This window comes from Prinia subflava, chromosome 1 (assembly GCF_021018805.1).
Source record: "Prinia subflava isolate CZ2003 ecotype Zambia chromosome 1, Cam_Psub_1.2, whole genome shotgun sequence".
NCBI lineage: Eukaryota > Metazoa > Chordata > Aves > Passeriformes > Cisticolidae > Prinia > Prinia subflava.
The window spans coordinates 112791284-112906790 of NC_086247.1; the positions used below are offsets into that span (position 1 = coordinate 112791284).

General features: G+C 39.9%; 1 protein-coding gene across 1 annotated transcript; it reads left to right on the forward strand.

Annotated features, from left to right (window-relative positions):
* The first annotated feature begins 11055 nt into the window (after positions 1–11055).
* Positions 11056–103098, forward strand: GADL1 (glutamate decarboxylase like 1). Its single transcript, XM_063408698.1, has 15 exons — positions 11056–11204; positions 23118–23287; positions 24071–24197; positions 25873–25963; positions 26574–26680; positions 28169–28284; positions 34663–34742; positions 34858–34912; positions 38262–38378; positions 44712–44776; positions 45020–45101; positions 58718–58917; positions 63051–63102; positions 66121–66210; positions 99355–103098. The coding sequence occupies exons 1-15, from the start codon at positions 11198–11200 to the stop codon at positions 99526–99528; spliced, it is 1533 nt and encodes a 510-aa protein (XP_063264768.1). The 5' UTR covers positions 11056–11197; the 3' UTR covers positions 99529–103098.
* Positions 103099–115507: the final 12409 nt, after the last annotated feature.

Genomic DNA, 115507 nt, shown 5'->3' on the forward strand with positions numbered 1-115507 from the left:
TTAGTGCTGACTGGAATCTGGAATCTCCCTGAATGGAGTTCTGTTATTTATCATTTTGCTGCAACATATTTATTGAATAGAATTTTTTCTTGGACTGGTAAGGGAGAAATACTAATTAACTCTCTCCATTTTTGATAGCTTGCCTAATTATGAAACTAATTAGTGTCTAATTTTTATTGTTGTGAGAATTAGGATACTGAAAAAAGCCTTAGAGTAACAAAATGATAAATACGGGTTTTTCCTAAGGATTCTGGACTGGGTCAGACATTTAGGTATTTCTTCCAACAAAACTATATATGCTTTGGAAAGGAAAAGAGAGTACTCTTTGGGATATTTCTCTCATTAAACCAGTTATTAAGATTAGCCTTTGAGAAAATGAGAGCAATAAAGTGAGGAAGAGGCTCAGGGCTGGGATTGGCAAGAAAAAAGTTGTGTTTGCTGTCAAGAGAGGTTTTTTTTGCACACTTCCTACATCCATTCTGGTACTAAGAATACTCAGGAACTTATCTGACATCTGTAAAGAAACCAAGGCATCCAGAATGGAACAAAAGCCCTCACTGTCACTCTGCCCCTGTAAATGAACTGAGTTACAAGAGGCTAGGATTAAAGAGTATATTCATTCAGAGAGGGGTCAAGAGTAGGAGCAGTGTTGTCTTATGAGGGCCAAACACTAATAAAAAGCAAATGGCCTTAAAGAGTCATCTCGTAAAAGGGGAAGTAAACTGAGATACCTGATTTTGCTACAGTAAGTCAATTTGTATTAGGGAGCTATACTATTTATTGAAAAGTTCTAAACGATAGGGATTGACCTTGGAAGTGTAATCAAATATCTACACAATTAAGAAGAATTATCTGTGTCAATATATGTAGCTCTATTTTAAAAGGCAATGTACTGGTCTAATCTAGTGATTTAACACTTTTAAATACCAGTGGTAAGAGAATCTGTTTCAGTGGTTGTGCTGGTTTTTCTGTATCTGAGCTGCTTCACTGATACCAGAAGTGTATCTAGACAAACCTTTCAAAATGGGTTGCTTATGTGCAGGATGCAGCAAAGAGGACACATATGGACAGTTATCCACATAAATGTTTGAGGACAGTTATGATTCAGAAGGGAATGCAACTGGGTTTAATGTACTATAGTTGTGAAGGATATAATTTAATGGCATCTTTTTAAATGGATTGTATTTAAAAAGATGTACTGCTTTATGTAAGTAGGTACTGAAAGACTATGTTAAAGTAATGCATTTTCTCTTTATTTAATTCTTAATAGTATGTGTGTTCATACATCTTGGTTTATATATTTGTCAGATATTCCCTACAGTTCAGTTTATTTGTAAAATATTACCAAGATCTTTTCTAAAACAAGGTGGAAGTTCATTTTACTTTCTTTCCATTTCACTGCTGACAAGCCTTGTATTTTATGACTCATTTGGCTTCATTCCTTCTGATATGCTTGTAGAGGAAGTCTTTGCATTCTTCCATTTTGTCAAGTAAAGAAGACTGTGCAGTGTTGTCATCTCTACTATTTTTAGTACAACTGGTTGAGTGAGCAGTCACAGTTGGCATTTCTTTACCTGTGCAATCCAGAGAGACGCCAAGAGAAAAGATGTCTTGGTAAAGAATGCAATTAAGTTTGAAGGGATGATGTCTCAGGAGAAAATCAGTTCTAAATGATTAAATAAAAAAAATAGTATTGGGAATAATGATTCCTCTTTCCTGCCTGAGCAGCCCAATACAGCACATCCGATGAAGGAGTCTACATAACTGAAAAATCCAGGATTTGAAAACACTTCCCTCAAGTTGCAATTGTTGGTTTTCAGCTAAATTTTAATCTATTTTTTCTCCCTAAAATTTCTCAAATCCACTGTGTGAATTGCTGTTTTCAGGAGACCAGTTCACACAATCCTAATATCTAATAGTGTTCCAAAAAATGTGATGGCAAAAGAAATAGCAGCGCACAGGCTCCAGTTCAGCCCTTCAGCTGTGAGTGTCTGCCAAATTGAAAATGTAGATGAAAACAGTGCAAAAACCCTTTTATTCAAGATTTTTCTATTATTTCATGTTTACAGACTGCCATTTCTACCTAGAAACTCCAGTTTCTTTTTCATTTATATAATGGTCATATTACAAAATGTCTCCAAAGGTATCCATGTCAGAAGCACAGAGTCCAGGAATAAAGCTGTGCTATACTCATTAAGTGCCACATCTTGTATCAGTGCTTTCCTCAGGTAAACCTGTCCTAGGTTTGTCTCAGCTCCATCAGCAGAAACATCTGGCATTTTCAACTATGTTTTCTTTGGAAGAAGTGGTCTTCTGAGTCCTTGAGAAGCAAAAGAGGGATTATAGTGTTTCAGCAACAAGAATTTGGCTTTTCTCCTAGTTAAAGGCTGGGACTTCCACTTCTTTTTTGCCCTGTCATAATTTAAATTCACTGGCTCATTCCCAAGCTCAAAGTGTGAAATGTTCTCCATGTGCAGGGATGCAGGAGACGAGAGTTCAGATCCTTGACCTCTCAGAAGTATAATAGTTAACTTTCAGCAATACATTGGTGTTGCTTTGACCTTCCTGTCCCCTATATTGGCTGCATGCAAGGCTGTTTTCTTTAATCTAACAAAGGGGACTTTTAAAGTTATGTAAGAGCTTAGAATGCTAAGAGGAGTGAGCTGCTTAGCATAATTCTTGGCCTGAGAGGTGCTTTTATTTCTTGTTTATCTCCTTTGATCTCAGAAAAGATGCTTTGTCACCAAAGCAAAGATGCTTTCTTCGCTAGAAAAAGGCTGCCGGAGAACTAACAACCAAAAGAAGAAAGATTTGCAAATATTACTGATATGCACTGTACAGTGTCCAGCTTCTAGTCATTTCTTTCCTGGTCTTAAGCTTGGTTTTGTAAGGTCAGCTTGTCGCATGTGCTGCCCATTTGCACCAGGGATGCAGCTCAGTGTTGTGGAAAGCTGTGTGAAAACCAGATGCAGCAGGGCAGACTCGAATCGCAGTTGAACGATTTGTCCACTAGAAATAAATGGTCACTTCCCTTTCTGCATGGGGTCTTGGATATCAGAACCACTTCTAGTTACTACAGTCACAGTGTTTGGTGTAGCTGTGCTTTTTAACAAAGTGTATAGTCAAAGAGGAGCTATTGAAATACTTAACTTCTGCCTGTGCTAGCATGAGAGAGCAGACATAGGCCAAAAGTGCCTTCTGGTTTCACACAGCTATGCTGAAGTTATGCCTTTCCCTATTGCTGCTCCATTTCTCCTGGAAGACTGAAAAGTAGTGAGTCACTTAACTGAAACCAGCTCTCTAATCTACACGCAGTATTTACATTACCTAAACATGCTACCGTTAAAAAACCCCTTTGTTCTGGATGTGGGATGGTGACAGCTGTTTCCTTCTTGTCTGTTCCTCGTCTTTGCATCCCAGCCACGACATCAACTGTTATAATCCCTGCATGCAGCAATTTCATTTTACCTGAGACTTCTTTATCCATAACAGGTGTTCACACAATGAGACGGAATTGTGCTCATTGCAGTGAAATTGTCGAAGGTCAAATCAGGTTTGAAGCTGGCTCAAAGAAGCTTTTTTTCTGTCCTCAAATGCAGTTTCATGCTGCTTGGTGTACATTGTTTGGACACAGAATTCTACATTTTCCATGGAAGTGAGCGTTGGGAGTAATTTCATTTGCAGAACCCACAGGCTAGTTTTTTGCTAAATAACATTGCTCAGTGTGGTTCTGAAATTGCCTGCTGCTTTGCATCCTTTTTAAATATTATGTGGTCCGTGACTCTTGTTTTGCAGCAGGGAGGAATTCACATAAAATCTATCTTGAGTTGATATAAACTTCATTCTTTCCTAAAGTTTACAGAGATGGGAAGCTGAAGCATTGACTCTCCTTAGCATGAGCACATGCTCTGGAAGACAATGGAGATTTCTTTCACTTACAGTCTGGTGTATCTATCTGCTTCCAAATTTTTCCACACAATGAGCTTCACTGGATGGAGTGCTAGACCTGCATTTCTTGGACTCGTGTTACACTCTGGGGGCTGTGTGTTACAGAGGACATAAATCTTGATTCTAGAAACAATACTCATGCCTTTTCTTTTATGGCTTGCTAATGTGAAAATTACAGCCTTTGCTGCAAAGTATTTCAGGGTGGCATGCACTTAGCCTGCTCAAAATTTCCCAGTTTTGTTTTGTTTTGTTTTTTTTTTTTAAACCACAAAGGATTCATTTTTTTAGGTGTGGAATAAGCACGTAAGTTACTTTATGTGAAAAACTAGGTATATAGAGTTTTCTTAAGATTCTTGACACTTCAAAACTTCAAAATGGAGATGTTAACCATTCTCTGCTTTGTCATGTTTATCCTTATGCCCTTCAGAGTTTATTGTCTCAGGAATATCTAGTGAAGCCTGATTCAACAGGATCTCTAAAATTTTAGGGAAAGAGTCATTGTGGGAGAATCTAATTGATACAGCTTATTGAGGAGAGAAACCCTGTATTTTTACTAATTTCATCTTCAACTTTTGTATCATTCCTATATGGATTTTATCTCCTAACTTCCAAGACAACTCAAGGACTGATCTTAGATCTGTTGAGCCAGCACATGCAATCTTTTGCTACCTTCCTGTGCAAGGCAGCACTCCAGCTGCAGCAGTGTGTGGCTCTAAGTGGGCCACGGGCCAAATACCCAGCCTTGAGCAAGAGTCTGCAGCTTTCCCTGAGCATTGTGTTACTTTTGGTACTTCTTTAGCAATATCTAACCCTGCCAATTTAGACATAATTCATACCTGCCCACACTAGCTGCAGTGACCACAGTAGAGTGGTATCTACTGTTTCTCTAAGTTTTTCTATCCCTCTGTGTGATTCTCTTGGCTTAAAATAGGTTTAGATTCTTGTATTAAAAATAGAAAGCTATGTGCATGTCTGTGTATTTTTGTTTATTAAAACAAATCAAATACAGACACATAATGAGGGTGAAAATACCTTGCTTTTTTCAGCCATTTTCCCCTAAGCTTCTCTGTCTAAAACACAATGAAATAGCCAAATATGGGTTATATGTCTATGAAAGGATGTTGGTAATATTGTAAACAATAGCAATAAAGCTTGACTAGTCTTCTTTGTAATCAATGAGATTGTGAGATAAAATTAGGGTCTTAGATTTTAAGTATGCATTTTCATTGCAATTTGTGAATGTGATTTCCTTATTGTGCCTGTTCCCTCTTTGTCTGATTCAAATGGCAAACTGAAGCCTTGCTCTAAATCGGTTGCTCATCCTATTTTTAATTTGCAGGGGCAATTTAATCCTTCTGAATTACAGAAAGGGCAAGCAACTCCATAAACCTGAGTAATGAGAATTGTTAAGCATTTTTTCACCATGAGGCTATTTCCTAGAACATACATCTTTTCCAGAAAAATGTTTGATTAAAACATAGTGGGTGAAACAGTATGCTGATCCCCAAATCTCGAGAGGTTCCTCCTCCTATGAGATTTTAAATTCTTTCACCTCCCACCAAAATCAGCATTAGAGAAGGGATATGACATGACCTGGTTTGCCAGCATTGGTTAAAGGACAATATACAAGACATACCAGTTATTAAAAAATAGTATTACAATTGTGAGATCAGGCACCTTAGGCAGTCTACTGTTTAATAATATATCTTGCATGGCTGCTTTTATTGAACAAGGGAATAATAACAGATCTGTAATTCTCATTATTGACTTGAATGAACAACAGTCAGTCTTGAAAGGTTATAAACCTATTTAGACTACCCTTCCTTTTTTTCTTTTTTCATGAAAACACAGATGCAATTTAACAGATTTAAATACACAATATGGATATCCAAGCCGAGTCTATGAAACCACAAAAGACTTGTCAGCAAGTGGAGTAAGTTTCCATTTGAGCAGCAAATGGGGATAAAGCTAGCAGCATGGGGTTGCCACAGGCCTGAGCTGGATGTCCAGCAGTGGAATGCTGAGATGTCCTTCCAGAGCCTCTGACTCCTTTAGACTGATGTTTCCTGCTCATCCTACCCCTGGCACCACCAGCAGGGACAGCACTGAGTCCTGGCATTTGTCATGTCCTTGCCCTGCCTCGTAATGATCCAGGAGATTTTGCTGTTTGTGAACTGCTCCCCATCTTTCCTTCAACCAGTCTTTATTATATATGTGACATATATAATAAAGATATATCTGGGCATCTGCAGATGTGCTGTCCAAAAGAACACGTGGCCTATTTGTGTGTCAAGAGAATGACATTTGTTCACCTGTGATTTGCAAAATATCATCTCCAGAAAGTGTCCTGTACTTCAGCTTAAATTCAGTATTCCTAAATTCCTGCTGGCTTTGTTGTCTTTGCTGATGTCCAGACCTTGGCAGCTGATGTTTTGTTGCTTTGATGTTCTGAACAATGTGTTTTGTCAGCCATCTAATGCCATATTGTTCCTTTGAAGGCATCAGATGCTGCAACTCGAGAACCTAACTGCTTCTTCACTTTACTGTGTAGAATGATCAGTCTTCACCTTTGGTTGGCCTCAACTAGCACAGCAACATTATTCCTCTAGGCATCAGAAAGGTAATGAATGCCCTTCAACTCCTTAATGTTTTTTCTTCTCTGTCTCAGTTACCTGCACCAGACTACTAATTTGAGTTTCATAGGTGATGTTGACACCAATGGAGGTAACCGTGACACTTCAATTATTAATGCCCCAGGATCTGGATCTGATTTTCACTATCTCAGGGATCCTGCAGGTTTGTTTTTTTGTTGTTGTTTTCATTGTGTTTTGTTTTTTTTTTAAATTTTGTTTCATTTAATTTGGTTTTTTAAAAATCCATTTGTAGTTGTGAATTCTTTTTCATTCTAAGAATTCAGCCCACAGCTTCTTCCAGGGAAATGACAGAGGAAGAGCTGAGACCCTAATTTATGCACCTTCAAGGTTAAATTTGTATATGATAATTTTAAAAGCTTCCATCTTTAAGACTGTCTAAGGGCTCTGGCATTTTTCTAAATAATATCTAAAAGTCATGACCAATTACATGGTATTAGAATTTGCATCCCAGTATTAGATATTACCAAGTCTTTGAGCCTCTTTTGGATAAAATTAAGTTTTTTGTTTGGAAAACACCCTTGTTCTGAATTTTGGAGTAGTGGATTTGGAAAAAAAATTACATCCTATCTCCAAAATGGACTTTCTCTCTTCAACACTATTCTTTCTTCCTTCAGTAAAGAATGAATTGTTATTCTAATCTCCTGTGTTAACTATTTGCTTACAGCACTGGTGTTCTGCATAGTTTAGCGGATGTTCCTGACTTGTTGAAAAGGTTTTGTGCTCAGAGAATAAACTTCAGGCAGGAAGACAGGTAATGAGATCAGAAAGGCTACTGAGACCTTTCAGCTTTGTAATATCAGCAAGTGTATGTTGTAACTTTGCTGTATCAGCTTGGTTAGCATCAGAGAGAAGATGCAAGTTCACATCCTGGCAAATGCAACAATTTAAGAAGAATGTTAGTTCATTAATATTTTAATACAGTTCTCAATAGTTTATGTGCAACACAATTCAGTGGTGTGGTCCTGGCTGCTTTCAGAGAGGTAGGCATTATTCGTCGTGTCAAACCTTTTAGTCTTCACTGCATAACACAGCTCATTATGGGGGCTCATAGCTTCAGGTGAGGTAACTTGATTCATTTATGCACAAACTGGGCAAGAAATTCATAAATATTTAAAAATTATGTATACTTACCAGTGTAATATTGCATATTGAATTAGTGTCTGGTTTGCCTGCCAGCATTTCAAAGTTTGTGTTTAATTATCACGTTATCTAAGTCTGATGGCCAGTGTTTTAATGGATTCATGCAGCTACTCCTTCCTTCAGCTTCTCCTTAAGCTCTTCTGAGCTTCTTTTTGACACAAATGAATCAAAATCTTGTCAGCTTAATGCACTGACAAATGAAAATAGGTGACTAATGTTGATTGTCTTTTGGTATTTCATATGCTGCTTGCCAAGAGTATGTCTTATGTACTTCCATCATTTAGAATCCTACACACTCAGGGTAGTCACTCTTTTCAGACTGATTGCTGTCAGTTGACAAAGAATATCATCTTGAGCAGATGCTCACCAGTAGCCAGTCCTTCTTTTAATTACTTAGCATAAGAAGAAAAAATTAAATAAGACACAGAGGACCATTTAGTCTGATCTCTTCTGTATCCTGTGTCATTAAATTTCACACATGTACAAGCAGTGAGAGCAGCAGCAGTAGCTTGCATATGGGTAAAACCTGTCTTCCAGAAAAGCATCTTATCCTGGCTGAGGGACATAAAACCATTAAAAATTTCTTGGTGCCTTTATTAGCTGCTCCAGTGCTGTGTTGTCACCTTAAAAAGAAAAATTTTGTGCTACCCTCAAATTTGTCTGACTTCAGTTTCTACCAGAGCTTCTTGTTATGTCAGTCTCCACTAGATTAAAGAGCCCTTCAGAATCCAGTATTTTTTTTCTGCATCAAGGTACTTATGTGCTGTAATCAAGTCAATCTTTTTGATACGATAAACAGATTGTGCTCTTTACGTCTCACTTAGCAGCATTTTTCTTCAACTCTCAAATCACATTTTCAGCTCTTAATCTGCCCCCTCTACTATTTTTCAATTTTTTTTTTCCAGAACATGGGCAGGAACACAGTAAGCAAGATTGGTATCATCAGTGATATATCCAGAGAGAAAATGATGTTCCCTATTTCCTACTGCCTTGATGCAGGCTAATCCTTCCTTTAAGCAACATCACAGTCAGTGTTTAGGAGGAGTTGGTGACTACAGCTGCTAAATTGCTGCCAGTGGGTGCCATCACCCGCTCAGTACAACACCTACAATCCTTCAAGCTTATTACAGGGATTTGGCTACAGTAGATGTGTTTTGTTTGACAAGGTCCAGTTTGCCACTCAATTCAGACTACTTCACTTGGTTGCTTGGTACCTTTGCCATTTTTCTTCTTTTGGGGTAATTTTTAGGGAAACATACCCATTCAAAGAAGGTTCCTCTACTTTTTGTTGCTTTTTGTCACCAGTCATTTAGGCAAGTCCTACTCAATAGCAATTAACATCTGCTTTAATGATATCATGGGGTACCACGTTTTCTTTCAGACTTAAAATCTGAACCATCAGTATGCTTATAACAAACAAGCAATCTCATTGAAGAATGAATTTAGAGAAGTTTCATTAGACCTGATCTTCATAAAAAAGACTGGAATTATTTCTAATAATTACTTTGAAATATTTTTAAATTAAACATTTCTCCCTTTATTATTTAGGGTGCCAGTGTTGGCCTGTATTTTCTCCTCATTGCACTTGCTCATTTTTTGACTACTGGTATAAGATTAACACCCCTTTAGAATTTCACAAATCATGATTCTTATCTTTCTTAATCACTAACAGGTTAGAGCAGTTCTTCATAATCCCTTTGAGATATCTCTATTTGTTTCTTTTGTAGCACAGACGTACTTATAGAACATGTTTACATTTTACACATCAGCAAAAAATCACTTAAGAACTACATTTGCTACATGGGCCGTATCATCACTGGATTTTCTTTTGTTCCTAACACACTTTACATGTCCTGTTTATCCTTAGCCATCACAACCATGGATATTTTTTCTTCCCTATTAAATTATTGATTTCTGATACTGTAACTTGCAATTTATAGCAACTGTAATTTATATAATTTCTCTTTGTTTTCTGTTTGCTTTCTGACTACCACCTTTGAAGTTATATGGTGAAGTTACTGCTCTCTGTGATTGCAAATTCACAGTCTTTTGGCCATTTAATAGAGGCTTTATGAGAGCCCCTCTTTTGATGTTCACACTAAATATGTTTTTCCTTGTCAGCTGTCCCTACTGTTTTTTTCAGTTTGGGAAAACTAGCTCTTTGAAGCAGCAGACATGCATAGTTTTGATTGGGGTCGTCTTTCATTTACCCACGATGAATACAATCAGACCACAATTGCTTGTTCCCAGGCAACTACAAACTCTTAATTTAGTGATACCAATCCCTTTTATCTATCAAAATGAGGTTCAAATACTTATGTCTTGCAGTGTAGGATATCTATTGGGCTACAAAATTACCTTCTTCAATTGTACTAGTTATTATTGGTTGGGTAGAATCTGCTGTTAAGCTACAAAAGGGCTACACTTGTTTCCCAGCAAGTAAGAAAAATTATGATACTACTGTGAATAGATGTTTAATTCACATGGATTATTTCAATCTTCTCTGTCACATTTTAATGAGGATTGAATTTTAAGGGGAGACATAAAATTTTGGGTAGTTATTTTTGGACACTTACAGACCTTCCTGCAACAACAGTGCTCAAAAACAAAGCTTGTTTACCTTTTTCTTTTAAAAGGTAGTAATTAGGAGGAAATCAAGGATGGGGATTAAGAAGGCCTATGTTGCTCAGAACGGGGCAGGTGTCCTGGAATGAACTGGAATAGGGATGTCAACTCATCATTAAAACTTGGTCTGTTTAGTTTGGAGAAGTAGAATGAGAGGGGACCTCATTGCAGTCTACAAGTTGAAGGCACTGATCTCTCCCCTGTGGTGACCAGTGATAGAACCCGAGGGAATGGCCTGAAGCTGTGGCAGGGGAGGTTTAGGTTGGACATTAGACAAAGGTTTTTCCCCAGGAGGGTGGCTGGGCACTGGAACAGGTTCCCTGGGGAAGCACTAACAGCACTAACAGAGCCTGACAGAGTTCGAGATGCATTTGGACAGCACTCCTGGGCACATGGTGCAGTTCCTGGGGATGTCCTTTGCAGCGGTAAGAGCTGATGATCCTTGTGGATCCCCTCCAGCTCAGACTCTTCTGTGACTGTGTGAAAATTGCCCCGGCCGGGCTGCGGGCAGGGCCAGGACGAGCCGTGCTCAGGGCTCAGGGCTGCCTGCCTGCCGGCAGCCCCGCGGCTTTAAGGCACCGGGCCGGGCTTTAGGGGCAGCGAAACCAGCCCTCAAGCTGCGACAGCCGCCGCTGGATGCGGCAGTGAGGGCAGCCCCGCGGCGTTCCGCGGCCGTGCCGGTGCCCGGCCGTGCCTGTCGCCCTGCCCCGCGGGAGGGGCGGCGGTGCCGAGGGTATTTATAGCGGGCCCGGCAGCTGCCGGGGCTGCGGCGCGGCCAGGGCACAGCGGGAGCGGCCCGCGCTCCTCTCCGGTCCCAGCGCGACGCCGAGATGGAGGGTAAAGGGCGGGGGGCACCGCCGCCGTGCCCTGCCCCCGGCACGGCCGGGGCGGGCGGAGGGGCTCGGGGCCGGCCGGGGGAGGGGGGCGGCTCGCTCTCTGCCCCTCGGGGCTTTCAACACTTCCCTCGCCCTGCGGGGGCTCCTGCAGCCTCCCCGCCGCGGGTGTCCCCGGGCCTGGCGAGGAGAGGGGCTCAGGACAGGAGCAGAGAGGCAGGGTCCGTTCGCAGCTCAGGTGTAGGGCTGCCTGCTGGGGATCGACCTGCAGCCTCCTTTTGTTACACAGCAGCACTAGCGTAGCCAGGATGGTTTAATAAGGTGCAGACTTTGCAACAGTTGTCATAAAAAACATTGCAGGGCAATATTTTTTGTTGAAATGAGTGATCTTTAAAGAGGGGCGCCTTTAATTTAAATTTAATTTTTTTTTTTCATTAGGCACCAGAATAACATAGTGATATATAGCAATATAGTGATTTGCTCTGCAACAAAAGGTCTCAGTAAGGGAGAAGTTAATCCTGTTTTATAAATGTGTCATCAAGTTCTTTACCTGCATGAAGAGGAAGGTCTTGCATCATTAATGAAAAGTGAAAAGTTGACCATATTTGTGAAAGTTGGGACTGTGGATGAATTATGGCTAATACAATAATGACACTGCCGGAGGAGCTGAGAAAATGCAGAGATTAAATTTGCAAGGTTAAGAAATGAGGAAGTACTTAGTGTTGTGAATGGAAGCTGATTGCTAAGTCAGAAAATAGTAAAAGTGCTTGCAGATGGCTCTCCCCGTCTCCCACAAGATCAATATTCTTGATAACAATTTCTTCACTTGTCTCAAATTGTGTCTCTCTTATGAAAACCATCAAAAAAGACTTGAGGCCTAATAAGTTTCTTTTATGTTTTACCCTAAACATGGATGAAACAATGAAAAAGCTTTTATTCCCAGGCTGAGGTGTCCTCTTACATCCTCTTGAGTGATCCAAATCATTACCACTATATTGATTAAAAAATCTCTGAACAAAATCATATATTTGAAAGAAAACTGCAGAAACTTAATATTTTAAAAACAGTGGATCCCTTTTTCTTTATTTGATGTAGATTGAATGAGCATTGTAAAGTTACATGACAGTTCTGGTGTGTAGTAAATATGTTCTGGTGCCTGTAGTAGTTTCAGGCTGTACTGTAAGGACAGCTGTACTATGTGAGTGGCAGGGGCAGTGCTGTATGAGTGACAGCAGCTCCCAAAGTCATCTGCTTCAAATGCAGCTTGTATTTACATCCTCTGCCAAAACAACACCAAAGATATGCTGCCAGCAGTCACTAAGACTGAGATCCTCATGGTTTAGCTGGATAGTAGTGTTCTTGTTCAAATATCACCTGTTGTATGCTACCAGAAGTCCTAATTTCCTTCCAAAAGCATTGGCTTGTGCTGGTAAGACAGAATGTGTCTAATGGTAATGTGATCTCCACCCTTGTTGCTGCAGGTTTTCCAGTCTCTCTACCTGATTAATGAGCAGCATCTGTTATTTCATTGCATTTTCCCTCTCATGAGGAATTCTTTACTCTCAAAGACCTCTCTTTTTCTTTGGTGATTTGCCGTGTTTTCTGCCAGGTTCTATCTGGTGAATGAGCTTCTCTTAGATGGGATGGTGGATGAAGTTAGGCTACGTTGTAGCCTTCTCGATAAGCTCGAGTTATTGTAGAAATTTGGCTCTGTGGCTCTTGAGGTTGTACAACTTTTCTGCCTGTTGAAATATTTTTTTTTTCATAAGCAAATATGAGTCCATTGTTAAAATTAGACCTTCTGGGCAGATCAGTGCAGTTCTCATTCCAGTACTGAAATTATGGGTACTTATCTTTTAAGGTCTTATTGGAAAGCATCTGGGAGAGAGACTGAAGGCACCAGTCTGTTGCAGCACTAGCACTTTCTTTGCTTTGCACAGCTGGAGCAGCTGGCAAAGGGGAGCAGAGGTTTGAATGTGCAGAGAGTTAACACTTGCAGTACCTGCTGTGGTGAACACAGTGGGAGCACTGAAGGGGGACACATGGGGGGTTTTCCCTTGATTTTGTTTGTTTGTTTGTTTTTTCCTTTCTTTTTTAAACCCCCTCAATATATTTGAAAGTGACCACTTGAATTTCATCTTGCGGATTGCCAGTTGAGCCTCATTTCTCTCAGACATCACCACTGTCCACAAGGGAAGCCTTAATGACTATGCAGGGATGAGTAAGAGGATATGGGTTTTTTGGCTATGCTTCCATTCAGACAAAAGACAACAAAATTCCATTAATGAGGAGGGCCAAGTTGTAAATTCCTACTCCTAGCTGCAGAAAGGGATCTTCACTGTGTATATACTTCAGCCATTTGGCATCAGGGTAGTTTTCCAAGGTTGATTTGGCATGGAGAAAGCTTGGTAAATTCTGTATTTGGAGAAAAAAAATAGGTGAGCTGTTTTCTTGTGGGGCACGAATCTGAGTGCGTTAAGCAGAGTTTCAAGCAGGCTGCTAACTCATCAACAGAGTCAGAGCTGGCAGTCATAGGAACAGCCAGCATTTGTGCAATATGCAATTTTTAACTTCTGCATTGCTGGTGGTTCAGTGTGTATTCGGTATGGGGAATGGTTTTATGCCACCAGCAGATTGGGGAGATGAGTGGCAAACATTTCATGTGAGGTGTTGCCATGTTGCCATCTCAAACAGCTGTAATGTGAAGTGTGGTAAAACAGCCTGGAAGCTAGGGAGAATTTGGGGCACTAGTAATGTGACACTCAGGTTAGTATTTTGGTCAGAGCAAGGGGATAGGATATCTCCTGTGTCTTAAAATCTGATCTGATAAAAGAGGTACTCAGATCTTTTCTAATATCACTTCATCAGAGGAAGGGAGACATAATTTTGCAAGAAATGAAACTTGCATCAAATAAAGCCATTCGGTGTGAGTACATTCACAGTGCTTTAAAATTAATAAGAATTTTCTTGGCAGTTAATGAACATTTAGTGAAGAAGCTTAATTTGACATTTGAGAAGTTCAATAAATAATTTTTCTTTCTTGATTAAAGCATCTTTTAAACTGTCACTTACACAACCAAGAATTGTCACTTTTTAATGCATTACGAGATCTTGCTGCATACTGATTCAGCTATTATTGCCTATTAAACAGTTTAGATTTCATGTGCCTTAATTTCCCTGCTCTTGACTATTTTAAGCTGCCTGCTTCTTTAAAGATCATTTATATTTGCATAAGCATTTATTATGTATTCAAGTCAGAACAAATGGACACAGTGAAGTACATGTCTTTGTATTTCTGACTTCCTCTCATTTTGTGGTCCAATTTGAGATATTTTTATGCTCATCCCAGATGTCTACAGAAGCTATCACTTCAAGCCTTGCAAAAATCAGAAATTAAAATTCTTATGGCCTTTTTTGCTTTGTCCTGTGTCACAAACTGCAGCAGTTGTAGGAGGTTGTTGGTAAAGCATCGATAAGTCCAGGATACTCAGCAGGACATGGATAAATTTGGGCTCTTTCCCCCTTTTTCTCCCATCTGTGCACACAAGTAATCTTATTTTAGCATTACTGGGGTTTATACATGTGCAATGAGGGAATAATAAATTGAAAAGGCAAATTGTTGTTGCTTTGTAGCATGTCAGTAGTGGTTGTTTCTGTTGATAATTATGCCAGGCCTCATCTAAGTGTAATAAAAGGTATCTTTGTCCCGATTCAAATGTATGTATGTCCATCTCTGTTACCATTTCTTGATGTGATTTTTTTTAATGAAAAATTTGTTGAGTGTCAGCAAATAGAATTGTCTTTCAAAGTAAAAGAGCCACTGAACCAAAAGGTTTTCAGTATCATGGATGTTGTGAGAAAGGTGGTTCTTAGTAGCCAGGGTCTTTTGTCAGCAAAGTAGCAATGACTCTACAAAGTAGTTGGTTAAATCTAGATAATTTAGAGAAGCTTGTGTCTCTAAAGCTTAGCTATCTCTGCCCTTTGTCACATCTCATCTTATGTATGCTGAAAAGCCGTATAAATATGATCTTATCCATTGGCAAATGTCAGGGTTTCAACAAGCAGGATTTTCTTTAAGTGGCTTGGCATCCCTCTGCTGATTACACTGCAAGACATTTTGCAGGGTCTCATTGAGCTGCTTAAACTAACTTTTCACAAGCTGCCCTACTCCATTGTTCAGGGATTATGGAGCCCTCTTTGGGGCCAATATATCATGTTAAAAAGCTCTGGCACCAGCCTGAAGTGGAAAGAGCTAGTGACAAATGCTATATGTACCTGGTATTTGGTTGCAGTGCTAATGCTGAGGTCAAATGACTGATTTAAGTTTTGGCATGGTCCACACAAACAAACCCCAAACAAAATAAGGTGTCCATTTTCTGCCTTCGATAGAGGAAAGTGAAGACCTGGGTGCAGTCAGACTGCAGGCACTGTGGTGCCTCTCTTTGGGTCTCTTTCAGCTTGCTGTTGCTGAGCCTTAGTGTGCACATAGGATCAGATCCGTGCTACCACCAGGCGCCATCCAGACTGATGCTCTAGGAAAGGACTGCTAGTGTCTTCTGCTTCCACTCTCCAGTGTCGTGCAGCAGCCTGGCCTCCTGCAGCTCAGGAGTGGTTTCCCAAAACCAGGTAGTAAACCCATGGCAGGCACAACTTGGCATGGTGTGTCCAGAGCCCCACAGGGTCCCTCACCTGTGTGACTGATCTCCGCTGATGTGACCAGCAGTGTTACAATGGCCTGGGCAAGGCAACTTGCTACATTTTGAAAGTGCATTGAGCTACTTTAAACTACTTCCACATTGAACTGATAGGCTAATAAATTATGAATATCTATATAGGAACTAGTTCAGAGAACCTACTGGGCTGGAAAGTTACATCCTGATTAGCTATGCAAGAGCTTCCCCATGTTGGCAAATAAGAGCGTATCTCAGAGTTACGTTGTGGACATGAGTTATTGAACAGCAACTGGAAATACTTTGTAGGAAGCAGAAAATATGGAAATGATTATGATATTGTCTTGGTTTGAAAGACAGATATCTGCTAGGAAGGGGCAGGACCTCCCTAGAGATGGAGAATTCAAATCCCCTCCCTCCAAATTATTCCAATTAAAAAAAAAATTAAAGGAGCTTTCAGACAGAGCTATGGGGGAAGGAATAACAGTTCTTTACTAGTATATATGACAAAACGACAAACAAACAACAACTACAGCATCAATAATAAACAGAACCAAGAACCTTGAGGGCTTTCTTTTACAAAAGCCCAGAGCAGTTTGATCTCGGCGCCCCTGCAGGACTCCGAGAGGCTGAGCTGGAAGGAAGGAAAGTCCCGGGCTGGTGGATGAGATGAGGAGCTCTGCGCTGGCAGCTGGAGCAGCAGGGGTGTCCCGGCAGGGCTGGGCAGTGCAGGGCTACAGAGTAGCAGGGGAACCTCAAAGGTCCGAAGAAGCAGCGGCGGTGGGGGGAGAGGCTGGAGAAAGCGAGTTCAGGATTCCCGGGTACACAGCAGATGACGATAGATTTCCCAGGACGAGGCAGAGGCAGAGGGCAGCCTGACCGTCCTCCTCGGCGCTGAGAGCAAGAGTGCCTCCCCCTTCCCCAGATCTGTCTTTTTGCTTTTCCTAAAGCTCATCATCTCTCCCCTCTGAGGGACACTCCCAGGGACTCAAAAACAATAGGTGTAGCCTCGTGCTGCCATATCCTTCAAGTACTCCTTTTGTTCTGACTAAGTACTCATCAAGGCTTCTTGGAAACTTATGGGAAAAAATTCTGTGAGAGGAAAAAAAAAAACAAAAACCAAATCTAACCCCCAACAGATATGAAAAAGTGTGAGGAAAAGACTTGTTTTGACTGTAACTTGAACGTGCAGGTAAAACTTCCTAAAATGAAATTTAGACTTTTCATCTATTTCTACATTTTAACTTACATTGAATCCCATAAAACTCAGTTTTAGTAAATTACTGCCTGCTTAGTTGATTTTTGAAAGACTGGAGCTAAAATCTGATTTTATATTATGATTAAAAATATAGTTTTTGCATGAAATTGCAGCCTGTCAGGAACCCTTTTAAAAAGACTTGCAGGATTTCCATTTGGAAAAAAGAATTGTGTTTTCATTTAATCTTTTTTTCTTCTGGAAACTAGAAAAATCTCAGGGATTCTCTATGTTCTATGTGAGTCACACCTGTATTCATAATTTCTGTTTGAACTCAGCCTCCTGAAGTTAACTTGGCTATCTGCAGAGGGCTTTGATTGTCTTGAATGTTGCAGATTTAGTCACTTTCCCACTGGAAAAGAGGACGTTCATTAGATGTTCATCATCAATACTTTTAATTAAAATGAAAAGAGTTTTGTTTCTGAGATACTTTCTACACTGTTAGCAGGTGTTAAGAACCTGCTAACCTAAGAGTTAGAACATCTCAGAAAGAATCTCACTGGGGTCAGGGAGCTGGGATTTCCATTTCATAGCTGGCATTTGCCATTTCTCACTTTTGCATCAAGGTGAATCCTGATTCTCCGCAGCCTTTCTTCGTAATTGGAAATGTTACAGTATGAATTATTCCCACACTTGGTTAGGGCATTGCACAGTTGTTATGAAAAATTAACATCAGCTCCTGAGGACTGGCTGCTTAAAAATGTCTGAGTCTTATTTTTTAACATTTACCTGCCTTTTTTTTTTTTTTTTTTAAAGCATATCCTGCGTAGGACTGTGCAACATGACATGTGAGCATTCAACTAGAAAGAGTGTCCCCTCAGGAAATGCCTCTGAAAGCAGGACCTCTCTCCTAGCATGGTCCTTGCATTCCCTGTCAGATATTCATCGCTGGGTCTCCTCTCCTTATTTCATTCTCCCAACCCTTCCTTTAGGAAAGGGAAATTCAGGTGTGGGATGGAGAATAGGACCCATTTGTTGTGCTGCTACTGTTCAGTGCTACCAGTGCGCTCAATGAGTCTATTCAGGGGTTTTGGAGCCCAGACACAAGCACTTTTGTTTTCCTTGGGTCCTTCTCTGTAAAGGTCACATTTGCCTTTTCACAGTCAGAGGATTTCTGTGTGGGGGTGGCTCTTGCAGACCTTCTGAGGGGAAGCACCCAACTTGTTCTCTATCCACAGGCCTGGTCCATAAATCTGCAACACAAGAATATGTAATATAGGGGGAATTGCATAAGCTCTACCATACCCATGCCAACTTCTTTTTTTCATATGGATAGCTTTTCCAAGACAACAAGTAATTTTATATACATAATTTTAGGAAAACTGCACCTCTTTTACTTGGTGACAGGCCTGGGAAATCAGTTTAGGAAGAGACAATGTATTTTTGCCTTAGACTGGAGTGGCTTTACTTTATTCATACATACAGAAAGCAGTGAGTTAAGAAACAGAAGGGGCTTTAAAGACTGTGTATACCAAGGGACCCAGATACCTGCATAGTGTGAGACAAGTATGTGTTTTAATGCTTTGATACATGATACGGCCCCACAGTAATTCATTAAACATGGTGGTGTGGAGTCTTGACACTGAAGGCACGTATTTTCTTTTGCTGGACACACTGAAAGAAGATCCATGACATACAGAATGAGATTTTTTTTTTTCTGATTAATGCTGGCAATTACTACTGCATTTGTTACAAAGCAGAAATATGCCTTTGGTCAAAGCCAACTTTTTGCATTCCCTCAAATAGTCAGTGGTGTTAATACAGTATAAACTGAACAGGATTTGGCTCTGGCATTCAAGCACAAGCTACTCTTTCACAAGAACTCCTTTCTGTTTCCTCATTTGCCTTGCGAGCAGTAAATCTTTCTGGTCATGCCACTCTCCCAAATATTGTTAGAATGGGCCAAATACAATGCTTCAGTTTCTTTTTTGTAAAGAAAGGATTTGTGCAAGGATTTAGCAGTCAAATATGGAAACACAGATGAAGCTTTTAAAATATATGGTAGTACTTACATAAAGATATAGAAACATCTGAAAAAATGGTTATTTTTTTTTCTGTACATTATTCCAACTCCAATTAATTTATGTTTGCTGCTGGGAAAATAATATTGATCATAAAAATGAAATGCTGGTTGGAAATACTTAGGCTTCTGTAATAGAATATTTCTTTCAGGATGAAATATGAGAATTATGTACTTTATTTTGCTGCTGCTGAAGCACGTGGCTGAATGCCCAATTGCCTTCAACTGGAGCAGAATTGAGTCTTCTCTTTTGCAGAAGGATATCTTAAACAGTCAGTAATTCTTAATCTCACTGTTAAAGCACTTCCATTTGCTAAATTTTGAGTTCTGTTTCAAGCCTGGAGCCATTTGGCTGAAATTGTATTTGATGTATTTTCTGGATGTCTGTTTTCTGAGTCTGCTTCAGAGAGTGTTTTTGTATTCTTGAATAGGAAAGAACATATTTATTACAGTCACATCTCTAGATGGTTTCCCTATCATATTTGAAAACAAAAGAGGTGTATGTGACAAGATGTTGTTTCTATGAAGTGGGCTTTCCCACTTCAAAGAAAGAGATGTTCCTTTATGGCAATCAGGTGTGTTTGAGACAGATACATAAAAGGCTGCAAATTTTTGTAAAATAATGTTGTGAGCATTTGATGAATGATTTTATTCTTTTTATAAGACATAACGTATCATCAGCATAGTGTGTGTCTTAGCTTGGATTCACTGCTCTGAGAATGTGTTAAAGGCATCTATTTAACTGTGACATAGAAAGTGAACCTGGAATCTTTCTGGAGGTTCATCTCTAAAACATAATAAATTTGCCAGTGGCCTCTTTTAAAAAATGTGATTAAAAATGGTATAGAATTTCAGAGGTTTATCATCTATTTAGTATTCCTCTTCAGTGTTTTACTGCAACCAATTGGAAACACATGAATTTTTTGGTAGAGTTTGGTCATCTCATAAGAACTCCAAGAGTCAGATAATTACAAGTAGAAGATTAAGTGTCATCAATTGCAGAAAGATCTTGAGGTATGAGAAGAGTGTATGCATCCAGTAGTGGTTTCCAAAACCTGAAGACTACCTCAGAAAAATGCGTCTGCTTGGGGCTTGATTTAGCACCGGATTGTGAAATAACTGTTTCAGCCAATTTCAAGTAATGGTCTTATGATATATTCCAGGGCAGAATTTGCAACAAATTCAGATTGAAATGATAAGTGATAACCAAAACATTATTGAGGAAGTGGTAAAAAATTGCAAGGAGTATTATTCCATGAAATAAAATATGGGCAATTTTATGAACTCTTTGCTGGAGTTTTACACAGGTAAAATGCTGTTGAAATGAAATCTGTCTTCCATTCCTTCCTTCTAACCTCTCTGCTTTGCCTTTGTTTCATGGACTGTGCTCAAACTCCAAAACAGATGTGGGGACTAGGGGTAGACCATCACCCATTTTCCAGATCATATCTTCTTCCTCAGGACCACAGAGGATCCTAGGAAGACTGTAAAACTGTGTGTAAAGGTGAACAGACCTGCTTCAAACAGGAATCTGTTAGACCTATGACTCAATTTCCTACCGACCTGGTAGAAAAAGTAGTGTAAAGTTCTGCTTTTGCAGATTTCCTGTAAAAAGATCACTGTAAAGTCATGGAAATACTAGTATCTTATCTCTGTGCAAAAAGTGACAGAAACAGGGCTAAGGGAGTTACCAATAGAAACATTTTTGATAACTCTGCTTCTAGCAGACCCGAGAGTTTGAAGAAGAACAAAAAACCTGAAATCAATCCACCAAACAACAACAAAAATACCCCAAACAAACAAAAAAAGTACTTTAGGAGTTAGTGAGTTCTCTTGCTCTGCCATCTATTCTGCTTGTAACCAAAAAAAGTATCAATATCTGTGCTCTGCAATAGACATTAATCTCCCACATAGGTTTTTTTTTTTTTTCAGATCCTGTCCTCTTTTTTGTAGAAACAAAACACCTTTGGCATACATAGAGATCATAGAATCTCAGGTGATGTTAAGGTTGAAATTATTTTTTGTGCTTATGTTAAACCCTGAATAGTACTTAAAACAGCTATTTATGCATCAAATAACTAAGTCTCAACAAAAAATTAGTCTCTGTTCTCTCTGCCCAAAGCCCTGATGCCTTCCATTTCCTGGTAATACCCAGGGTTTTAAATCTTGTAAAGCTGACCTACTAGCTTGTGTTTCCAGAGATAAACATCTAAGACTTTTTCAGAGCTGCAGTTCTTTTACAGTTCCTCTGCTGTGGTGTGCTGGGAAGCATGATGAGAGTTGACATTTTTGATGTCTGTGATTTTCCCTCTTTTCCTGTTGAAGATCTAATACTGTTTGCCTACTTGTTCTCCATCTTTCCAGTAAGAACATTTATGCTTTTCCTATAACAATGGGCTGAAGGCTACTCTGTTCAGAAAAATTTAGTATGCTGTCCATTTGGATTAAAAATAGAAGTAATTTCAGAAATGCGTGGATTAGAGGGAGGGATGTGTAATTTTTGTTGGCAGCATTATGAGAAGTGTGAGATCCCATCTCATGTTAGAATTTCATCTTGTTTGTCATATCTCTCCTGATAAGTCAAAGTGAACTGAAAGGCTTTTCTGAGTCACCAGAAAATAAAAGCTCATGGGATTAGCAGGGTTTATTTCAATCAATGGACCTTAAAGTTATGCACATTTCTAAGTAGCATTGTTGTTCTTCTGTGTCCTCCTGTGCATGAGGAGCTGTAATCATGATAAGCATGGTGAATGTGTCAGACTGCAGTGCCTGGCAGTCCTCTGGAATTTCAGTTGTTCAGACCTGTGAAAGAGCCACCTGTCTTCCGTACTTCATAAGTGGAGCAAAAAGCTCCAGTTAGATAAGGCTGGTTTTGGGCATAGAACTTTCTCCATACACCCCAGCCTTGCACCATCCTCATTGTAAATGAAGACAACTCATGGTGGCAGTGCTGCCTGGCTTTATAGATCTTAGCTATTCTAAAGCAGGATCAGTGAACAGACACTGCCTGTAACCCAGATAATTTGGCTACAGTAGTTACCGCTTCCCCTTTCAGCATGATACTGTTTTGAATATCTATTGCCTTGGTATCTCCAAATGTCTCAATTTCATCTTCATCCTCATGCTGATGAAAACAGGATTCCTGATCTTGCCATATGAAATCAATCCATGAAAGAGATACGTGGTTGCCACTGTTGGCCGGTGTCTTACAAGCATCTTGGATGAGCTCTCAGGGGTAAAGGAGGAAGTACAAATGTGTTCACAGAACACATCAGGAGAGTACATCTGGGGAAAAGGGAGGGAGGGGAAAGAGATCATCACCGGAGAAAGGAATGAACAAGATAATCTTCGCAGTAGATTATTGTAATTAGTGACTGAGGGCACTTCACAGGATAAGGGCAGAAAGAAGTACAGGTACGTGACATCAAAAGGTTTTATTTTCATGGAGTGTGGGTCAGTGAAGCACTCTGCAAAGAATGCAGAAGACTTTGAGCAAGAGGTCTGGCTGGTGGGAAGGAGCAGCACAAAGATACAGGAAACAAACCTGGAAGTTATTTCATGAAAAGGTGGGAGCAGAGAGATGGCTTGTGGAGGGAAACATTTTCAGCTAAGAAAAATGCCTGTTATCTTTCTCTGTATTTCCATTTATACAGCTGTAGCATGTTCTAAGACAGCTGTATTTTCCTCTGTGTTTGGAAGGTCCCTTGCATGGTTTTGTATGTCAGAGAAAGCAGTAGATACAATACAAGTAGGCTATTATGACCTTCAGAATAGCAATCTATGTTTGACGTAATGTGGGGTTTTTTGTCTGTAAAGATTCTTCCACCAAAATCTAGGATTTTTGTACAGGTAAAATGTCCATGTGAGGTTTTTTTTTTTTACTGTTGACTAAATCTCCAGCAGTGAAAGATTTTTTTTTTTAGTTTATTGTTTATTTATCCTTGCTTAAATGATGAGTTATTTCTCTTACAGTTGGTGTTGGCAAGCAGGAGATGCTCCAGAAGAAGAGTGCTGTTTTGGTGGATGGGGTCATCCTAAATGGTCCAATAATGGACTCAAAAGCAGGAGAGAAGTTTGTGGAAGAGGCCTGTAAGATTATAATGGAAGAAGTTGTCCAGAAAGCGGATGATGTAACAGAAAAGGTAAAGCCATAGAGTGTTGTTGAGACTTTGTAGTGAAGATAATGAACAATAAATCAAATTTTTATAAGCTGTATTTTATTGCACTCTAAGTAGCCTCAAAATTGCTTCAAGTCTGTGCTTGGATCCAAAATAACATACAGCCTTACAAATTAATAAAGAATGTATTTTAAAACCTTCCAATAACATAATTAGCATACGTATCTGCCAGAAGATGATGGTGGTTTTTTATCTCAGAATACTAAGGTCATTTTCTTTGAGATCACAAATGGCTGTGTGTGTTTTTTGTGTTTGGAGTGGGGTTGAGTTATTTGTTTGCTCCTTGGGGTCACTGGTGTTGGAGAAGGACGAAAGTGGTTGTGGTACCACTGTGAAAGGACAGCCTTGTAAGATTGCTGTGGGTTCTGTGGCTGTCTGGGAAGAGGTCCTGCAAACAGACCATGCTTGCCTTTGGGCATGCGCTGCTTGCTCCCACCCCTTGGCAGAACAGCATCTGAAAGTGCTGTGATTACAAATCCTTAGCGAAGGACACAATTTGAAACTCTTTCTTTTCTGCCTTTCAGCATTTCCCACTCTAATGTTTATGCTTGAGTGTTGCCCAAGACATGATAAAGCCAACATCCCATGAGGCCAGTTTACTGGATGTATTTTCTAGTGGCACGCTGCCCTGGCATGGGAGGTTTTGTGAAAGCAGTGCTGAACGGGGGGATTACTTTGTACCTCTATAACCTCTTGCTCCTGGCTAAGCTGTTCACTGATGGTGTCTGCCCTGCTCCCCATCACTAGGTCTGTGAATGGCAAGCCCCTGAAAAGCTTAAGCAGATTCTTGACCTGGAAATGAGGGACACCGGAGAATGTCATCAGAAGATCCTGCAGCTCTGCCGTGATGTCATAAAATACAGCGTCAAAACCAGTAGGAATGGAATTTTAAGCACAGTTGCTCTGCATGCTAACTTAGACAGGATAAGGTTTACAAAGCTCTGCCACCTTTCAGGGAACTGGGAGTGTGAATTTTTGTTTTTCTCCTGACTATACAAGTGTGCAAACAGTTGTTTGACTGAATTCTAGTCACCATAGGTTTGACTAAAATACATAATAATGGCAAATTAATAAAAAAGTAATTAACATAATGCCATTTGCATTAATAGTGGATTCTGTAATTTTGAAGTCTTCAGAAAGTCACCTAGACAAATGATATAACAGTCTAGCAAAATAGGCAGGAAAAGGACTTTTTTGTTTGATTTCCTGCTGTCTGAATGATGAGATTTGGAGTCACCATCATTACCCTCATATGTTCTTAGTGATGATTATCCTCCATTTATTATTGTTCTATTTGAACAATAGTCTTGTAGGGTGTTAATTTGCTGATAGGCAGCAATTCCTGTTCCAGACACCATGAGAGGAGAGCCTGCAGTTTTTCGGAGAGAGAATGCCACAGCTCTGCAGGATTAGTTCTCTACAGCTAACCTTTCTGCAGCATGTGCAGGGTAATTCAATCTTGGTGAAAAGAGGTGAACAACATCTGTTCAGGAAACAGCACTGTGAATCAGTAGCTCAGGATTTCAGATGTTGTATGGCTTAGGCTGTATTTTGGTAAGTAAGAAAGACATTTGATATAGTTAGTTGTGCATTTCTGGGCTGCATTCCCTGCTATAGTCACTGTTGCTGCAGAGTAAAACTGTAAAATAATTTTGAAAGGGAACTTATGCCTTTGAAAACCACAAAGATTAGTGATACTGATCTGCAGGAGCAGTGTACTAATAATATGCAGATATAATTACTAACTTAGTGGGAGATGTTCTGTTTATCTTACTTTTGCAAATTGCCTTTATAATTTGCTACACTATGTCACCTTAGAAAGGACATCATATATATAAATATATGCTGTGCAAGTAGTCTTTGACTATAGACATTTATTGAAGCCCCAGATATAATATAGATGCAGGTATACTGTTTACCTGGTTTTGCATGTAAAAATGCTGTGCTATAGATTAAAATTTAGGTGGTGACTGTTGAACTGGGTTGTTTTTAAAGGCAGCAGTAGTACAGAATTTTGTCAAAATTAGTTATATCTCAGGGTTTCAAGGTGGCTAAACAAATTCTCTTAACTTCTCATTGTTTTTAAGTATGCAGTATTATTAAGTATTTTAAGTATAAGTATAAGATATTAAGTATTTTTCTTGGTGGGAGAAAAAGCACAGCTGCTTGGGATCAGCAGGTTCCTGTATTCTACTGCTTAGCAAAGTTTGGCTGAGCATTGACTGTGGCCTCTCAAAACCCCTGTTTAACACCACTATGTATACTCAATTGTCAATCCCTTTTATTTTTTGATTTATAAAACTTGTGAACAACTCACATTTATTCTGTGCACCACTTGCATTTCTCAAGATGTGTTTTGAGATTTGGAAGTGCTTATTAAATTTACTTTCAAAGGAATGTCTAACTTTAGGAAAGGACAGCAAATCCAGAGAATACTGAGAGAATGGAGTCAGTTGAGGTTTACAATGATCAACATTCAGCTGAGAGGGAGTGTGATGTATTCTCTTTTCTGGTACATCCCATCACTTGCTTTTCATCTGTATTTTCAGATCACCCGAGATTTTTCAATCAGCTGTATGCTGGAATAGATTATTACTCGTTAGTGGCTCGTTTCATTACAGAAGCACTGAACCCCAGTGTGTAAGTGTGGATCTTTGTCCTCTTGATGATGAATTAACATGCTTTATGGAATAACAGGTTTCTTGGCTTCCTTACTTCTGATTTCTGTTTTCAGTGTTACAGAAGAGGTAGGAATTGTGCAAGGCTTTGGGAGAGAAAACAGGCTGATTCTGACTGGCTGAAGATGGGGTTTAATAGGAGAGATTTTTTTTTCAATGCTCTTAAACCTAGACTTTTACCTTACTTATTACAAAAAAAATGAATTAATCAGACTTAACTTAGTTGTTCATTCCTTTGAGGCATTCTGCACAGAGTTAAATGCAAATGGTTACCTGTCTACTGTTTACTTGCAAATGTAAAGCTGAAATTTAAGCATGTGGCCTACATTAAGAGCAAACTCTGGTGTATTACTTTGAGAGTAGAAGTGTTAATGAGAGGCTGCCAGAAACTAAGCAATTGCTCTACTGGATCAGATCCATACTGTTTTTAGCTTAGAGTCCTACTTCTGGTGGTGATCAGCTGCTGATAGATTACAGAAGGGTGCAAGAAGCCTTTGTCTAGTTTTAGCAATGCTCTGTGCCATGAGTTCTGTAGTTTTAATACCAATTATCATGCTATTGTTTCTCTTCAGATACACATATGAAGTATCCCCTGTGTTTCTGTTGGTGGAAGAAGCAGTCATCAAGAAAATGATTGAGTTCATAGGCTGGGAAGAAGGGGATGGTATATTTAATCCAGGTAGGAACCGTTCAGACCTCAAGCTGAGTCATTATAAACTACCTATTACCATTAGTTCTATGAACATTGGAGTCATGTAGAATATTTCAAAATGAATGCAAAACTGTAGTGATACACAAAACTCCTTTATCTAGGCTTATCTTATGTGTTTCTATTAATAATTTGGTGATTCTGACCAGTGAATGAATGGAAACACTTCCACACTAAATATAATTATATGCAATTATTTGAAATTAATTGTTTTTAGTTGATTCCCTTCCTGACTCATTAACAATACCAACAGCCTCATTGGAAGGAGTCAACTTGGCTGACAGACAGGGAGCTGATTTATGTGCAAGATACAAACCCATGGTGTCTGAGGGCATAGATCTTTGTATCCTTACCATGAACTGTGGGAGCAAGAGTTTACATGATCTTAACTCCTTTGAATTTTTATAATTTTATTAAATGTTATGATAAGGCAGGCCAAACAGATATTTCTTAAGCTGCTTGATAAACCATGTTTTTCAAATGTTCTGTAAGGCAGTGTTTCAGCCCGCTGCACTGAAATAATGAAGCATAATGGTGGTATTTCACATATTGTTCAGATAACAAATAATTGGGATAGATGTGAAGCTTTTATATCTATTTTGGGGGTGAGAAGAGAAATTAAATGAGTACATGAGTTTAAACTCCCCCTCCCAAACTGAAACTAAGTCAGTAATTCTAGCCTACACATGAGTAGTAAAAAAATAAATAAGCTAAGAATCCCTATGTTTTTAATATATTACTGGTATGGATATTTTTTTTTCCACATCAAATTTGATGTGGTTTTTTTTGGTAGAAGCCTTACTTTTACAGAATAATTTCTGGCTTAAAACTTAGTGATCTACTGAGAGAAGATAAATTAGTTGTCTTTTCTTTTGGTTCTAGTTTTATATAGGGGTTTTTCTTACTGCTTTGTTGTTGTCCTTCCAGGTGAATAAAACCTGTCCTGAGTGAATAAAGCTTGTCCAGATGAATAAAGCTTGTTCCCACTCACTGTGTTTGGTTTTTTTTTTTTTTTTTTCTTTTTTTTTTTTCTTTTTTTTTCTTTTTTTTTTTTTTTTTTTCCAAAGACCTTTTTCCCCTGTGGTCCTCTGAGTCCTGGTTTCCCAAGAGATCTCCAAGGCTCTGAGCTTGGTGCAGGCAGCTGAGCTTGCTGTGCTTCAGTGAAGAGGGGAAGGTGCTGTGACAGGGTTTTCTCTGTTGGGAAGGACTGCTTGGGCACAGCTCTTATTCCTCAGGAAATGTCCCCAAAGGGCATCTGAACAGACTCTGTTTCCATGCCTGCTGCAGAGCCCAAGGTTCATTTTATGTATGTAGCCTTCAGGGGAGGAAATAAACTGTGATGGATGCATCACTAGGATGCCTGTGGGGGTTATTTTTCCCTTAATAGGTAAAACACTCAGATGCTGGAAAGGTACTCATACTGTGGCTAATACAATATTTGTATGTCTCTTTTTGCAGGTGGCTCTGTTTCTAATATGTATGCCATGAACCTAGCAAGGTACAGATTTTGCCCTGAGATAAAGGAGAAAGGGCTTTCAGGTCTGCCAAGACTAGTTCTGTTCGCTTCGGAAGAGGTAAAATGAAAACAAAGAAAAGCTTTTTGAACTTTATTTTTCCAGTAGCTGCAAAATCATATCATTTGCATACCTGATGAGGCACTGGTACAGTAACTCTGACATCAGTGTATAATGGGGAATATTGGAGCTAAGTGGAGAAATGTGATGGTAAATTTCCCTGCAGAAGCTTTCTTGCTTTCAGAAAACAAGCACAGATGTTCCTGCTTTGAAAACTGCTGATACAAGAATAGGCTGTACATGGGGCAAACCTGAAGCAGAATGTGTCTGCTGTATTGTGGAGGTCTACAGCATTTGATTTCCCACAACATAAAGTCTAGCAGGAACTGGAGGTAGTTTTTGGATGTCAAAGGTTTTCTTCTGCATGCTTAATTTGTACTAAACTGGGTACTTGTGGGCCTGTGAGATGGCTCTCTGCAGCTCCCATTTTGCCCTATTTCTGAATACAGATTAGTTGTGGTGCAGAGTCAAACCCACCATATGCCTGTCAGAAAAAAAATGCTGGACCTTTAGACATTTTGTCTTTAAATAATTGAAAATATGTGGCTAGTGTTTAAAGTTTTTGAATAATATCAGTCCAAAATGCCTGTGGGAAATTGAGTTACATTCATACATTTATTCTGAAGGTAGTTTTTGGAGGCTTTTTTCTCTTTCCTATCCCTTCAGTTTTAAGAGTTTATCATTAGATTAATGCAGAGTTGTTATTAATTCTGACTCTACTATATAAAGGCCCCAGTGGAAACCTGCACAGAACCTTGTTGTATTAGAAAATATTACTTACTAGGGTAATTTTAGCTCAGATATTTATGCTCCAAACAGTTTGCAGTGTAAATAGATGAGAGGCTTATTTTGAAGAAGCCTGAGGGATGGAGGCATTGTATAAGTTTTCCAAGATAATACATCTCTTTTGGAACTGAGCCCACATGTCCTAAATGAAGGTGGTTTGGTTTTTTCCCCAACAAAATATATTTTCTTGATTGTTTGGTTTTGGTTTTTTTTTCCTGAAAAGTGTGTGTGTGAAATGACATGCCAGTTCATACTTAATCCATCATGTTAAATCTTCAAAATAGTTAAGGAGGAAAAAATGAGTTTAAAGCAAGTTCCATAAATGCTTTTGAAGTGAAGCCCATGAAACTTTTATCATGAAGTAACATTTTATTTCATTGCATGGTTTAACTCCAACATATTTTCTTACTCTGAAATAAGCAAACAATTAATTTCATGTCAACCGAAATTTTGTTTGGCTGCCAGAATAAATTTATTTTTTATGTCTTTGCTTCACCGGGAAGACCAAAACCATAAAACATAGAGCTGACCAGGAAAAATAAATGGTAAATTATTCGTGAGGCCATGCTTTTGATCTCTAATACTTTGTTTGCTTCACACAACTATGTGGTCTTTAGTACTCAATAATCATTTGCTGTAAAACTGATGCTTTTGATAGCTAGATAATGTGACTATTTTCTAAGATCACTAGTGTTTATTCAGTGTTATGAGGGAGGAAATGGGCACATTAATTTATACTTATTTTAGATCCACCTGTAGTGAGTCCAAGCTACATGACCTTTTGGAAACTTTTGTTCAGACATGCTATATTGAGAATATATGTAATCAGTAGTCCACCCTTGAGACAAGTACAGAAGTGCTAGTGTCATACAATCTGAGTTTTTTATTATTGTTTTTATTTGGAGTCTTACTTAACCTTTTTCACCTTTGAATCACAGAACCGAGGAATCTTTTAGGTTGGGCAAGAGCTCTAAGATCATCAGGTTCAACCTTTGACTGATGGCACTTTGACCATGACACTAAATGTCACATCTGGTTCTTTCTTGAACAGCTCCAGGGATGGTGACTGCACCACCTCCCTGGGCAAGCTTCCAATGTGTAACCTTTCCTGAGATGAAATTCTTATTGTCCAACTTGAACCTCCCCTGGCTCAGCTTGAGGCTATGTCCTCTCGTCCTGTCAGTGGTTGCCTGGAAGAAGAGCCTGACTCCCACCTGGCCACACCCTCCTTTCAGGCAGTTGTAGAGAGCAATTAGGTTGCCCCCTCTGAGCCTCCTTTTCACTGGGCTAAACATCCCCAGCTCCCTCACCCATTCCTCATAGGACTCACTGTCCAGACCCTTCACCAGCTCTGTTGCGCTTCTCTGGATCCACTCCAGCTCTTCAGTGTCTTTCTTGCAGTGAGGGGCCAGAACTGGACACAGGATGTGAGGTGTGGCCTCACCAGTGCTGAGCACAGGACAATCCCTGCCCTGGTCCACTGGCCACACCATTTTTAATATCAGCCAGGATGCCATGGGCCTCCTTGGCCACCTGAGCACAGGCTGGCTCATGTCCAGCTGGCTGTCAAACAGCACCCCCAGGTCCTTTTCCACTGGGATACTTTACAGCAAGTCTTCCCCCAGCCTGTAGTGCTGCTACAAACAAGTAAAACAAAACTTGGAGAAGTTAACAACCTGGGTTTATGTTCATCATGAATCAGGCAAGAGCATTGGCATGGAGGAGGCATGAGGCTATAATGAGCTGAATATTGATAAGGAGTCAAAAGACAGGACTGTTCAAGGCCCTAGTGCCATTTTAGGGCTTGGCTGCAGCGCTGTGCTGAAATAAAATAATTTTTGCCTTGGTTTGCTAAGTCTCTAAGTTTCAGTTTGGCACTTGTCAGGTTGAAAGAGTTGCCCTGCTGCAGAGCAGGGGAATGCACGGACTTTGAATGACTTATGTGATCTGGGGCTATGTATTTTTTGTATTTTCTTGGACAACATAAAGATGTATGTTTAATGCATGGCCCACCCAAGGTCCTCACATATTCTGCTTGGCCTTCAGGAATAAAAAGGCTCCTTGTTCCTGCAAGTAAATGCTTAGATATTTAAAACTGTGGTGGTACACAGTGAACACTGTTTATGCTGCTCCTCTGTTATACTTTTGGTGGACTATTACAGAGTGATTCCTCTTGAGAAAGTAGCAGCAGAAGGGTAATTGTTATATCCCGCTTTCTGGAGACATGATTTGTGGCTCTGTAGGAGATAAATACGGTTCTAGTTATAGATATCAGCCCACTTTTTAATTCCCTTTTGTTATTTGAGTCTCATCTAAACTCTGTTCTGGCACAAGTATGTGTTATATTGATCTGAAAGGTAGAAATCTGATATGTTGGAGGGTAGAAGGGTAGAAGAGCATGTGTAAACAGTTGAAATGTACATGCTGATATGAGCAGTTTTTTTAGATGAAAATGAAACTAAATTCTTCCCCAATGCAACTTGATCATGAAAGTAATAAAATGAGAGAACACAGCATTAACTTATCATGTTGTCCCCTGTTGAAATTGCAACAGACAAAAATGGGTAAATAAAACGATCTCATAATAATGTAATTGCTTTATGCAATCATGTTTTTTGGAAACTTTTTAAAATCAAGGAAATACAAATTTTCTTCTGTTTTAATGACTACAGGTTGAAAGTACCTTGTCTTTGCAAATGTTGTTAGGAAATGAAAACTATGTCTAGATACAGGTAAAATAGTACAGCAGCACATCTTAAATGCACCAATGTTCCAGTTTGATCTTGTGCTTTAAAATGGCCATTTCCTACTACAAATGGCTACAGATTTAATAATCTGTCCAAACAAACTAAACCATGAAAGAGATGACAAGAGTAATCTGAACATCCAGTATTTAAAAGAATACTTTTAATCTAGATATTTCTGTCTGTCTCCTTTTGGGAAGGGGAACTATGAAAAGTGATTTAGTTGGCACTCTTGTGACTGTAGCTGCTAAATGTTCTTCGGTATATTTTTTCTTCAAATGATGCAATGCAATTTAGCATGATGGCTTCTAGTAATGAAGAGAGGGGAAGAAATTCTTACATGTTTTTAATCAATATAAATGAAAGACCTCTCTTTTCATAAAAGGAAGCGTATTCCAAGTCTATGTAGTGTTACGAGTCTTGTTGTTTTTCTATGCTACAGAAAGGACAGAATTTTCCAAGGAGTACAGAAGTACTTCTGAAGGAAAAAAAAATCTTACATCCTGTTTGTTTTTGTATTCCCTCTGTTCTTCTCTTTTCCTCTGCTTTTTGGTATAATCTCTCAGGTACTCAAGCCTCTTTTATGTTCATTCTAGTCTCTCATACCATTGTTTATAATAAAATATGTATATTACTGATGGTCTGCTTACTAGTATACTGAATTTGCAGGTCTGCTGCTTCCTCAGTTTGGAGCAATCTGATTATTCTTGATGATTCATACCTTTCATTTGAAAGTAATGGCTAGAAATCAGTGATGGAGGCAACTTGTATTTTAAGTGATTCACTAGTCAGTCAAAAACATCTCCAAACTTATGCTGAACGATATACAGCCACTTACAATCATTATTACCTTTATTGATGTAATTTGATGTAATGTAAGACTAATTATCCACCTATGTATGTTATTATTCTTGTAACAGTCTAAATGACGGAGCTCTAAAGGCCTTGTGGATGTGTCATGTTACAAATTAAGCTTTCTTAAAACTGCTCAGTAGCATCAGGTAGTGTCTTTGTATGCCTTTGTTTAAAAAGTAGGTGATGGTGGGGGAAACCTCTTAATCAAAAAGAAATAGAGTCCTCTGAGATCATCCATCTCATCAAAATAAGCGTGACAGGCTTTAATACCCTTAATATATTCATTCCCACACATTAAAATGTTGTACATTTTTCATAATTATGTTCTGCAGTAACTGCATTTGTGTGAACTCTCAGGAAGAAAATGGAATTAATTAACCACCTGGCTTCACCTCCTGTATGAAAACTAACAATTCTAGACATCTTCATGTTCCCTGGAGTAGGCATTATTTTAACCCTTCAGTAATAATGTGTACAAGAGACAGTTTTATTTTGTGAGAAGGGCAGTGACAATCCAAGGGTTGGATGGTCTGGTTCTGAGAAGAGCTGTCTAGTCCTAAGGGATGTGGTGTGCTCTCAAAAGTGACTCCATTGCTGTAAGTGGGTAGTTTTGACGTCTAAATATCTTTGGGTTAAGAAGGTTACTGTACCTTGAATTCCCAGGCTAATCTTGAAGACAAATTAAGCAGAGATCAGTGTACTCTTGTTCTGGAATAAGACAAAGTGTTCTTGTGCTGGAATAACAGTAGCTGCAGTAGAGCAGGTCCTTTTAAAGGTGAATGTTGGAAATATGGTTTCATAAAACATTAATACTTGTTGAAAAGAAAAAAGTTTGTGGAAAGTATATAGTTATTTGTAAGCTTGAATAGCATTCTCAACTTAGTCATTCTACCACATTCCGATTAAATGAACAACCATTTCTCAAATCCTCTTTTACAGTCACTTCACAGGCTTCATAGACTGATGTCCTCTATTCAGCCAGTGCAAAGTGATATGTGGGCTGCATGTGTCTGTGTGCTCATTCATTGATGAGACCTAGTTAAAATTCTTTGTTAAAATAGTAACTTAATTTTCTGAAAAATGCAGGCTGGTCCACACTGGAACCATTTGCCAAATCCACAGTAAAGTCTGAAGATGTACTCTGTCCTGTCTAAAGTCTGCCAGCCTTTGTAGTAGTTTCTAAGGTTCACATTCATGTGAACTATCTTCACACCTCCATGATTTCCAGATCCTGTTGCAGACACATTGAGAGCCTTGCAAATCCCCATTTTACCATATCTGAAGTTTTGGTAGGTCTTGGGACTTGAGTTCCTTGATCCTGCGAGCATGCGTTGCTGAATTAAGCCATGGGTCAGTTTAGCAGAGTATCCTGTCCCTGGAGTATCTTGTCTCTGGCAGTGGCCACCAGCTGAGGATTAGAGAAAGCACACAGAATTGTTACAAGCATAAGGTAGAGGCTTCAAATATACATCCTAACTAAGGCTCCAGTTTCCAAGGAGTGGACTCTTGGACTTTTAGACCTAATTCATTGCTTCCAGGCTGTTCAGTTAAAGAGCCTTTTAGACCCTTTTCCTCACGCATTTCCTAACTCTCACAATCATTGATACTTTTGACTCAGTTCTATTAAAACAGTTGAAACAATTAATAATTTTTCCCTGATGACACTTCTAAGCTTCTGTTTTTCATTCTAATGCAGAACCAGCTCTAAAGAAAATTGTATGAAACAGAGCTTCTAATTTTTTTCTTAAGCTGTCATTTTAAACATGGTGCACAACCTTTTTTGTCTTATTTTCCACAGTTTTCTGTGTGTGTTAAGTACAAGATAGGCTTTGTAATATGGACCTTATCAGTTTGCTTATTTTGTTAGAATATGCAGTTGACATGGCTTTTAGGTGCTGTTGTACTTTTCACTGTTCCCTAGGCTGAGGAATTTGTTTCTCTTGTTTAATTGCGTGTGTACTTTTTTTTTTTTTGGTGCCTCCCTCACTTACAGTGCCATTACTCCATGAAGAAGGCAGCCTCCTTTCTGGGTATTGGTACAGAGAACGTGTACTTCATCAAAACAGATGAAAGGTAAGAAAGCAAAAACCATGACTGTGATCTCTGAGCCTTTTTAAAATGCAGTAGTGCTGTACATAACTAACCTATTTGAATGTAACTGAAAAAGTTTTAAATCTGTGTCCCTTAGAGGTAAGATGATACCTGAGGAACTGGAGAAACAAGTCCAGCGGGCCAGGAAAGAGGTGAGAGGGGGAGAGAGAAGTGTATGCAGACTGTGTGCTTGTGTCTGAGTGAAAGGAAGGAAAACTAAGGGTGACCAAAATCTTAAAAATAGGGCAGTTAATGTAACAATGTCTTTCTTACAGGTGCAATCTGTTTGCCACAAACCTGTGGAACAAGCCGAGGCTTATGGGTTCTACACTCTTAGAAGGAAGGAAAATTCCACAGGGTGTTTACTGCTAATGAAAGTCCTGAGAACAATGCTGCTCTGAAGTATTTAGCACATTTCTTATAGGATTTCTTTTGCCCTTGATCCTTTTTAAATGGATGCAGTATGTTTTCCTAAAATGGTTTTTCAGTTAATTACAGCAGCTATTGCTCTGCTGTCTCTGCAGAGAGCAAGAACTGTAACATGTGGCTTAGCCTCTAAAACTATCTTACAAGCTTCAAATGCTGAATTCCATCCTTTCTGTTATTCTAGTGAGAGTGCAGAGATGTGCCTCTTTTCCCCTAGGGACTTTGCCAAGTAGAAAGTTGAAGGCAAGAATTTGTAAAGGCACTGATGTGTGTATTTGGACAACATTAGCATACAATCCCACAATCTGTAAGACAGCCCTTACCCTATAGCCAACATAATTTATTTTAGAGAACTCAAGGGACTCAATGTGACTTCTAAGAGGATCTTCTTTTGGCTGGGTTAGCTCACCCCATTTCTCACTTCTAGTTTGTGCATCAGAGCAGTCAGATTCAGAGCTCAGCCCTTAGCCTGTGATGAGTGAATACAAAGCAACAAGTGCAATGTCCAGGGCATGGACAATACCTTCCACGGAATCCTTTCTTGGGAAATCTATCTTTGTGGCTGATAGAAAAGCCAAGGCACTCCTTTCCTGTCCTGAACTGGTATGGCCACACCAGCTTTTAGTAAGTTCTGATTTGGATACGTGGCCAAACAACCATCTCTTATTTGAGTTTTGTGCTGGATAGCATAGCTATTGATACATGGGGGCTCTAATGATCTAGCAAACTCTCTTGCTTGCCTCTTTCTGCACTGTGCATTTTCTGAGGAAGACAGCATGTACATTAGTCATTTGAGCAAGCTGAGGGGAAAAAAGGGACTGAAATAAAAAAAAGCAAGAGGAAGCACGCTTGCAGGAGAATCAACTCTTTGCTTTTGCAAAAGCAGTATCCTTGTTTGTTCTTGTAACAATATATGTAATGGTAATTTGAAAGGAATCATTGGCATTTATGATTTTTTTAAAAAGGTCAACCTCAATATGGTACTTCCCAGTTTAAAAACAAATGTTCTGTATTAAAATGCTTTGCTTACAGGAAAATACGATTTCACTTGCATTTTAAAGGAAGTCAAATGGAAGGCTTTAATTTCATCAGAGTTTCAGTGTGTCTGTCTTGACAAAGTGCTACTTTACAACTTTTATAGAAGGACACTTCAGTGAATTACAGTAAATAGTCAAATGACTCTAGACAACAGAGGATGTATTAGCTAGTGATTGTAGCACAAAAGGATCACTGAATATGAATGGCAAGAGTCTTCACTTTTTATAGAATTTAGGCAGGAAGATTAGTTTAATTATATTGTCAAGAGTAATAAAAATTGAATTCCCTTCTTTGTGGGAAAAGTATAATGGTAACAATTGGAATTTGTAGAGATCTGAGACTTGTCCTTGTATTCAGTTGTGCTATGAATTGGTTCCTTGAGAACATTTGACTTTGATGTAGCTGTGCGAGAAAATTGCTGGGAACACTAACAGAAAATAGATGCATTGGATACATCTTTGCCTTACTTGCAAGTGTTCTGTACTCAAGCTTCAGGCTGATTTGTAAGTTTGATTAACTATTGTGGTAGCTTGTACTCAGAACAAATGACGAAGTGAATTAAAGGCTGGTAAGTCTTTGTAAATGTATGGGATGAATTTAAGTTCATTCCAGTGTTACTTTTCAGTGCTTTAGCCATTTGTAAAGAGAAATCTAAAATACAAATAAATCATAATTACATACCTTTCTAGCAGTCCTCTACACTGTAAAGAAGTATAAACTGTCAGAGTGTAAATGTGAATCAAGCCTGGCTGTCTCTGTAGATGCTTAAAGTAGCAACACAGTAAAAAAAAAAACCCAAACCAAAAAAACAAGCAAGCAAACAAACAAACGAAACAACAAGCCCCCCCAGATATCAGATTTCAGCTGGGTGAAGATACATGGAAGACTTGTGTGGAGTTTGATTTTGCAGCTGATGTCTGATTTCACTAAAACCCCATTGAGTTACCTCCTCAGACACGCATCATCTGAGAGATCTAATTCACTGCAAATGAACTTCAGCGATCCCAGCTTGTAATAACAACTGTAGTGCCTCTCCAGTAAGTGTGCTGTCATTCTGTAGGCCAGATGCTGAACCATGCAGAGCGGTTCCTTCAGTGAGCATTTACCAGCAAGTGAGACTGCACAGCCATTGCTAGGGCCCATACCCTCCATTTCTTGGGGCTGTTACAGACTCCAAGAATTCTTTTCATTGTTGTAATTTCTGGTCCAAAGTAGACCGAACACATAGATGTGCAAGGGTAGGTGAGCTGGTCTGCTATGAGCTGAAGGGAAGCAAAGATGCATGTGGCTGTCTGAGACCACAGCCTGACAGAAGTTTTCCTTATCCCACCTGACTGACCTTAACACTGTCTGAGATTTCCAGCACTCTCTCTCCTAACATTCAGTTACCATCTGCAGCCCTTCTTCTTTCCTGCTCAGGAGTTGTAGCAAGGGAATGGCACTGAGCTGTAGGTCAGGCGTGGGATCAGACAGCGGTGACCATCCCTGTCATGGTGTGCACCAAGGCTGAAGGCAAATCAAGTTCCCTAGCTGAGGTTTCCTCTTCCCCAAGCAGAGAGCAGGGTGTTGTAGAGACAGTGCAGGTGGAAACCCTAAAGGGATGAGCCCTTTCCTTGCATGGGTAGTCTGCTGGCTGAGCTAATAGCTTTATTTTATCACTCAAAATGACAGCAAATATGGTAGTGAAATGTGGAAGACTGAGAAATGAAAATCAGTGTATAAAGAGAGATGTCAAATATCTGGTATGTTTTGATTCTGACAAAACTAGCATCTGTCAAAACAGTCTGAAGCTTCAGAAGTCTGCCCTGGGATGGTGTTAACTAGAAATGGAAAATGCCTTTTTTTTAATGAAAAAAAAAAAAAAAGAGATTCAGCAGTATTCAACACAGTACCTTCTGCTGGGAAACTAAAATGTAGATTGTCTCATCCTTGTCCTACATTCTGAGATATTTTTATACTTTAGCTCTACAAGTATACAAGGAAGAGATGAGCAGTGCAAATGATAATTTTGTTTGTTTGTTTTGAATCCCGTTGCAGGGGTCAGCACCATTTCTTGTCTGTGCTACAGCAGGCACAACCGTACTGGGAGCATTTGATCCTCTGGATGAAATTGCTGATATCTGCGAAAATCATGGCCTCTGGCTTCATGTTGATGTGAGTTTGTGTACTGTGTGGTTTTGTTCAGCCCTGCTTTTTTATAATTGCTATTTTACTTTGTCTGTTGACATTTCTTTTTAGAAGAAGCTGGGCTCTAATAACATTTATTTTTCCTTGCATAGGGACCAGGAATACATTCTGATTTGTCTCTTTTACATATGCTGCAAAGCAGAAAATAACTTGATTCTGACAAGCAGCCAAAGCCATTTTGTTATTGTCAGGTTATATTTCAAAATTATTTTATAATCAATTTCTTCTTCTTGCTACCTCCTAAAAATGCTTCAAGAGTGATTACATACAAACATAAGCTTTGATTCTCCCCATGTTCTGTTGGGGAATGGACACATTGGAATTGTGGTGTGAGGTTTATACAGGTTAAAATAAAGGTATGTTTCTGGCTCAGCCAGTCATAAATTTTTCTGTTTCATATTTACAAATTTGAATTTCCTGTATATGTCCTTACATTTTCTTAAACTGTTCAGATTTTTTAAAAATTTCTTTGTAATTTTAGGTTTGGATCATAAAATCCAATCATGAATCTTTTTGGAATAATCACTGTGCCTTTTTTTATGACTTGAAAGAGTAGCTGTGAATGTATTTTTTTTTAAGATAGACCACTTCATATTTTCTAAAATTGCATTCTCTTTATAATTGCAATGCCACAAATCCAGAATGGCTAGATTAAAAGTCATGGAACAATAAGAGAATCTGGAGCAGTATTTTTGAAGATTTCCAGACCTCCTCTAAATTTCTGAAGTGTTTATTTAATGTTGAGTACCTAAAGAAAGATCACATAGCCAGTGATGCACGTTTCAAACAAATGTGTCACAGACATTAATAAATAAAGTCACTGTACATGTGAGCCAAAACAGTTTTCTTATAATCTTGGAGACAAAAATACAGAATTTAGGCCTAATATTTAAAATGTCTGCCAAGCCTCCTTGCTGCTGTGTGCTGCTGAGAAGCACTCATCAGATTTTCAGAAGTGCAGCAGTCTTGTTACACAACTCTCTCGGTTGTGTGTATAGGTGGAGGAAAGAGAAATGTAGTTGGAATCTGTGTTGGACCTTAGGTGAGTCAAACAGACATGGCTGGAGCCATCTCCAGTGGCTGTAGGAGAACAGTGAGTAGTGTCCCTGTAGCTGAACTAAAATATGGGGGGATAAGCCTGTTCTAAACCTTAGAGAGTTGTTAGTGTTTGGAAAAGAACTAACATTATTCTTCCAATTTTGCCTCATGTTAAACTAAGGTAAAAATGTATAGGAATATTTTTAAGTTACTTTCTGTTTTGAAATGGCTGCAGTTGTCAGATGTTAATTGTTTCCCAGTAGAAGGACAAATGTCTGGTAATGAATTGGGTTTACAGTCTGGAAGACCAACTGTTCTCTTCATATGTGATTCATGTTGTGAGTCTCTCAGTGGTTCTCAGAAGTTCTATCAGTATTTTCGCTCTCTTTCACACTCTGAAGGGTTGAGTGGATGGCTGTTTCTCTATTTTTTTGTTAAAAGTTTCTACCTGTATTTATAAGAGAATAGGATATGGGGAAAGACTGAAAGCTTTCCACAGAAGTGGCTTTGCACAGAAGTGACATCAGGCACACAAGTATGTACAAGTGTGCTATGGTAAAATGAGCAGACTGTGATTCTTAGTGTGACATTTTTTCTCACACAGCACCACTAGAAATAGATTTACTGAAATTGTGAGCAGGTACAGTGAGACTGGATCTCTGCCATTTAGAAAGACTAAGAAGCACAGAGAAGAGTTGGTTTCTTTTTCTCTTTTTCTTTTTCTTTTTCTTTTCCTTTTCCTTTTCCTTTTCCTTTTCCTTTTCCTTTTCCTTTTCCTTTTCCTTTTCCTTTTCCTTTTCCTTTTCCTTTTCCTTTTCCTTTTCCTTTTCCTTTTCCTTTTCCTTTTCCTTTTCCTTTTCCTTTTCCTTTTCCTTTTCCTTTTCCTTTTCCTTTTCCTTTTCCTTTTCCTTTTCCTTTTCCTTTTTCTTTTTCTCAAGCATACCTGCTATCACTATAGGATGGAATGTAATATTTTTGAAATATCTGAGAATCTACAGTCTGCTGAAAGGCCTGGCTTCTTGTTGAACGGTTTACACATTATGCAGTCTTAGAAGTGTGTACTCCTGTTTAGACCTCCTGTAACTTTCAAGGGGAAAAGGTACAGTACAATTAAAACAAAGAGTAAAACCCAGGTAAACTTCTGTCTAATTTAGGACCTTTCATGTATTATTGATCGGTATCAGGATTATCTACTGTAAGTGCTCTCACAAGCTGTTGCTAAGAATATCTTATATGAATGTCAGTGGTGTTGTTTCCAGATTTACACTGATTTATCTCATTTCAGAATATTTTCTGATCCCAAAAATTGATGTGTTTGCCTTAGGGAGACTCTTTTCATTTAATATTAAATGATAAAGCTTGTGATTCTTAGGAAGGTCAAAAGGGAGAATGTCAACAGAAATTCAGTAAGCTTCAAAAAGATAAATTTCAATAAAGTCAGAAATGGTAGATAAGCTCTGACATGAAGACAAGCCAGAGAGGAAAAGCAAGTTAAGGAAAATGTTTTAAGAAGATAATACCAGTAGGTCCAAACTACCCTAGCAGTCAAGCTGTTCAGTCAAGCCTAAGAGCAGAGGCTATAGCAAGCTTCTTTTGTTCACATTACAGCATTCCAGTTACTTATTGTATTTTAACCTCCATCTCTGATGCCTTTGTTAATAGCTTTTTTTGTATCATCAGTATGCCCTCTAGCATTCGTGTATGTCATGTATTGTCTTCACGTAGCTTTAAATGCCATGTATGAGTATTTCTTCCCTGATGGTCTGACTTTGCCTATTTTTTTCTCCTATTATTAGGCCAGTAGAGAAAACCAGGCTTGACCTATTAGCCCATGCATAGGTAATTAGCTTAATCAAGCAGTGCACACTGTGATCCCCATCATTCAGTTGTGATTTGTTGCATATGAAACAGTAATTTTCTCATACCTGGTTACCAATTACATTGTGTGGGACACAGGTTGGTAACAGTTGTGTTTTGACCTATCCTGTGTTGCTCTCAGCTGAATTTGTCTTAAAATGTGTCATTGCAGTTTGATCAATCTGCCCTCCTTCTGTAGTCTTGTGGATGAGGAGAAGCAGTCAACTTTACTCTGTCTTTGCAATATCTCATCAAAAAGCCAGAGAAAAGTGCCAAGCTGCAGCTCTGGTAGTGAGTGAAAACCTGGCTGGAAAATCATTTCCACAGAGCCACCATACCAGTGGTTCCCTGAAATGGGGAAAAAATTTGAACAGGATTCCTCCAAGGTCTGTCTTAGAGTAGAAATTATCTGGTATTTTCCTTAAATAACTTGGATGAAAAGGAATATGCTGACAAATTTGAAAATGACATAAGACTTCTGAAAAAGGCAGTGGGAGGACAAGATTAGAAATCAAAGGGATTTTGACAATTTGGAGGAAAAAAATGGAAAAACTAGGCTGCAGTTCAATGAAGATAGAATTCTAAGCTGCAGTGATCAAGTACACAAACACAGCCTGGGAATTGTTGGCTAGATAGCAGGTCTTTACTGTAAAGCCCAGATATTTTTCTAGTTCACAAATCTGTGATATTTTCAAATAGCGTTAAATACCTTTCAGAATTGAATAAAGGAGATACATAAAATGATTCTTTCTTTCTGCTTCACTCGGCATCTGCTTTATCTAAATTTGTCCAAATAAAAAGATGCAGTTCAAGAAGGCTGTACAGGAGAAAGATTAGAAAATGGGAAAGCAATGTAGATAAACAATCATATCTAGAAATTATGACCAATGAGGAAAGATGGAAAACACTGATTTTATTTAAACTAGAAAAGACAAATAAACAGAACATAATAGTCTACAGAAGCTTTAAAAGATGCTGCTAAAAGAAAAGGACTAATCTGTTCCCCAGATCACTGGAGGTGTGAAAAATGGTAACATTTTTTAGGACTGACACTTGAAATTAAAAAGGTGTTATTCCTGTTACACAAAAATTAAGTGGTACAGTTGTGCAGCTTCCATCATTAGAAAGGCCTTTAAAACCAGAAAAAGCCAGTGATTTTCAGTCTTCTTAAATGCCTTCTCATTCATGGTGGTTGTGGTGGTGGTTTTGTGTTTTTTTTTTTTTTTTTTTTTTTTTTTTTTTTTTTTTTTTTTTTTGTTTTTTTTTGTTTTTTTTTTTTTTTTTTTGTTTTTTTTTTTTTTTTTTTTTTTTTTTTTTGGTTATTTTGTTTTGGGGTTTGTTTGTTTGTTTCCCCCCCAGCCTTGGATCCTTAAGCACTTGCTCTTTGAATTGGGTAAAGGAACATCATAAATTCATCTTGTTTTACTGTGGCTGAAGGAGAGTAATACCACTTCTCTCATCTAGATCCCCAGTAGCAATTTTTTTAAAAAGGCAGAAAGTAGGGCCAATAATGCTGTGGAGGCAGCAATTGCTGGTCTCTCTCTGCATTTTATTTTTCACTTCCATGCTAATTACAGGTGTAATTGATTTGTTGATTAATAACCTGTAAAAAAGATGTGATTGAGAGAAACGAGAGTAGTATAGCTAATCTTGCCTTTGGGGGTGACAGACTATTGAGATGAGCTCTCAAATGCCTTTCTAGTCCAGTTTTTCACAAACAGTGGGAGAACACAGAAATCTTGGATGCACATTTTGTAAAAATTTATTATATTTTAATGGCTTTTTTATAAATTCTGACCATCAGGAAATAACTTAGTGACTGTTTTATTGAATCATAGAATGAGAGGAGTGAAATTTGTCTCTGAATAGGAAGTTCAGTTTGATTGTCATCCCATAACATGGCAAATTTGGGCTAGCTGGAGAAGTTGCAAGTCATGGTTCTGCAGGATTACCAAGAAGTTTGAGGCAAAAAAAATTCCTACCTTAGGTCCCACCTGTGGTGTGTGCAGCAGTGCTTGTCTCAGCAAGGACACTGGGAGCATGACAGTGTAAAATATGTGATCTATTAATGTGTGTGGCACTAATGATAATGACTTTTTAAGACAAGTTAATAACTCTGGTCTCCCTTGTGAGCCTTTGCCATCCTGTCTCCCAGAGATAGCAGATCTTGTTCCTAATGTGTGGCCTGTGAAGCAAATACCAATGATAAATTCATGTATCAGCTATCAGATATTTTTATTTCAAGGAAAGAAAGAAAGAACAAAAACAAAACAAGCATATATTTTCTGTGCTTAGGTCAGGAATCTTTACATCAGTGATTTGCATTTTCTTTATGATTTTTTTTTTTTAAATAAATGAGTCCAAATGTTTTGTGGTCTGATGTCTTTTGTGTGTCTCTGAAGAGCTTTGCTTGCTTCACAGGTAGTTTGCCTAAGCGCATTCTGCCTGCATGAGTATTGAAAATAATTTTTATATATATTTATTTATTAGCAGTAACTTCTCAAATGCACTGTGTGGCATGTCTAGCGCTTACATTATCTCCTCACCTTTCCACTGTGAATAAATGTTGTTTTTGGGAGCTGAAGGTTCACAGCACCCGATGATCCTTGCAGAATTCATGAGAAAGAATCACATTACCTGATTCAGGTTGTCCAGAAATTAAACTTGTGTAATAAAAACTTGTTGTCTGGGTTCCTTCTATAGTCCCTGGAGACACACATCTGCCAAAGCTGTCACCCAAAGATGGGTGTCTGCAGTAAATGGAACTAAATAAGGAGTTTCAGTGGAGAGTTCCTCACTAGAGAAGGTCTAAGTGACTCCTAGAGCACACAGTTTTTAGGTGAGCTGAGGGAGCCTTAAGTCATTTTAAGATCAGTTGGGTTGCTGGTGACAGAAGTGCTGCTATTGCCTGCTGACAGACTTTGCTCTTCATATCTGTGCAAAATCTGAGCCTGGCCTTTGCAATTGCCAGAGGTTATCACTGTCCACTGTTCGCCCTGTGAAATTCTCAGAAGGGAGCTGGCTAGCAGGAAGGAGATGTGCAAAGTGGGGCTTTCTGCTCTCACTGGTAGTTTAAGGCTGGGGGAAAGGAAGCAACTCTGTTCGGTATCGAGAATGACTCAGGTTGTGCAAGGACATTTCAGCTCACTGCCCTTACTTAGGCAGAAGGGCCACTCTAGTTTGTGGCTCTTGGAGTGGCACAGAGCACAACCTCCTCTGTTTCAGGCATAGCCCCAGGCCACCATCTTTATTTCAGGAGATGAAACTAAAGGCAAAATTTAGCCCACTAACCATGTAGGAAAGTTTTCAATGAAATAAGACATCTTTAGAAATTATTAGTTGAAATATTATCAAAATAACTTTATACAAATAATAATTTTCTTGACTCTGTAAATGTTCCAACAGGCTTCTTGGGGTGGCTCAGCTTTGATATCAAGGAAGCATCGCAGACTTCTTCACGGTATCCATAGGTAAGTCAGTTTAGGCCATGGGCTCCCTTACCAAGGATTGAAGGGGAAGTTATGTGGCCTGTTGGCTTCCATAAGTGCTGCATTTTTAAAAATATTTGGAGAGATTTCTGAACCTGAGGTGGGAGTGAGTGTATGAGAAATCTGATTTGTCTGCTTGGATTGTGTTTGGTCTTTTTTGATTTTTAAGTACCCATGATTATAGATGCAATTTTCGCCTCCTTTCTCCAATTATGATTTTTGCAGGGCTGATTCTGTTGCCTGGAATCCCCATAAAATGCTGTTGGCAGGAATCCAGTGCTGTGCTCTTCTGGTGAAAGACAACTCTGTAAGCTCTCCTGACCATTTTTTAAATTTTAATTTTCCTTTTTCTTTTTTTTTTTGTATGCTAATAGGCTGTCATTGCTGTAATATGAAAGTTGAAATAATTGGAAAACAGCTGACAGTTTTACTGTACTGCTGTACAAAGGCTGAATTATATTATTTTGTATTGCACTACTTAATAAAGGGTGAACAAAAGAGCAAGGTGAAAACAATCCAAGTCACTGTACTCACAAGTGGTCAAATTTTGCAGCTGGTGCCCTTGCTAGTTAACTTCTGCAATGGTTTGTATTCAGAATGGAGTATTCTGTCACCTGGGCTGGCAGACTTTGACACCAAGCTCATCCAAGTCCCCAGGGTAGGTGTCACCCACAGGGACTGCAGCAGGGCTGCGTCTGTTTACAGCAGGCAGAGCTCATCATCACATCCCACTGTACGGGAGGGAGCACCAGAGGGGGAGAGGGGTGGGAGTCAGAGCACATGCAGGTAAAAGTGCTGAGCCTTCTCTCCACGCTCTACCAGTTCTTCCTCATCAGCAGGGTGATTAAGACTTCCCAAAAGCCGTGACTATTTAAAGGTCTAGCAAGAAAACAACAGAGGTCTGGTCTCAAGATGACTCTGCAATGTAGCAAAAATCCCTTCTTTTGTCTTTGTGGCATTCTTCCATCTTAAAAGAAAAAATAAACCAAACAGTAAGAAGTTTATTGCTTCCAGCTTCATTTAAAAATCAAACCTGCTAAAACTTATGCCAACTGCCCGCCATTATGGATGAGTTTTACCTTAGACTCCACAGGTTATAAATGTTAAAAATGAGACGCTTGACACGGCCAATATATCAAGCAGCAATTTAATAATTAATTAATTAACATGGTAAAGTGTGAGCAAAGAGGCAGCGCTGGGTACAGTGGTAGGGGTTTTCCCTTCCAACTGCACACCCATTGCTGGTTTTGATGGTATTTTATACATATTCATAAGCTTTCTCAGCAGTTTCCATTTCTAGTTTTAACGTCACAATTCAATACCTAACAGCCATAAATCTATAGATTGTCCTGTATAATTCTATGGACCATTGTGATCTATTCTGATATTTCAATACTCCAGGATGTACTTCCAGGATATGTTTTTCCAGGTGGTGGGATCTGGCTTCCAGGTGTGGGGGTCCCATCTCTGTTTTCAAGTCCATCCATCTTCCAAAGCTGATGTCCAGTTTTCCTCTCCAGGAGCCATAAATCAGTGAGCTGAAGTCATATCTTTATGTCCAGGATGTTTTCCCACCTTGTGTGAGGCTTGAGCCCCCTCCTTTTTCCTTCTTTTGTCTAAAAAAAAACCTTTTTGCACTCTAAAACTACAGTTTAAAATTCTTTAATACAAAGCAAGCTTTTAAAGTTATAATTAAAGGACACTAATTGCAGAATAGCTTGAGACTTATAATAGATAATTGCAAGCAAAAGATTTATTCAAAAACTTCCTTCCATGCTTTCCTCAGCTGTTTATTAGAACTCATCTTTTATAACTGTCCCATGGCTGTGTTCTACAACTACAATTACACAGATTTTCTTCATTTCCCTGACACGAAACATAACTTTGTATTTCACAGTCCCCACTCTGCTTGTATAAATTTTTATTTATCTTACTTATTCGTGTCTGGGTTTCGAATCTGGCCAAAACTTCAGAAACTTTTCCTTCTTTGTCCTTTTTCTTCAATTTCATTATTTTGGATATTTTAGATGTTTTCTCAAAATGGCTAAATTCCCCTGTAGCTATTTCAGGGTCTACAGGCATCACAGCGACCTGCATACCTTGTATTACAGAGTGGATAAGCTGAACAAAGCATGGAATTAAGCAAGGTAAAAACAACAGTCCAGTCAATGAACACAATATTATAAATACTATTTTCTTCCACCAAGCCCCCCCTCCAAACAACTGGTCTCACCATGGAGCTGAAGGATAGAATTCTATTGTTGAACAGGCATTTGTTTGTTACTTAAATATCCTTCAGGGTTTTGTGGCTACCACCGATTTTAGAGAAATTTGTGGTATACATTTTCCTGCAAGGGGTTTCCCCTACCTTTGTCCCAAAAGCTTTCCCTTTCTTGGCTATGCATTCTTGGCCTATCACTACATTTGTCAATACCCATCCTTCTGTCCGCTCTTCAGGTTTTGTAATTCCTGTTCGCTTCTACTTTAAAATTTGTGCTACTTCTAACCCTTCTCCTCTCTAAGGCTATTGCCCTGTCATTTGGGTCCCACCACAAATCCAGCACTTGGAAATATTTTATTCTATTACAATTCATTGCATTAAATCCATAAACAAATTCTCCAAAAGTGGAAAGGTCTGACTCTGGCAGCTGTTTCTTTAATTTCTCATACAAATTTGGGGAAGCAACTTTAGATTCAGAGTGGGTTTTCAACCCTTCTACTGCTTTCTGCACTAAATTCTCCCCATATTGAACTCTTCCCCCATCAGTGTATCCCCACATACCTGCTTTGGTAAAGCATATATATTCTTCTCCTCTTGGACATGTCTGGTAATTACGGCCAGCTCCTCCTCTTGCTCCTAAATTCTTTGCTATCCAAAATTCTCTTCCTTGCTCTTCACAAACCTTTAACTGACTTTCATCATAACAACCTTTGTTTATATGGGTGTGACCAACAAAGGATACTGTTGTGACTCCTCTCCATTTCACTGACTGGTGACATGGGTGACAATTGTCAATTGCCGTGGCAATGCTTACACACATGATCAGGTATATAACGAGAGGTCCAGTATGACATGCCTTTCCACCCCTCCAACCTATTGGGTTGCTGCCAACAGTTGGGAATTTCATCTTCTTGGTGGCAAAGGCAGAGGTCAATCTGGTCTTGCCCTCTATTTATTCTTACCTGTGAATTGTTGCCAGGCCCACTGAAGCTTAGCTCTGTGCCACTCCCTTATTTCAATTTGGTATCCATCTGGTATCCAATTGTTGTAATCACACTCAATTCTTTCCAATTTTACCTTTGCTTCTTCCTGCAGATCGATCTCAGCCTGTGTCCCGTGCAACCAGGTCTCCCACCAATCTTTATCACCTACTTTGATGTATCCTTTCTCTACTGCAGCCCTTAGTGTTCTATCTGTCTCTTTCTCTATCTCATCCCTACAACTCCAGCAAAGGGTATTAGGGATCCTTGCCCCCACCAAGTTTGTATACCACAATTTTTCAATGCACCTGAAACAACCCCAAGGAAAACATTCACAATTTTGGTTAGGACATTTCACTTCTCTTGGAAGGTTTTGATTCTGAAACCTCAGGTACAAGAGTTTCTGAAACATGCATCAATCCTTTTTAAGTCTTATTTTCAGTTCTCTTAGGAGCAGAGGAGATGTTCCACTGAAGCTCGGCCGGTGCCTCTGTTGGTGGTCCCACTGGTCCTTTAATCGTGATGTGTGGGTCCAGCCTTTCTCTGCAGTCTGGATGGCTGTATCAGTGGTTAAGGGGTTAAATATGGGCCTTCCCATTTAGAAGATAAGGTCTCCTCTTTGCAATTTGCAGCTTTTAACCAGCACTCAATCACTTGGTTTTATTTTACGTATGCCAAATCCTAGAGGGGTAGATTGAGCCAATATTCCTTTTTCTCTCAACTCTAATACATGTTGTCTAATTGTTTGGATATATTTTCTGAATAGTCATATCTTTAACTATTACTGATGTTTGGGGTATCTCCTGGGAATATGGCATTCCATAAAGCATTTCGTATGCTGATAGCCCAGTATCTGCATTAGGAAGTGTTCTTATATTAAGCAATGCTAAAAGTAAACATTTTACCCAGGACATCTTGGTTTCAATCATTAATTTGGTTAATTGCTGCTTTATCATTTGGTTCATCCTTTCCACCCTCCCAGAGCTCTGAGGGTGCCAAGGGGGTATGGTATTCTCAGGAAATACCCATGGCTTGTGTTACCCCTTTGATGACACTAGAGGTAAAATGGGAGCCTTGATCAGCATCAATGGCTCGAATAACCCCAAATCGGGGAATAATTTGTTCTAGTAGTATTTTAATTACAAATTTGGCCGTGGCCCTTACAGCTGGGTAAGCTTCTACCCAGCGAATTAGTTGATCTACTACTACTAATAGATACTTCCACTTACTGACTTTTGGAAGCTCAGCATAATCCACCTGAACTCTTTCAAAAGGTCTATAGGCTATTTTCTTACTGCCCCCCCTCGTTGAAGTTTGCCTCATTACCTTTTTGTTGACTCTCTGACAAGTAACACGCCTCTGTGTTACTTGCTTTGCTATTTCAAAAAAATCCCAATACACCCATCATATTTTTTAAAAAATGATCACACAAGGCTCTGGTTCTTCAATGAGTATGCTGATGTAATTGGCTCAAAATCTTTTGTGCATAGGCTTTGGACAAAATTTCCCACCTATCTAAGAGTACTCCTTTTCTTTGTTCTTTCTTAGTATCTAATTTCTTTATAGCTTCTTGGGAGCTATAAAATTTTTTGGACTTCTCTTTGAACTTTTGTTATAATATTCAACTGAATTGTTTCTTTCAATTCAAAAGCTGCCTCTTTTTGCAGCTTGGTCAGCTATGACATTTCCTCTTGCTAAATAGCTTGTGTTTCTTTGGTGACCTTTTACATGTGTAACAGCTATTTTTTTTCTGGTCTTTTTAATGATACAAGCACTTTAAGTATTAATTCTTGATAGATCAACCATTTTCTTTGGGTATTGATCAAAACTTCTCTCTTTCCAAATCTTCCTAAAAGTATGTACAATTCTAAAAATATACTTTGTATAAATAGTCTCCACTTTGTCTTTTAACAGTTCTAAAGCCTGGTATAACGCATATAACTCCCGGGCTTGTGCGGGCCAGCTGGAACTTAACCTTTTCTTTTCTACTATCAACATGTTTCCTCCCTTTACAATTGCATATCCTGACCTCTGCTTCCTTTCTAATACTTTGCAGGAGCTATTGATGAAATATTTTTCCCCTTCAGATAATTTTATTTTTTTTTTCAGTTAAATCTGGTCTTACTTTAGTTTGTAATTCAATTAACTCTACAAAATCATGAATCTGTTCTCCAGTTAACTTCTGATATAAAAATTTTGCTTTTTGACTATACTTTTTTTATCTACTGCCTACAACACTTTAATAGCCTTACCAGCTGTCTTATCTCTCCCTTTGTTCTGGGAGAAGGTAAGGCAAGTATGCCCGATACTCATTCAGGGTCCAGTTTCTTTGTTCTTTTACTTAACTAATGACCCAAATACTTCATTTCTGCTTCTACAAATTGCAACTTGAACATTGAAGCTTTCAAACCCTTTTTCTCTAAGAAGTTTAATAGCTTAATTGTGGCTTCTTGTGCCCCAGGAACTGATCTAGTTTATCAGACATCCCCATTTCCTTTTTAAGGGCTCTCACATCCCCAGTGTTCAGTGGTACTGATACATATCTAATAGCTGTCCTCCCCTTCCCCCCTTGGTATCTTGCTATCAGTACCTTCCTTAATGGATCTAACTGGCCCCTTTTGCTCTCATCATCACTGTCCTTGCGCCTTTCTGCCCGAACTGTCTCCCTGCTTCTATGTGCAGGTGGTGAATCTGGAGGACGAGGCAGAGCCACAGGGGCTTGAGGTGCAAGCGGTGCCATAGGGGCTGGAGGTGCTGGGGGTGCTGGATTAGGCACCTCTGGTGGGGCAGCTGGTTGTGGTAGATAAGGGGGGAGGTTGTGTAAGTGGCCTCATGGATTCTTCTCCTTTTTTGGTTTTTAAAGCATACAGGGGAGAAGGCCAGGACTTCTGCTATAAAGCAGCATAATCGCTCTCTTGGTTAATTGGATCCTTTTTATTTACACAGGCATTCAGGGCCTGACAGATCCACTCCTCAGATGACCTGTACATTGGCCAGTACAAATTGTCAGGTCGTGTCATTTCTTTAGTCCATTCCATCATACAGTATTTTATCATTTTCTCTTTACTTTTTCCTTTCCTGGATTTACATTCATCCTAAAATTTTAACATTAACCCCAGGGGACTGTCCTGTGGTAAAAAGCTCCCTCCTTTCCCAGTACCTTTAGTACTTCTATTTGCCTGTTGGTTTATACCAACCCCTGGGTCCTTGCCTTGGCATTGACCCATCCTAAGAAACGGGTATTCCCTCACTTGCCTCGACCACACTCTTTCTGACTTCAGTAATGAAAGGCCTTCCTATTTTCTCACTTGTCTAGGATTTCTTTAATAAAAAGTCCCTTCAACTAATACCGCTTCCCGCCTCCGATTTACTGTAAAGAAATCCCCCCCAACTATTGCCGCATCCCGCCCCCGACCTTTTTATATGAAAGAATTCCCTTTACCAACACTCGCTTTGTTCCTTCACCTGCCGCTCCCCTCGCGGAGACACGGAACCGAGGTTAGAAGAACTCCACAATCACTTCGTGGTCAGACCACGTCTCACACACACACCACTCACACTCTCACACGTGTGTACCCGTTCTTAGCCCACCTAACCAAGCGATACTTACAGCCTCCTTTTCTCGCCTGGGTCTCTGTGCACGAGTTATTACAGGTGAATTTCACTGCAGCTTTATCCGGGAGCTCAAAATCCTTTGCTCACAATTTACCTCGAGGATCTCCTTCTCCCTGAAAGATTCCCCAGTCACTCAGGGCCACCTGAGGCAAAAGCCTGCAAGGTGGGGCGCCTCCCCGAGATCAGGGGCCTCCCTCAATGGATTGGAGATGCCCGCATTCTCCACCAAATTGTTAAAAATGAGACGCTTGACACGGCCAATATATCAAGCAGCAATTTAATAATTAATTAATTAACATGGTAAAGTGTGAGCAAAGAGGCAGCGCTGGGTACAGTGGTAGGGGTTTTCCCTTCCAACTGCACACCCATTGCTGGTTTTGATGGTATTTTATACATATTCATAAGCTTTCTCAGCAGTTTCCATTTCTAGTTTTAACGTCACAATTCAATACCTAACAGCCATAAATCTATAGATTGTCCTGTATAATTCTATGGACCATTGTGATCTATTCTGATATTTCAATACTCCAGGATGTACTTCCAGGATATGTTTTTCCAGGTGGTGGGATCTGGCTTCCAGGTGTGGGGGTCCCATCTCTGTTTTCAAGTCCATCCATCTTCCAAAGCTGATGTCCAGTTTTCCTCTCCAGGAGCCATAAATCAGTGAGCTGAAGTCATATCTTTATGTCCAGGATGTTTTCCCACCTTGTGTGAGGCTTGAGCCCCCTCCTTTTTCCTTCTTTTGTCTAAAAAAAAACCTTTTTGCACTCTAAAACTACAGTTTAAAATTCTTTAATACAAAGCAAGCTTTTAAAGTTATAATTAAAGGACACTAATTGCAGAATAGCTTGAGACTTATAATAGATAATTGCAAGCAAAAGATTTATTCAAAAACTTCCTTCCATGCTTTCCTCAGCTGTTTATTAGAACTCATCTTTTATAACTGTCCCATGGCTGTGTTCTACAACTACAATTACACAGATTTTCTTCATTTCCCTGACACGAAACATAACTTTGTATTTCACATAAATGACTGAACATCACAAAGATATAGAGCCCCTAAGGTTTGCATCACTATTTTGTGGCCATGGTTTGTAAATTGCTTTTATAAATCTCTGTCAAAACAACTGATATTTTCTATTCAGCTGCTGTTATCTAGCCATGTAATTTGTTACTAACTTCTGTTAGTAAGAACTGATGAGGACCAAAGAGCATAGTTGCTAATCAGCACTCTCTTGGAGCTGATTGCTCTAGGTCAGGGGTGAGATATGCCAGGACAGCAAGGAGAAGTGTGCCACCTCATTTCCTTAGGTTACAGCCTGTGCGATTGAAGAGGATTAGGTTTCAGGGTTACCATTCGTCACTTTATCTTTATTCTGAGCTGAAAAACAAACAGAATAAAGCTATTGACTAAAATTATTATGGTGTCTTAATTGCAGGCTTGGGAAGATTTCAGTGCTGTATTTTTAACTAATTAGGCCCAGTACATAGATATCACCCCAGGTAACGATTAGGCTACTTGGACTGAATAGTGGAAATTTCTCAGGAAGAAAAAGGAAAGAGATGTAGAGGACTTAAATTTTCTAGCTGCTCTAGCCTTTTGAGTCACTTTATGAGCACTGTTCCAACTTCAGGGCTCTGGCAGCCTCTTTGTGGTTCCTTTCTGGGCAGTGTAAGGTCTGGTAAAGCAATCCTATTCCACTTTTAAACCACAGCTAGGCAATATTGTGTTAGAAGTACTTGTAAAGCTGAACCTTAGGTCTTTGAGGGGTGAAAACAGAAGTATTATGGATCACAGCATCAGATCGTGTTGTACAATGAGACGTTCTGGAATGCAGAAGATTTGTCTGCATTAGGAAGAATGAATGTTTTATTCTGTGTCTAATTCCTGGAAAATCAGCTCTTACTCGTTCTGTGTATGTGCCAGTGAAGTCTTTATGTGCAAACAGACACACATACAGATTTGGGTACTTTCTTATTAACTAGCTGGAATATAAATCCTTAAGAAAAAAAGATCAAATGCATATTTAAGATACTTTGACAGAAAAGTGTTGCTTCACTTTGATCCTTTCCATACCATAACAGGCAGCTGAATCCAGCTTCCCATTAAAAATTCTATTTTTGCACCAGTAAGAGAAGGGAAAAGTACGTGTATCAGTTTCTCACTTGGGAGGGTGTTCCACTTCTCCTAAAGCTCACAAATACCTATGGCAAAGATGAAGCACATGTTTATATGTGAACATAATTCCTTCACACTGAGGTTTGGGTGCATCAGTGGGAGCTGGATGCTGAGATATGAGCTGGAAGTGTGGCACACATTGCTCTGCTAGTGAGTGTTCAAGGAACCTCAGATAGATTCTGAATTCTGCAAGTTCTGAATTCTGCAAGTTCTGAATTCTGCAAGAAATCAAAGCAGCAAAATGATAAGCATGAATGTTAAGTCCCATTTATGTATTAGCCTATCTCCCATTAAAAGACTGAATAAGGAAGTTTTGTTAGTCCATCTTCCCATTTGCTTTGAGGTCCATTTGGAAACTGTGGAATACTTCAGAATTAAGCTTAGTTGATTATAAGTGAGAAAATTAATCCCCTTCAGTTTTTCCTTTTCATACTTTCCGTATGAAAGATAATCTTTAGAGGATGTCATCATATTTCAGTTGTACTGGTAACACTGTAATTTCCCATTAACAAAAGTAATAGTGGCTTTTTTTTTTTTTTGTTTTGTTTTGTTTTGTTTTGTTTGGGTTTTTCTTTTGTCAGATTGGTTCAATGGGGTTTAGCAGTGTTAATATATTTAAGGCACTGCAACTGGCTTGCTAGAATGAAATGTAATTAAATATTTTCCTGTACAGATTAAAAAAAATTTAAAAAAAGATTAACTGCAGTGAAATGTTGATGAAAGAGTCTCTTCCAGGCTTAGTGAAACAAAATTGGAATATTTCCAAGGAAGGTAGAGCTAGAAAAGAGACATACGTATTTGACTTGATTAGAAGAGAGAAGCAATTTCACCAAAGGGAAAGAAAGATTGGTTAATCCTTTGTAAAAGCTCAGATCAATGACTGTAGTTCTTCAGTGCTTAAAGCATTCAAGAAGTGCTCAGCTATTCCTTTTTCACTGCCATGCCCTGAGTAACTTTCATCACTTCTCCAACAAGATAGTCTTACTCAGAAAATGCTGGTATTTCTGAGTCATGAATTGCAGTGGCTGTTTAAACACAAGGCTAGATGGACCAACAATCTCAAAACATTGGTAGTCAGTTTTGGTCTTGTATGCTTTTAAAATGCTAGAAATTGGTGTTGGGTTGTACATACTCCCTTCAAACCACAGAGCTACTCCAGCTTGTCCTGCTGTCTTCTGAATATTATCTACATATAACAGAGAACTACTGTCTATCACCAGTGCCAAAGTTCTGTGACTTGTGAAAGCGAAGCACTAGTTTAGGTAATTAAGTATCAGTTCTAGGTAATAAGCAGAATTTTTACTAATTAATTAAGAATAAAGTCTCAATGTAGAAAGTGAAATCTCATTTTAGTACAGAATATAATTGATTAAGGTGATGATGGTAGCCATCCACATGTAATCTCTTCCTCATCATCAGCAATATCATAGAGATATCTACCACCCAGATTCCTCTCCAGGACAGCTACAGGAAATGCTCTATTCTCATTGCTTTTGCTTGGGTTTAATACAGCTGAGAGCTCCTTCTCACCTCTTGAAATGAATTGCTATAGTGTCCTTTCACACTGCACCGCTTTTGACAATTTTCAAGTATGCTGTTCAAAAGATTGTCCTTATTGCCTCAGAAAAGGCAGATCAGGAAGAGGCTTGTCTTGGGGAAAAAGATATTTTATTAATGAAATTGAAATGGAAAGAGATCAGAAGACTTGCTGTAGGTAAACCTGTTCAATGTGAAAAGTATGTTGAATTATGAAACTGGAGCTCTTGCTTTCAGTATCAGTATTTTTTCATAATTTTGCCATTAATTAGAACACACGAAAACTATACATAGACTTCACCAAAATCAAAAGCTCTTTGAAACTTCATGGTGGACTGAGGCCTCTATGAAAATAGTATTTCCATTTCCTAAACTTTACCAGACTGACTATAAGGCTGAGAACTTGCATTAAAAGGGTAGAAAGACAAAAGAAGCTGAAGACAGAAACTCAAAGCTGTCCAGTGGGGCAGTTCTAATGAAACTTTTGCAATTCTTCTGAGCAGATGCAGCAGCTCACTTACTGTGTGGAAAACTGTTAGGATCTTCTTGGGACTGAGAAGACTGAGTTAGAAAGCAATTTAAAGCATATTTCTTTCTTTTTTCTTCTACTTTTTCATTGTTTGACTAGGAAAATTGAGATGACTTTTTTGTTTTCCATTCCCTTTCTTTTCCCTTCTCTTTCTCCTCCACCTTTCTTCTGGAATATTTCTCTCTTTCTCACAAAGGATGATTTTTTTTCTTTTCCTCTCTGCTCTAGTGACATGCAGGAGGATGTCACTGTACTTGCCTCTGGAGATTGATCATATCAGTATCTTCAGCAGGATTTCTTGAGTATGTTACATTCTTAGTAAGATAAGCAGGTGGAAAAGCATCATCAACCCAACATGTATTGTCAGCTCCAGATGCACCAGGAGACTAAGACAGTACCTTCCTTTTTTTTTTTTTTTTTTTTTTTTTTTTTTTTTTTTTTTTTTTTTTTTAAATGACCTGAATTACCAACAATACAAGCTGACTCTGGGCCATCAAAATATTTGTTGCATTTTCACTCTAGAGCATTTTAAAAAAACTATGTAACTCTGCAACTGTTCTGTGATATTAAGTGAACTTCTCAGTCCTTTGTAATACTGCCAACAGTGTTTAGGTTTCTTGTGACAAACAATGGTTGCTATTTATGGGATAACAGGCATGATGGGAACTACTGTTCTGTGGCGTCCTCTATTGTGCAGCTGCATTGCATTCTGATGAGGCAGAAGATAGTGCCACATTGACCAACGCTGCTGTACACTCACTGCAGATATATCATTCAACATTTTAAGTCAGTAAGAGACAAAGCGATTAGCTTAGATTTGTGGATGTTGCTGCCTTTTTCACTTTTTTCTCTTTATTAAACACCATGTCTAGTAAACTTGTTGTTTTCCTGAAAGTAAAGGTATGAAGGTCTAAGTGAATAGAGCACAATGGCTTGACAGAATGACTCCTGTTTCTTGTTGTGCAGCTGCTAGCCAGAGGAAAAAAACTGTAAAAAACCCTCAAAAACATGGATGCCTCAGTGTTTGACTATTGTGTCATTTCTAATGTCATCTTCTTGCCTTTATTTGAGAAAATTGGAAAGTAGATGTTGGAATCTTATATGCTGCAAAGCACTGCATCCGTCATTGGCTTTCCAGCTGTGGCTACCTTACATTATCACTCTGCAAAGGGAGAGCAGACACCAGCCCTTTTTTCCCCCAAGCTGTCTCTTCACAAGGCTGGATGTGCTGCTCCTGTGGCTAAAGAGTTCAGACCAAATCTGCTGTACTTTTGCCAAACAAATGTTACAATGGGATTGTCAAACTCTTACAGAACTTGTGGAAAGCCTTGGTGGTGTTCTCCTTTTGTGCTCTACAAATAGGCAAATAGGTGTGTAGGTGGGGTTTTTTATTTGCTTTGCTTTTTTGGAGGAGATTGAAAAGTCTAGGAGAGAGGCAGAGTTATTCTGTGTATGCCAGTTCATTAATTATATATATATATATTTTTTTTTTTTTCCCCCTTGACCTTTTTACTCCATTTTATTGCCAGTCCCAAAGTCGTAAGTAGGGTATTGGAATGTAGATCAAGAATTGTACCTCTGTTGTGGGAATATGACACTTTGATTAAGAGTGATACCAGACACTGCCATTTCAAAATGAGACTTGCGGCAGATCCAGAGAAAAGGGCGAAATGAGAAATGCTTGTTTTGTTGGTTCAAATTGAAGAGTGATATTGAGTTGGAAAATGAGTTGTGCTCTTGTTAGCACTGACAGATCCATGTTTTCTGTCTCCTGGGCCCCTCACAGGGACACCCTCCCCTCTGCTCTTGTAACCTACTTTCTGCTAGCCCTTCTCTCTACTTCATAGTTTTGCAGACTAAATTTTGATATTTCATTCTTCAGCCAGTGACCAGTCCTATGTCTCTTCTTTTCCTCTGCACCTTAAAACCTGTAACAGCCTCTGTGCTTTCCGTTTCCCAGCCTTGCTCTTTGCTGGAACTTGCCACATCACTCATTAATTTTTGTCTGGTTTGTGCTGTTCATGTCTGCCCAGGTTGCCTCTCAGAAGCTGTAGGCTGGAGATTGCTGAATAAAAATAATTTTATTTAGAAATCATGATTAGCATATGTGAAAGTATTTTTTCTTAATTTTATTTTCAAATGTTACATTTTTCTGAAATGTGAAAGAGAAAAAAATTGGGTTGTACTAATCTCCTTGTGATTTTTCTGCTCAAACATTCAACCTATGCTAAACCCAAAGTAACTATTTGGTAGTAAGGGCTAAACATTTATTTCTTTGGGCCAAAATCTTCCCTACCTACAACTAACCAAAGCAGGAATGGACTGAGCCATTTATGAATGTGAAGGAACATCCTCAGGGATTGTTCTTGATCATGGTGCTTATAAGGCCGAGACTTTGGATTCAGTTCCTGTATGGGCCATTCACATGGATTGGACTCAGTGGTCCTTGTGGACCACTGTGGAACTTAAAATATTCTGTGATCTAAAGACTAGAGCAGTGGACATAGGTGTCTCCCTCTTGTCTGTCTTTCACATCCACATATGTTTTAGAGCCACTGTTTCTGTGGTACCCACTCCCATGATTTCTTGAGATCTGAGTCAAACTTCCTCTTCACCTGCTGCTCTTCCATGACATTATGAAGAAAATGATCATAAAAAAATGTTTGCTGGTTATCAGTGTAAATTCACTGACTTTAGGCTCATCCAGTGTTCTTAAACCACACCATGAGCTTTGGATGGTATCCTGCCTATCCAGATCTGTTTAATAAACATTTGATACAGACAGAAAAAGAAAGGCTTTGGCTCATGAAGAGGTTTGAAAATGCTTATCACCAACCAAAGTCTCCATCGTGTTTCCTCCCAGGGCCTCCTGAAGAAGTGTTACTCTGCCGAGGCTGCGTACCTGTTCCAGCAGGACAAGTTCTATGATGTCAGCTATGACACTGGTGACAAGTCCATTCAGTGCAGCAGGCGCCCGGACGCGTTCAAGTTCTGGCTGATGTGGAAAGCATTGGGAACTACGGGCCTTGAGGAGAGAGTAAACAGGGCACTGGCTTTGGCAAGGTACTGCCTCACAGTTTTGAGTATGTCTAGACTGGTTGGCTGAAATACTGACACTGCTGACACTCCAAATCCTGGAACAGACCCCATCCTTACACTTTACCTCTATCCTTTTGTTTGTGTATAATAGTTGGAATTAATAACAATAATAATTAGTGTTATTACATTTGTACAATATTTAATAGTAATTATTGCTTTTAGCATTAAGCATAAATGTTGGTAAATGTGGAAGTCAGAATTAGGCTATCAGTCTGTATTGTGGAACACCTATGTTATCTGAACTAAACGTAGGACAGAGTTACCAAACCACTTTCTTTTAGCTCAGCTGTATGTTCTGGTGTTGGTGTAAAAGAAGATCTGTGTGCCAGAATCCAAGCTGTGTCTGGCAAGAACCAAATTTTCCTGTTCACGTCATAACTTGGGAAAGAGGAAATGCAAAAAATTGATCATGGAGAACTTATATGAGGACCTTGTGTTAATACTAGGATCTAGTAGAGGTGTATGAGAGCAATATTGTTCTGACATACTGAGTGGTTTTTCTCAAGTTTTCTGACTTGCGGTATGTTCTGTTAGGGACTGAAACACCTTTTTCTTGTGTTCTTCCCCACACCTGTGCTCTTCAATTTCATCAAGATTTTGGTCTTGCAGAACTGAGTTTCACAAGTGAATTCAGCAAAATTCTTGGTAGAAGGTATTTATAAAGTGATGGTGATGTCTTGGTTTCTGTGAAGAGACTTCCATACACAGGTAGTTTTCTCTTAGAAGAAATTATTTTGAAATAAGATAATGGCCCATTAAAAGAAGTTCACTTAAATTAAAATGTATGTTCAGAATTTATACAAGACAAAGCACAATGAAAACTACACCAAACAAGCTACAGACTGCCTTAAGTCAAATAATTGGTGTTGACATTTTACTTTTTATATGAAATAACAAGTAGAGAAGAATTGAGTGTTTACTTCAGTCAAAATTAAAGGAATAGTCTGACTCTAATGAACTTGTCTAAAGAAAAAATAAAAATGCTCCTGACCTAAACCCAGAGTGGATTTGAAAGAAAAGAAAGAACCAAAACCAGAAAAGCTGAAAAAAGCTGTGACTGTTTTCCTCTATTTTATTTCTTTAAAGCCACTCAGTTATTTGGCTGGTTCTGTGTTTTTTAATAGGTTCTAGTTAAATTGCACCTTGCTTTTGTTGCAAAGCATTGTACCATTCTTTGTCTGTTCAGAGTAAGTAATCCTTTCCACTATCAGTAGGAGAATTCAGTCTTATCAAGGTCACTGGCCAAGGTCATTTGACTGACTGTGCAGTGATTAATGACATTTCTGGGATCGATGTTTCTGTTTAACATTAGAATTCAGATGGTAACACTTCTAAGGAGTGACTGGCTTGTCTCTTCTAGTTTTCAGTTTGTTTTTCCATTAGGAAGAAATTTAATTTTTAGACATTATCTGATGAAATAGAGCCTTCACAGTGGTGGCATTGCCATCTTGAGTTTGCATGGACATGGGTGCTGTACCATGCTTACCAACTACTCAGCCATGCAGCCTTTCTCCTCATTTGTTACATTAGATGTTACTTCAGTTGCAAGGGTAGTATTTCAGTGTTCCTGAACACAGACTTGGATTAATTCTGGAATTAGTCATTGACTATAGCATTTAAAGGCAAAATTGCTTTTTCTTTTTTGCTGGTAGCCAAGCAGAGCTGAAAAGGTTTTAGGGTAATTGCAGGCATGCATTTGTGATGCAGCAAATTTTGCCCATTGGCTATTCCAGTAATATCTTCTTGTTCTGGAGATGAATCATGCTTTCGGGGTATTAAATATCCCAGGATCATTGTGATGCTATCTATTTAGAAAGGCTTACTTTTTAAATACCTAAAGTACTGCATCCAGCTCATTGCTTCAGAATTTTTTGTGTATTTTCTTCCCCCCAATTATTTTTGATGTAGAGATGTTGTTTTATAAAGTACACTAAAAAGAAAATAGAAGTAAACTGGTTTTAGACTACAACTATAGTTACTATGTAAGCCCCTCTGTATTTTATGCTCCATCTTCTTTGGAATTTTCTGCCTGTTTCCTCTTTGACACCCACTGTTAGCAGACATATGTCTACTTTCACGGCAGATTTCCACCTCTCATTTTCTGGAAGGCTTAATCACAGCAAATGACATTTCTCTGTGTACTTTGGTCTTCACTAAGACTCAAGCCCTTCTAACATACTGCAACCGTGACATGATAATAAAACTTCACTGTCAACTGTGGAAAGATGCACAAAGTAAATTGCTCCACTGCCATCAAATGATCCTGGCAAGATAAATCATGGGCAATGGATTTTCTAATGGCTGCCTTCTTAGGTTATTGGCAGTGTAGTTAAGAACATGATTAACAGGGTTGTGAACCTGACTGACATCAGGTAGCCTACGTCAGATTTTTTGCCTAGGTGATAAAAAATAAAGGCACTTGAGGTAAGAGGGAAAGGTATTAAGCATTGCAAAATTGCTCTAATAGTTCAAGACCTTAAAAAAAAAAGGCAAGTGGTTATGCATAGGTTTCGTTTTTATAATTTATTAAAGGAAAAAAGTAAATTGAAGGCCACTGTCATATGAATAGCCTGCTGATGTTGCTGAATATTGCTTTTATGGCACAGACAAGTATCTTCTAATAAACAGGACAGAAGCAGCAAGCTTGTTTGACATAATTACCCTACAGATAATCATGCCTCTCTTTCAACCTAAGCAGTAGTGTGGACATTAACATCCAGATAACAAACAAATGCACACGGGAGGATCTGAAGGGTCATGCCAGAAACGACCAGAGCCGTGACTTGTTCCAGCGAGAGGTGTTCCAGCACCTCACCAGTGCACAGCACATCTCCTGAGCTGCGTGGTGTGGGCACTGCAGCCGTGGCTTTGCTGGGGTGTGTGCTGGGAGGTGATGAGTCACTGGCACAGCACTCGTTAATGATAAACAGCGCCACAACTCCCCAGGCGCTGCTTGGAAAGATGTGTGCCATCCAGGGTGTTGTTTATTGCTTCCCCAGCCAGCCTGTTTCTGCAGCATGTGTGTGGAGGTGTCCCTGCTGGGGGCGAGTTTCAGGCATGTGGGTAGGACCAAGGGAGGTTGTTTTCACAGTATTTCTCTTCCTCACCAAAAAGAATTATTAGTGACCAGTAAGGCAGCTTCAGACAGGAAAATGCCAAATATTGAATGCAAGAGAAGAACAGATTTGTGCCCAATCAGTTGTTTGTGTCAGGTTTATTACTGTTAGAGAGCAATATCTTCATGTAGAAGACTAAAATTTTGTTGGAATGGAAAAGCAGGTTGAATTTGCTGAAATTTTTCTTTGTAAGGCTTTGAGCAGGGAGAAAAAGAGCAAATTCCCATCTATGTCCTCTTTGCTTTGGAATTCCTGTGTAATATGTTCCATGGCAAAGTTGTGGTCATGTTTTAAAAATTTCTAGAAATCAAAGCTGTTTGTAACCAAAATTTTGATTCAAACCCATCTTTCCATTGAAGGCTTTTGTGTTTTTCACACGTGACAGGTGAGAAAGAAAAGAAATTCCTATTTTAATACACTGCTAGCATAGGAAGTCCAGGGATTGTTGTACATAAGCAGTGGCCCACTGAATGGAAAGTTGCACTGTGGACGGTGTGGAATGTGGGCAGTACTGGGAAAATTGCTGAGCTTGAAGTATGTTCAGATTTTTAATTTCTGGGCTAAGCTAAGAGACCCTGGTGATAGTAGAATGCAAGAGGTGTCAGAGTGACCATGAAATAACATGGCAGCCCAGCACTGGCACTTGAGAGCAAGGGATGGAGGAATTAATTTGCATTGGGAAAGTTCACCGCCTGATGCACATAGGATCAATTTGTGCCATGTGGCTGTGCTGAAAATCTGTGCCTGAGGACAGAATTTGGATTCTCCTCAGTGCTCCTTGGCTGGCTGTGGCCTTCTTTTGTTTCTAGGAACTGATAGCTATTGCATTTTCACAGCAGGTAGAAATGAGGTTTAACTCTGTTGTTTTCTTAGTGTGGAAAAAAAAGAAAAAGAAATACATGTTTAAGATCTTTTTTTTTTTCTGCAGTCTGTGTGTATTGTTTTGTTCTGTGCTTTAAACCCCTGATTTTTTAATTACAGATATCTAGTGGAGGAAATTAAAAAAAGAGAGGGATTCCAGCTTCTTTTGGAGGTAAGTGAAAAGAGAACTGAACTGTTGTTATTGTTAGGAAGTGTCCATTGTCTGATTTTGTTCTTTTTAGTCAATTACCAATTTGTATTGAAGGTGTCTAGTCTAGTAAGTTTATGTATTGGAGATCCACAGATATGACTGAACACACATAACATGTGCTGTGTTCCCTACCATCATTGTTCCTAATTTCCTACCTTCTGGTCCTGTATTGCCTCAGGGGGTGTAGATGGAGCACTTTTCTGTGAGAGTGAAGAGGCTGGCTTTAAAAAAAGCAGAGCTACAGATGAGACTGTGCCCTGAATGGAAAAATAGTTTCATCCTAAAAATGGACTTTTCATTTTTAAAGTCCATATTTTTTTCCCTAGTTCTATTTCGACTCCCATCTTCCTAAAAATGCCCAAAAGTTGTGTGTTTCACTTGTTTTACTAAACCTGTCAGCTTATTTCCTGTTTGGTGATCTTGCTTGAGGGAGAGTGAGTGAAGGGAATAGAGCTTAAGTATTGTTTTCCACCTGTCCCCAGCTCTTTAATGAGGCTGATATCTGAGGATGTTGCAGAGACCTGTCATTTTTTATAAAAACTTTTTTGAATTGTTGGAAGTGTATTTGTATGAAAGACAGACTGATATGTGGGATCAGGAAGAAGAGAGTACATAGGGAAGAATGGGAAACGGAATAAGTGTCACTATGAGCACTCCAGGGTAGGCTAGACAAAATAAAAAATATGAAAAATACTTCATACAATGTAAATTTTTCTCTTTAACTTTGAAAACTGCTGATCAGTTGAAGAATTTTAGGCCAGTAGCACAGGATGGGGTTAGTAAAGTGGCAAGTCTGTTAAAAGCTGTCAATTTCTATTTATTTATTATTATTTATTTACCTTAGCAGAGAGACCAGATCTGCTGTAGATGTGAAAACTCTTGGTACGAGCAGAGGCTGTTTTGTAGTTCCTGCAGGAATGGGACATCTGCATTTAAAGTGGGTTTGGAGGGAGTTTTGTAGTATGGACTCTGAGAAAGAAGTTGAGCTTCTTGAGTTCTATTTTTTCTATGAGTTGAGAAGTTGGAAGGGCTCAGAAAGTTTTCTGGAGTGCAGGGGATAAGCAATGAGAATTTAAAGAAAAGGTGCTACGAGGCAGCGAGGACCAGCTGTGCAAGGCCTCTCAGGAAGGAAGATGGGCTTCAGACAAGAGTCTTAGGAAGGTGATCCTCTGAGGCACGCAGTGAGGAAAAACCTATCATGAGAATTGCTCCACAGCCTGGAAATGCCACTTGTGCTTGAGTCATCTCGAACTCCTCTGTGGTATAATTGCTTACCTGCTTGGGTAAGACCTGTGACAAGATAACCAGAAATAGAGTGTGAAGCATGGCTGGGGGTAGTTTTCTAGGATGAATGGTATTTTCAGAGGGTGATGATGTATTTGATGTGTGAAAGGAAACTGAGATAATCAAGAAGGCAATATAGGCAATGGCAATATGGTAATGTATGCCATCTGTCTGCTCCTGCCATCTGATTTTAGATAGTTTTGCAATAAACCCTGTGACACTGAGCTAGTGCTTGTTCTTATGGGGAAGGTGCTGCCTTTTCAGGGTCTGTGTTTACATGTGTACTCAAAGCAAGCTCTTTGGGGAAAGAAATGGGACTTTAAGAACTGATCTTTAATCCATTCAGCAGCAGCACATGGCAGGTTTGCAGCTTAGTTCCTGCTGACAATGATATTCTTTTCGATGATTAAATTGTATTTAATGCATTCTTTGAAGTGAAGCGGAAAATTATATGATCAGCTCTCAGTGGCTTTTCATGGAAGAACATGTCTCAGCTGGTGGGCTCTCCTCGTTCAGGAGGCTGCCTGGGGTTATAATAGCAGTCACATCCACTGTGGGGCAAAGAGATGGTGGGACTCAGCTACCAAGCTCCCTTTTAGCAGTGTTTTTTTTCCTTTCAGCTAGTACTGATGAGGATAGCATGTGGGAGAGGAGTGGGGGGTGTGAGTTCACAATCCAAATTATCGTAATCCATAATGTAATCTGGAGGGCATCTGAAGGCTGTGCTGCAAATAGTGGAGGTCAGGATTGACTTAGTGATTTATGGGTTGTGTGGCATGGGATCAGATGGTGTATCTATTCCTCATATTATTGTTCTCTATGCAGGTAAACAGAAAAAATAGTTCCAAATTAGCAAGGAATGTATAGAGACCCTGGACTGGCCTGCTGGGAGCATTTTCTCAATCGTATATGGTACAGAAACCTCAAAAGCACAAAGTGCCTTATATTATAATTCATGGTGAACAGCCACTTCTGCTGGGAGCCTCGCAGCTAACTCTGCTGAGTTTAAAGGCAAAATTTCCCTGGAGAAAAGCACACATGTGGAGTCTCAGTCTTTCCTCAAAAGGCCTGCTTAGATATTAGACAAGATACATTCAGGATGTGGTGCACACCCTGCAAGGAGTCTTGAGATTCATATAAAATGTGGAATTTGAGAAATACAGCATTAACTCCAGCACTGTGTAGTCTGTACGATATGAAAGGAGATTGGCATTGTTCAGTAGAGAAGTGACGAGGTGTGCAAGTGTTAAATAGTCACAAAAATTGAGGTTTTTTGCTTTGTATAAAAGACGTCATTGGAAATTTCCATTTAAAAACCCCAAACCACTAAAAAGAAAGTGTATCTCTTTAGAGTTGCTTCAAATATGAATTCTGTAAGTTACCTTTCTGTGCCTCTCTTATGCTTTTTCTAGCAAAAGTTTTTTACTGAGTAAAACAGAGTTAAAGATGGCTATAGGAAGAAGAAATTAAAAAGGAGCCCCTAGCAGCAGGAAGAGGGATGGATGATATGAAAAATTGTTTCTAGTTTCAAAAAAAACAAAGGAAACAAAAGGTGGCTTGGAGAAGGAAGCTTTAAAGGAAAGGGTATAAACTCAACCTCTCCAAAAAATAAAGCAGAACTCTTTGAAAAGCTGCAATGTGTATCCCTGTCCCATCTATTGCGTCTTACAAGCAGTCACTTGTTCTCTTGCTTAGCCGGAGTATGCAAACGTCTGCTTCTGGTACATTCCACCGAGCTTAAGAAAAATGGAGGAGGGACCTGAATTTTGGCAAAAGCTGCACCAGGTGAGTGCCACGTGTTGCCCAAGGCTTGCTGATTTATCTGTGTGCCAGATAAGAATGGGAAATAGCCCTTGGCTTTGCTCACCATTATAACTTTTCAGTAGACTGGGGATTTAATCCATAAATAGATATTGATAAGATTTAAGTTTTTTCTTGGTTCAGACAAGTCTAATTTTTTTTCTTAATGTGAGAGGTGTAAGCATTAACAAATATTCAGCTTGTTATCCAAGCTGTTAGCAGCTGGCAGAACTGAGAGAAGAGGAACAGTGTTGGTGCATCTCTTGTCTAGACAGATTATTCATTACCTGTTTCATATACTTAGCGCTGTCCTTGGAACTTGGCTTACGTGATGTGTGATAATCTATGATAATGCAAGCAAGGAAGTGCTTAAGAATATATTTCTGATGTTAAACATAAACGACAACAGGAATATAATGGGAAAAGACTGTGGGAAAGACTTCACAGATGAGTATTTTGGTAACTCTTTGCCATCCTGATAGAAAATCATACACATCTTGGAACAAAAAGCAGCAGTAAAATTTTGAATGTATTAGTGGAAAATCAATAATTAAGACTTAATTAAGAAGCCACTAGACATTGTGGTATTATGTTTTACCAAATAAGTTATTCTGTGAGGAATTTAATTTAATTCATTGTTTGCTCATCTCTGGAAGAGCTTTGGTGTTCTGTGTTGATTTTTTCGTAGAATTTGCTACTAGAAATTTAAACTAGAACATAGATGTGTATATCATCTGCATACTATGTAAACAAGCAAACAAGCTTACATAGTTTATATATATGCTTCCTGTAACATCTGTTCTCATTTCAGCAGCTTTCAATTTCACAGGAACTGCCTTCAATTTTTGCTGGAGGCTGGTGTCTTTAGGAGAAAGGTCTTCCTTGACCCCACCTGTATTGTTTTGGAAAGTACACTTTTGTAGTACAGATCCATGCATAGCCACAGTATGGACTCAAGGGCTTGGCATTTACCATGCTTTCACAAAGTCATGTTCCTTTTATTTGGGGCTTCCTGTCCTCTCCTTAGAGTGGAAGGCTTATATATGAATATATGTGTGTATATATGTGTGTGTGTGTGTATGAATGTATAGAGCTGTATAACAACTCATCTACTCATGGAGGAGTGAGGATTTGGGAAGGAGCAACGGGAGGGCATAGAAGGAACAATGCTGCAACTGTCACTGTTTGATTTATGTTCCTACAGATGGGACCAAGGAGGGAAGGGATGAAGCACAACAAAAGGCTTTGAGCATGTATATTTGAGTGGTTTATGGAGTGTAACTTACTGGTTCTTTGCTCTGTTACTCTGTGATGCCTCCGGTCATGGTAGGGGTTAGATACCTGCCTTTATTTGATGTACCAGTGTAGGTAGATTGATGCTGGAAATACAGACTTCCTAGCCAGTGTTTTTGGAAAAGAACTTGGAGGTAAAGAAACTTGCATGCAGTTTCTTCTAAGAAGTGACCACTGCTGTTGGAGTCTAGAACATCCCTCTGGCCGCCCTGGAGGGTTTGGAGACCAGACAGGGGGGTCTGGGATCTGTACAGGGGGGTCAGTTAGACCCACACAGAGCCCAGGAGGACACTGACTGATTCTTATCCATGGGAGTGAACACTCACATGCAGGAAGAATCACAAATTCTAAGAATTTAAAATAAGTAGTGGATGGTTTATTATAGAATATAAATATAGAAATTAGGATTCTTAGCATATGGGGCTGAAGAGACAAGATGGAGGAATTGGGGAGTGGCCCCTGTGCTCCTTGTTCTTGCTCTCGTCCCCCATCTTTTGCTGAGTTGGGTTTTAGAGATTGGCTTAGAGTAGAACTGACATGTTAGTAAAGGTAGTAGGTATTGGTAAAATTTTGTAAATAAAAAATACGTTTTGGACAGTAGTTGGGTCAGGGGTACTGTACATAAGGTGCAGGGCTCTCTGATCTGCCCAGTCCGCCGCGTGTCCTGCTCTGCTGGGGATGCCTTGCAGAGAAGGAAAGAACTAAGATAAGGTACCCTGCCAGGGAGGCCTGGTAGAGCTGAGAAAGGACTGAGATAATGAAGAATAAACAACCTTGGAAATGTGCACCGGCGGACTCAGCTTGTCGTCTCTACCTCTGGTGTGAAACACTTAGGGCAAAGAGAAGACTGAAAACCTTATTACCTCTGGGAACAGCAACCCAGAGGAAACCCTCAGGGAACAGCAACCTTGGGGGAACCCTTATTACCTTGGGGCCAGCAACCGCAAGGAGAATCTCAGGGAAGGAATAACCTTGAGACACTGCTGCAGATCTCAACCACTCTTTTCATGGGCAAGGTGACATTTTGTTAATTCTTGTATCTCTGCTGATGAAAAACTGAGAAATTCCAAATGATAAGACAATTTCATTCTACCCCACAAAAGTCTGAAAAAAAAAAATCCAGCACAAAACAGACCACAGCTCCCTAGGAAATGGCACAAATTTCTCTCCTGGAGGAAACAAAAAATGATGATTGTTAGTTGCGTTATTTTTGGCACTGCTGGGAAGTAGTTTTACACTACAGAAGTGAGCCTGTTTCACAGTGAGAACATGTTATTTCACCTCCCTGATTCTCTACAGGAATGGGTCTGGGGTTACTCTGCTTTTTCAGATGCTAAGGGCCAGTTTGGGGCACAACATATGTCAGTGAGCAGGTGAGATGACAACACTGGGTCAGAAAAAGTAAGATTGACATGACTTTTTCAGCTAAGATCAATTTGTTTTACCATTGCTGATGCAACCAGCATGGTCATTATATTACATTAATCAATACAAATATATTGCTGGACAAGAAGGAGGGCATCCTGATCAGCAAGGTGTTAATGATGAGAGCATTAAGGCTGGAGAGGTTGTTACATGGTACTGTTGATGGACAGATGGGGCTGTGACAGTTTCTTTATTGCAAGCAGTTCCTGAATATTCCCATAATATCCCTAAAAGGAGCATTAAGATGCTTTAATTCACAATTTCTCTTTTCACACCACATTTTAACATCTCAGTTGTTCTGTTTATCTGGAAATCAATCTTCCTTTTTGTTGACCTGCATAACTGACAATAATTAAGGAAACATATGTCTTAAAAATCCCTAGGGCAAGTAATTGGTTCTATTCAACTACTTGTTCAGCAATATTGTTCAGAATAACATGCTGTCTTCTAAGGCTAATAATATGAGTTTTAGTGCTGGTCAAAGTTGATAAGCAAAATGTTCAGATCTAAAGTTCTCAGCTTTATGAAGAATTTGTATAGTCCTATGCAAAATAACCCTGGAGGTTTTCTGCTGTACTGGCTCTTCTCCAGTTTCTATGACCCACTTTATATGGAAATGTGTCAGGACTGACTGAATGGTAGAGTGATACCTGATTCTGATGTCAGCCTGCTTGTTGTCCTACACAGAATGTGTCTCTCAGAAGCTTACTTTTGTTGGTTTTTTCGGGGGTAGGCTGTTTGTTTGTTTGTTTTAAATTCTGGAACCTTCAACTTCAGGTGTGAAATTTGTACTCTTCAGAGTCTCCTACATTCAAAACAGAAAGGTGATAGAAGCCTAAAGGATTTGGAACACTAACTGGTCATTTGAATTGTCACCTGAACAATTTAGGGAGTGAGAAAACATGATGATGTGGGAAGTAAAGGACAGCATGGCTGGTGCACTCCTCTGTTATGCATGGAATTGGGAATTCTATGCACATCCACAGTCTGACACCACTTTGATCTTTTGGGATTACAGCGGGAGTTGGCTGTGTGGTGAAACTGGTTCTATAAACAGAGCAGCAAGGCTGTGGCTGCAGTTGGTCCAGGATAGTCCATGCCCTGAACACTGAGCACTGAGGCAATTGCAGACGGTACAGCCCATGAACCATCCGAGTCCAGTGCCATTCTTCACAAGTGAGGAGAGATTTCTTCTTGTAGAAGCGATGCAAGCAGGCCCTCCGTGGTAATTGAGGAGTTGCTGGTAGATCCAACCAGAATTATCTGCAAGTGGTGTTATTTTGTCATTGCAGACTGGGGGCTGCTGTCTCTGACCTGAACCTGGCATAATTGTCGGGATGAAGGAGCAATGGCTTTGCTAGTGCTGTATGCGCCCCCCAGTGGGAATTTCGCTCCTTTTCCTTTGGTGACACACCGCAGGATTTATTTTGTTTACTGCTTAGAATGGTCGGTGTGTCACCGGGTTACAGTCAGAAAAGCTGAACTGGAACTCACAAGAACAGAAACGGGAATGAGGGAAGATGTAAAAACATGTAAGCAGATATCATTTCAATTTTCTTATTGTCTCCATACCTACAAATATCTCTGCATATTCTTTCTTGTAACAATCTTCTCTTTAGAAAAGTCAGCTTTCTCTGCTTATACTGAAATGCCTGCAGATGATGTAGAATTAGCTGGTTTTTATTGACAGCATCTCTGGAAAGCCTCCTGGCAGCACAGAGGATGCTAGGGCACAAGGAAGAATTTGGAGGGATAAATTTGGAGCTATCATATTGCCATGCTACTGCTAACCCAGACAGCCAGTCACATCTTACTCATTCTGGATCAGTTTGTAGTCTGCTGAAACTCAGACTTTAGTCTTGCAGACCAAAAGACAACACAGAAATAATTGTGGGTCTTTAACAGACCCCTCCTCCTGCAGGAGCCTGGCTTTGCCGAAGGACCCTGGAGCCTAACTGTAGGTAGAGTACTATGTACTGAATTCTGCTCAGTAAAGAAGGCTAGTGGTTTATTTCTAAGTACTACTTTAGACCTCAAAATCTAGGTTCAAAAAATGCCAGTTGGTTCCTAGTAAGTCTTTTGTGATTTACTAAACTTTGCCTGCTTTGTAGTTCTGAAAAACTTATGCTGGAGTTTTAGATTTCCAGTGGTTCAGTAAAGCTTTTATACACAGTTTCAGCAACTCAAAATTCTAGCATCTCAGTCTCAGACTCTACTTGTGTGGTGCAGTTTGTGTTTTTTGGTTTTGGTTTGTTTCCTTCCTCTCCCTTTGAGGAATTTTGGCCAAATAATACAAGATTTATTTGCTATAATAGAAAGCTCAGGGTGCAAACTCATATTAAAGTAGTAATGTCCTGCTAAAGCCTGTGTAGCTTGGAATGCTGTTTTGCCCCTCCTCTCTTCACCTCAGTAAAAGATAAACTTATTCCAGTTTAAGAGAAGAATATATCTGTTATCTGAAGGCATATTTGTTACATAGCCTGTCATGCTGAATGGTGTACTGATACATTTGCATAATGAGAGATTTCATATCAAAGCATAATGTAAGGAGGTTGAAGAGGTGTTGCCTTGGCAACCCCTGAATCTTGTGGTCTTTGTTGTATAAATAAAAAAAATCTAATCAAGGACCAGATTCAGCAGTATTTATGTATTCAAAATACCTATTGATTATGGTACAAGACTTGAATGGGGAGGGAAAACAAGACCCCCAGTTGGTTGTATTAACAAAGTTTGTCCTCAGCATTTAGGAGGAGCAAGAGAAAAACTACCGAAGTTATAACCACAGTATTAAAAGCAGTGAAATCAGTTTTATGCACAAGAAAGGTCCCAAATATGTCACTACGAGTGTATCTCTACCTGGGATTCGTGTGCAAAATGTTATTTGATTTGCTGGCATCCCTGTGTACCACAGTTTGACTTTTTCTTACACTTGAACAAGTAAACAATGAAACATGTTAATGTGTGTGTTTGAAGAGTAATGACAGAGACAGGCTTCTGTGAACTTTCCTTACATAAGTAGCTTTTATGATAGCAAGTAGCCACTGCCTCTAGCATTGCTCAGTTTGACATGAGTTTTGGTGGAGGGCCACAACAAATGACAGGAAAACAAATGATAGAAATGCACAGAAATACATGGGAGTTAGATTGGCCATATCATTGGCTTCCACGACAAGGTGACCAGCTAAGTGATGAAGGAAAGGCTGTGGGTGTTGTCTGTCTAGACTTCAGTAGTGCCATCCCTCAATGTCTTTGCTTTCTCCTAAAACACCCTTCAAATCTATTGTGGACTTCAAGAAACCAAAATCTACAGGTGGAAGAGATTGCTTTGGCAATCTTTCTTTTAGACCTTCAGGGACAGGTGGGTTGTCATTTCAGCATATCAGATGCGACCTCTGAAGGGGCTGTTTGAATAAATTTGATTTTTCAGGGAAATCAAGGTCAACAGAAGCTTCAGATTCACCCTATAAAACTTAAGGTAGTTACCCATGGAAGTTACTGAGGAATTGGCTGGTTTTCCACCATCCTTAATATGGAGAACAAGAAAGGCAGCTTCCAGATCATGACTTAGGCAACCTGCAGTCAGAATCACCCTTGGTAAAGACTTCATTATTCAGAAGGGGAAACTAAGAGGTGTCATGTTTCTGCATTGGCTGCATTATTTATAAATACAGGTAAAAACACTAAATCCTCAGCATGCTGTATGCTGTTTTAGATTTCTATTTCACAGGCTTTTGGAGAGAAGGGCTGCAACATCTCCTCCTGACGTAATGGGCCTAGCTGCACTCTCAGTATTGTGTTCAAGAGGGGCAGAAATGCAGCATTCCAGGAGAGGTGAGATCAGGAGGCCCTGTGGAGGCAGGGCTGTAGGCAAGGACCTCAGAGGAGAGAGGCACAACAAGCCCTGAAGCTGCAAAGTGAATAACATGATAATAATCAGGATGTACGTTGTGGTGTGACCGTTCCTCAGCAGAAGGTGGTGCTCAGAAGTTTAATAATAAAATAAGCATTAATTTTTAAAAGCAACAACATCTCTTTTTTTGCAACTAATACTGCATAATATACAGCAGCAGATGAATAAAACTTTTGTAGTTTGGCTGCATATAAATGACTGTTATTGTTAAGAAGAAAGGTCTAAGCTTTGATAAATGAGAAAAAACAGTACGGTATAATATACTGGCAGAGAAAAATTATAGCAGTGTTTCAGTACCTCGTTAATGAGGGATTTGCACACTTTCCTTTTTAATGCATGTCTTTTTCTGCAGTTTTATGTAACTTATCAGTACAAAAGTGACTGTAGTTGTTAATTAAACAAGGTATTTAACATTACTTTGTTTTAAACCTATCCTCCAAAGGATTAGGTTATAAGAATACAAAAGTAACATGCTTTAAAAGAAAAAAATGTTAATTCAAACTAGGATATTTTAGTTTCTGACTGTATATCTGCTTATAACTGGAATTTATGTTATTGTTCTCTTTTCTATTTATTCTTGCATGGTTACTGAAGCAGTAGTGTTAGTCTAAGTGCCTGAATTGGCTGGTAAAGTCTTCATCAGGAGAAGTACGAATCAATGCACGAATAAAGGCCCTTGACAGTGTCTATTTGACCTTAGCACTGGGCCCAGGTGTTAGGGGCACTGTAGTGTGTATTTTACATTGATGAGGTTGTACACCTGCCTGACTTTCACCCACATATGATGGTGTGTGAGAGGGGCCTGATCTCACACTTGCTCTTTCCTGGGATGTCTGGCATATCAGGTGTGTGTGTGGGGCTAGAACAGAGGTATATTTGTATGACTGTATTGTAACCACAGCATTACTACTTGTAGTAAGTCAAGGCAAGGGTGTGAACTGCTTCCAGCCTGTGCTTTCTCTAAGGGTCCTAAGTGATACTGTAGTAATTCACGACATGACTGTTGTAGATATTCCTGTTCTAGCTTTCTACTTTACCTCTTATTCCAGACTGATTTTTCAGGGGTGTGTAGTATCAGTTGGGCTCCAGTTAAAGGCAGTCCCATTCATGCAGAAATCTTTACGTATTTTAGGTCAGTGGTACCTGTCTCAACTGATGCAAGTAGGCAACAATCAACATCACTAAGTAATAAATCTGGCAGCAAAATGACTGTATTTTAAAAGTACTGCTTCACAGCTTCTAAAACTATACCTCAATTATCGGGAGAAAGGAAAAAAGAGAAGAAACCTCAATGATTTTGGTGCTGAATGGTTTACTAGATGAGAGTGCAGGGCAACTTTTGTCAGAGACTTAGCATTGAGCTGTGCGTGCTCAAGGCACACTGGGGATTGAGGTCTATTGATCCCTGGTGTTCAGCCTACTGAAACGATCAAAGCTGGAGGGAGGGAGTGTGCTGCAGCTCCATATGTTGCATTCAAGCTCAACAAGGATTTCAGCTTCCCCAAGCCACCCGCAGAGCAAGATTGCTCAGATCTCCAGAGATGAAGTAGGTTTCACACTAGTTGTTTCTTGCTTGAAATCCTTTTAAGGATAACGGAGGGTCTGATAATTCTCCATGTGATAATGCACATAATGACATGAAATGAAGCTGGGGGCAATAGACAAAGTGAAGGGAAATATTGTTAGGAAATAAAATCACAAGAGGCCCACAGATTCAAAGTAAAGAACCAATCCTTCCAGGGAGATGACTGCAAGGTGTGTTTCCATCATGGCATGTAATCTTCTGGAACGATACCTAGCTGGCTCAGGTACTAGGAGCCATATGGCAACAGGCTAAATGTGGTACTTCAGGGTAAAAAAGAACAGTTGACATGACTGTTCTTTCAGGACCAAAGCAATCCCCTATGATGGTGGTATATATTTTGTGTAGGTGTACTCCTTTCTTACAGGGAAAACATGGGTTCCACCTGTCCAATATCTTAAAATTTTGCATGCTACCTCTTAGACCTGAGGGTCATCCTAGCTTTCAGTGCAGATATAGAAAATAAGCTGTTTTCAAGTCTTTGCATTGTTAAAAGCTTCACATATAATGGATTTTTGTTTGTATACAGGAAGCTTCTAAAAAGTCTTTTTTTGGTAACTGATAGTTCGCCAGAGGTGGTGGGGGTTCAGTGGAACTGCATTCTCTGCTTTATTGCACAGACTCAATTGACTAAAGGGCACTTAAGCACTGCATAAGAGCTCCTTGCTATTTCTGTGTGAACAAAGACAGCTCTTTTTAATTTGTAGGGCTTTCAAATAGATACAACCTGTTACCCAGAGCAGCAGATGCTTTGCCCCTGTTGTTAATCGTCTCTTAAACTGTGGAAAGACCAAGAAGGTAAAACAACCCCATTTCTTTTCCAGAAAGGTGACTGTTTAGGGGGACTACGTGAAAGTGGTACAATTCATAGAAATTAAACAGGCAGTTGGCGACATACCTCAGAAAACTGTTTTCTCTGTGTTTGGGCAGAATTGAAAAAGCTAATCTGAAAACTATGTCAACTATGACATTTTTTAAAAGTAAATATTAAACTATTTTCTGAGTATAGAAAACAAAAGGGAATTTGTAATATGTAAGAGTTTATGTCTCTTTGTTTATTTGTTTGCATTAAGAGCACTTCAGTGTCATCCTTGTTTGTACCTTTCATCATTTTCCAATAGCATAACAAAAATAAGTACTTCTTACTAGGAGTCATATTGCCTCACAGAACTGTATTGCATTTTTGTTCATTACTGCTATAGAAATGAAAAAAAAAAAAATTTTTTTTGTAATGCAACACTGTGACACTCTTTAGAACTGTCTATATGCAGTGTTTCAACATAAATGCATGTGTGTTCCTGTGCATACACATGTATATGGGTGTCTATTTGCTCCTGGGATTATATAAAAGAAAACTATTATTGAAAGGGAGAGAACAGAATAACATAAAGTGTTACTCAAGTAACTCCATTGTAAAAATCTTGTAAAAGGAATCACAGAACTGCTGATGTTTGAAGGGAGCATTACAGGTCTTTGAGCTCCCTGCTTAAGCAGGGACACCTAGAGTTGGTTGTCCAGGACAATGTCCAGGTGACTTTTGAATACCTCAAAGGATGAAACACTCCATAACCTCCCTGGGCAGGTATTTGGTCACCCTGACAATGAAAAATTGCATTCAGACTCCTGCCTACACAGCACTTGTTTGCCCAATCAGCATGTGCTTTCCTCTGCTTAAATGGGACTACTTACACTTCCTTTGCATCATTTCTGAGTTAGAAGATATTGGCTAGTATTTTAAATGGCCTTTTGTGCCTCTCTGTGAAGAGAACTGCTTTTAGCAAGAAAGCAGAATTTGAAGACACTCAACACAGTTTGTTCTGTCTGACCTTATGGACTTTGTTCTAAAGCAGCACTTTAGGAGCTCCTGAATACCTGTGCACCCCTTCATTCTGCTCTCTCAGTGCCATATGCACATTAATAACCAATGATAGAATAAAAAAAGTTCAAGTTACAGGTTGAGCTCAAAACTAGTGCTTTTCTGAAAGTATCATAGATCATGTTTAATAGCCTGTGGATCAAAATGAAACCCAGTATATATCACAGGGGAACTCAATAATTGAAGCATTCTGGGAATGTCTACTGGAGTGCTGAGGTCCCTGGAAGCTTCAGTATTTTTACCTGAGTAAAAGCCCTATAATCTGGTTTTTTTTGTAACAAAATGTAATCATGTTTTAATACACTGGCTTAAATTATTTTATCTGACGTTCAGGGGAACAATAAACTCTCTTTTCTGCCCCTTCCACCTCCTAATTTTCTGCAAATGAGAAAAGCAGTCCTTGAGAGACATTAGCATTTCAGAGTATCTCCAGTACATTTGACTCATGGCTATCTCATCTCTGTCCTGGGTGTCTGCAGAATGGTCCCTCAGGAGCACTGAACATGTTCTCTGGGTCTGTGGAGCTGATCTGTCTGTCTACCAGCTCTGAATTTACTCCTTTCATATGAGAAGCCGCAGGGGCTCTCTGAAGGATCCTAACTGGTCTCCTGGTGATGGGAAAGCAATAATTTGCCAGCCTGAAGCTGCACAGGTGGTAATGTGTGGGTATGGGGAGGATGTATAGTTTTGTCTCAGAAAAGCAGCAGTAACAGAAGGGTTTTTTGGACTTGCTGCTCTGTGGTTTGCACAAGGGATAAATGCTTTTCCTATTTAAATGTGGTAGAAGGGAGGCTGACTTTTGCAGCACCCTGAAAGAGAAAAAGGCTTGGAATGAAACTGTAGGAATCCTGGCAAGACTGAGACCCTTGGACTTTCCTTGACAGAGTATTACAGGGCTAGTGTGCCAGGGCTGCATTGTGTGACTGTGGCAGGACTGGGCTGGTGCAGGCTGTGCTGGCTGATCTGAAGCCCTCAGGGTTGGGGCAGTGAGGCAGCAGTGAAGCCAAGGTCAGTTCCCACTCACAGTATTTAATGGTGCTCCTCGAGGACCATCACATTTTCACTGCATTGTTTCACATTGTGCCTGTGAGCTTCTCCTAGAGTGCCTTCCTGCAGCTGCCCAGGCTGTGGCTCCCTGGCCCTGGGAGGATTTGGGTATGCAGCTTAGAGGATCCGTTTTACAGTGGGAGTTTGAACTGAATGGTGTTGAAGACTGAGGTGATTTTTAGGTGAGGATTTGCAGTGAACATTTTAGGATGCACTAGGGAACTGCCCACCAGAGCCACTGGCTTGACACTTGATGGCTATATATATTCCTTTATGATGGTTATATATATTCATCAACCTTGCTAATAATCGGTATTTCAATGCTGAAGGGTATGTGTAGGAGAACAGTAATATCTGTCCCTCCTCTTGCTCCTGTGCATAGGATGAATCTCACCGAGAGTGAAAGCAAGGAGCATGGCCAAGCAAAAATCATTCTTAGCAGTTGTTCAATAGTTAATGCGTGATTTGTCTTGCTTTTGCACTAGTTAAACTGCAATGGGGGATGGAAGGCACCATTTCTTGGCACCTTCTTAAGTGCTGCCTTTCCCTCTGCAAGGATGTGGTAACAGGACCTTCTCTGAGTGCTTTAGATATAAATGTATTGAATATCAGAAGCTGCAGGTGGATGAATGAACAGTAAGCAGTAATGTGGTCTGTTGGTGGTGATTTTTTAAATGAATCATTTCTACATTACTCAATAAAGTTCCTTCTGGTTACAAATCTTTCTGGTGCTATTGATGGGGGTACCAGCCCTGCCAGCTGGTGCCTGCTGTGGTTTCTGAATGAAGCAAGCACCTTCCAGCATTCTGTTGGGTTTAATGTTTAATAAATAACATGTTTAATAAATAACAGCAGTGAATTGACCATGGTACAATAATAGAGATCATGAGATAAATAGCATAGTGATATTTTTGGTCATTTTGTAGTGAGTTGGACAGAAGGAAAATAAAATCTTTGATTTTCACCCTTAATTAATGGACTGCTACAACATGAGTTACTATGTGTTTGATGGAAAGTAAGATTTTTTTTTTCTACTTTACCAGCCAGAAAAGCACAGCTGCTGAAGAGAATAAGTCTTTATTTTGCCTCAGAGGAAAGGTAAACTTCCACTTTAGTCTGAAACATGGGTGACAATTTCAACACTGGCTTAGACTGTCTTGGGAAATATTTCACTGTATTTGGTATATCAGGCATAAGTGAGGAACTCCATGTCAGTGGAGTTTCAAAGGATGGGGGAAATTGGGCTAATGCAGCATCTTTAAAAAGGAATTACAGTCGTAATTCAAACACAGTTCACAAGTATCTGATTGAAGAACTGTTTGGAGGTTGTTTTAGGGTATTGTCATTGTCTACTCGGCCAGCTCTGTATTTTGGGGACTCTTCTCTGGGTAGACCAGTGACTATATTTTAGAAAGGCATCTATTCTGTACTGGAATACATCAAGGAATGGTAAAACTATCAATGGTAAAACCTCCTGTCAATAGCTAATTAGCCTTCCTGTAAAAAATGGTGGTGAAAAAATGCTTATCACACTAAATAGCCACCTCTAATGTGTTTTTCTCTTTTGCTCATAAGTTATCATCAAGTCACCTCTCATTCTTCTGTTTATGAACTAAATAAATTCATATCTTTAGGTCTTCATTAGATATTGAGTTATTTCTGTGGCTGCCATCATCTTCCTTCCCATTTTTCATTATTGTAAAGAACCCCAACAAACATCTGAACTATGTGTTGCTTTCCAGCACCTGTGTTTGTCAGCACCTGAAATTCCACTACTGTATGTGGAGATAAAATTGTCTCCCTAATGCCTGTGCACTTATAAAATTCTGGATAATAGGACATTTTTTCTTCTACTGTATTTCTTTAGGATGCTCTGTAATACATACACACATACATACATACACACATATATATATGTATATGTGATGAATGCTGAAGTGAAAAGTTTTCTTGTGTGTATAAATTACAAATTTGAGAACAAAATTAATTGTCAAGACACCTTGGATGGTTTGGGTTATTTTTCCCATTGGTCTGTGGAAAACAGACATCCCAGATAAACCAGTGGTCCTGTGATCTGGGAATCTGTTTAAATGCAGTCTTGGCTGTTTGAAAGCATTTACGTAAATGACCTAATTACAAAACTTTGTAGTCTGCCTCTTGATAGAACTTGTAAAAGCTGATTTTGGCTTGAGTGTAGAGTGAAAACAATTGCAGAGAAGTCAGTTGCTTGCCAGGAAGGATTTTTGGCTTCTGATGTGTGACCTGGAAGCTCATATGAATTTTGTTTTATTGTTGACTGCTACAGTCTTTTCAGAGTCACTGTTTTTAGGATAGTCATCCATTTTGAGCTGTCTCTGTTTTTTTCTCTGCATGCATAACTTAACTTTTGAGTGAGTTTGAGCAGTTCAGGTTTGTGCAATGGCTTGTCTTCCTCATTTTTCTCCCTTTGTGAGTCTCTCGCTTGCAAATGGTATCAGCTGTCATTTACTGACTTGCAGAAAACCAACAGGGAGGATCAGCATCAAGGTTAATCCTGGTCTCTGTGGAGCCTCACTAGCAGCAATGTTTGATTGATGCTCTGTTTTTCCTGCATGGGGAGATAGGCTAGTTACTCAAATCTTGCTCTTGCTTAGTTCTACTGCATTCCTATTGTGTGGTCCTAATTTTTTTGTGCTGTTCCTGTGTGAATTGTTCCTGCTATTTTTCATTTAAATGTCTTGTGTAAGGCTTTCCTATTAATGCTCTAAGTGCAAATAAATCATCAAGAAAACTTGGAACATCAGCAAAATAATGAAGGTGGGCTGACCCAAAAAAATGGTGCTTGGCAAAGCTATAAATATAACTAAAAATAAAAACCTGCATTTTGAATTTGTTTCTATAAATTTTAGAATTTCTATGTATTCTTACCCTTTAACTCATAAATGAAATCCAGCATGAGGTTTTCTTTTTTAGGTTCACACTGACTTAAGCAACCTTATTTCACTAGTTCTATCTCCTTACCACTTCTATAACTAGTGCTTGTTTCCTGAAATTCCCATAATATCCTCAAAAATTATCCACAGCTTCAGTGAGCTGTTTTTAATCTTAGCCATCCAGGCCTACAGACCTAAGAATTTCTCTTCAGTAGACTTTCAACATCCTGATGCCTGCTGATGGCTTGGAAAGCTCATCAGATTTGTCGTAGGAATCTCTCCCAGCAGAAAAAGAAAGCTTATTGCACATTTCTGCCTTGCCTGCATTTTTAATGATTTAACCATGGATAGGGCCTCTGTCACCCCTAATGTACATACTAATCTGCTTCTTCTTCCCTTTGTCCCGTCAGTCAAGGTTTGTTTTTCCTTCTGATAAATTTTCTTCATGTCACATTTGTATTGATTGCTATCTGATCTGCTTCCCTCTTTCAACTTGTTAAATATTGCTTTGCTATCTTCCCTTTGCCAATAAATCAGGATGGGCTTTTAGATAAAGCTGTCTTCTTTCTTGATTGAAGGATTGCAGCCTTTGGCCATCTAATCTCTTCTTAAAGAGCTCTAAGCCTTCATTCATCTTTTCCACCTGAATTTTTCTGGAAATTAATAATTTTAAAACAGTCTTTGTGATTGTGACCATCCTTTTCCTTAGGCTTCACTGAGTATAGTCAGGTTGTGATGAGTTCACAGGGGGAAGTGTTGATTTATAGACCAGTGAGTAATTTCTTTGGGCCACAATATGTTTGGAAATGAAGATGTATCATACTGGGTCTGCACCGCCCTGCTGGTGAGCTTGGACAGGGTGTGCAAAACTGATTTTTGTATGGATTAGAGTCTGTGGATGTGATGGGTCAATGTGTGGTAACAGGATGTGATTGCTGGGGAAGGAAGGTAAGACAAGGCCAGTGCTGGGTATCCAGTGCTTGAATGATGCCTCAGTTTGGTTAATATAATGTGGATTCCTGCAGCTATCCCATCCCCGGAAAGACTGAGGGGCAGGCTGGATGGAGCTTTGAACAACCTTGAGGTAGTTGCAGGTTTCCCTGCTTGTTGTAGGGTTGTTGGACCAGATGACGTTGAAAGGTCAGCACAGACTGTTCCGTGTAGTGTTGTGCTTGTGAGTCAGGTTGTTTTTCACAACCAGCAGTAGCTGTGAGGCAGCTGTGTTCACTGGAGGACTCCGTGCCAAAGCTGCCGAAGCGCTCCGCTGGAAGCGGTTAGGGATGGTGGTGAGGAGCTGCCCTGGATGCCCTGCTCTGGGTGCCAGGGATGGGAATTCCGCCGTGTCCGAGGCTGTGTCGGGGCTCAGCGCTCGGGTGCAGGCGGCTGAAGGGCTGCTCGTGGGTCACCTCTGGAGCGCGGCTTTTCCAAGAGAGGATTTGCAGCCGCAGGTAGCAGTGGAGCCATCGGGGGGCACCAGAACGACACCAATGCCTTGGACTGCTCATTAGCGCCCGGGCTGGCAATGTCCCTGCTGCAGGCACGGAAAAATCTGCCTTTGAGCGGGGCAAGGGATTTCTTCCACTTCTTAAATCAACATCATTCCCTCAGTAATACTGCAAGCTCTATTTTGAAGGAACGAGCTGCTAATGAATAAACTGGCAGGCATGAATTATATCCTACTTTCCTGGCAGCACCAGCTTTTTCTTTATTTTCTTTTCCTTTTTTTCCCCCCTCCCTTTCAATCCTTTGTTTAAAGTTATACATTGATTTGCAAGGTTTAGACTAAAAAAGTTACCTTGAATAAGATGTACTGAAAAATTATCATTGAGAGATCATTGTCTAGCAAAATATGAAACTTGTAAGGGTTTTGCAGTTCTTCCTAGGCATTTGAGTGTTCTGTATGGAGTCTGAACACAGTAATATATGAGGAGTTAGTATTTTTAAATTTTATTTTTATGTTGTTTTTTCTTTTTTTCCCTGAGAGTTCAGCTGGTGGTCTAAATTTCAGATGTGGAGGGATACCTAGACTTTTTTCTGGCTTGTTGCTGTATGAGGTTATTAGCATGGGTACACATTGTATAACAGTGACTACAGGCTATAGGTAAACCATCTTAGTTGAAGCATCTTTGACTGCTCCTTCACCTGGCCTCATAAGAAAATGGGAGGAAGGAAGCATTTTTTCCTTTAAAAAGAAGGCTGTTCTGCTTTCCGCAGGCAAAGTCTTCTTCCCAGTGTCTCCTGAAACTCCTGCTAATCCTTGATGGAAATTCACATATTAAGATTTGATATTGAAGGTGTAAGCCTGTTTTAGTACAGATATATTTTCTGTTTTGTTTTGGTCTTTTTAAGTAAGCTCCTGAAGGTGAAGATACTTACTTTCTGTGGTGGAGCCACAGTATGATTTCGGAAAAATGAGTCTGGTATCCAAGAATTTTGCTTGGTTGGCCAGTACTGTTGAAAAGCCGATTCCTTGTTGCCCTGAGTCATCTGCAATGGTCAACACCTAAAGCTTCCGGAGGCTTTTATTCCCAGGGGTACTGATAGTCCTCCTCTGTCCAGTTATCCTACTGATTTACCAGCCTTGAAGTCCCCATCGCATGGGTAAATGTTGAAGCATAGGCAGAAGGTGGGCTTTAGTTATAACAATGTACACGATTAATTTTTGTAAGTGAAGATTTTTGCAAATTTTGTTTCTGACTTAACAAAAATCAGAAAACAGTGAAATAAATGTACCATTTAAACACATGGAAGAGGCTTGGTGGAAGGACTCCTTGGTTGAAACCATTACTCATTCTCACTAAGTTGGACTGAAAAAGACACCATTTCACTATGCAGGTCTTGCTTTCTTTATATCCCTAGACCATCGTAGTCAAGACTACTTGAAAACAGTATTTTCATGAAACATGTGACTTTCATCAGCTAGGGGCATCTGGAAATTCCTGCTTTGTCAAGTTAAGTAAGCCCATTTAAGATCTTCTATAAATGATGAAAAGAATTGTTAATCCTGCTGCTGCTTAACTTTAGATTGGTAAATCAGTCCTTAAACCTGTGCAGTTCATTAATTCATGCACTAGATGGTGATCAAAAGCAGCCCAAGTTGTGTTCTCTCTTCCCAAAATCACAGCTGGCATTGGAAAATGAAAGCACAAGACTGACAGATTCTCCTGCCAAGCTTTTAAACTTGTCTTGCTGTCCATTGATGATTAATATGATTAATCTATTTAGTTGAATTATCTTAGAGATTAGGGTAGAAGTGCTGCTAAATTCATATATCCTATTCTGATTTTTTTACTCAGTTGTTGGATAAAAGTGTAGGAAGTGCTTCTCTCTGTCCGATTTTAAAACAGTCATCAAATATCCCATAACTTCAAGCTGGGGTTAGTGTTGTTTCCACAATACAGGAATTCAGTTATACTAGTTCTCTAAATAATTGCTATGGACTGAAACGTAAGTCTCTGAATGTATAGATAGATTACCAGTAATACAAGGCAGTAATGAAAAAGTGGGGGGCATTACTCTGAAAACATGAGCACAGTTTTTTATAAGATTAAAAACAAAACAAAGAAAAACCATTTCTGTACTGCCCACTCTGAAATTATAAAACCTGCTGTAGTCATGTACTTTCATATTACTACTGGCTTCAAAGGGAAAGATTGCAAGATGTGTCTTGGAATCTGTAACTGGAAAATGCATTCCACTTAAGAGAACCAGTCAAAAATATTCTTCTACTGAAAAAGCAAGGTATAATATTCAGGAATGGAGGCTGATAGGTGGACCTAGACATATCTGGGACAAGGGGAAATCTAGTACAGTACTGTGCAGAGTGACTGTAGGTAGAAAATATCAATGGTGCAGTGTTTAAATAGCAAGAGGGAAATGTACAGAACACAGGACTGTAAGATGGTGTGAAACACACTGGACTGTACTATAGCTATTATAGGGCAAATAAATATAGTTCAAATAAACAGCTAAAAGAAGGAGTGTGTCACATGAACAGTAAATGTTAATAGTAGGGAAAGGTTCTTTTTTTTCTCTGTGTGAATCTGTAAGGAAGCAGAAGCCTCCCTCGTGACTACTGCTCAGAGCCACTCACATGCATGCTTCCTTCCTCTGGCAAGGTTAAAGGCTGGTGGAAACAACCCTTATTCTGCTCCAGAGTGGGAGGAGGTGCCATGGGTGATGGCTATGGAAAAAGATGCAGTGCTCTGGAGCCACCTCCATGTATGGAAAGATGGACAAGATCTGATGGTGCATGGAGTAATGGCATGGCTTAAATTACGCTTAAATTGAACATCTGGGTTGTATTTTTTTCTATTTTTCCCCCTGAGCAGAACACAGGTACTCAGCAGAGGCTTTATCCCAGAAGCTGGATAAAGAGATCCTGCTTGGATTTAACCTCAGAGTAAATATTTGTAACTCTTTGTGACTTCTGTGAGGCAGGCAGTGAAGGCATGAAGGCACAGACCATCAGAGGTTAGGAAGCTGGATAGCAGCCAATACATATCTGGTCACAAGCAACTGTAGGGTTAAAAGAGCAAGAGGAAATTTTATGCAGCTACAACGTGTTTTACACTGGTGATCCATGTAGCAACGAGGAAATGCATGGAAAAGCAAAATTCCAGACAACTGAGTTGATGAAATGATTCATTCACTGACTTTTTAACTCATCCCAGTTCTAATGAGAATCATCTGAGTGAAGTCAAATAGCAACAGATTGAAGCTTGTAGGGGGGCAGTAGCCTATAGCCAGGCTAGATGTGAGAGTCGTTTGCTCTGGAGCCTGTTGGAGAGCTGTGCCAGGTACAGGATGGAGTTTTTCCTTTGGCTTGTATTTTTGTGTTTGTGCTTTTTGGAGGTGTCCACTGCAACCCTGACTTTCATTCTAAATTGGTCCTACACAGCTGCATGTATACTTATATGTAACATTTGTATGCAAACAATCTGTGCTTACAGGAAAAATTGATCTTTGCATGTACACATGGCCAGCTTAGCAGCAGTACACCAAAGGAATTTGCATGTGCTAAATTTATAAAAACTGGCTCCAAACATAGAAGGGAAATAGCATCAAGGGAGCTGAGGCACACCCTTAGGATGATGTTAGCACGTATGCTCACAACTGTTCTTGGTTAAAGAAGGCTCTTGCTCAAACAGCATCAGAAATGCAAACCTCACATTGCCTCATTCTGTGCAGTTTAAGTTTTTAATCTTAGAGAACTTAGCATATGATAAAATAATGAGGTAAAAATGTATGTGGATTTAATCCTAGTCTGAAGTTCCATTTAATGGAACCAGATGAAGCTCCACCGCAGAGTTTTCTAATGATCAGTGAGCATTTATGGGACCAATGGGATGCTCCTGGTATAAAATGCAAACGATTTCTTATACATAGAAAATTATTCAAAGCACAGATCTCTACTATTTAGGTGAAAACCACAGAATCACAGAATGCTTTGGGTTGGGTTATCAACTACAGCAAGGACTTCAGAGCAGCAGCAATTCAGGATAATGTGAGAAGGTGGCTGGCCTTGGGATCCAGCAATATTCCTCCTTTTCCAGCCAAATAGGTGTGAGACCACTCTTGTTCCCTGTCCTCCGGTCCAAGTGTGAGTACACAAATGTCAAGAGGTGCACATGTGCACACGTGTGTGCATGCACACACGGACAAAATACATGATATACACACAGCTGGCTGCAGAGATCAGCACAGAGAGCAGTGTCTTTACTGGCATCCCCATGAACACATCTAAAATCATGTCACACAGATTTGACACGGATTGTCAAGCAATCATATTTTCTTCAGCTGGTAAGGACTGAAGTCTTGAAATATATGCACATTCCCGTTTCTCTAGTAGCTGGTTTTGGAAATGGAGTCTATCCATTTGCTGGCACCTTGGTTGCAGGTATTCAGACCTCCTGTCCTGCTATCTGGTTTGTCCATCTTGGAGTTTATTAATGTTCACACACCCACATGGAAGAAAGAAATTTGATTTGATAAGAATATAGGATGGTCTACAGTGATTAAGTGCAGAATTGAGATGGGTAAGGGTGCGGACCATGTCTGTTTGTATCTGCCCTGTTAATCTTATTTTCTTTGTATTTTAATGCAAAATATCACTTAGGTTGGAAAAGACATCTAAGTTCTAGTCCAATCTTGCACTGACCACCACCTTTGTCAACTAGACCATTAAACTGTCACATCCAGTTGTTCCTTGAACACCTCCAGGGATGGTGGCCCCACCACCTCCCTGGGCAATCCATTCCAATGTTTAACAAACCTTTCTGTAAAGTAATTCCCCCTAAGTCCAACCTGAACCTCCCCTTGTGCATCTTGAGGCCATCTCCTCTTGTGTTGTCAGTGGCTGCCTGGGAGAAGAGGCTGCCCCTCATCTGGCTACACCCTCCTTTCAGGTACTAATGGAGGGTGAGAAGGTGCTCTCCAGTCCTCCTTTTCTGCACATCAAACAACCCCAGCTACCTAGCAGCTCCTCATGGGACTTACTCTCCAGACCTTTCCCTAGCTCTGTTGCCCTTCTCCAGGCTCTCTCCAGCACCTCAATGTCTGTCTTGTAATGAGGGACCCAAAACTGGACACAGGATTTGACTTGTGCCTTCACCCCTTCTGAGCATAGGGGGACAGTCACTGCCCTGCTCCTGCTGGCCACATTATTTTTGATATAGGCCAGGATACCATTGGCCTTGGCCACCTGGGAACACTGCTGGCTCATATTCAGCTGGCTGTCAACCAGCACCCCCGAGTCCTTTCCCACTGAGCCATTTTCCAGCCTCTCTGCCTCGAGCCTGTAATGCTGCATGGGGTTTTCCTCACCTTCCCCCATCCTCCTGACCTCTCTCTGTCCACACTTTTGGTTTTTCACCTAAGCACCACAAAATACATCTTTCATATTTGGTTCCCCTTGAATCTTCTTGTACTCTGGATGTCCTCTCTCTGTATTTCACCCAGTGCAGCTTTTTGGGTCAGTCCACCAGTTAGGAGCAGCAGAGGAACAAGTTTTTAGACAGCTTTGATTCAAGATAAGCTGTCTGCATGGATTTCATCTTACCTTGTGTTAGCCAACTAAAACTTAGGCAGAGGTCCTTCACTGAAGGCCGTGTAGGAGGAGAGAAGATTTTTCTATCCTGCCTATCTTAAGGCCTGTCATTCTAGGATGGGATGAATCACTCTCTAGCCGTGCCTCTTTTTAGGTAAGAGGCACTTTTTTCTCTTTTCTTAACTAAAGGCAAAGCCTAGATGGCTAGCACAGGCTAGGTGTTTAACCTTTAGACTGCCAAAATGGTGGGAATAGAATCCTACTTGCACATTTTATCCTCAGTGCTGAAGGCTGTGTCTCTGAGTAACATGTTGTACAGTTCAGTGTACCTAACACTTCCTCTCAAGCTGTTGTTCCCTTTATGTGAGAGGCTCTTACAAAATAACCAACTACAGTCTTTAAGCAGCGTGAGTCCTGAAGGAAAAATATTGTCAAAGATCAACCTAAGTCAATATAGAGAGCTGGAGCTTGGGACATGGTAGTCTGTGTTCGTGATGATTGTGATATAAAGAAGATGGCATGACCAGGATTGGATTTTCTGTGATCCCTCACTAAGCCTTCACCACGAGTGAAGCTCACACCAGTCAGCAGCCCTGGGTGTGTGCTGTGGAGTGCTACCCACTGGAGGAGCTGGCATCTGCCCTGCAAGGGGGCATTCTGCATTGCATCCTGCTGCTGCTGTTCAGCTGAGGTTCCTCCAGGAAGGAAGCCTCTTTCACCCAAATGGGATGAATTTGTGTGTATATTCTGCAAGAGTATTTGCAAGGCCAATTTGCACTAAAAATACCCTGTCCTGCTCACTAATGTACCTGAGTGATGTCTAGCTTTGGCATAGAGTTGTGATTAAGATCTCAGTCATTATTTCCTTTCTATGTGACTCAGTTCCTTTCAGAGATTAAGGTGGAGATAATAGTATTTCCTGTTATCTAAGAAGTACATTGAAGTGTGAGGATGGAAAGCACTGTAAAAGTTCAAAATAGAAGGAATTTTTCACTTATACTTAGGAGTAAGTCTCCTTTTCCTTTTCTTTTTTTCTTTTCTCTAACAGCAGGTACTTACTGATTTTTGTCTCTCCTTCTTACCTGCCTAGAGCATGACAAGTAGATGGATGTGGGTTTAAGAACATCAGGTTTAATAAAGCAAATGAAAAAGTTTAAAAAATGGTGTGATTCAAACAGAACTTTTGATTCCTTAGCTGTGCTGGTCCTGGTAGAAGAATGTAAGAAGGGTCTATAGCAGCATGAAGAAGAACCTAATGGAATGCACAACAATATAGTCATGATAGAGAAAAATAAATATTTCTATCCCCATATATTTAATTTTATTGAATATTATATGATTTAATTATCAAAGCATAGTAATAACAACCCAGACAATACTAATGACTATTGGCAACAAGGCTCATGAGGACACACAGTCTAATTAGCTTTAATGGGATGGATTTAATAATACATTGGATTAACATCTCTTAGAATGAAGTATAAAGATTTATTGTTCTCCGAATACATATTGACCTCTTGCTCTCAGGTCAATAAATCTTAAGCTTGTGTCCACTTAAATTAGTATCTGCTTATTACGTTAGCACTCTTCTGTTCCCTATCACCAACTTCAGTAGGAGAGGGGAGCAGCCCTTCTCTCCTGCTGCATCAAATACTTCTTTCAGGAACTGAAGATAAATATTGTATTTGCAGATAGAAGAATAAAAGGTCTGGGCCCTAAATTGTCCTTCTTTCACATAAAACTTCCCTTCCTTGCTGCTGCTTGATAAGAAATTTCTGAAATGTTCAGAAAAAAATCAATTAATATTAATGCCACCTAAAAAGTGTATAGCTTGCATCATCTGCACAATTAAGCAGGCTTTATACTTGTGTGATGTGAGTGGTGTCAAAAATGTTTTTGAGAATGAGTGGGAGGAAATCCTACTCCTTCATGTATAGTGAGATACAAAGTTCTTTCTAGGACTTCAGATTTCATTTTGTGCTTCAGATATTTAAGCACAGATTCCTTTCTAGCTGTAAGAGTTTCAAGTGGAACGAGATGCAATATATTTCTTTTTCATGCCTACAAGGGAGGAATTTGTTGTTACTTTCCAAAGGGGTCAATATGGTCAGAAATATCTACAAGTCTAAAAAAATGTATTATATCTGAGCAGTGTTCCTCTAAAAGCAGTAGCAAATCCTTGAGATTGATATTGAGCAGATATTTAGACCTTCCTTTCAAATTTAATAGATAATTTAACAGATAATATTTATATTGAAAATGTGGGTTAGTCTAACTCTGCCCCAGATGAATTTAGCTATAAAACTCTCTGTGACTTCAGTGGTAGAGTTCTGTAGGTGAATGTTGATTAATCTAGAGAATTTTTCCAGACACACTGACCAGTCAGAAAATTTATAAATTCTTGTAGGAAGATTATTTATATTTATTTAGTTCTGCAGAACTTTTTCAATAAAGGAAGTGCAATCTATCAGACTTTAATGGATGAGTTTTGTGTAGCAGATCATAATTGCTTTCAAAGTTCAAAACATTGTTCTTGCTCTCTCTCCTTCTCTGTAAAAATAGCTATGCTGGTGCAGAACCCTGACAAAAACATGCAAGTACTTTACCCTGCTTTTATTTTCTTTCTGATTGTGATTTAGAGGTAGATGTGGCACTAAGGAAAATTGTGGCATTAACCATGATCTATAGGGAATGTCTGGTCAGACTGGTGGAAGAATAAGGTCCTCAGAGCAATTTGGTGTACAGGATAAGAAAATTTCATCTATGCCTCTGAATATTGAGCCATATCTGTGTCTCTAATGGTTTAAGCCCAAGGTTAGCAGATCTTTTATTTTATATATTCCTTTGAGGTTACAAATTCTTGCAAAATGGATTCTAAATTTTGTGCCCAGTCTGCTGTTCCCCCTTCAACTGACCTTAAATTATCTAGGGATTGACTGCAGTCTAGTTCTACTTACCTTAGACTGTTATTAATCATCATTACCTATATTTTGGCTCTTTGGTTTGCAAATACTCGTAGGTGCAAATCATTATTTTCCTTTCATTTTTCATCCTTTCAGACTGCAATAGAATTGCACATTTTGACCCCCTAGAGATCCTGCTTTGTTCTTTCAGTTTCCTGGTTGTCCATGCATTCATCACAGAGGTTTGTAACATATGTTGGATTCAGGTTGGGGATTAAAAAAAAAGATAAAACAGCTTACTGGGGTTGAGGAGAGGAGCAAGGCTGAGCTGGAATGAACATTCTCTGGGGGCAAGATGTACATGGGAAAAATGTGGTGTTGACTTTGATAGGGCTCGGTGGCCTTGGTTTCATAGCCATATCAGGCTTTACAAAAAGGAGTCCCAGGCAGAAAAACCATTTTGATAACTGTCAATTACTGGTCTTGTATTTCACTGTGTGGAGGGGTAAAGAGGATAATTTACTTTGTTAAATTGGGTGATCAAATTAGACAACTGCCTTGCTTTTGTGTTAAGATTTTGGGTCATGGTAGACACTATGCAGCCTCTGAGAAAGCCAGTATGATGACTTTAGGGAGAATAAAACAAGGCATGAAAGTTACCTAGTTATGCTGGAATATCCATTTTTCTTTCGATCTGGTTAAAGAATATGCATTTCACTGTAGTTCTTACTGTAGTGCAAATACAGAAGCTGCTGATATCTTACACCAGAAGCTGACTTGTGCAAACAGTAAATGAGATCTTAACAGTGGGGAATAATTCTGAGTTTCTGAAGTGACATTATTTCTCTACACTAGAAGCATGTTGAGTTTTTGAATTTGTGTCACCAAATAATGCAACCGTCTCCTGTTGTAAACTGTTCCTCCGAGCCCCAGACATTCACAGTGCACTGTGATTTCTTTATTGCCTCAATGGAATAGAATGGAATCTCAGCCCTGTGCATGAAAACCAAAAAGGATAGGGGTTTTTGTTACCCTTGCTTTCAAGATGACATGCTACCCTTTCATCCTGGATGGAGAAGGGGAGCTTTGGCAGGGTTGAAAGACTGGAAATCCTAGTCACTTAAATAGGAACTTAATGAAATGGTACACAGAAGAGCCCTGTGTATGCTGCAAAAACTTCTAAAATAATTACTTTTATAAAACCAGTAGTGCTCAACTCTTATGAACGGATCAGAACACCGGAATTGTAGTGTTGTGTGATAGAGTCTGGAGTTTTCTTAATTCCTGAGCTTTCTACATGGCTTGTTAATAAGATCTTGGTAAAGCAACACAGAAATGACAGAAAAATAATTATAATTCCATGTGAATTGTCTTGAAAAACCCCATGTGCTCCGACAGAAGCAGACATGGGACTGTGCACCTGAAAAACCATGTTGCTCACCAATGTGCTTTTTGGCTGTAAGTAAAAATGCACACAAACTGTTTAAGTGCTGATTCTGTTCTGGGGGCTCTTTTTCCTGGCTCATCCTTTTCAGAGGCCAGTACCATTAGAGTGAAAGCCTTTGTCTGAAGGTTATTTTCTCTTGCATAAATGACCAGCCTAAAGAAGTCATTGAAGACAATCACAATCTGAAGCCAGCCCACCTATTATTCAGGTAATTTTCAGGGATTTGTGGGATTCATAACATGTCCTCTGGCAAAAAGCAGTGGATAGGAAGATGATGTGCAATATATGGTTGTGTGGACTTATTGTGCAGCCCTGAGTGTGAATTGAAGGTGCACAGAGAATGTTGTTACTGGGATAAAAATACAGCAGCATCTGTTCTTTGATGTGTTAGTTGCCCAAAGAACGTGGAAGTGGTTACTGCTATTTTGACAAATGCACTTATTTCTGCTTTTTTTGCGTGGTGTGGCACAAGGGGAGCACTGGTGCAATAGTGTAAGGCAGTAATTTATTAGTGGTTTAGGGATGTGGGCCCAGAACAAATTCTAGACAAAAGAAAAACATGTTTGGGTTTTACAGAGAGCCTTGGCTACAGGAACAAAGCTGTGATTGGGTGTGCAAATATTTGGTATTTCGATTGTCCTGGTTGCTGTGACAGCTGACAAATGGTCTGAGTTTGTTTTTAATTATCACCAAGAGGGGAAAAGCCTGTTTTAAAGCCAGCAACTGATGTTGCAGCAAAAGGCAAGAAAGGATATTTAACAGTGGGGAATATACTTTCTTGGTGTTAAAATATGATGAAAGCACTATCACTTCCAAATATTTACGGTATTTAGCTAGTTTTGTGATTACAGCCAACCAAGGAAAGCATTTTGTTCATTTGTATGGCATGCAGTGATGGATATTAAAAAGTCAGCTACAGTTCTTGCTTGATACTGACTGGTATAATTAAAATCAAGCTTATCTTCTGAAGCCACACTAGGAAATGCAGCAGGCATGTTGTGGCAGGTGTTTGTGAGACCTACTTAAGACAGAAGTTATAAAATACATATGTCATACCTTGTGGATGCTCTGCCCACTTGTATCAGGGTGTAGTGGGCTGGCCAATTGCAATAGACAGAATCACAGAACCATTTGGGTTGGAAAAGATCTTTTAGGTCATTGAGTCCAACCATTAACCCAGCACTGCCAAATCCATCACTAAACCATCTACACAGCTTTTAAATATAATCAGGGAGAATGATTCATCCACTTCCCTGGGCAGACTCCTCCAGTGCCTGACAAGGGAAGAAATTTTCCAATATATCCCCTTTCAGTGAAGAAATTTTCCAATATATCCCATCCAACCCTCCTCTGGTAAAACTTGAGGCCATTTCCTCTTGTCCCATTGCTTATTACTTGAGAGAAGAGACCAACCCTCACCAATGTATGAACACATAAAGACTTCACTGTTCTGAAGGGTTATAAAGGGAAAAAGAAGCATGTTACCCAGAAGAGATGCAGTAATTTGTCCAAATAGCCTCTGGCAGAGTTTGGGACCAATCCTATTTGTGGAGTTTGTATCCAGTACTTCAGTCCACTGTTCTATCATTTAAGCAATCTAAGAAACTGTATTGTGAGAACCCCCTGAAATTATTAGATTGTTATGTAAAAAATCAAGATTGTGTCCTCCGAATACTTCATAAATTGGGGGTTTATTGACCTTTTTTTTTTTTTTTTCCTGGCAATTGCTATACAATAGTTGTTTTGTCATAAATATGCATGAATTCAAACTGGTCATTTCTATCAGGAAGAATAACTTGTCAGACTTTGAACAGCCAATAGTTGCCTTTTAAGTAAAAATAATGAACTCCCAAATGAAAATTTGCCCCTTCTGGGGGAGACAAAATAGATTTTTGTGGTCAGATGAGAGGGACTGTTCTGTATAAACTTGTCTTCCATTGCAAGGAACAATTTAGACAAGGACACAAAATGTGTTTCCCATATCTGTGAAATCGTGAGAATGTGATCTTTCCATTTTGTCGAAAGGGCAGATTTTTGTCTTCCAGCTACAAATCTTCAGCCAGTTTCTCATGTGGTATTCTGTACCTTGGAAAATTTAATCAAGGCTGTATTTGAGGAAGAGAAATAGTTTGAGCTGCTAATATTCTCCTCTTCTTCCAATGCTGTCTAGCCTGCTTTTATGGATCCCTAGAAAGGTTATTTGATTTACTGCGAATGTGGCTTTCTGTAGTGAAAGCTGAAGGCTGTTTGCCAACTGCCACCTGAAGCAGAGGCTTAAGCAGGAAATTCAGATAATTGCATTCTGCTTCCACTGAAGTCCATGGCAATTTGGAAATTAGTATCAGGAGAAGCAGAATGGGGTCCTGTGACTGGGAGTTACTGCTGCCAGCAACTGGAATAGCTCTTCAGCTTTATGTTGCAGAGATGCTCAGCCACCTGGGAACTGTTCAAAAGATTTGGAAAAATGTTTCTTATAGCAGTCGCCAAAATAAACACTAGTTTTTGATGGTGTTCTGTCTTTGTAGTACTTGCTGGGTTAGCACATTTAGACTCATCCACACTACTCAAAGCTGTTCACATGGGATGTCCAGACAGGTTTTGCCAACAGAATGGGCAGTCCCATGAGTTTTCTCATACTTTCTGTCTCTTCTGAGGGACAAAAATTCTACAGATGTTTTATTTAAGCAGTGTCAGCACTTTTGATCCCACATAGTTATGGCTGTACAAATAATGAATTTTTATTTTTGCTTGGCCATTGAATTGAGAAACTGGAAGAAATTTTTGGTTTTAGTTGACCAGAAAGTTGTTTTCAGGCAAGCTAAAACAAAGCAATTTGCATAGTGTCAATTTTCTCTGACCTTTTCTACAGGCTTTAATAAAAATGGGTCAATTTCCAATTGAATTTAAGTTTTAATTGAAAACAGAATTTTGAAACAGATTCTCAAAATATGTTTGTTTCCAAAGTTTAGAAAAAGTTTAGTCTTTTCTGGTTTCTTTATTTTTCTGGCTGAGGATATCTTAGGCTATTTTTCAAATTCACATTTTTTTCCCCCTGAAGCAATATCTTTTCATAAAGTCATTGCGTAGCAGAATATTTTTACCCAGCATTGTTAGCAATTTTGCAACTTACTCCTTTTGCCTTAGTGTTTAAATAAAAAAAATAAGATAATGTTGCTTGTAAAGCTTATAGCCTCTAGCCTACAGTTTGGAAAAATTGTTGTGATATGTAGCATCAGGCATGATTACAGAAATCCAGCTGGAGTCTGTAAGAATGGGGGCAGTACAGGTGGCATCCAGGTTACAAAGGTACGGTGTCAGGGACTATCATTTGTGATGGGACAGTTTGAAAATATTCAATTAGGTCTAAAATGAGATCACTCACAGACTAAAGGAGGGTACTAGAGAAGGAAATTTATAATCCAGGTTGACATAGTCTTCCATTATCAGCAAGCCAGTCTGCAGTTGTCCAGCCTGAGCTTTCTTGCACTTTCAGCATGTCTGTTAATGGCAATTGTCAGGGACAGCATTAGCACAGAAAAGTGAGGTGTTTATTAATATCAGTAGGTGCCAATTTCTTCATTTCAGCAAAAAAGAACAAGGCAGCATATTTTTTTGGGAAATTCTGCCTCTCTTTAGTGCAACTGATTTGGCTGTCCACACCCAGCAGCACCAGTGCAGCTGGGGCTGGGGGCTCAGTGCATTTACCTCGTATGAACGAAGGAGCCAGATTACTCTGTTCTGTTCTTTTGCATCAGAAGGTACCTGCTATTTTGTACTAAGTGTACAACTTCAACTACAAGCTGGTGGTAGTGGGGTATGTATTTTAGAAGTTAATGAGATTATGTGCTTTGAACAATTTAAGCACTTTGTTATCTTATTGCAATGATTTTTTGTTTTGTTATTAGAATAAAATTTACAAACCAATCATTCTGACAAATGTCCATAATGTTTACCAAAAAGCAGCTAATGGTGAATGAATTCCAAAGTATAATGCTGTGCCATGACTGATGGAGTGAGAACATTACCTATTTAACAGAGCTGCTCTGAAGCTCTGAAGCTCTGAGCTGAGCTCTGAGCTGAGCTCTGAGCTCTGAGCTGCTGTGCCCTTTGCACAACAAAGCCATGTACCAGAAGGTTGTTCTTGGCCTGAGAACAAGGCTTGCATATCTTGACCAAGGTGAGAATGGTTTTGGAGGCCTTGCTATCTGGAAGAAGGAATTTATTCAAATATGGGTTTCATCAAGTCCTCTGAATTGATTTTTATTGTCCAGATTTGGGAACTAATTCTTGGAGACACTGGGTATGGGATTCTCCTGGTGAGAATGTGCTCAATCCTTTTGTTGAGTCAGCCTGTAGTGGTGGTTGCTGAAGTGTGTTACACTGTTATAACTTGAGCCTGATGAAGATTCTTAAAGTGTTGGAAAAATTTGGATTAAATGTCACTGGTGAGTCAAGTAGTAGGACACAGTGGTTTAAAGGCAAATGTTGCCCTGTGGTGTGACTGTGCAGAATCACTTTTCTCAAGGATACTTGAGATAGAGAGGAGATACGTTGCTCTCCTGATCCCCCTGGTGCACTAGACACTTCAGCTGCAGTGTCCAAGCTGATCCCAGCTACTTATCATACTGCTCTGTGTGTATATGTGCTGGGGAGAAGCATTGGCATCTTCCATGTAAATATGCATGAGGATCAGCTGTGGTCTGCACTCTTGATAGAAACAGCTTAAAGTTCAGGGCTAAAACTTTTTATTGTTGGTAGTGTGGCTGAGTACTGGCTGAGACTGGGAAAAGAGATTACCCTGTCACTCAAGTAGGTAGAGAAGGAGCTAAACTACTCTGCAATCTTTGGTCTATTTTAAAAAGCTCTGCTATCAGTGGTAAGGGAAGTATGAGCTGTTACAGCTGCTGTGTAGTTCTGCACAGGCAGACTGTGATGCACCCATCAATCCTTGGGAAAAGCTCCCTGGGCTCTGGCTGCACAGTACAATGTGGGAAACTCTGGTGCAGAATGGCCTTGCACACACAACACCTCCTCCCCACATTCCCAGGTGGAAGAAGAACCTGCCTGATAGCTTTTGTGCTGCTGTAGCAAGTGTTTGAAACAAAAGTCTCCAGGGTGGATTGGCAGGGGAGACTAGCAGTGGGAAGGAAGAGGTGAAGGGAGAAAAGGAGAGAAGAGACCTTCACGTTTAGGTTATATTACACTTAAAATTCTGAGACTGCTCCACGGATGGGCTACATAAAGAATTAGATTTACAATTTGAACTAAGTTCCATAGGAAAATAATTGGACCGGTGAAGTAATCTCACTCTCCCTAAATTGCTTTTCAAGGATCTTATCCTGAATTGGACTGTGCAGCTCTCTCTGATATTTGAGCATCCTCATTTCTCATTGACTTCAGTGAGAATTAAACTCATTGAACTCCTCACTAGGCAATTAGTTTCTTATAGGTCTAATTTTTCTGCTGCAAAGTGGTAGCTGCCTTCCCCTTCTGTTAGCAGTAATACCCTGTGCCACTCAAGTCCAAGCCTCAGCATGCAGGTATCATTTAATTGTTCTTTTGTGAGACATGTACTTAAGTATTTGAACATACATTCTGTTCCTTACTGTTTTCTGTGGCTGGGATCCTTGACAGTTTTGTTACACTGACTGCACCACTTTAGCAAAAAGAACATGCAAAATATGTGATGGAAAGTCTTTCCAAAACTAATCCTGTCAAAAATTTATAAATCAGTATTTTTTTTTTTTAATTTATGTAAGAAGAGTTTGTTTTGCCTTTAAAAAAGGATGAATACACTTCAGATTAAGAGCACAGCTTCATTAGCATGGAGGATGAATGAGATAATAAATGACATCATGAAAGTGAGGTTTTTCTCCCTTTCCACAAGAGAAGAGCTACTGAAATGCAGTATATTTACAGTCCTCAAATTACTGAAGCTGTAAATGTTTTTGCTTTCATGGCCTCTGTGTTTGTGCTACTGCACATTTTGGGATGATGGATTATGGAGCGCCAGGTGTTGGGATGAAGAAAATCAATAGCGTGATACAAAAGATGAAATAACTGTGATGGAACATCAATAAAGGCTAAAAGCTGCCATAGGGATTTGAATCTTAAAGAGCCTGAGAAAGTGTATTAAGAAGAATTCGCTTCTCCCTTTGCACTTGTAGTGTCTTTATTCCATGACCAGGAGTCACCTGGGGGCTCTGTCAAGGACGGAGGTGGAGGAATTATTTTTTTTCTGTATGTATGTGATACAACACCTCTGGGGCATGATGTTATATTGTCAAGGCAATGTCACGACATGGCTGGTGTGGGTGCAGTTTGGAATGTTTGGTCTGAAGTGGAGAGGATTTTATTTTATTTTTCAAGAAATAAATTAAATTAAATTAGTTAATAATTTGCACACTACTCCCACAAGCAAACTAGATGAATACATTTAGAAGTAACTAGTTGCAGTTCATGTCCCTGCTGTTGCGACATTGTTCTGAGGAAATGGCAGCTGCTCCTCTGCTGCTGTGACCCATTCTCATGGGACTTGGCCACTAACCTTGTTTGTTTCTATCTAAGCAAAAAAGGATACTGGAACATGTCGTGTATAAATAAAGCCATTAGGTAAGTTTGGTATCATCGTTTTTCTTTTGCAAATCAGGCAGAAAATTTTAGAGCTGAAATAAATTAATGCAGAAACCAAGGTTAGGTCACACACCTATTTTCTTAGTTCAAAGTCAAACCATCACGAAGAGAAGGAGAGGAACACATGCTTCTGAAATACCCTGGTGTTATTATTAATATATGAAAGCGCAAAACCTTTTAAAAAAATACTTCTCTCAAAATACTTAGTTCTGCCTCCCAAGGAATAGTCCAGCAATGCATTTAAGCTTACGGGCTATTTCAAACATGACGATGCAGAACTACTCACATGCTTTAACCTATGCACAAGATTTATTGGCCAAAGTTAACAGTCCTGCTGGGATGAGATCAAATACTCTGCTATAAGGATCTGACTCTGCCAGTCTCACTCATGTTTTCTTCTGCAGTAAGACAGCTATGAGATTTCATCCCATGCAACACAAGACTGGTGTAGCCAAAAGCTACCAATGTCTTAAATCTACAAGACAAAATCTTAAGTGCCAGGATCAGGCCTTGTCCTTTAATACTGCATCACTGACTTTTTTGGCAACTTGAGTCTCACACGGGTTCAATGCAGAATGTCGTCTAGGGACAGCTGCTTTGCAGATGTGGTGGAGAAGGATCATCAAGAGCAAGAAGTTATGCTTAGCCTAGTTAACACAAGGGGACAAACCCTGCCTTTAACCAGCTGCAGCTGATGTTCTTCCTGAGTTCTGACCTTTGATCTAAAGCAGGAAGACTAGAGACCTTAACCCAGCCTTTCACATGTCACTGATGAATGCCTCAAGCACCAGGGTTTAAATCTTGCTCCAATTCCTTCAGGAGCTACAGAACACAAGGGTCTCAGTGCTTTAAACCTGTGAGTCTAAGCTTGGCTTTCCTTGGGGCAGGCAGTGGGGAAGACAGGCAAGGAGCGGAAAACTTTTTGAGTCACAAAATACACTTCCTGCCCAAAGTTGCTATATTTCCGAGTGTGACATCAAACCCTTTTTTTTTTTTTTTTTTTTTTTTTTTTTTTTTTTTTTTTTTTTTTTTTTTTTTTGTCTCTGCTTTCAGGTTGCTCCTATAATTAAGGAGAGGATGATGAAGAAGGGCAGCATGATGCTTGGGTACCAGCCTCACTGGGGCAAAGTCAACTTCTTCCGCCAGGTGGTTATCAGCCCGCAAGTTAGCCGAGAGGACATGGACTTCCTGCTGGATGAAATTGAGCTTCTTGCTAAGGACTTGTAGCCGTGGCTCCACAGCATCAGGTGCTGCTCATGTGTGATATTCATGGAGGGAGAGTTGCAGCAGCATTCTGGTGATATTTCGTGGAAGGTAGTAAAAAGCTTGACATATAGTTTGGAAACTGTCATTTTATAAATTGGTGTTGAAAACTTTGCAGGTAGAACACCCCTTCACAGGAAAGTATTTGCTGACGGGGGCTGGGGGCAGGCTGGTGCGTCCAGCACTATTGCTGCCATTTTGGGAAGTGTTTCCTCAAGAAGGCAGCACTTCTGAAAATGGTGTCTATGTCCCAGGAAAGGCAGCTATTGGCTGGGTGCCTGTGCACAGTGTAGCTCAAACTGGTCACTTATGCATGCAGGCAAAATTCCTCAGAAATTGCTATTACGAATGAATTTGTCAGTGAGCCTTAAGATGTTAGTTAATTCCCTTATCTACTCTGTCAATATTTTAGTTTGCTTATTAACATGATAAGACTGGAAATTGTGAATTTATGTGAAATGAGCTCCTCAAGGCCACCTAACTGGGTGGATTGCCCAGGTTTTCTGCTGTGAGCACAGGCAGACTGTACAGTGAGGCTCAGTGCAGTCATCACAGTTGGGAGGTTTGCAGCAACTTCCTGCACAAAGCCCTGAGTAACCAATATTGGCGCTGCTGGGGGAAGGTTGAAGAGATCACCTTTTAAGGTCCCTCCCAAGCCACGGGGTTTTGTGATTCCATGAAACACAGTCATTTGGTCCAGACAGTATTTGCCAGGGTTGTCCACCCAAAATATCACCACTTTAGGAGAGCTGAAAATATTGGAATACCGTTTAGAACTTCTTACTTCTTTGTTAACTGGAGTTACCTGTCATTTCTGAACTGCTGTTCACCTTCATCTATTTTTAAAGTGTAAAGATTTATTTAAAAGCTTTTAGATGCACTTTAAATTTTTAACAGAGAAAAAAAATATATTTACCCAGAAGATACCTATTTTTATGCATGGTGACTTTATATTAATAATATAGCAAAATTGCTTATTTTTCGTTGTTTGTTTGTAGTTTCCTACAGATTTGAGATGACTTGATTTTATGTTATCAGTGTGTAATTTGTAATTTTACTCTGAAATTACAGTAGCGGTGATCAGAGAAGGTCTTCCCATGGTTTTAGGAAATGAAAAGTTTGAATGTTTTTGGTCAGTCTTAAGTTTCAAAATTAAATTCTGCACTTTGTGTTAAGAAATAGACTATATTTTTCATCTGTTTTTTATTCCATAAAAATTATCCATTTTATAAAGATAGAAATTTATTTCTTGTGAGGAAGTTGTTGCATCAAACTAATGGAAATAGCCATGTCTTTTACCTTGTAATCAGCATCTGCTCAATGTTAGTGTTTTGCTGTTTGTTCCTTACTCTGTGTTTGAGGTAGCACTAGCCAGTATGAACCTTTCTGCTGTAATGCTTTCTGTCCTCCTGAAAGCTGTTGTCAAGCACAAAGCTTCCCTTTTCACTTCCTATACTGTATATCATTGCAGGAAATTCCTACTTCGAGTCTGCAGGAGGATGGTGTGCAAAGCTTAACAAGGTCATGATAACCAAGGAGGTCACACTGTCAGAGCAGTAGTTAAGAGCCAGGGTCACCTGCAGCCCTTGACAAGTGCCTTTAACAGAAGTGGATATATTGTACTGTCATAGTGATCCACCAGACTTTAAGCAAGACCCATGTTGATAATAAAATGAGTATCACAACAGGGTCCCTGGGTTTTGCTCTTCAATACTCACAAATCATTACATCATTTATTGATGGAGTGTGTTTCTGGCTATACCAGTTATCCTAATCTTGGAGAGCTAAAATTCAGGGCTCATAAGGCTTTTTTTTTTTGCCTCCCAGTCACTCAGGGTGCAAGGCAGAATGCACAAGGAGTGTTGCATGAAGGGGACAACTTTGCTCTTTCATCTTGACTTAGACAGGACCATTACCCCTTCTCCTTCTCTTTTTTTGACCTTGAAAGGAAAGACAGAATACAGTGTCAGGATGTTTTGTTTGTGGTTGAGATTCTTGGTGAGTTCTTGATTTTTTGGTTCATGGAGAAGTTGTGACACCTTTCATCAGCTAAGAATTTGGTCTGTGATGTTTTGTGACACCACCACTATCAAAAAGGTGTTACGGTCTTGTTTCTCTCCATGTTCTTAGTGGTCTTCTCTGTTTCCAGACACTGTGACACTTATGGCATGTGTCAGGTGGAAGTAACACAGTTCCTTTCTGTAGCAGTAGTGGCTGTAGTATTTTTAAATGAGAGTAAACTGGAACTTTTTTCATAGTTGCAGAAAATAAGTCTCTGATCAACATGTGCACTGATTTCTTTGAAGCTATAGGTTAACCTTCCAGTGTGATGTGAGTACCTTATCCAATTTCCATGTATTTTTTATTGTTTCTGACATCTTACCATGTCCCAGGTGCACAATATGATGGTTTCATTTCAGGACTAATGTAATTTTGTCATAGTTGCTTATGTAGGAGTACTATGTACAAAATGTCTATTTTGTAGCTGGTGATTTTAATAAAAAGTGAAGTAAATGACACCCTTATAAACACAGGCTGTCTTTGTCATTTGTCAATCTAAAACTCTGTATACAAACATAGAAGGTACCTCTAAGCACTCCAGATAAATAGCACTTCAGCTTTAAAATGTGAAACCTAGCTTAACCCTGCTTCAGGATGTAGTTTATCTGTGTGCTATGCCTACAAAATCTTTAATAAACATTTTGAGTGAAAATATGTCATGATTTATCCTACTCTGCTTCCAAATGCAGAAGATAAATTGTCTGTGCAATAAGATATTTAATTTTTATTATTTTTTTGCTATTCTAGCTAGTTGGGATTGACCCTCTCCTAGTTACTGGCAAGCTCCATCACTCAGGATGCTAAACAAAGTTCTGAAGTAGTGAGGTACCTGCATAAATTGGTGTAGAAGCTGAACCATTTGTTGCCTGTAATTTCTTGTGTCTACCTCTAATAATTTTTTCAATAGAAGAGGAAAGAAATATTTAGACAGAAGGGATACAGAGGCAGATTTTACTCTTAGTTGTGTGGCTGCATCTTGTGAGAACTTCGGGCATTTTGTGAGGGGTCCATGTGCAAAATCACCCACATAAATCATTGTGCCTAGAGCCAGCAGTCCCTGTCTCAGGACTTCTATTATGATTTTCTGTGATAAATGAGCACTAATCATCTGAGTCTGCTTACATATGATTTTAGTGCTTCTAACTCCCACTGATTCAACTGGAAACCCTTGCTGGATTGGACCCTGAGTCTTATCACTGGGATCTCTCATTTCAGCACCAGTTTGGCACTCTGAACACCTCAAATTATCTGCTCTATGTTCATGCCTAGAGATTCAGATTTATCTTTATTTTTGTGAATTGAAATGTACTTTCATTTGTATCCTTAAGTGATGCTTTAAGATGCTTTTCAAATATTGTTTGACCTGTCCTTAAAGGACAAGAAATGACCTTTAAGAAAAGCCTAGTAGAACTGGTAGAGTTGCCTTCCCAGAAAGCCAAGTAAGAGTATGTAAAAACCTGTGATATGCCTGAGGCTTCCTAATACACACAGCCCACAGCACTGATTCATGCTCAAATAATTTTTGTTTTTAAATCTCCAGGTATCGTGATAGGTCTTACAAAACTGATGTGAAATGTTGAAGGCAGAGGAGAATAATTCAGAATTACAAAATGTTGAGTTTGGTTTCTTCTGTTAGCTCACACATGACCTCTGTGACAAGTCAAAAGTGAGCTAAAAGTGACATTTGAGTCCCGTATTTTCAACAGTGCCAAATCTGCCCAGCCTCTCTTCACCGTTGGCTGCTTCCGTGGTTTTTCAGTGGCTAAGTGACATGAGGAAAATCAAGTGTTGGAAATCAGATGTTGCAGGTACAGCCCACTCATTCCTGTCCTCCTTTCTGAGGTGTAACTGGTAAATCCTGGCAAATTATTTGAGCTTATGAGTACTGTATCTAGTGCAGTAACTGCTAAATATTGCTACTGTTAAATCCTGAAATAATGCAATTGCATATGTTAATTTTGTCTTAATTGCTCAAGCTAATTGCAGGTTAGATGCAACCAAAGCCACACTGCCTGGCAAATGCACAGTGTACACCACAAGAAACCCTGGTGGAGGGGTTTTCTGTCTTTAAATTGAATCTAGTCTCCCACAATTACATGTTTTTTCTTCAGATGTACAATTAGAAGTTATTACTCTAATTCTGTAACTGCACAATAATCAACCAAAAAATTACTCCTGAGAAATAAAACAAAACAAGGAAATTTTCTCTGCAAGAGGAACAAAAAAGAGAATGTCAAAGGTTTCAAGGCAAGCCCACAGAAGGAAACAATGGTTGGGTGAATGATTCACGTCTGCTAAGTGGATTGTTGTGTGCCTGTGCTGCAGGAGTGGAGCAGGGAAGCTGTTCCATTCCTGGAGCCATCAAATAACTTGTACATTCCCTGGCACTGCAGCAACCTGCCCCAGCATGCCATGGCCCATTCACTACCCTGGAGAAGCCCTTCCAGAGGTCTGGACACTGTAGTACATTGATGATTTTTGTATGTATTAAGGTAAATTTTGCTTTAAAGTGGTCCCAGTAAGAAAAGTGACAATGAAGAGGTAATCTTTAAAAAGTCCAAGAGAGAGGACCACTTTCAGCCTTGGTAGCCCATGTACAACTAAAGAACAATAGATTACATTTCTAAAATTCATTAAAGAAAACTTTTAAAATATGTATTTTATCAAGGATGAAGGCAAATAATAGCAAATGAAAGATATTGACTCTTAATAATTCTGTCAAACACAGATGTTTTGTTTTGATGAAGTAATTTCTTTCTTGTAACTCATACAAAGCTATTTAAAAATGGAAAGTCTGATGAAAATACTTGCCATGAAATAGCACAGACCCATGGAAAACAACATTTTTCTTTAGGACTGTGCACAACACCGTTCTTCCAAGAAACTCTCACCCAGCTTGTCATTCTGGGAAGTGACTCCTTAAATCTGTCAGGCACTGACACTGGCAGCTTTATCCATCCTTTCTTTTCATGTCAGTTGATATGGATTTTTATTCTTTCTCTGTTTCTGTACCCTCTCTCATGCCTGTAATTTTTTTTTTTCAGAGGGATATTTCCAGTATTTGTAGCTATAGGAAAAATGTCAGAGTAGCATAAGGGCTAAGATTGAAAGTTGAAGCAAACGTAGTCCTCAGGTTATCTTGATGGGATGTTTTGCCTTCCTTTTTCCAGCATCTTTGTCCAGATTCTCAGATGATGAGCAGTCACTGCTTCTGCCAGAACTATGGTAGCACCAAAATCAGGAGTTCACATAGGAGACCAGTTTGGCCTTGAGAAACTGAATAAGACAAAGAGTGGCAGAGAGAAATGTTACTTGTTGTCTTTTACAGATGAATGATACACAAGGGGCTTAAAACTCCTATTTTTGTGAAAACTTGTACCGTTGCTTTAGAAATATTGTGGAAGGAGTCGCTAACAGGAGACAGCAGTGAGTGAAAAATGGGGCATCTTCTGATACAGGCCTAGCAGAGGGAGTGCTACTAGATTAGCCAGAGAGCTTTACAGGAATAAAAGCTTGATTTTCTAGACTGGACTCTTCAAGTACTTGCTGTTTTATCATTTGGGACAATCTACATAAGGAAGATGGGAAGCAGGACTGAAAATGCAAAGTGAGTAGGACTACTGGTGAAAGATGAAAATGAATAATGGGGACAGGATGATACTTTGGTATTGATTCAGAGCTAATCTAATTTCATATTGTCACCACCAAACTTTCCAGAAGGATCAGACATATGTTCATGAAATTTGCTGATGAAGTTTTCTTGGAAATTTTAGAGTCTGATGAACATGGAAAACTAGGTGATTTCTAAATATGTGTGGCAGAGGAGACAGTAAAAAAAAGTTCAGAATCTTTGGGGACCTGCAAAAAGCAGCAAACATTTTTTGTTTAAGGTAGGAAAAACTAAACACTTGCAAAACAGCAAATTATGACGATAAGAATAATGATGGCATAAAAAGCAGTGTATGAATTAAGCCTAAGTGACGTGTAAATAAAGCCACCCAGCCAAGAAATTCAGTGGTCTGCAAAGCAGACCTAGCCTCTCATCTGGAGCACAGCAGCAAGGAAACTCTAGCTGGGCAGGAGGCTCAGTGGCTGGTCCAGCTCTGTTGTACCTCAAGCTGTGAGCAGTGAACAGTGAAAATAATTGATGCTACAGAGCCAAAGCACAGCGCTGAAGAGTTGTGTGCTCCATCTACTGGTGGATCCTCTGGTAACCCTCTTGTACCACACACAGGAGGTCTTTTCCAAAGAGCACTCCTGGTCCTCTCACATGTGGCAGAGAACAGAACTGAAAGTGTAAGATCTCGGGATTTTTTGGCAAAAATTATTTGTCAGAAAATGTTACTTTGATTTTGGCATTCTCCTTTGAAATTATTTGTTTTCGATGGACTTCAGGAAAAAATATGCAGACCTGTGATTATTTGTTTTTTATCCTCCCTAAATAGTGACCAGAGTATGTTTCCATGCTGTGTAACCCATTATGACAATGGTGTATCTGGTGTATTTTAGGCATCCAAGATGAGCAATGGAGAACTCATGGCAAGATGAAAAATTCACTTCCCTAATTCTGAGCCACTCAACCAAGCAGTAATTCCTTACCCTTGCTTTTTACCAAGGTAAAAAATGGAGTTCAGGAGTGTACAAACCTCTTTTAAGTTTTATGGCTTCAGAATGCTCAGTTTCCAGGCTTGATTTTATCACAGAATTATAAAATAAGCTGAGTTAAAAGGGTCATCAGGATCATCAAGTCCAGGTCCTGGATCTCCACAGGACACCCCAAGTGTCACACCGTGTGCTGAGAGCACTGTCCAAACACTTCTTGAGCTCTGTCAGGCTTGTGCTGGGACCACTGCCCTGGGGAGCCTATTCTGGTGCCCAGCCACCCTCTGGATGAGGAACCCTTTCCTGATATCCAACCTAAACCTCTCCTGACTCAGCTTCAGGCCATTCTCAGGTTCTGGCACTGGTAATGAGAATGAAGAGATCTGTAGCTGCCTCTCTTCTTCCCCTCCTGAGGATGCTGAAGACCACAATGAGGTCTCCCCTCAGTCTCCTCCAGGCTGAAACAAACCAAGTGACCTCAGCCACTCCTCACCAGGCTTCCCTTCCAGACCCTTCACCATCCTTGCTGCCCTCCTCTGGACACTCCCTAATAGTTTCATGTCTTCTCTACATTGTGGGTCCCAAGATTTCACCCATGACTCCAGATGATTCTGCACCAGTGCAGACTAGAGCAGGACCTTTATTCTGAAGTAATCTAAATGTTGTGGGGTTTTTTCATATTTTCCTTTTTGTGAGAAATATCAATGCTCTATAGGGAGTTGCAAAAGAGGATATCTGCCCCCATGCTCCAGCACATTTTGCAATTTCCCACAGAACACAATTTCCAAGAACTGTTTCTTGGCCACTCTGAATTCAGACATTTGGAGGCATTTATTGAACACAGCCCTGCAACTTCTGTGGCAGGAAAAGGTAATCTCAAGATCTCATTGAGAAAATATGATCTCCATCCTGAAACAAGATCAGTGATATCAGAGAACTAGTGTCCAACCTTTCCCCAGTCTATAATTCATGACCAAAAATTCTGGAAAATCTGCAGCCTTCCTATGAGGTTTTTGTAATGGATGTTTCAGATTTTCTCTTATGTCCTTGATCTTCACCACTGTTAGGGCCAGGTATTTTCCCCCTTTGTGTTTTTTACATCTTCAAAGATTAAAATCTTATTCTCCCTTAATAGTATTTTATAGTCCTGCATTGTATTCATTCCTCCTGTGTTTCCTCAGAGGCCAAGTTTTAAAATTTTCTGATTATTCTGTCCAAAACAAGACAGAGCAGTCCTCTGGAATTTTACTAGGTTTTAAAAGAGTGGCAGGATCACTCTGTACATCTCTCAGCTGCCACTGCTGTTTATCCATCCCAGTGTGATGTTCACCTTCTTTTGTAAAAGCAGGACATGATTGATTCCTGCCCGCTTTGTGATCCCCCTGGGCACTAGAGCTTCTTTGGCCAACTGTTCTAAGTGGCTTTTCCCCATTAGATATCTGTACATTTAATTAGTCCTTAGTAAGTGTTTCCACTAAACAGAATCATGTTTTTTCAACATATTTATTTAATCTGCCAGGAACAATTTGAATTGTTCAGTCTGTCTGTCCTGCAGCACACTTGCAGCCTCTCACAGTATGATGAGTTTGCAGATTTAATAAGCAGATATTTTTGTCCATCACCTAGGCTATTATTTAAAACACTGGATAGGAACTAGAGTCTCTGTGGAACCATATTCAAATGCTGCCTAAATCCGTGTTGGCTCCCATTCCTCTCTCTTTGATTTCCAGTCATCTTCAAATAATTTGATTCTTCCCACCCCTGGCAATTATCTGAGATACAAGGAACCGAATGTGTTCCCCAGCTCCTCTTGCACCCTTTCAAAGGATAAGTGCCAGCTCTGCTGCCAGCTCTGTCCTTTGGACAACATGGGAGCAAGGTGTGCAGCTGCAGCAATCCTCTCGGGGGCACGCTGCAGCTTGGAGAGTTTGGTCCTGAAGTGGTTGAACCTCATGCTGGATGTGGATGGAGCTGGGGCTGGCAGGAGCAGGAAGGCCTGTCCAGGCCACGTGCCTGGCTGCTGGCTCCGTGGGAAAGCAAGGAGATGGGAAGGGCAAGATGAGGGAGCACTGGAGCCTTGCCTTGGTACAGAATCATGATGTGGCTGGGATGTGCATCCGTATTTGGAGCCAGACATGTACTCTCATTTTATACAGGAAAGTCAGAGTAGTCAGAGAATCATGGCTATCTATGAGATTAGGAGGACAAATTTCACACAGATCAGTCAGGCTGAAACAATACAATACAATACAATAAGCATTCTTCACCCTCTTGTTATCCTGTGCTGTTTCTAAAATTAATCTTTTATTGTCTGATTATAGCTCGAGAGAAGGCTAATATAGCCAAACAAGAAAAACAGTTTGACCTTTCCAGATACTTTTCTCTTTTTCAGTTCTTCTTGGTGGGTTTTATTTTCTGTGTGTTTTTTGATGTTTTTAAATGTTTTTCTTCATAAAGCATACCCTCAGCATTTAGTTTGCCAGGTTTCTTTAGAACTGGAAGATAAAGATGTTGCTCTGGACCCAGAGCATTGAACCTGATGAGAGAATTATGTAAGAGATATGGCATTGAAAAAAAAAGCTACTTCCCCTTCCCAATTAAGAGCTCTTCCCCCATAATTACTGTCTAAATGAAAGCACAACATGCAGCTCACAATACCTATGATTTCATTTTAATTACTGCTGGAAGACAATTAGAGCATTCATTTAGAAATGCAATTCTGGACACCTTGGATGGGACCCATCCTGGAGCAGTTTGTGAAGAACTGCAGCCCATGGGAAGGACGCAGGCTGGAGAAGTCTCTGCTGGAGCAGGGGAAGGACTCCTGTCCCTGAGCAGTGGCAGGAACAACCTGTGGTGAGCTGACTGTAACCCCCACCCCTGTCTCCCTGCGCTGATGTGGGGGAGGAGGTAAAGCCTGTCAGAGAGGGAGAAGTAGGCAGAAGGCGTCTGAAGATTTGGTTTACTTCTCGTTATGCTGCTCTGATTTTTATAAGTAATAAGGTAATTTTCCCAATTCAAGTCTCTTTTGCCTGTGATGATAATTGATTAATGGTCTCTTCTGGTCTTTATCTCACCTCATGAACCTTACACTGCATTTTCTCTCCCCTGTCCAGCTGACAAGGGGAATGATAGAGCAGCTCTGGTGGGTGCCTGGCATCCAGCCAGCATCAACCCACCACAGGACAGTTTAATACAGAAAGCAAAAGCCACACACACAAGCAGAGAAAAACAAGGAATTAATTCACTGCTTCCATGGGCAGGCAGCTGTTCAGCCATCCCCAGGAGAGCAGGGCCCCATCACATGTAATAGGGACTTAAAAAGACAAACACCATCACTCCAAATGTCCTCTGCTTCCTCCTTCTTCCTCTACTTTATAAACTGAGCATGATGTCATAAAGTCTGGAATATGCCTCAGGTCAGTTTGGGTCACCTGTCCCAGCTGTGTCTCCTGCCAGCCTCCCATGCATTCCCGGCCAGTGTGGCCGTATGGAAAGCAGAAAAGGCCTTGGCTCTGTGCAAGCCCTGCTCAGCAAAAACAAACACATCTCCATTCTGACAACTCTGTGCTCAGCACAAACCCAAAACGCAGCCCCCTACAAGCCACGGTGAAGAAAATCACCTCAGCCAAACCCAGCACACATCCTCAAGTTAATAATTTTATGATTGACAAGATATGTGGCTCAGGCAAGAAGTGTGTTGCTATGATGGTAGAGAGAAGACATTCACTCCATAGCACTCATACATTCCTGTTGCTAATGTGTTGGCTGTGCATATAAAAAAGGAGATGAAAAAGATGAACATCAGCATTTGACCTTCCTGACCCTATATCCAAAGCTTATTTCATGCATTTGTCCATTAAAGAAAATCCCATCTCTTTTAGAAGCTAATGTGATTGATTTTGCACATCAGGACAAGGAGTGCAAAAATAGAGAGCTCCAGCCTAGCCACCCCACATGGCAACCAGCCCTCAGCAAGCACTGACAAAACGCACATTGGAAAATAGAAAGGCAATTTTTTTTTTGTAAAAATCCATTGTATTTCTTGCTTGTGTTTTTGAACTAAATACTTTGTATTATTAGGACTAATGTGAAGGCCCCTAAAGGATAGAACAACCAGTCTCCAAGCTATTCTGTGAGCACTCTCCATGTGTTGGTGGGCAAAGCACGGTGTCAGTGCTGAAAACTGGCCTGGCACCCATAGACATGCAAAGCCAAATTGCTGAAGTCAGATCTATTGATCTGAGCAGTGTTGGTGAAGCAAAGGGATGGTCCCAAAGCCAGCCCATGAAAGCCACAGAACAGGCTTCTCCTCTCCAGGCTTCAGCTGTGGGACTCTTTCCTGCCCATGCTCAGGCTGTCCCCAGCTCCTTGCACAGCTCCAGCCTGCTCCCTGCTCCACCCTGGCCACAGGGGCCACATTTGGGCCAAGCTGCTGCTGTGGTGAGGATGGTGAGACTGCTGCATGGCCTGCTTGCTCTTGGGACATTTTGAGACTGTTTCACCTGGAAAAGCAAACCCTATTCTGCCAAAATGTTTTCATCTAGACCTAATAAAAGCAAATTAGACTCTTCCCCAGATCAGGAATTAATTTTGTCTGGTTGTGTGTCATGGCTAGAGTAAACAGTTTATGCTTGGGCAAGGGCTGTGTTTAAGTACGGCTGGATCCTGTTTGGTTTACTGTGATTAACCTAAACAATTGAAAAACGTTGAAACAAGCTAATTGAAATTCTTTCTTCCATTTCCTACAGCTTTCCTAAGGTTAGGTTCTTAAAGCAACTATTCCAGAAATTATTTCATGGCAAGAAAATGAATATTAACATTCTTACATTAAAATGAAGTTATGGGGTTCCCCCCCACCTCCTATTTAATAAGGCTTACGTGTCCTTTCCAGATGTACACAAGGTAAACACCCGCTGCTTAATGGGAGATGTCCTCAAAACACATGAGCATTCCACTATGGCATTCTAAGCACTAAAAGAAATACTTAGAATCATAGAATCACAGAATAAGCTGAGTTGGAAGGCACCCATCAGGTTCATCAAGTCCAACTCCTGGCCCTGCACAGAGCAGCCACAAGAGTCCCACTGTGTGCTTGAGAGCATTGTCCAAACACTTCCTGAACTCTGTCAGGCTTGGTGCTGTGACCACTTCCCTGGGGAGCCTATTCCAGTGCCCAACCACCCTCTGGGTGAAGATCTTTTTCCTGATATCCAACCTGCTGCAAGCTGCTTCTGCAGACCCTTCCTCGGTGTTGGGGCTGAAGTGTCAGTGATGTCATGTCACAAAAACACTGCTCCTGCTGCTCACACGGGGATTAGATGAGCAAAAGGGGTGGCAGCCTAAGTACAGGAGTGAGTCTGCGTAGAATGGTACAGGACTTACCAACTGAAAAATTAAAAGTCTTGGTATGAGATTGATGTCCTGTCTAAACTTTTTAGCTAATTAAAGGTATGGCCTATTTTCTTTTGCCTCCAGAAGCACCAGATGGCTTATGGAAAGCAAGTATGTCTGTTGAAGAGAATCAGTAGCTTGACTTTAATTTGATGAAAGGAGGAAACCTCATCTTACCAGAAATGTCTGGATTCCAGTATCAGCAGTTATTATTTTTAACTTGCTTAGTGCCTGTCTTACTGATGGGCTGCTCCTGAGTATGCTGTCTGCTAATCCATGTGCTGCAAATTGTAATTCTGCTTGGTGGCAGCACCACATAGCTGTTTTGAGCAGATGGGCTTTGTGTTTTCTTTTCCTGGATCCTTCCCCTGCCAGCCTTTATTTCAGTTTTGTTGGATCAAAGATGAAACACTGTTTTGTCATTCTAGGCGTATAAAAAGCTTTGCTGCTTAAAAAAAATAGTATTTTACTTTAAATGATTCTCAAAAAGTCACTGTGACAATATACTGAAAGACCCCAGAGTAGGCCCTGTATTTCCATCTCAATCTCTGAAGCAACAACCCTCGGCACTTCTGGGTCTGGGGAAGCATTTCTTATACTTTGCCAAACAATGTATTCCCAATTTAATATGAATATCTTTAAAATCCTTTTTTTACTGAGTAGTCATAGCATAGACAGCCTTGATCGGTGAGTGCAGAGATCCTCTCAGCACTCACGTACATGTGTAAGGAAGTGAGATAAAGCCCAGCCTTAAGAGCTGAGCATTTGCAGCCACAGACAGACAGATGTTTATCTGAGGAGAGGTTTGTACTGGCTTCTGTTTGAGAACTAGAAAGACAGTTTTCACCTTCAAGCAAAATCAGGAATTAGATACAATCAATAGCTTCTGTAAAAATTTTTCTAACCTTAAATGGTCTCCTGAAAGAGGAGCATGAAGACCCTGGCATATTTTTAACAGAAGGGAATCTATTCCTGGAGCTCTTTGTGCAGCGAAGGCTTTATTGAGGTGGGGGCAGGGCCGGGAAGCTCCATTTCTGTAGTTCAGCATACAGCTCTGATAACAGGTCCTGCATCCCAAGCTGGTTTAGTTCATCCAGAATAAAGCACTGCCTATGCTCCACACGCCACCAGCTGGTGGCTGAAGCACTCTGTAAAAACTGGGACATTTCACAGAGCCTTATGTTGCACTGGCAGGCAGCTGAGCTGTACAATACAGACACCCCTGCTCCCCTGGAAATGTGGTGGGACTGTTTTCATTCCTGGCTCAGCACCCGGGACTCATTGGGAGGGGGGTGAGAGTCGAGGGTCAGGTTGTGGGGGGCTAATGCAAGTTGCTCATGTGTATTACAAACTGATGGAAGATGGAAGCTTCAGCCCAGGGGTACCAGGAGCAGATTATGTGGTTGTCCTCTCCTTCAGAAAGAGAAGAAAACAACTGTGGTCCAGGCAGCCTCATGCTGAGCAGGGAGCAGAAAGACAGCAAACCTGGCTAGAAACCTGGTCACCATGTCCATGCAAGCCTGTTAGAAACACAACTGATGTTGGTTCTCTTGGGCTTTGCTTCCTCTGCACCCCTCCTGCCCTATATGAGCCAAGGGGCAGCGTGTTCAACAGTGCATGCAATGGGTTTGCTGGGCCAGCTGCTGTGTCTGGAGGACAGACCCTGGTGGTCAGGGCAGCCCTTGGTGGGGTGAAGATGAGGCTGGGGGGTAGAGGGGTACAGGAGGAAGGGCACAGCTCCAGAATGATCAGAAACAATGGTGAGGTGCCCTTTGGGAAGTCATGCAAGATCTGGTGTGGGTCTTGTTCTCAGACACAGACACAGAGGAGAGCTCTTGTGAGAGAAAGGCCAGCACCTTGACACAAAACCAGAGGCAGAGGAGGTCACTGTGCAGCCCCTGTTGGGCATCTGAAGGTGCTGGGGAGGAGGAGTGGTTGGGAGGGACTGCCAGCAACCTGGGCTTGAAGCCATGGATGAGTGAACAAAGAGCAAGGTGAATTGCTTTTTGTTTCTTCCACAGAAAATCCTTGCTGCGGCACAGGAGAATGAGAAGTGTTTTCAGCTGTGAGGGCTCCCTCCTGTGACACAGGAGAGGGTCAGGCTGGGAAGAAATGCCAGGCATCTTTGCTCTCCCTGGTTTCATCTTGGCAACGCCTTTTCAAGAGAGACATTTCAGCAGTGAGGGTTTAATCACACCAAACTTGATCAGGTGACTGTGTAATCTTTTTAAGAGTTTAGCTAACTAAATGAAACTGTCTGAAGAGATTGTTTTATCACCATTATAGCTGAGCAAATAATTCACAATAGATAATTGATGAGCTGCCTTTTGCCTTTGCCTCTTCATGAAGTGATTAGATGGTGCTCAAAGCATTCATTAGTGAAGAATTTTAAATCTATTTCCTGGGCTTGGTCATCTCAGGAGCCTCACAATTTGACTGTATTTCAACAAACCACTGACTATCTCCAGCTTTCTGCTCATGAGCAATGCCATTCAGCATCCAGAGGCCAAAAATAGGTGAGAGCAGCCAGTAGGTTAAGGCACGGAGAGGAAATGGGATCCAGACAACCAAGCTGGGCACCATGGGCTCAGGCCAACTGAGCTTTGTGGGTTGTGCTGGGAAATGTAACCCAGTAGGACACAGGTCTCTTAAGGATAAAAATAACCAGGCACCAAAATCCTGCAATGAGGTGCGTCACTTACATTGACCCTGGCTGAGACTTGAATTTTTGCCACCTCCCCCAGCAAAGCCTTCTCAACACGCACATGGTGTGCACCGACTTGCAGGAATGTTTGCCAAGTAATAAGCAGCATGAAGGCAGCCAAACTGCATTCAGGAACAGGCAGACAGTCTGGAACAGAATTCACTCCATCTTCTTTGTGGCCAGAGGGAAAAATTGCCACAGGCAGCATTTTATTAAAACATAATGCCAAAAAAAAAAAAACAAAAACAAAAAAAACAAAAACCCAAAAAAACAACCCAGGAGAGAGAGAAAGAGCTAAGGAAATAAATTATTTATTCAATGTTCCTCTGGTAGAAAAGGAAGCTCTTGGGCCCCAGTACTGCTGGCTTGACAAGAGGACAATACTGCAGGTACTCTACATGTGGCCCAGTTTGTTTCCAGGTGCATTCAGAATAATGATGTCTTAATGCTTTTCTGTTTCCTTTTTTTCCCCTCAGGAGCTGGGTCATGATTTTTCCTTCTTTTATCATTCACATCTATTCCAGTAGCAATTTGGAGTATCCTAGAAGGGGATAAAATCCCCACTGTGCTGGAAATTATGTGAACTGGTGGCACAGAGGCAGGCTGCACTGGGAAACTTCCTTATCCAGCAGAGAGCACTGCCAGGTTCAGCAGTAAACCCAAGGACTGCTCTCTGCACTGCGCAGCTGGAGCCTCCTTGCCGTGCACCCCAGTGATAAAATGCTGACCGACACGCTAATTAAGAGCTGCTCACAGTAGGATGTAGAATACAATATTTAGGATAAGAAAGGTGGGCAAAAGTCTTAAGTGAAAAAAAAAAATTAGAAGTATGTAAAGTACTTTATTTCAAGGGTGTTGTGTACTTCAAGACTAAAAGATCTGTGGAATTTGCCTGCTATATTTTTCAAAAGCATTTGCAACGCTTGCTATGTTATGCCAGAAGGACTCAGACTTTGAGCCAGCATAAACAGGATGTGGGGGCTTGAAGACTTTGCCAGTACGTGGCCAGTGGTGGGGAGCACTGAGGGGTAGCCACTGCCACCAGTGCACTGGCACACGCTGGGGCCAGCCACAGGGACACTTGTCCTGCCAAGGCTCAGCAGGGCACTGCTGCAAACCACAGAGGTGTGGCAGAGAGCCTTTGCCTTTGCTCACTGAGCCTTTGCCTGTCAGGAAGCTGAG

Coding starts and splice junctions, on each gene's coding strand:
- GADL1 (XM_063408698.1), top strand. Junction 26,681..28,168: donor GGATGGTATATTTAATCCAG/GTAGGAACCGTT, acceptor CTCTTTTTGCAG/GTGGCTCTGTTTCTAATATG. Junction 63,103..66,120: donor GATTCCAGCTTCTTTTGGAG/GTAAGTGAAAAG, acceptor TCTCTTGCTTAG/CCGGAGTATGCAAACGTCTG.